We start from the raw sequence: 144,179 nt of genomic DNA, 5'->3' as shown, positions 1-144,179 counted from the left end.
CGCACCTTTGTTGTCGCGCGCTTTTGTCTATGAACCTCTGCCTGCTTCGGGGGGTCTAACACAATCTTTCCTATCCAATGAGAATGTTATATTACACACACACACTTACACACTATTTTTCAAACCATTGAAGATCCTACAGAGCAGTGATGAAAGCCAATAAGCCATATAACAAGTTTCAAGTTTATTAAAAGTTTTTTGTACACGCAATGTCAAGTACTTCAATTACATAATAATGAACAAGAAGAACCTCCCCCTGTTTCTTTCAAATGATATCAGTCTGTCATGAAGGCTCTTCCACTTACTTAATCATCTCCCAACACCAAAGTCCCCACAAGTATAACCCCCCCCCCCCCCACTGCAATCACACACAAAGTACATCTCCCCACATAGAACACCGCCCAAATATATCCAAAGCCCCCCTCTCTTAGGCCCCTCTTGTGCATACTATCCAGATTTGGGACAGAAGCAATCTCCACTGGTTACTATTCATTTCAGCATCAGGTTAAAAATGGAACAAATCTCGGTTGGGGGGGGGGGGGGGTTTCTTTGCTCCAGAGTCCAGTTGAGCTGATCACAAGGGAATCCACAATCAGCTGAGCTGGCAAGACTTCGCAAAGCTGCAGGCTCAGCTGTTTGGGACTTCCTTTGTGATCAGCTCAACCGGACTCCGGAGAAAGGAACCCCCCCCCCCCCAACGATCAGCTTAACCGTACTCCGGAGCAAAGAACCCACTCCCACCCTGATCAGATCAACCGGAGTCCAGAGTAAAGAACCCACCCCCACCCTGATCAGCTCAACCAGAGTCCAGAGTAAAGACCCCCCCCTGATCAGATCAACCGGGCTCTGGAGCAAAGAACCCACCCCCACCCCAATCAGCTCTACTGGACTCCGGAGCAAAGAACTCACTCCCAACCTATCAGCCCAACCGGTCCCAGAGCAAAGAACCACAATGACCCCCCCCCCCCCCCCTGAATGCAGAAAGAAAGTGAGGGGACGCTTTTCAATTGAGGCCCGCCTTACCTTAGACTTTCGCTTCCAAGTTCCAGCAGAATCCAGCTCCAAAGTTTCTCTCTCATTCCACTCCAGAGACCCATCCTCCTAGTCGCGGCTCTGTCCGAAATCTCGCTACTGCTGCACAACTACAATCTATTAAATGGGTTTTTCAAGAACGCGTGTGGCAGTAGCGATTGGTCCCCTCTCTGCTTGAATGGGAGGAGAAGACCCAATCGGGAGCCGGTACACTATAGGGGGCGGAGTCAATGGCAGAACGGCGCAAGTTAGTTGGCGATGAAGAGAAGACAATATGGCCGCCGGAACTTGGAAGATGAGTCGACGGTTAATTAGGGTAACGAAGGAGGGGGCTGCTTTTACTCACGGGGACAAAGCTTTTCACCGCTCTTGCGGGCGGTAAAAAGTTTTGTTCCCGTGTCTGCGGCAACCCGGGCAGTAGCATCTCCGTGGCCTGCGGGCAAACCGCGGCTTCCCGTGGGGTTTGCTCACCGTGTCATTCTCTAGTTTGAACATCAATCGCCGTTTTAAAATCGGACAGACACCCACTTGTCTTGGAGCAATCATTTTTAGATTATCCGGGCCTGTGTGTTTCATAGGCTAGTTGGAGGGGTAACATAGTGATCTGTAGTATCCATGTCCGATCTTTGCATGACTGGCTTAACTTTCCACCTGGTGATTCAGAGAAAGTGGGGACCAGTCCTAAGTAGGCTTTCATGCACAGAAATTGTCAGAGAGAGTTGGAAACTATTAACACCCGAGCATATGAAGCAGCGTCATTCCCTCCCCGTTCTTGAGGCTGCCAGTGAGTCAGGTTTTCACGATTTCAATTACAAAGTTTATTTATATATCGCAGTACCTTGCAGTTCATTGCGGTTTGCAACAATAAGATAACTGAGAATATCACTAACGATTATGCATGAGACATTTCAGTGGCATAGCCATGGGAGTGCATATTGGGCTCAGCTCTCCCCCTCCCCCTCCCCCAATCGCAGCATCTATTGAATGGCTGGCAGGAATGCTCAAACTCCGCCAGCCAAAGAAGTCTGCTTTCCTCCCCCCCCCATCCTCCCCCCTCCGTGCGGCTGCCTGAGCATAGAGGAAGTCAGCTGCATGCTTCCAGCCATCGATGCCAGCACTCCTCGTGCATGTTCAGTGATTTTTAATGCAGTGGGGAGGGGGAGGGGTAAACAGAAAGGAAATGGACCTCTGGCTATATTTGCATACAATGAGGACGGTAGGCATGCAAATTTCTTTCATGCATACTCATTATACATATCCTGAAAGCTGATACGGTAGCAGCCCTCGAGGAATGGGACTGAATACCACGGTACCAACAGCATGACCAAAGGCTGGTTGGAGGGGGGGGTAACTCAGTGACCTGTAGTATCCATGTCAGATCTTTGCATGGTTGGCTTAACTTTCCTTCTTGTGATTCAGAGAAGGTGGGGACCAGTTCCGAATGGGCCACTAGCTGTATTTTTTTAAACTATTAAATATTCGTGTCTATGATGAAAGCAGCACTGTACAGACTTGTAAAAGAGAGAGACCCTACCCTGTGGAGCTTACAATCTCGTTGAAAATGAGAGCTAGGATACACGAAGGAACAAACTTGACTCCTGTCACTGTCGCCAGTGGGTGTGCTGCTTCAAGATTGTGCTTTCATTGCTAGGGATTAGTGCTACCCAATTCGCTGATTCGAATCGATTAATTTTCTTAAAAAATCGGACTCACCAATTCAGTGAGTCATGACATATATCTGGATCTCCTAAAGCAGCGGTTAGAGGCAGCACAGGAACAGGCTGCTCCTGGCCTGCCCCACCGGGGCCTTCCCTCTGCCGCGTCACTGATGACATCATTGATGATGAGGCAGAAGGAAACCCTGGCTGGGCAAACTGCAAGCAAGTAGGCCTCCGACACCGCTGCTGCTGCTGCTTTAGGAGGCCAAAAGTATGTCAGGTCTCATGGAGGGGTGGTTGATTGGGAAATGCTGCACAGGGGGATGGGAGGGAGGGATGGAAGGCTGCTGCACAAGGGGATAACATAACATACATAACATAACATCGTACTTATAAACCGCATAACCATAAGTTCAATGCGGTGAACAAAAGATTAAAAATAACATAACCTAAGGATGATATATATTAGTTCGCTAAATATTTTGAAAAAAGAGGAGTTTTCAATTGAGTTCTAAAGTGCTTGTAAGAGCAAGCACTACGCAACAGTGGCCTATATTCCCTGTCATAGAAAGCAGCCTGAAATGATAGTGTATGTTCCAAGGATTTCTTGCTCTTACAACCTTGAGCAGATGGAAAAATTAAACAATGTATGTGATTCTCTCCTATGTTTATGGAATGCTATGATAAATCTATCGGTCAAATAGTTTGGAGCAACACCATATGCAACTTTGTAACAAAGACATCCCAGCTTAAACAAAACAAGCGCCTCCACTGGAAGCCAATGCAACTCATGGTAGAAAGGAGTCACATGATCATATTTCTTTCGAACATAAATTAATTTGACCCTCCCATATTTTGAATCAGTTTAAACCTAGCTATCTCTTTCTTGGTACATGTCAGATAGACACTGTTACAATAGTCAAGAAGATTTAGAAGTAATGACTGAACTAAAAGTTTAAAGGCCGGAAACTCAAAATATAATTTATGGTACGCAGCTTCCACAATGTGTAATAACCCTTTTGCACCACAGCATCTACTTGCTTTTTCATGGTCAAGTGTTGATCTATAACAACTCCCAATATTTCAGTCGTTGGATTGATCTTATAGAGTGTTGAGTCTATGGTAATTGATGGTTCATGTAAAATTCTAGGTGGAGACACAACAAAGAATTTGGTCTTATCATGATTTAATTTGAATTTAAATTCTTGCATCCATGAGTCCATCAGTTGCAGTATAGACTCAATTATTTGGGTAATATGAGACATAGCTGTATTACAAGGAATGATGATCGTAATGTCATCGGCATAACTAAACAGTCTAGAGCCCGGTTTGTTCAAATGAAACCCCTGAGAAGATAGATACACATTAAATAATGTGGGGGAGAGTGGGGAACCCTGAGGGACCCTGCAAAGGTTTTTCCAAGCTACAGAAAGCTGATTGTTAGACTTAACCTGATAGAATATCAATCCAAGGAACCCTTTGAACCACGAGAGAACATTACCTTGCAACCCTAGGGCATCTAGGCAGGGATGGAATCCTGCTGCACAGGGGGATGGGATGGAAGGATGGGAGGCTGCTGCACAGGGGGATGGGAAGGAGGGATGGAAGGTTGCTGCACAGGGGAATAGGAGGATGAAAGGCTGCTGAACAGGATAGGAGGGAGGGATGGAATGCTGCTGCACAGGGGGATGGGAGGGAAGGGTGGAAGGCTGCTGTACAAGGGGGTGGGAGGAAGGGATGGAATTCTGCTGCACATGAGGATAGGAGGAAGGAATGGAAGGCTGCTGCATGGGAGAGAGGGATGGAGAGCTGCTGAACATGGGGGGGAGAGAAGAGAAAGGAAGAATTGGGGTGGAGAAGATGAAGGGAAAGATGCAACAAAGAGGTAGAAAGGAGTGGGAGGGAGAAATCCTGCACGTGCCTGGTCCTTCCCTTCCCAGAGTTGCGGCAGCAGCAGGGGGTGGTGAGCAGGGGGTGGCAAGTGGAGTGGGTGGCCAGCGGCAGGCACCAAGCAGGCAGGCAGTGAGCAGTGGCGGCGGTCGGTCAGCGGTCAGCCCTCGTACCTCCAACAGGTGGTTCGTGTACCACAGGTTAAGAAACCCTGCTCTATGCAATATTGTATAGAAATAACAGGTGGAGTTTTTTTTTTAACGGCACTGAAATATGTACTTGAATTGCAGCATTCCCTAGTCCTTTTGGGCTTTAACTGAGGCCTTTTTTCCCCACCTATTTTGTTTGTTGGTTTGTGCTTTGAGTTTCTCCAGAAGAGAGTGGATTATAGACATTTAATATTAACAATACTGTAGTGCTAACCATGTGGTAATGCTGGTGGTAGTTTTGAGCCTCGGCTCCAGAATGTTTTCACAACCAGATTAGCTTTTTGGTCTGAAAGAGCCCTGCAGGGCAGAGGACATAACAGTTGTACATTTAGATGGGAGATGCCAAACTTCCTCCATACCTTTTAAAGTTTGGGGCACATTTAACTCTGGTCTTTGCACAGGGTTACCACACGTCCGGATTTCCCCGGACTTGTCCACTTTGAGTTTTGAAAAGCCTCCTTGAAATTGGGTCGGGCAGGAGGGCATCTGCGCATGCGTGGATGCCACGCACGTGATGTCATCACATAAGAATCACCGCTGCTGGGTCAGACCAGTGGTCCATTGTGCCCAGCAGTCCGCTCACGCGGCAGCCCTTAGGTCAAAGACCAGAGCTCTAAATGAGCCCAGCCTCACCTGCGTACACTCCAGTTTAGCAAGAACTTGTCCAACTTTGTCTCTAAAGTTGAAAGGGGATAGATTCTGTACAAACGTAAGGAAATTCTTCTTCACCCAGAGAGTGGTAGAAAACTGGAACGCTCTTCCGGAGGCTGTTATAGGGGAAACACCCTCCAGGGACTCAAGACAAAGTTGGACAAGTTCATGCTAAACTGGTGAGACTGGTCTCATTTGGAGCACTGGTCTTGACCTAGGGGCCGCCACGTGAGCGGACTGCTGGGCAGGATGGACCACTGGTCTGACCCAGCAGCAGCCATTCTTATGTTCTTATGAATCCCTGGAGGGTGTTTTCCCCTATAACAGACTCCGGAAGAGCGTTCCAGTTTTCTACCACTCTCTGGGTGAAGAAGAACTTCCTTACGTTTGTACGGAATCTATCCCCTCGATGAGAGCAGGCAGCCGGGGATGGGGGACTAGGGCGGGACTGGGGCGTAATGGGGCGGAGATGAGTGGAATTGGGCGTCTCGGGAGGGGGGGCGAGACTAGGGGGTCCGGATTTTACTAAAGTAAAATCTGGTAACCCTAACTTTGCACCCATTTTCAGTGTAAAAGCGCACGCGTATCCCTACTTGGAAAATTACCCCAGGAAAAGTCTGCTTGCACCTCCTTTTGGTGCAAATGTTGTTTTGCACCAAGATCATGAAGGGCATAGAGAGAGTAGAGAGGGACAGATTCTTCAAACTTTCAAAAAATAAAAGAACGAGAGGGCATTCGGAAAAGTTGAAAGGGGACAGATTCAAAACCAATGCTAGGAATTTCTTCTTTACCCAACGTGTGGTGGACACCTGGAATGCGCTTCCAGAGGACGTTATAGGGCAGAGTACGGTACTGGGGTTCAAGATAGGATTGGACAAATTCCTACTGGAAATGGGGATAGAGGGGTATAGATAGAAGATTACTGCACAGGTACTGGACCTGTTGGGCCGCCGCGTGAGCGGACTGCTGGGCACGATGGACCTCGGGTCTGACCCAGCAGAGGCATTTCTTATGTTCTTATGTTTAATTTTCAATTTAAGCATTTATCATAATTTCAACAATATAAGTTCATTGAACAAAACAAAAGTTTCCCCAAATCCTAAAACAAAAGGAAGACATCTCATTTACAATTTAAATACATCAGACTTTTGAATAGTCCTCACTGAAGGGAGAAACAATTCACAACCACTGGGAATGGAAAATCAAGGAATTAAAATTAACAAAAAAAAAAAAATCACATTAGTAGCTCATCTACTTTCTTACTTCAAACCAGTGAAATTGGGATCAATTAGGACTTTGCATTGACACTCCTTTCCCTTCCCAAAAAAATTGCAATTGGGAAGGTTCATAAAAAACATAATTATTCTGATCCAAGTAAATTACACATTTACAGGAATAACGCATTTGAAATTTCGCCCCCAATGACTTAACATTACCTTTCAATTCTAGGAATCTTTTCCATCTTGTTTGTGTTGTTCTAGAGCAGTGGTTCTTAACCTGGGTTCGACCGAACCCCAGGGGTTCGGTGAGTCAGTCTCGCGGGTTCGGCGGAGGTCAAAACACACCTCCGACTCATATAGCGCTTCGGTCACGTTCAATCATCTATCGGTTATTCCGTGATTTTGATCAAGACTGATCGTGTACTCGGTTTCTTGATCTATCAATCTGTAACTAACGCCTTATATACATCAATCAATTCCTGATCAAAATTTGTGATTTAACTGATAGATGATTGAACGTGACCGAAGCGCTTATGATTCGTGATGATACGCCCCGCTTGTCCATAATTGGCTGCAGGTGAAAACGCAACATCGCTTGGCCTATCTGTGCTGCAGGGGATTTGATGCGCACAGTAGTCAAATTGTAACTGTTGTGATGGTACGTCGTGTGATACCTATCTTAATATTTTAATCCCTTACCATGTCGAGCAAAATACGAAAGTGGTCGGACAAATATGTACAATATGGATTCACATGTATAATGGAACGTGATGGGAGTCAGCGTCCTAATTGCATGATTTGCAATGCCAAGTTGAGTAATTCTAGTCTAGCTCCGGCAAAACTAAGGGAGTAAAGAAGGGTTCGGTGAACACGCATATGAAACTGGTGGGGTTAAGTACCTCCAACAAGGTTAAGAACCACTGTTCTAGAGACATCTGAAAATAAAGGAGACTTCTTTAAGCCTAAAAAATAGGCAAAGAAGCGCCTCCTTGTTTTGCAAAACAACAAATGTCACTAGAAGTGTTGTACGAACTACCACTTCATCTTCTGAGGTCGTTTTTTCAATTTTTTTTTAAAAAAACCCTCCTTATGAAAATATTTTTAAAAAACCACATTGTATTAGTTCATCCCCATTCCCACCCCTGGAAACATCCCATCCAATACCAGTACCAGTACATGCAGTTTTTGCCCATGTACCGGAAGGGCAATTTTCAGGCTATTGATTTCCCTGGGCAACGTGCTTTCTCGTCCCCAGAAATCTCTTTGAAAATGTCCAGAAGATGCTGATCAATTATAAGAAAGCGAAAAATCAACTCTCACCTCACGAACACTGAACGCACTTAATTGAAGCGCGTGGTTGCAAGGTCGCGTTGTCTAAGTTCCTTTTCTCGAAAAGGCTTTAGCATCCCTGCTGTAGTCAGGCAATTGGTCTGATTCAATGGCCAAGATCTCTAGCAATCATGCCTCAATGCCAGCTATTGCAAAGTGGACCAGGGAGTGAACTGGATGAACCCAAAACACTACTTAGGTGACTCACACAACTTAACATTAACAAATCTTAGCTGAAAGCCAAAATGCCACATGCAACATACCTCCTGCAAAAAAAAATCTAAATTTGTATTATTAGTGAGTTCTTCAAAATATACTTTACTGTTATAATGGCACGCATGTCTAATACAGCAGTTAAAACACTAATGGAGCTAGTCAGACTTGCTTGGAATTTAATTTAATCATGCATATTATGGTTCCAGCCGTTACATTTGCTCTATCCACTGACCGTTGGCAGATGCCTAGAATAGCTTTCCTGCAGAGGCCGTGGAAACTAAACAGTGACAAAACCCAGAGGATGGTGGGAAGGGGGAGGGAGGGAGGGAGATGGAGTCTAATGGTAAGACTTGGGAGGGGGAGTTCCTTATCTGCGGACCAATACTATATTATCAGGTTTCTCCATCTCTTTCTCATCTAAAAAATAATTTGCTCCGACCCTGCTGTCTCTCTGTTGCATGATTTGCAAACAGTACGTTACATATTCACGAAGTACAATGAGCCATAGGCAAATATGAAATGCTTTCCGAACAGTTTGCAGAGTTAACGAAGGAATCATTTCTGAAGCAATAGATCACATTTGCACACATGTTATTTTTGCCTTTGGAAATATAAAACACACATTACTCTGTATGCAGAATAAGTACCTCATTAAGGAGAAGAAAAAAGCGTTTCTCTCCTACAAGCGCACGGAGAAAAAAGAGGCAAAGGTAGAATATAGGACCAGGTCTACAGCGGTCAAAATGGCAGTTAGGGAGGCAAAACTTCGAGTGGAAGAAATTCTGGCAAAAAAACATTAAAAAGGGGGCCAAATCCTTCTTCAGGTATATTAGTGACAGAAAAAGGAACACAGGCGGGATAGTACGCCTTAGAAGACCGGACGGAAGTTACATGGAAGCAGATTCCGATAAAGCCGAACTACTGAATGAATACTTCTGCTCAATCTTCACCTGTGAGGCACCGGGACACGGTCCGCAGTTGAAGGCAACACAAAGCACAGAAGACCCGTTTCAGAATTTTCAGTTCACACCAGGTGAAGTTTACAGTGAACTGGCAAGACTCAAGGTGAACAAAGCCATGGGACCAGACAATTTGCACCCAAGAGTGCTCAGAGAATTGAGCGATGTCCTGGCGAAACCGTTGGCTGAGCTATTCAATCTCTCCCTAAGTAAGGGGAAAGTTTCCCTGGACTGGAAATTAGCTAATGTCGTTCCTCTGCATAAAAAGGGTTGCAGGGCAGAGGCTGCGAATTATAGACCGGTGAGTCTCACATCAATAGTATGCAAACTCATGGAAACACTAATTAAAAGCAAATTGGACACGATCTTGAATGAAGGGAATCTTCGGGATCCCAGTCAGCATGGATTCACCAAGGGTAGATCCTGCCAAACCAATCTCATCAGCTTCTTTGACTGGGTAACAAGAAAGTTGGACTTGGGAGAGTCTTTGGACGTCGTGTACCTGGACTTCAGTAAAGCTTTTGACAGTGTCCCACACTGCAGGCTGCTAAGCAAGATGGAATCGATGGGGTTAGGAGAGACACTAACTGCATGGGTCAATGATTGGCTGAGTGGCAGACTTCAGAGGGTGGTGGTTAATGGTACCCTCTCTAAAACATCAGAGGTGACCAGTGGAGTGCCGCAGGGCTCGGTCCTGGGTCCACTCCTTTTCAACATATTCATAGGAGATCTGACTCAAGGGCTTCAAGGTAAAATAACACTATTCGCTGATGACGCCAAACTATGTAATATAGTAAGTGAATGTAGTTTACAGAATTATATGGCGCATGACCTGCTTACATTGGAAAGTTGGTCCTCAACTTGGCAGCTAGGCTTCAATGCTAAGAAATGTAAGGTCATGCACCTCGGAAGCGGAAATCCATGCAGGACGTACTTCTTGAACGGAGAAACTTTAACTAGGACTTCAGCAGAACGAGATTTAGGAGTAATCATCAGTGCAGACATGAAAACTGCCAATCAAGTGGAGAAGGCTTCATCTAAGGCAAGGCAGATATTGGGTTGTATCAATAGAAGTTTCGTCAGCCGAAAGCCTGAAGTCATAATGCCGTTGTACAGGGCCATGGTGAGACCTCATCTGGAGTACTGTGTGCAATTCTGGAGGCCACATTACAGTAAAGATGTGCGCAGAATTGAATCGGTTCAGCGGACGGCCACCAGGATGATCTCGGGGCTCAAGGGTCTCTCGTACGAAGAGAGACTGAACAAATTGCAGCTCTACACTCCCGAGGAACGTAGGGAGAGGGGAGACATGATCGAAACATTTAAGTACCTCACGGGACGTGTCAAAGTGGAAGATGATATTTTCTTTCTCAAGGGACCCTCGGCCACAAGAGGGCACCCGCTCAAACTCAGGGGCAGAAAATTTCATGGCGACACCAGAAAGTATTTCTTCACAGAGAGAGTGGTTGATCATTGGAACAAGCTTCCAGTGCAGGTGATCGAGGCAGACAGTGTGCCAGACTTTAAGAATAAATGGGATACCCATGTGGGATCCCTACGAGGGTCAAGATAAGGAAATTGGGTCATTAGGGCATAGACAGGGGGTGGGTAAGCAGAGTGGGCAGACTTGATGGGCTGTAGCCCTTTTCTGCCATCATCTTCTATGTTTCTATGTAGCTGAACCAACAATGACCGCTGCATAGCCTTCTCCCAGCCGTCACTGCCATACTGTTGTTCATTTCCCTCCTCCTACTGAAGCCAGAAGAGTTATTTGCTACATCCACCAGCCATGCAAATTATGCTGACCTGATTTAGCGATTGTCAGGGCAGGCCCAAGGGTATCTGAAACCCTAAGTGAACCTTCAGCCATGTGCCCCTCGTGTACTCTAGCATCTCTTCTTCCCTACCCTGCCCCCCACTGTAGACCAGCATCTTCCCTTCCCTATCCAACCCCATAGTTCAACATTTCACCTTCTCTTTCCCCCATGTGTTCAGCAAATCCCCTTCTCTTCGCTACCCTTCACTGTATTCCAGCATCTCCCTTTCCCTATCCAACCCCATAGTTCAACATTTTACCTTCTCTTTCCCCCATGTGTTCAGCAAATCCCCTTCTCTTCCTCATGTGCCCAGCATCTCCTCTTCCCTACCCTTCACTGTATTCCAGCATCTCCCTTTCCCTATCCAACCCCATAGTTCAACATTTCCACCATCTCTTTCCCCCATAAGTTCAGCAAATCCCCTTCCCCCTACTACCCTTTCTCCCTTCTCTTCCTCATGTGCCCAGCATCTTCTCTTCCCTATCCTTCAGCATCTTCCCTATCCAACCCCATAGTTCAATATTTCTACCTTCTCTTTCCCCCGTGTGTTCAGCAAATCCTCTTCCCCCTCCTACCCTTCTTCCCCTCTCTTCCTCATGTGTCCAGCATCTCCTCTTCCCTACCCTTCAGCATCTTCCCTTCCCTATCCAACCCCATAGTTCAACATTTCACCTTCTCTTTCCCCCATGTGTTCAGCAAATCCCCTTCTTTTCCCTACCCTTCACAGTTTTCCAGCATCTCCCTTTCCCTATCCAACCCCATAGTTCAACATTTCACCTTCTCTTTCCCCCATGTGTTCAGCAAATCCCCTTCTCTTCCCTACCCTTCACTGTATTCCAGCATCTCCCTTTCCCTATCCAACTCCATAGTTCAACATTTCCACCATCTCTTTCCCCCATGTGTTCAGCAAATCCTCTTCCCCACCTCCCTACCCTTCTTCCCTTCTCTTCCTCATGTGTCCAGCATCTCCTCTTCCCTACCCTTCAGCATCTTCCTTTCCCTATCCAATCCCATAGTTCAATATTTCACCTTTTGTTTCCCCCATGTGTTCAGCAAATCCTCTTCCCCCTCCTACCCTTCCTCCCCGTTGTCCTACATTTCCTCTTCCCTTCGCCACACTAAGGCCTATAATTCTATAAATGGTGCCTATAAATGGCAGTGTCTAAGTTAAGAGCAAAACACAGATTAAAAGATCTTTTAAAACAAATTTTAAGGCAACTACCAGCACCTTAAAAAAACAGCAGTGGAGTCACACATACATTGGCACTTTACAGCACCTAACGCCACTGTGGCATGGCTAATGCCAAAAGTTATATACAAAGACTAGTAGGCTAATGAAGTTTCTACTAAGGTCATTCAACACATCATATCCATAAAACCTTAGAGTAGTTGGTTCTAATGATTCATAGACCTCAGTGGTGTAGCCGTGTGGACAGTAAATTTCAACACACACGTTGTTTTATACACCTAAATCGTCATCGGTCCAATGTTTTTTAGCAAACTGCTTAGCATATTTAAAGTGCAGTCTTAATATATATCTGTGCAAAGAAACGCGACTCGGGGGGGTTTACTCCGACATAGAGCTATGTTTTGCCATATGGCTGTATCAAGGATTCCCCCTACAAATAGATATATATAAATTATCTTACAACTTCAATTAGATAAATACAGTAGTTGTTTTAGTCAAAATTTAAAACTAGTTTATTTAACCAAAATTTAAGACTAACCATTAAGTCCGTCAGAGCGATGTCTCCCGCGTTTCACAGTATGTGCAGGGAAACATGGCCATGGCATCTAGCTTCTTATACATATTCAAAGACAACGTAATGAAGTAAAAATCTCTACATGGCCAATCAGGAAGGAAATAGGAGCCAACATGTTTCACCCACAGAAGGTTTTTTCAAGGCTTATCATCCCTTAGCAAGCTTTACACCAACATATATGATAAGCCTTGAAAAAAAACCTTCTGTGGGTGAAACATGTTGGCTCCTATTTCCCTCAAAAGAAGACCACAATTAAAAGCTAAGTACCCTTGAAATATGCTAGAAGGGTTGTTAAATAAAAATTTAAAAATAAAATTTGTGAGTAAAAATTGATAACGGCTCCAGTGAGGAGGTCGTACATAAAGCCTAGGGCTGTGAAAGCTTTTGAGCCCAGGTGGTACTTCTGAGGAGCTCGGGATTATCCATTAGAGGTGAGGAGTTTGAGATATAGATTGAGCTTGATATATATCTTGGTGAGACTAACTAAACTAAAGCTTAACTTTGTATACCAAGTCATCATTCTGAGAAGGCTCGACTCGGTTTACAGCAATTAAATAAACAGGGAATGATTTACAAATGATAATTGGAAGATAATAGCAAAATTTCAAAAGAATTAATTTTCAAAATGTTTGGCAAATAGAGTAGTTTTCCAACCTTAAGCATATTACATAGATAGATAATTTGAATTTACATAATGCTTCCCATCCAAATAGGATCTGAAGTTTGCATCAATCTATCTTATGACATCCAGGAACTAAAGATGGAAGCTACTGTACACATGAGGTAACATACTTAATTTAGTAGCAAATCATACTGTTTGGGAGTGGATGAATGCCTCAAGCATGGGTCACCAGCAGCACTAATTTCGGCAAGGACATGCTGCTCATTTCACTAGCTGTTCTTGGACAGACTGCCGGTGACATAAGACGGTGAGCCACACAGCAAGCATTGGACACCTCAGCCAGGTGAAGGATGCAGAGAAAAAGTTTTTTTTAAATCAAAAAGCCACTTAAAAAAATTGGGCAGAAGAACTGAACACAGGGGGAAGTGTCGAGCCTTCCGAATGCTTTTCATGGATTCTTGGGGAAGCTCACATTTTTCTAAAGTGTCTCACTAATGAATGCATTTTTCCCTTCTCTGTTGCCTGACCCGGACTGAAAAAGCGTCACCAGTGGAGTGCCGCAGGGTTCGGTGCTTGGACCCATGCTCTTCAACATATTTCTATACGATCTGGAAATTGGTAAGACGAGCGAGGTGATTAAATTTGCAGACGATACTAAGTTATTCAGAGTAGTGAAGACGCAGGAGGATTGCGAAGATCTGCAAAGTGACATAAACACGTTCGAGAAATGGGCCGCGACATGCCAAATGAGGTTCAACGTGGATAAGTGTAAGGTGATACATATCAGTGACAAAAATCTTATACATGAATACAGGATGTCTGGGGCAACCTCCCCCCCCCCAAAAAAAAAAACACCTAAATTCTTTGTGGCCTTGCCTCACCCACTTGTCATCACAACATCAGTATGCATCAACAAATCCAGCTACCCTATTCAACCTACAATGAACGTTCTGGGGATAATACTGGACCAGGGCCTAACCATGAAAGACCAAGTGAGCTCCCTAGTCAGAAAGGGTTTTTTTTACTCTCTGGAAGCTTAGGGTTATTAGAGCATACTTTGACGCTTCATCATTCAGAATTCTGGTACAATCCCTAATACTAAGCCATCTCGATTACTGTAACATCGCCCATCTGGCAATCTCCCAGAAGAACATGCACAGACTGCAACTGGTGCAACAGTCAGGTTGATCCTTGGATTGAAGAAGTCCGATCACATAACCCCTTCCTACCGACTCCTACACTGGCTGCCGATGGAGGCACGTGCGAAGTTCAAGCTGGGATGTTTTTGCTTTAAGGTACTATCCGGTTTAGCTCCTAAATATATAATTGACCTCTTCTACTTCTCAACCAATAGACATAAGAGAAGTACACACCTGAAGTTCATCTCCCCACCTGTTAGAGGATGTAAATTTAAAAGTCACCATCAACATCTTCTCTCTTACCAGGCAGCATTATGGGGCAAAGACCTGGAAAAACTTATTATAAACGCAAATAACTGTGGTGAATTTAGGAAACACCTAAAGACATACCTGTTCTTGAAATACCTAGGTAGTGGATCTGCACAATCTCTCCCATCACAATCTCCCATCTCAATCCCCCCCATTACAACTGTTCCCTTAAACAGTTAGCCACTATTTTTCATCTATGTAAGTTCTACTCAATTTGTAGCATCTTTCTAATCATTGTAAACCGCATAGAACTTCACATCCTGCGGTATATAAATTGTTGTTATTATTATTATTACTTGGAGAGACCCCCAGGAAAGAGACTTGGGAATACTTGTAGACAAGTCAATTAAACCGTTCGCGCAATGTGCGGTGGCGATGAAAAGGGCGAACAGAATGCTAGGAATGATTAAGAAGAGAATCACAAACAAATCGGAGAAGGTTATCATGCTGCTGTACCGGGCCATGGTACGCCCTCACCTGGAATACTGCATCCAGCACTGGTCGCCATACATGAAGGACACGGTACTACTCGAAAGGGTCTAGAGAAGAGTGACTAAAATGGTTAAGGGGCTGGAGGAGTTGCCGTACAGTGAGAGATTAGAGAAACTGGGCCTCTTCTCCCTTGAAAAGAGGAGACTGAGAGGGGACAAGATCGAAACGTTCAAGATAATGAAGGGAATAGACTTAGTAGATAGAGACAGGTTATTCACCCTCTCCAAGGCAGAGGGAACGAGAGGGCACTCTCTAAAGTTAAAAGGGGATAGATTCCGTACAAACGTAAGGAAGTTCTTCTTCACTCAGAGAGTGGTGGAAAACTGGAATGCTTTTCCGGAGGCTGTTATAGGGGGAAACACCCTCCAGGGATTCAAGACGAAGTTAGATAAGTTCCTGCTGAATCAGAACATACACAGGTAGGGCTGGTCTCAGTTAGGGCACTAGTCTTTGACCTAGGGGCCACGGCGGGAGCAGACTGCTGGGCACGATGGACCACTGGTTTGACCCAGCAGCGGAAATTCTTATGTTCTTATGACCCCATGCCAGAGGCATTGTTCTGGATTTGCATCTAACATTTAGGCAGCATGTGTCACATCGGATCAAAAGGGTGTACTACAAATGCACTTAGGGCTAGATTCATTAAGCAAACCGATCACGTACCGATCAGTTTGTGACCCGATTTTACTCCAGCCTGATATACTTACCTCCGTGCCGATCCGATTCCGATCCGTGCATGCAAATGAGGGGAACGGCATGCAAAGTAGGCAGGGGTGCGATTCACTAAAGAAATTTTTGAAACCAACTGGGCTGGCCGATCAACACAAAAAGCGACTGATGGGGACCAGTCGCAAACGTCCTTTCCAACTGTCCTCGGGCCTGAAATCCCAGCCCTGCAGCCCATCTCTGCCGCTCTGTTCTCTGCTCTTTCCAGCCGAATTTCCCACACAAACGTCCTTTCCAGCCAAGCCCTTCTCCTGCCCCCCATCCTGCCGAGCCCTGCTCTTGCCGCCCCGACTCTCCTGCTCTCTGTCTCCCTTTCCCGCAGTGCGAGCTCGTGGTTTTAAAGCGGGGCTGCACTGTGGGGAAGGGCGGCGGAGAGCAGGAGAGTCAAAAATTGCAGGGATGTAAAAAAAAAATAAAAAAATAGTTCTTAAAGAAAGCGTCAGAAGGGCAGGCAGCTTTCAGACTAGCAGCTACAGCGACTTGGTTACCCTTCCAGAGCAGGAGAGTCAAGGCCAGTAATAAAACCAAACAAACTCCCCCCCATCAAAAACGAACACCGAATGCATGAACAGACCATCCACAGGGAAAGCAGATGGTCTGCGCATGCGTCAGGATCACACACTAGCAGTCCGTGTGGTCGGAGGAGGTGTTCCTCCGATCGCCTTCATTTCAATTTTATTGTTTGTTGAATTGGTCGGGCCTGAACGGATCGTCCACGGAAACAAGGTTTGTGAATCTAGCCCTTAGTAAGTAAGCTGTACCATTATGTGTCGTGGCGGGGATTTCAAAAGTATACGCCAGGCGTTAGTGTTGTCTGTATTTGATTAATGTAATGGTGCTGTCAGGTGTTCCGGGGGTGGTGTCGAAAGCTTTAGAGATAGCACAAAACTCCGTTATCAGGGTGTTATTCTGACTCCAGAAAAATGAACATGTAATGGATTATTCTATCAAGATTTATTGGTTGAAAATTAAGTTTGGAATTAAGTATAAACTATTGCTACCGGTTTACCTGAGACTACAAGGGCGTGCCCCGCGATATCTGATGGACAGCGTATTTCCTTACATCGGGTCGCAAAAGCTGCGCTCGGCAACACAACATGACCTGGCGATTCCATCAAGATAAGAGCTGAGCCTGCAGCCGGCGAGAGTGGGGGCGTTTTCAAGTTGTGGTCCAGAGTGGAATAGGCTCCCGTCGTACATGAAACATCAAAAAAAATTTGGATGCCTTTAGGAAACTGCTGAAAAGAAATCTGTTTTGTTGCCTGAAATACACAGTACGAGATGTTGGTCGTTGGAAACCTGAGTTGTATTAGGTAGCTTGAGATTGAAAATGCTTGAGTACCTGATTGTAAAAACCACTTAGATAACCTTGATAGATGGTATATAAAATCCTAATAAACTTGAATTCTTGGTGTAGGAGAAGTGATTGGTGTGGCTATTATTGTCAGACTGGTATTTTATTTTGACTTCATGCTGAATATGCTGTATATTGTTGTTTTTTTGTAAGATGTGTGAAATGTTTTGTGAAGTACCATTATGTGTGAGTTGTACTTCGCCTTGAAAAAGGCGGATTATAAATTAATAAACCATTTGATTCCTTCTGCCACACCTGGGAATTTGAATTGGGGATTGCTTTCTGCTAAATCATGCAAGAGTAACTCTAGGCTATGATCACAGGGTTCCATGATCCTCTGTCCGACACACTTCTCGTCCTGCTCACATCATTTAGAAAAATTACCCCCTACCGAAACACCAAAGAAAGGTTTTCGAACGGTTGGGGAGTTTCTGGAATATCTCCTTTTACTGCGCCTCTCGTTCGCCCCCACGTCTTTGAACAGCCAGAGGATTTGACAGGCTCGTTTGAAGACGAGCTATATTTAAGGCTTTTACTCGGTAACTGCGGCATATAGCTGGGCCTTGCTTTTAAAGCTGGAACAGCGTAGCTCGACCCAGCAGGCGCTGGAGGTGCGGAATACCAGACGCAATCTGTGCAAACGCCTCCCACTCACGGCTGCAGCCCGGTTTTTGCAAGCGCAGTGAGAGAGGGCAGCTTTCAGGAACTCTGCGTTGAAGATACAGCAGGGCAAGGGAAGAGAGAACCTTCCAGAACGGGCTTCATTGGCTGCCTCCGGAAGACACGTCACGTTGTCAGGTTTCATAACCGTTGGCTTCTCTGCATCAGATGACAGGGGGGGGGACGGGGGGGGGGGGGGGGGGATTACTCTCCAGGCAGTTTGAGCACAGTCTTTGCCTGTTTTCCCCCCCAGCAAAAAGAGACTCTTTGTTTCCACTTCAGTTGGCATTTGAAGAAAAGAATCTGCTTAACCATGTCTGCTATTGTATTCTTGTGGTTTATCAGCTGACATTTGCAGAGAAGAAATTGTTTAATTATGTAGATTTTAATGATATGGTTTGCTTTTATCTTACGTATGTTTTAATTGAGGTAAACGTCATAAAAAGGTTTTAAATAAATGAAATGGCAGATTATAGTACTGTTACATAGTAACATAGTAGATGACGGCAGATAAAGACCCGAATGGTCCATCCAGTCTGCCCAACCTGATTCAATTTAAATTTTTTTTTTTTTTTTCTTCTTAGCTATTTCTGGGCGAGAATCCAAAGCTTTACCCAGTACTGTGCTTGGGTTCCAACTGCCGAAATCTCTGTTAAGACTTACTCCAGCCCATCTACACCCTCCCAGCCATTGAAGCCCTCCCCTGCCCATCCTCCTCCAAACGGCCATGCACAGACGCAGACCTACAAGTCTGCCCAGTAACTGGCCTAGTTCAATCTTTAATATTTTGCAACATATAAATTTACCAGGGGATCTCCTAAACCAGTGGTCTAAAACTAATACCCTTTGCAGGGGCCACTTTTTTTTTTTTTTTTTTTCTTTATTCATTTTAAATCCATGATTAAGTGCAATCATATAACTCTATAAAAGCACTTAAATACATTTACAATTATAATTTATGACAAATAGATATATCACCCCGCCCCAATTATAATAATAAAAAAATACACTCAAATTGAGAAATTGAAAAAAACATTCCAACCCACCCTTGACATGTATGATCAAAGGGCATAATCACTAATTACTCTTTGCAAAATTTTGCCAATGGCTCCCAAATCTTCAGGAACTTCTTATAATGTCCCTTATGTATAGCCATACTTCGTTCCATCTTAAAAATATGACATATAGGGCTCCTTATACGAAGCCGCTAATTTGTGGGCTGCGCTAGCCGCTATCGCCTCCTCTTGAGCAGGCAGTAGTTTTTCAGTTAGCGCGGGGGGGGGGAGGGTTAGCGCGCGCTAAAAATGTACGTGTGATAAAGCCGCTAACGCAGCTTCGTAAAAGGAGCCCATAGACTCCCACCAAAAGGTATAGTTCGGACTATCCCCGTTTTTCCAATTCCTTAAAATAAGCTGAATGGCAACCCCTGTCATAATAAAGAGAAGTTTATTATTGTGAGATGATATTTGGCTTTTAGCTCTCATCATAGAAACATAGAAACATAGAAAGATGACGGCAGATAAGGGCCATAGCCCATCAAGTCTGCCCACACCATTTACCCACCCTCTTAAGTCTACTGACCCCTAAAGTACAATAATTATACTGTCATTCTACTGACCCGCCAATTCAAGTCCTAGTGACCCTATCCCTTGGCATGACCTCGTAGGGATCCCACATAGGTATCCCATTTGTTCTTGAAGTCTGGGATGCTGCGTGCCTCGACCACCTGTACTGGAAGCTTGTTCCAATGCTCAATCACTCTCTCCGTGAAGAAGTACTTCCTGGCGTCTCCACGAAACTTCCCTCCCTTGAGTTTGAGCGGATGTCCTCTTGTGGTCGAGGGTCCCTTGAGAAGAAAGATATCCTCTTCCACCTCGACCCGTCCCATGATGTACTTAAAAGTCTCAATCATGTCTCCCCTCTCCCTACGCTCTTCGAGAGTGTAGAGCTGCAATTTGCTCAATATAGCTCCGTGTTATATGTAAGTGCCAGTGGATTTTCCATTACTTTGTTTATCTGATCCCAAATGGATCTCCAAAATTGAAGTATCAAGGGACAATAAAATAATAAATGATCTAATGTCCCAGGTTCGAGATGACAGTGCCAACACCTATTAGACTTAGAGCTATTTAACTTCTGCAAGCGAACTGGGGTCCAAAATGCTCTATGTAACAAAAAAACCCCAAGTTTGTCTCATAGAGGCAGACACCGTACATCTCATCCTCCAAGTCCAGATTCGTGGCCATTGAGACGCAGTGATCTGATGCTTTATCTCAATGCTCCAAATGTCACGAAGACCAGTTTCGGGTTTCTTATTCAAAAATCCAGATATTAATTTATACCACTGAGCGGCCTGGTGACCCAGGAAATCTGCCTGGAAGCAGAGGAACGGCAAACTATACTGATTTTTAAGATTTTTCCAATCAGGGCCACATTTTGGCTTTGTAGGTACTTGGAGGGCCTCAGAAAAAATAGGTAATGTCTTATTAAAGAAATGACAATTTTCCTTGAGGTAAAACTCTTTATAGTTTATAAATCTTTACTTTTGGCTAAGTCTTAATAATAATATTGTGATTTGTAGCTAAAGAGACATATGATCAAGAAACGGTTTTATTTTACTGTTGTGATTATGATAAACACTAGTCTTATAGCCCGTTACATTAACAGGTGCTAAAATATATGTGTGTGTGTCTGTCTTTATTTTTTTTTCTCTCTCCTTAGCCGCTTTCTGTATTTCTGTCTGTCATTTTTTTTTTTTCCCTTGCTGTCCACTACCACCCCTTGCCTGCTCCCCCTGTCCATTCTCCCTTCCTTTTACCTCCCCTGTGTCCTCCACCACTGCTCACCTTATCCAGCAGAAGCCCTTTTCCCTTTGTTTTACCTCCCCCTGTCCATCATCACCTCCTTCCTGCTCCCCCTGTCCAGCAGTAGGCCTGTCTTCATTTTTCTGACCCCCCTCCCTATTCATCAGCACCTCTTCCCCTGTCCATCAACCCCTTTTCTGCCCCTCCATTTCCGTGTGTTGCAGCATTTCCCTCCCACCCCACTTCCCTGTGCAGTATTTTCCTCCCCCATACCTTCCTCCTGAACTCCATGTTAAAATGCTTTCCGGGTTTGGCTGCCGCGGCCTGCAGCCGCCAACAGCCGCCGCGGCCGACATCCGACTCGGGCCGCCGCGGTCGACATCCACCTCGGGGGGGGGGAGGAAGAGAGAAAGCGGAGAGAGTACGGTGCGCAAGGGAATGACAGCGGTGGGGACGACCAACTTACAGGAAGGGAGGGAACGCAGGCGGGGATCGTGAGAGTAGCCACCGCTGCGTCTTTCAACAGGGAGCAGGCCAGACCGTAAGCCGCGCATGCGCACTTCCTATGGGTCGCTACAGCTCACGGAAAACCGGCACATGCATAGGAAGTGCGCATGCGCGGCCTAGCGTTTTATTATATTAGATACCGAGGGCCTCAAAATAGTACCTGGCAGGCTGCATGTGGCCCCTGGACCACTGTCCTAAACTGTGCTACTATCTCAGTATTGCCATTTAGTATATTTACTGGAGGATCCAATTGATATGTGAAACTGTAATTTTCAAAACCCTATATGGTATTTTTTCCCCTTTGGTTCCTGTTTCACTTCATTCACATGAAATCTCAAATTCTAGGAGCTCTCAGAGATATAAACTTGGCTTTCCCACTGTTAAAAGAATAAAAACTATGGCCAATTTTTGTCAATCATTTTCTTTTTTATTCGTAACAGTTTGGAATGACCTTCCTTCTATACTTAGGGTTCTTTCTCATCTACCCACTTTTCGTAAAGCATTGAAGACGTATTCATTTCAGAAATTCACCTAATGATCTTTCTTTTTCAAATAATCAATCATAAAAGATAAAATTTTGAAAAAGTGCGCTAAGCGGTTTACCGCACGCTAACCACGTGCTAAAACGCATTGCGTACCTACATCAAAGAAACTTTTTCTGATAAAATTTAAAAAAATCAATAATAACACTTTAAAAAAAAAGATTCTATACTCAACGGGTAACCAATGTAATTTCTTTTAAACTGGTGTTTATATGAGTCTATCTTGAAATTCCCCAAATTCCCCTTGCAATCGCATTTTGAGCATCCTGCAATGCTCACAAAGATGTTTTGGAATTCCAAGATATAAACCGTTACAATAATCAAGTAACGTGCAGAACTCCTTGACTCTATGTATCACTTTAAGCTTAAGAATGACAGACTGTATTATTTTTGAACTTGTTTTCTCATTGATAAAGAAGAGTCAAGCATAACTCCCAAATTCCTAATACATGACACTATGGGAACAGTAGAATTCTGAAGTGGCTGGGGCTCGTCAGCTTGGAGAAGAGACGGCTCAGGGCTGACGTGATAGAGGTCTTTAAAATAATGAATGGAGTGGAAAGGTTCGACGAGAATCGCTTGTTCAATTGTTCCAAAAATACTAGGACTAGGGGACATGCGATGAAGCTACTAAGGGCTCCTTTTACAAAGGTGGGCTAGGGCTTTAACGCACGGAATAGCGTGGGCTGAATTGCCAGCATTCAGCTGGCGTTAGTTCTAGAAACATAGCTAAAATCCTGCGTGCGCTAAAAACGCTAGTGCACCTTAGTAAAAAGAGCCCTAAGTAGTAGATTTAAAACAAATTGGAGAAAATATTTCTTCACACAACATGTAATTAAACTCTGGAATTTGTTGCCAGAGAATGTGGTGAAATCAGTTAGCTTAGCAGGGTTTAAAAAAGGCTTGGATAATTTCCTGAAAGAGAAGTCATAAGAACATAACATAAGAATTGCCGCTGCTGGGTCAGACCAGTGGTCCATCGTGCCCAGCAGTCCGCTCCCGCGGCGGCCCTCTGGTCAAAGGCAAGCGCCCTAACCGAGACCAGCCCTACCTTGGAACAACTGGTCATGGAACCAACACGGGGAGATGCCACTCTTGACCTAATCTTCAACGGACTAGGGGGACCCGCAAAGGAGGTGGCAGTACTAGGCCCACTGGGGAACAGCAATCACAACACAATCCAGTGCAGGTTAGAAATTGTATCATCAAAGGTGAAAAGGACCGCAACGACAACACTCAACTTCAAAAAAGGGAATTATGATGCCATGAGGAAAATGGTGGGAAAGAAACTCAACAACGCAAGGAAGACGGAGTCCGTAGAAAAAGCCTGGACCCTACTCAAGGGCGTGGTACACGAAGCACAGAACCTGTGCATCCCCAAGTTCAGGAAAGGGTGCAAAACAAACAGAACGAAAAACCCAGTGTGGATAACAAATGCAGTGAGGAAGGTGATAAGTGACAAGAAAGCATCGTTCAACAAATGGAAAAAGGATCAATCAAAGGACAACCTAAAGGAGCATAAAAAACACCAGAAAGAGTGCCACCGAGTGGTTAGGAAAGCAAAAAGAGAATATGAAGAGAAATTAGCGGGGGAAGCAACAAACTTCAAATCGTTCTTCAGATATGTTAAGGGGAAGCAACCAGCAAGGGAGGAAGTGGACGATGGAGACAGAAAGGGGGTGGTAAAAGAGGAAAAAGAGATGGCTGACAAGTTAAATGAGTTCTTCACGTCAGTCTTCACGAGGGAGGACACAACCAACATTCCGGAGCCAGAAGAGATCGTAAATGGAGATCAGGATGATAAGCTGGCCCAACTAGAGGTAAGCCGAGAGGATGTCCTCAGGCAGATAGACAGGCTAAAGAGCGACAAATCACCAGGTCCAGACGGCTTTCACCCAAGGGTACTCAAGGAACTGAGGAATGAAATAGCAGAGCCACTTCGACAAATATGCAACCTATCCTTAAAAACTGGAGAGATCCCAGAGGACTGGAAAATAGCAAATGTCACGCCAATCTTCAAGAAGGGTTCGAGGGGCGACCCGGGAAATTACAGGCCGGTGAGCTTGACCTCAGTCCCGGGAAAGATGATGGAAGCACTGATCAAGGACAGCATCTGTGAACACATCAAAACCAATGGACAGCTTAAATCAAGTCAGCATGGCTTCTGCAAGGGTAGGTCATGCCTCACTAACTTATTACACTTCTTTGAAGGGGTGAACAGACAGGTGGATAAAGGGGAATCCATAGACATCATTTACCTTGACTTCCAAAAGGCCTTCGACAAAGTACCACACGAAAGACTGCTTATGAAACTATGGAACCACGGGGTACAAGGGGAGGTCCACCGATGGATCAAAAACTGGCTGGCAGGCAGAAAACAGAGGGTTGGAGTGAAGGGTCACTATTCAGATTGGAAATAGGTCACGAGCGGAGTGCCGCAGGGGTCGGTGTTGGGACCGCTCCTGTTCAATATATTTATAAATGACCTGGAGGCGGGAACAAAATGCGAGGTCATTAAATTTGCAGACGACACCAAGCTATACAGCAGGGTTGAAAAAACACCGGAAGACTGCGAAATCTCCAAAAGGATCTGACGACACTGGAAGAGTGGGCCAAAAAGTGGCAAATGAGCTTTAACATAGGGAAGTGTAAGGTCATGCATGTAGGAAAAAAGAACCCGATGTTCAGCTACAAAATGGGGGGATCACTGCTGGGGGTAAGTAACCTTGAAAGAGACCTGGGAGTAATAGTGGACACAACACTGAAGGCATCGGCACAATGCGCCACAGCCTCAAGGAAAGCAAACAAAATGCTTGGAATCATTAAGAAGGGCATCACAGCCAGGACGAAGGAAGTCATCCTGCCACTTTATCGCGCAATGGTGCGCCCACATCTGGAGTACTGTGTCCAGTATTGGTCGCCGCACCTCAAGAAAGACATGGCAGTACTCGAGGGAATCCAGAGAAGAGCAACTAAACTGATAAAGGGTATGGAAAACCTCTCATATACTGACAGGCTAAAAAAGCTGGGGCTATTCTCCCTTGAGAAGCGGAGACTTAGAGGAGACATGATAGAAACCTTCAAGATCCTGAAGGGCATAGAAAAAGTGGACAGGGACAGATTTTTCAGATTATGGGAAAGCACAAGTACAAGGGGACACTCGGAGAAATTGAAAGGGGACAGGTTTAGAACAAACGCTAGGAAGTACTTTTTCACCAGAGGGTGGTGGTTATGTGGAACGCACTTCCAGAAGCTGTGATAGGCCAGAACAAGTTACATGGCTTCAAACAAGGTTTGGATAGGTTCCTGGAGAACAAGGGAATTGAGGGGTACAGATAAGGATTAAGGATAGGGATAGGAGTAGAGATAGATTATAAAAATAGTCAAGGACCACTGCTCAGGCAATGGGCCTGATGGGCCGCCGCGGGAGCGGACCGCTGGGCGCGATGGACCTCTGGTCTGACTCAGCGGAGGCAACTTCTTATGTTCTTATGTTCTTACCTGCGTACGTTCCAGTTCCGCAGGAACTCGTCTAACTTTGTCTTGAATCTCTGGAGAGTGTTTTCCCCTACGACAGCCTCCAGAAGAGCATTCCAGTTTTCCACCAGTCTCTGGGTGAAAAAGAACTTCCTTACGTTTGTCCATAGGCCATTGTGCGCTGGCTCGAGGAAATCTACTGCTTATTCTGAGGATAAGCAGCATAAAATCTATTTTATAACTTGGGATCTTGCTAGGTACTTGGGACCTGGGTTGGGATTCTGGGCTAGATGGACCTTCGCTCTGTCCCAAGTATAGGAAAATCAAGCCATTGTGACATTTCTGATGATGGAATGAGGTATTATGACATCACAATCTCAGCTCTGGAATGTTGCTACTCTTTTTCTGCCAGGTACTTGGGACCAGGTTGGCCACTGTTGAAAACAGGATATTGGTCTTTATTGACCTTTGGTCTGTCCCAGAATTCTTATGTTCTAATGAAAGAACATCATCCAAATCATAAGGAGCTAGCAGGAGAACCTGTGTTATTGGGTCAGAACAAGGGTCCATATAGCCCAATATCCCATCTCCAATGGTGGCCAGTTTAGGTCACAAGTACCTAGTGGAGTCCCAAAAAAGTTGGAGTATTCCATGCTGCTTAGCCTGAATGATAAGCGGTGGCTTTCCCCAGGTCTACCTTAATAATGGTTTATGGACTTTTCCTCCAGGAATATGGCCAACCCTTTTTTTAAACCCAACTACATTAAGGAGGAAATTCTATACATTGCATTCAAAATATGGCGCTAAAAAAAAAATCATTGCTAAGTGCAATTATATAGAGTGTGCGCCCATTATAGAATCAGGCTTAGCACCCGTTCCAATGCCGATATGTAGGTACCAGAGTTACACCTGATGTAAAATGCTGGGGCCCACGTTAGGCGCACAGAGGCTGTCTTTTAGAATTAGGTGCCCAACAACTTGGAACCCCCTGTCATGCCCATGGCCACACCCCCTTCTGAGCTATGCGCTAGTAGAGCTAAATGCCATCTCTTATAGAATAGCCTGCAGCCAGATGCGTGTGCAAATTTTAATGAACGCCAATTAATTTTAGTCGGTTGTTTGCACCCAATTATTGATCGTTAAGGGCTCCTTACTACTACTGCTTATCATTTCTGTAGGGCTGCCAGACACAACACAGCACCGTACATTATTTATTTATTTTTTTATTTATTTATTTATTTATTTATTTGGATTTCTATCCCGTCCTCCCAGTAGCTCAGAACGGTCTACAATGAACATACATAGTGGAGCGTAAATAGACATATAAGTAATACAGTAGGTTTAGTAATTGGATTTATAGGTTTTGGAGAGAATTAAATACAGGGAGAGTATAGCAGAAAGAGAGAAGGGGGAAATACAGTAGTTTAGTTTAAGGAAAGTTATATGCGTTTAGATACAATTTGTTGGTGGAGAGAGTAAGAGAGGGTTATCTTGGAGTTTTGGGAAGGAGATAGGAGAGTGGAGGGGGGCGTAAGGGGGGAGAAGACAGAGGAGATCTTTAGTTGAAGAGGAGGGTCTTTACCGATTTCCTGAAAGTTAATAATGAGTTCTGTTGTCTAAGTTGGGGGGGGAGTTGGTTCCAAAGGTGTGGAATGAAGTGGCTGTAGGATCGTTTGTGGGCTGCTCATTAGAGTTACATAGTAACATAGCAAATGACAGCAGAGAACGGCCTAGATTCACTAAGCAAACTGATCGGTTTGCGAGCCCTTTGCGGCCCGATTCACTAACCTGTGCACCGATCCGATCCGTGCATGCAAATGAGGGAAACGGCATGCAAAGTAGGTAGGAACGCAATTCACTAAACAAAAATCTTGAACACTGACCGGGCTGTCTGATCACCAAGAAGCGACTGTCCGACTGTCCTGCCAGCCCTGCAGACCTGAAATAAACCCGCTCTCTGCCGCGACCTGCTCTCTGCCTTCCCACTCTTTCTCTGCCTCCCCAGGCTCTCCTGCTCTCTGCCCCTGACTTTACAGCTGTCTTGCTTGGTGTCAGGTCAAAAGCGTGGAGGCCCGCGCCAAAAAAAAGACTGTTTTTAGGGGCTACGACGGGGGGTATGAGGGGGAACCCCCCCACTTTACTTTAAACAGATTGTGGGGGCGTTGTGGGGGGTTTGGGGGGTTGTAACCCCCCACATTTTACTGAAAAAGTTACGTTTTCACTAAAATGTGGGGGGTTACAACCCCCCAAACCCCCCACAATGCCGCCGCGATCTGTATTAAGTAAAGTGGGGGGGCTCCCCAACAAAAACCCCCGTCGCAGCCCCTAAAAACAGTCTTTTTCTTCGGCGCGCACCTCCATCTTGCGCTCAGTTGTCAGCGTGCGCCTTTGTCTTCCGCATTACTGTCTATGAACCGTCTTGCTTAGCCCCGATCTTCCGCCCTGCTCAGCCCCGACTTGCCTGCCCTTCCCCGCAGTGCGAGCCCATGGTTTTAACCCACGGGTTTAAAGCGGGTTAAAACCACAGGCTCGTGAAGTAGAAAAAACAGTAAAAAAAAAAAAAAAAAAAAGCTCTGCCAGGCACGAAGGGCTTGCCCAAAAAAATATGCTGAGAGCATGCGAAGTCCATCTACAGCAGGGGTCTCAAAGTCCCTCCTCGAGGGCCGCAATCCAGTCGGGTTTTCAGGATTTCCCCAATGAATATGCATGAGATCTATGTGCATATTCATTGGGGAAATCCTGAAAACCCGACTGGATTGCGGGAGGGACTTTGAGATCCCTGATCTATAGGCAAGGAAGATGGTCTGCGCATGCTCAAGGATGGCTCTCTAGCGATCCGTGCGGCGGGTGAGGGGCGTGCCAACGATCGTCCCCATTTGCATGCAGGCCTTTAGTGAATTCGTCAGCCTGCATGCCAACGGACACAGATCGGAGGTTAGTGAATCCAGCCCATAGACTCGAATGGTCCATCCAGTCTGCCCAACCGCACACACTCTATAAATTCATGATTTGATTTAAATTGTCCTTTAACTTAGATATCTCTGGACCAGAAACCCAGAGCTCTGCCCGGTACTGTGCTTAGGTTCCATCTACTGGAGTCAAAGGTCACTCCAGCCTATCTAAACCATTCCAGCCGCCGACGTCCTCAGCTGAATGGCCATCTACGGAACACAGACCGTGCAAGTCTGCCCAGTACTAGCCTTAGTTCTTCAATATATGCGTATTATTTTCTGATCCTGTGTTCATGCTTTGTTTTTTTTAACTCTGTCACCATTTTCCTATTCCACCACCTGCCTTGGGAGGGCATTTCGAGGCATCAACCACCCTCTCCGTAAGGAAGAATTTCCTAACATTATAAAAGTTTATAATCTAATTAAAACCGACAAACAGGACAAATAGAAGTCAGGGAATTTTGCAGATGGAATGATAAAACAGACATTAACGACATAAGAATTGTCATACTGGGACAGATCGAAGGTCCAGCAGTGACCGACCCAGGTCCCGAGTAGCAGAACAGATTTTCTGTTGCTTATCCAGGAATAAGCAGTGGATACATTATAAGTAAGTAGCAGTTAAAAAGCAGCCTCAAAAAATTTTAGCCTAGATTTGGAACACTGCCAGAGACGGATCTTGACCTACTGACTCGGGCAGTCCGTTCCAGGCATATGGTGCAGCTTTGGGCTTGCAAACCTGGGTTCCATATATAGAATCCAGGGACAGCTGCTTTTTATTACGGTTCATAGACAACTGAGCGCAAGACGGAGGCGCACGCCAAAGAAAATTACAGTTTTTAGGGGCTCCGACGGGGGGTTTTGTTGGGGAGCCCCCCCAGTTTACTTAATAGACATCGCGCCGGCGTTATGGGGGGTTTGGGGGGTTGTAACCCCCACACCCCCCACAACGCCCCCACAACGCGGTGCGATGTCTATTAAGTAAAGTGGGGGGTTCCCCCCCACGCCCCCCCCGTCGGAGCCCTAAAAAACAGTAATTTTGTGCGGTGCGCGCCTCCGCACTGCGCTCAATTGTCTGGGCACGCCTTTGTTCCTGCGCGCTTTTGACCTGACACCTTTATTACAGCTCCGGCAATGAGTTCCAGAGCTTAACTTTGCATTGAATGAAATGTATTTTCTTCTATTTGTTTTAATGCTATTAGGCGTATGTTTATTAAAAGCATGCTTTGTGGCCAATCGTGATCGATGCCAAATCAAGGCGATCTTACATAATTAAAAATAACAGCAAAAATGTAAAGCAAATGAAAAATGAACTCCATTCTCAAAAAGTTAAAAAAAAAAACCGTACGCTCCAAGGACAAGCATACACACAGACAGAGTTTTCCGGTACTGTCAGTCCTCTCCCTGCAAAAGCAGAACCCAGCCAAAAGCAATTTGAAATGGATGAGTCTTTTTTTTAAAATAAGATTTCATAACAAGGAGCAAATTGTTCCATATATTAGAAGCCATATAAAAGTGCACAATTTCTAGTTGTCTCCAGTGCAGGGCCCAGAAGAACCAATCCACCATTAATGGAAGGGCTGTGGCTCCCTGGTTGGAAGGGCTCTGCACCCAGTGGTTATGAGATTAAATCCCAGTGCTGCTCCTTGTGACCCTGGGCAAGTCACTTAATCCTCTAGTGCCCACTACTTTGAATATCAACTTTGAAATGCCAAAGCCACAAAAAGGCTGTATACAAGTCCCTATTCCCTTTCATCAAGCCCAGTATCCTGTTTCCAAGAATGGCCAACCCAGGTCCCAAGTTCCTGGCAGAAACCCAAAGAGTAGCAACATTCCAGAGCTGGGATTGCGATGTCATAATGCCTCATTCCCCCAATGCCTAAGAGCCAGCCTCATCAGTGAGGTCACAATGGCTTGATTATTCTATACTTGGCAAACATAAGAGCTGCCAACCTAGGAGGAAGGACTCCCTGGTTGAGTTGCTGCCTCTGCACCCAGAGGTTGTGAGATCAAATCCCGGTGCTCAACCTTGTCACCTAATCCTCCGGTGCCCACCACTTTGAATGGCAGCTTTGAAATACCAACCAAAGCAACAAAAAGGTGGTATACAAGACCCCATTCCCTAATGGGCCATAATAACCTTGGGAGAGCATAAGGTATTGTCAAAGCATAGAGTCACCCCTATGGCTCCAGAAAAAGGAGGACAGATTGAGACATCCAGGTTTTATTTCCATTGAAAGCTGTCCCTTTTCTGGAGCCATAGGGTAACCCTTTCAAAGCAGCCAAATAATCTGGAACGCCCCTGAACCGGTCCACGATATACCGCGTCCCATAGGCCCAGGACAATCTCCTGAGACTCAGTAACCCCATCTCTCCTTTAGACGTAGGCATCATGAGTACCCATAATAAACATAAGCATAATAATCCCTCGTACTAAGTCTACTTGACTACTGTAACATCGCCTATTTGGCAATTTCCCAAAAGAATATGCGACGTTTACAATTGATGCAAAATGCAGCGGTCAGACTGATCTTTGGGCTGAGGAAGTTTGACCACCTGACACCCTACTACCGGCAGCTGCATTGGCTGCCAATGGCGGCGCGCGTAAAGTTTAAATTTGCCTGCTTCTGCTTTAAAGCACTACACGGACTTGCCCCTAAATACATAACTGACCTTTTCTTCTTCTCAGCCAACAGACACAAGAGAAGCTCACATTCCAACTTCGTTTCCCCCCCAGTGAGAGGTTGTAAACTGAAAAAACACCATGAACATCTTCTCTCGCACCAAGCAGCATCATGGGGTAAAGACCTAGAACAATTGCTTTCGCCCACTACGGTACTTATGAGGAATTTAGGAAACGTCTGAAAACACACCTGTTCCTAAAGTATCTAGATAACTGATCCTCTCTTCTCTCTCCCCTCTATAGCGATTAACTTGTTCTATTGATCACTCTCTCCTCAACAATGGATTTCCTGTCCTATTAACCCTCTTTCTTCCTCCCCTCTTAAAGTCAATCAGTTTGTACCTTTGCTTAATCTTTTGTAAACCGCATAGAACTTCACGGTACTGCGGTATATAAACTGTTATTATTATTATTATAACATAAAAATTTATTTCAATACCATTAAGGGCTCCTTTTACAAAGCCGCGTTAGCGGGTTTAATGCATGTAATAGCGCGTGCTAAACCGCCAGCCGCACTAGCCGCTACCGCCTCCTCTTGAGCAGGCGGTAGGTTTTTTTGGCTAGTGCGGGGGTTAGCGCACGATGAAAAGTCGCGCGTACTGAAGCCGCTAACGCAGCTTCGTAAAAGGGGCCCTAAGTTCGACGCGGTTTGCAAAATAGAATTTAGAAAGGCCTGCACACATGCAGTTGAATGTAATGCAAGAATTTCCTAAGAATCTTGCTCGCTTCCCTCGTCATAAGAAGTCGGAAAGAACTTTATCCAAGACACGCGCATGTCTGGAGGATAAGATCAAAGGAAGCACTTATGATAATGCATTTTATTTGCACTGTTTACAACGCACAAATTGCAGCTTAGAAAACCAGCCCGTGCTTTCTCATTGTGTTTGCACGTTCATTCAAAGCATATAAGATCGCTGTCATTGCCCTCTCAGAAGGAACTTTCCACTGCCTAACTTCTTTGTGGTATCATTTGGGTTCAGCACTGCAGCTAGGGCTCACCTTCTTCCCCCCTATGCCCCCCCCCCTTTTAATGAAGCCGCGATAGCGTTTTTTATAGCTGGCCACGGAGGTAAAAGCTCCGATGCTCATAGAATCCCTACGAGCATCGGAACTTTTACCGCCGCGGCCGGTGATAAAAAAACACTAACATGGCTTCATAGAAGGGGGGAGGGGGGAAGTGAGCAACCATTTTTATTTTTGGTGCTCTCTTTTTTTGTCTCCGCAAATATGGCATGCAATGAAACTACTAAGTAGTAGATTTAAAACAAATGGTAATTAACGTGTAATTAAACTCTGGAATTCATTTGCCTGAGAATGTAGTGAAAGCAATTAGCTTAGCAGGGTTTTAAAAAGATTTGGATAATTTCCTAAAATAAAAGTCCATAAGCCATTACTGAGATGGCTTGGGGAAATCCACTGCTTATTCCTAGGCTAAGCGGCATAAAACTGGTTTTCTCCTTGGGATCTTGTGACCTGGGTTGGCCACTGTTAGGATACTGGGCTTGATGGACCTTCAGTCTATCCCAGCAGGGCAACTCTTATGTTCTTTATAATAGTACGTAGTTAATGTTAAATTTCCTCAGATACAAGCTTAGCATTATCTAGTTAATGCTGATAATAGGGCTTGCTTTATTCAACAGGCATTAAATCTCATTAAAACACTTTAACTGTTCACTGTATGTTAATACATGAGAGTAAACCCTCTGGGGCAGGAATCTACCTACTTTACCTGCCTACGACTATCCTTGAGCTCTGATTTGGAAAGGTGAATAATTATATCTAAAATTGAAATCCAAACTCTGCTGCTAAGGTGTCCTTCAGATACTGCTGACTGAAGAACTCCCTTATCAGTCAAAAGCATTGTTGGGTATCTTTGGATAATGGACCTTTTATTCACTGCAATCTGATAGTGGTAGGCTCCAGAAAAAGGAGGACGGATTGAGACATCCAAGTCTTACTTCCACTGAAAGTAATGAGGACAGATAGAGACATCTGGGTTGTGCTTCCATTGAGAGCACTAGAAGTAAAACCCAGAAGTGTCGATCCATCCTCCTTTTTCTGGAGCCATATTACATTACATTACATTAGAGATTTCTATTCTGCCATTGCCTTGCGGTTCAAGGCGGATTACAAAAGAATTACAAAAAACGTATTACAAGAAGAAGATTTCTAGTAATATCTAGAGGAGATAAAGAGTAGATGAGGTTGCTTTGGGGAATCGGGAAGGTATTGGGAAGTGGTAGTTAGGATTTTTCAGAATCACAGCCTGTGCACCACAATTCCTAGTGCCCCCATCTACCCACTGCAGTGCAGCTGAGCAGGAGAGATAATGGATGGGGAGTGAGTAGGTTTCATGGCTCCACATCATTCTCTTCTTGGTTGGGCTGAGAACTTTTCAGCAGCTTTTCGTGTTGTGATGTCATAATGCCTCATTCCACCAATGCCTAAGAGTCAGCCTCATCGGTGATATCACAATGGCTTGGTTTCCCTATACGTGTGCCCATTTGCTAGATGCATTTGCCTCATTGAAATGAAAAGTGTCAAGAAAAGTGTGGAATAGCTTGCAAGTTTCATGGCTCCACGTCATTCCCTTCTTGGTTGGGCTGAGAACTTTTTAACAGTCCCTCATATTGGTCCATCCCACATATTTAGACATGCCATTCATTTCAAGGGCAATAGTAAGTAGTTTTGATACATTAAATGCATTTGGTTTTGTTTCCAATATGGATTATTAAATTAATTCTCAGAAAAAAAACATTTGTAAAAACTTCAGCATATTTGCCATGAAAAAACACATAAATTAAACTAAACCTTAGGTTTGTATACCGCGCCATCTCCGCAAGCGTAGAGCTCGGCACGTTTTACAGAATTAGGATAGAAAGGAACTCCAGAGAAGGAAGGGTAACAGGAAGGAACTAAGAGGTTAGAGAGGGGTCAAGGTACCGGAGAGTGGGAGGTGTTAGATTTTTGAAAAGAGCCAAGTTTTCAGGTGTTTGCGGAAGAGTTGGAGGGAGTTTGAATTTCTGAGCGGGGAGGTGAGGTTGTTCCAGAGTAAACTTCAGTACTATAATATGTATGAGGGTCCATCAAGCCCAGAATCCTGTTTCTAACAGTGGCCAATCCAGGTTCCAAGTACCTAGCTAGATCCCAAGAATCTGTTTTTCGACATGGGATCTAACTAGGTACTTGGGACCTGGGTTGGCCACTGTTGCTTTGACACGCAGCTCCTGATTGGTGTAGCCTGACTTTACTACAGGAAGAGGCAGTCGGATAAGACCGCGAATGAGAGAGTCTGCGATTCGCGAACCGCAAATGAGCGTGGGAACACTGTAGTAGTAAGCACAGATGTCTCGGTGTGTACTGAATTTACCTATGACCTTTCAAATGAAACATTTCGTTCCACTGGTATCAAAGCAGTCCTAAAAAGAACACAATATGTTCACCAGGTCCATCACGCTCATCAGTGATCTTTTTAATTTATAACAATTTTTGTTGAAAGAATCAAGTAATAAATACAATAAGATAATACACAAATATTTTCATTACAATAAGAATCACAATAATAATATTCACACATATTTATATCATTCCTCCAAATTAAATCACCATATGAACTAATCTATTCTTTTATAACCCTCCCCCCCCTTAATTCCATCTCTTCCCCTCTAAATGAAATCCCCCAAACCGGATGAAAGCTAACAAAAATACAGAAATAAAATAAATATCTGGAATATAATTATATAATCTATGCATCATCTTAAATCATTAAGAACCAAACTTCTTATTTTTGGTGAAAGATTCTGAATATAAGGATCCCAAACCTCCATAAAAAGACGAGTTTTTCCAGGTGAATGTCGAACTTCCCAACTCTCAAATACAAATAAACGATGTAATTGATTCCTCCAAAGCCAGAAACTTGGAGGTTCTTTCTGTAGCCAAAATTGCATAATACATTTATGTCCAATCATACACGCTTTCTGAAATAAAAGACATTTCTTTTGGCCAAAAATCCCACAAGCTGCTGCTTTACCAAAAATTATTCCTTTAGGACAACCCACTACTGGAATACTCCGTAATGAACCTAAAAATAATAGAATGGCAGACCAAAATGATTTGATTAAATGACATAACCAAAAAGCATGAGATAATGTGCCAGAATATTTACATTACATTACATTACATTACATTAGTGATTTCTATTCCGCTTGTGCCTTGCGGTTCTAAGCGGATTACAAGTTAGAAGACTGGACATTTCCAGTAGCATTGCAGTACATATAATCAAGAATGTGTTAAGTTACAATTGTTGTTCTGGACTTTTCCAGGATAAATTGGTAGTAGATATTAGATAGTGATAGGTTGTTTAGACGAATAGAGATAATATTGTCCGGATTCTGCTGTTTAGACGAATAGAGATAATACTGTCCGGATTCGGGTGTTGCTGGTGGTGGTGTTAGGGTAGTCATGAGAGCATTTTCTAATACTTTTGTGAGGTTATGATGATGGGAAGTGTTTTTTGAAGAGATGAGTTTTGATTTCTTTTCGGAATGCTTTAATGTCTATTGATTTGGTCAGTAGATTGGTGATGGTAGTATCAAATTGGTGTATTAATTAAACCCATATGAAAAGCTTGAATTTGGGAAAAATAAGCCCTATGTAAAATTCTATAATTACATTCTCTCCAAATAAACCCAGTCAAAACTTTTGGTATTCTATTAACAGATTTAGCAAAATCAAGAAGAGAAATATGAATTCCCAATTTTGTAAAAATTTTTTCATACATATGAAAAGGTAATAAATTCTTTTTGTCTATTCTGCCAAAGCTTCCTTTTTGAAAAATGTGCAAATTGGGGGCTCACAACATTTGGCATCGCACAGTCAGGAGACACTCGAATTTTGTTTCACTATGTCACATCCTGGACTCACCACATGCTGCCTCCTCCTCCTCCTCGAGTTTCGGCACTGGTGAACCCAGGATGTGAAACAGAGAGATGAAAAACACTGACATTTTAAAATTCGAAGCAACTACACATTTCCAGACGCTGCGGATGTGATCGTGTCTGATGTGTACATTGGAAAATGAAACTTGGATTTACTACATATGTACGAGTATGTTACGTTCAAGTTTCAATGCAACAAACTGTTTTATATATAATTTCTTAGGGCTTCAGACATGCCATTTGGTCATCCGTTTTTGTTCGGTGACACCGAACAAAAACGGATGACCAAATGGCATGTCTGCAGCCCTAAGAAATTATATATAAAACAGTTTGTTGCATTGACTTTTGAGATAAGCTACAAGAAGTATTGGTCAATGTTTCAGGATTGACTGGGATATTTACACGTTCAAGTTTCAAGCACATTGAACGTCCAAAGTTGGAGGAACAAAAATGGCCATTTTCAAATGGGAAACTGCTGGCATCCAAATATAATTTTTTTTGTTGATAATCGTCTATGTAGACGTCTTGGCCACCGGAACATCTAACTTTATACCCCATTCTCGATCAGAAAAACATCCATGTTGAAAACACCCTAGACCTGACCCATTTGGATGTGGGTGGGGCAAGCATTGTAATGGACTGGCCACATAGACATTCCAACAGAGCAATGGGACACCTTAGAGGTCAATACTGTGAACTTCACATAAAGGGGCCAGCTGTATATCCCACCATAACCCCCTTATAATTTATGGTGAGCCCCCCCCAACCTATTATACCATCCTGTGTACCACCCCAATAGCCCTTATGGCTGCAGGTGGCACCTATATGGCAGTATAGCAGGTTTTGGGTGGACTCAAACGTTCTACCATAAATGTAGTGATTAGAGTGGCTTATGGGCCTGGGTCCTCCTCTCTATGGTTCACTAGCCCATGTGTGAAGCTCGGTTCATAAACAACCCCGCGAAAGACAAAGGCGCGCGCCGACAACTGAGCGCAAGACGGAGGCGCGCGCTGAAGAAAATTACAGTTTTTAGGGGCTCCGACGGGGGGTTTTGTTGGGGAGCCCCCCCAGTTTACTTAATAGAGATCGCGCCGGCGTTGTGGGGGGTTTGGGGGTTGTAACCCTCCACATTTTACTGTAAACTTAACTTTTTCCCTAAAAACAGGGAAAAAGTGAAGTTTTCAGTAAAATGTGGGGGGTTACAACCCCCCAAACCCCCCACAATGCCCCCACAACGCGGTGTGATCTCTATTAAGTAAAGTGGGGGGGGGGTTCCCCCCCACGCCCCCCCCACGCCCCCTGTCGGAGCCCTAAAAACAGTAATTTTCTGCGGTGCGTGCCTCCGCACTGCGCTCAATTGTCTGCGCGCGCCTTTGTCCCGGCGCGCTTTTGACCTGACACCGTGAAGCTCTACTAGGCTTCCCCATACCAGATACTGCTGTTTTAAAGACAGGTATGTACCTCTTTTTTCTCATTTTTGTGTGAGCATGAGGGGCATGTGGGGTGTCTTTCCTTGATGCATTCAGTGATTATCTGGTCAGTTTGGGCACCTTTGTGGCACTTAGAAGCTATTAAAACAGGTCTAATTCCAAACATAGAAGTTCCGTCCAGGATGTCTAGTAAAATGTTTGATTATCACTGCAAGATGTCCATGTCTAACCTGCCCTTAAGACTGCCCAAAGCCTGTCCATAACACGCCTCCACCACGCCCATCTCATACTCTGGACACATAGAGGCTGGGACACCTTGCTAGACGTACAGAAAGAACTTAAGAACATAAGAATAGCTTTACCAATGTTGGATCATTAGTCCATCAAGCCCAGTAACCCATCCTCACGGTTTCCAATCCAGGTCACTAGTACCTGGCAAAACCCCAAAAAGTAGCAACATTCCATGCTACCAATCCAGGGCAAGAAATGGCTTCCCCCATGTCTTTCTCAATAACAGACTATGGATTTTTCCTCCAGGAAATTGTCCAAACCTTTCCTAGAACCAGCTACGCTATCCACTCTTAACTATTCTCCTCCTATTGGTTTTAAAAGTGTTTCCCTGTAACTTTATCAAGTGTCATTACAATAAGTCTTTGTAATTTTTGACGGAGTGAAAAATCGATCCACGTGTACTCATTCTACTCCACTCAGGATTTTATAGACTTCAATCATATGTCCCCTCAGCTGTCTCTTTTCCAAGCTGAAGAGCCCTAACCTTTTTAGTCTTTCCTCTTACAATAAGAATTCCATCCCTTTATCATCTTGGTCATTCTTTTTTGAACCTTTTCTAGTGCCACTATATCTTTCTTGAGATAAGGAGACCATAATTGAACACAGTACTCCAGATGAGGTTGCACAAGTGGATCGATTTTTCACTCCGTCAAAAATTACAGAGTAGGGGACACTCGATGAAGTTACAGGGAAATACTTTAAAACCCATAGGAGGAAGCTACAGCAGCAGAATTAGCGTTAATGGCAGCCTCTCTGGCCAATGGGGCCTTTCTTCTGCTGCGTTCCGCCAACAGGAAATTGCATCAGAGCAGTCTGGAGGATCCAGTGGGCGGGTAAGCAGCTGGGCACAGGAGAAAAGAGGTGCCATGCTTGGCTGGGTGGGGGTGAGAGATGCTGGATCCAGGCAGGGGGCAGAGATGTCAGATGGCATGTGGGTGGGTCCCATCTTGGTCTTCCCGCCCAGGGCCTACTGAGTCCCAGCTTCACCATTGATACTAAATTAAAAAAAAAAAACCAAACACACCTAGATGCAAGGACACCTACAGTACTAATTAACTAACTAACTGCCAGGTAGTGCTGTCCCAGATGCTAAGGTGAAAAATGGACCTTTTAACATCTTTTTAAATCTCTTCATCCAGTTGCTCCCTCCTTCCATGCCCGGATTTACCCGGACATGTCCTCTTTTTAGAGGGCATGTCCGGGCGTCCGGATGGCTTTTCAAAACCCGGCACTTTGTCAGGGTTTTGGAAAAGCAAATCGCGTCCCTCCCGTCGAAGATGAGCAGCTGAGGGGGGGAGGGGCTTGGGGGAAGGCTGGGGATGGGTGGAACTGGGCGGGCCTGAGGGTTCATAGACAACCCCGCGAAAGACAAAGGCGCGCGCCGACAACTGAGCGCAAGATGGAGGTGCGCGCCGAAGAAAATTACAGTTTTTAGGGGCTCTGACGGGGTTTTTTGGGGGGGAGCCCCCCCCCAGTTTACTTAATAGAGATCGCGCCGGCGTTGTGGGGGGTTTGTGGGGTTGTAACCCTCCACATTTTACTGTAAACTTAACTTTTTCCCTAAAAACAGGGAAAAAGTGAAGTTTTCAGTAAAATGTGGGGGGTTACAACCCCCCAAACCCCCCACAACGCCCCCACAACGCGGCGCAATCTCTATTAAGTAAAGTGGGGGGGTTCCCCCCCATGCCCCCCCCGTCGGAGCCCTAAAAACAGTAATTTTCTGCGGCGCACGCCTCCGCGCTGCGCTCAGTTGTCTGCGCGCGCCTTTGTCCCGGCATGCTTTTGACCTGACACCGGCCTGAGGTAACCCTACCTAGAAGAGCATTTGATACAAACAGCACCAAATAGACCCCCACCCCCCCACCCCCGAGACACTACAAGGTCATTTATCCACACTTTTACCCTGTTCATGCAATTTATAAGGGAAGGAAAAAAAAACCCCATAGGACAGACTCCTCTCAACATCACCTTCCAAAAAGGACTGTCTGGGAACGAGTTAAACATTCCTGAGTCATCATTAGAAGTGCCAAGTGTTTGTTACTTTTGAAGAGTGGCTCAGGAGCTCTTCAGAGCAGTTCGTGAATGCCGACGGGATCTGGACCTGGAGTCCCTTGTGTTCTGGTCCTGGTGTAGCTCTGGAAGGCTTTGTCACAGCCAAACCTCTGACGGCTTCTCTCCAGACGCTACTTTACTTCACTGAATCTGCAGAGACAGGAAGAGGAGGGATTCGAAAGGCAGTATCTGAGTCAAAATGCAAAGCGCCGGACTGCGTTCTTCGTCACCCACTCTGATACCTGTACCAGTAAATGAAACTAATTTTCCTTTACAGCTGCTCAGACATGTGTCATTCACACACCAGACATGACCGTGCCCACAGACTCCTACACAGCTTCCACATCAATGACTTTCTGATACACAACTGTTAGCAAGCTAGTCCTAAATTTATTTATTTATTCAATTTTCTATACTGTTCTCCCAAGGGAGTTCAGAATGGTTTTACATGAATTTATTCAGGTACTCAAGCATTTTTCCCTGTCCTGGTGGGCTCACAATCTATCTAATGTACCTTGGGCAATGGGGGGATTAAGTGACTTGCCCAGGGTCACAAGGAGCAGCGTGGGCTTGAATCCACAACCTCAGGGTGCTGAGGCTGTAGCTTTAACCACTGCACCACACTAGAAATCAAAATGTGGCAGAAGTGAGCCAAGTATAGGCCAATCAAGCCATTGTGACATCACTGATGAGGTTGGCTCTTAGGCATTGGTGGAATGAGGCATTATGATGTCACAATAGCAGCTCTGGTTATCAGAGGCTGAAACCTTTCACACTATTTATTTGTTCAATTTTCTATGCTGTTCTCCCAGGGGAGGTCAGAAATGTTTACATGAATGTATCCCTGTCTGCCCTGGTGGGATTAAGTGACTTCCCCAGGATCACAAGGAGCAGTGTGGGTTTGAACCCACAACCTCAGGATGCAGCTTTAACCACTGTGCCACACTCTCCCCATTACATTTTTTTTTTTTTAAACTTACCTCTGTGCATTTGGTGCCCCTGTGTCCCCCCTGGGCTCACATACGTAGGATGAATGGAAAAATGTGACTTTGATCAGGAAATTGTCACACCCTTTCTTTTCAGGTTGTTAGATGAGCAGAATTACTTCTGGACCTCATGTTTTCAGCTGCTCATTGATGAGAAATCCCTGTGGGTTCATATAGTATACACAACATAGAAACATGATGGCAGATGCCCATCCGCAGTAACCGTTATCTCGCTCTCCGAGAGATCCCACGCCCCACAAGACGCCGTTGAGTGGCATATGGTCGTCTGACGTCAGCATGAGGGCAGTAATGGATGTGGGTCTGTGCGCAGCCTATGGACAAGATGACTACGGGGTGATCGTGTCAAGCTAGTGGCATCTTGTCAAGCGGAAGCAGAAACTTCATCTATCACTAGCACTGATATGGCAAATCTTGGAAAGAAAAGAGCAAAGTACTATAAATAGGACACCCAGGGGCTTGTTTCCTTTTTATATTCAAAGAGAGATTTCTTAGGGCTGCTTCCTCCATGCAGACGTGATATCATGTTGGTTAGATTACTCACTCATCTTCCACACCGATTTAACCATAACACTGGTTATTCCTAGAATAAGCAGCATGAAATCTGTTGTACTACTTGGGAATCAAGCCAGGTACTTGGGACCTGGGTTGGCCACTGTGGAAACAGGATACAGGGCTTCATGGACCTTCGGTCTGTCCCAGTAGGGCAACTCTTATGTGAGCCAAGTATAGGATAATCAAGCCACTGTGACATCACTGATGAAGTTGGCTCTTAGGCATTGGTGGAATGAGGCATTATGACATCATAATCTCAGCTCTGGAATGTTGCTACTCTTTGGGTTTCTACCAGGTACTTGGGACCTGGGTTGGCCACTGTTGAAACAGGATACCGGGCTTGATGGACCTTCAGTATGACAATTCTTATGTTCTTATGGTTTTAATTTGATAATAATAATAATAATAAAATTCAGGAAAAGCATGGTAACTGATAGAGAAAGAAGAGGGGTAATTTTTAAAGTCATTTTCTCAGGTGAAGTAATGCTTTGCCTATAGAAATGTGCTTTTATAGAATTAGGATTGAATATTCAAAAGGATTTAGCTATTCAGCACTGGTACAGAAATACTTTTGTTTTAAAGCTGCCTGCACTTATATATATAACTTTTATGCCTGTAGATTACTAAACAAATAAATGAAGCATGTAACAGGAAGATTTGCCAGAGGCATGCCAGAGTCCAGGCCTGAAGCTATCTGGGAAGTGACAAAATCCAGCTGCATCTGGATAAATTATACATCGCACTTTAGGCTTGCAGGTACTTATATGGACAATTTAAATGCATTTCTGTACCAGGACAGGGAGCCATCCCTGAATGAATTGAAACGGTGGTTGTAAAACCGTCTAACGCAACTCCTGGGACATAACGATGACTAGGATTACCAGATTTCCCCTTTAGAAAAAGAGGACACCTGGCTCCGCCCCCCATTCCGTCCTGCCCTGCTCCACCCCCACTCGAACCGTACATGCACAGAAGCCCTCCAAATGCGGCCTGGTGCCTTCCAAAATCCGGACAAATTGCCGGGTTTTGGAAATCCCTCTGGGCACCCGGACAGTCCTCTAAAAAGAGGCCATGTCCAGGTTTTCTCAAACATCTGGTAACTCTAATAATGACCTATTTGAACTTATAACTGTCTATTTGTAACCATGACCTACTGCTTTAATAACTGCACTGATATACCTGTACTAGCAACTCTATTGAATATCCGTGTCAACCTGTCCATCGTAACTTCCTGGGTAACTGTCCCAATGTCTTGTAATCCACCCTTGAACGGAATAGGTAAAGGCGGAATAGAGGACCTGATTAACACAACATGACGTGACATATGTTTGGCCTGCACGAATGTACACCTTGTAGAGGTGACATCAGTCATTGCATAAAATGGATATTCAGCAGTAGTTGACCTACAACTTGGAGAATGACACGGAGAAAAAAAATCTGTCCCAGTCACTGCCCCGTTACCAGATCACCGTCCCCTTCGCCGCCCTGTCCCCGTCCCTGCAGTATCCACTCTTCCCTCTCACCACCTCACTGTCCTTTGGCACCCCTCGCGCAGTCCTTGCATCACCCTTCTTCCCCCTTACCTTCTCGACGCGTTTTAAGGTTTCAGAGTACTTGTTGAAAGTTTCCGGAGCCTACGTGCATTGCGTGCGTGTGTGGGCACGTAGGATCCGGCAGCTTTTAATAAGTACTCTGAAACCTTAAAACGTGCCGCAAAGGTAAGGGGGAGGGAGGGAGATAGATTTGTAGGAAGGTAGGAAGGAGGGAGAGGGCTGCGCGCGATCTGTGACCGCGTGCGTTCCCTCCCTTAACTGCGGGGACAAATCCATTCACCCCTCCACGGGGCGGTGGATGGCCTTGTCCCTGTACCTGCGGTGAGCACCTTTCCCCCCTCCACCGTTTTGGCGGGTTACCCGTGGCTAGCCGCGGGTAACATCCACCGTGTCTTTCTCTAGTACAACTGATTATATGGATTAGGTAAATACCCTCACTTTCAACCTGCTTGAGTTTCATTTATTTATTTCTACACTGCCTTCAACCCTGAAAGCTCTCAAAGCAGTGTACATTCAGGTACAGTAGATCTCTTCCTGCCCCCCTCCCCTTCCCCGATGGAGTTTAAGCGATTTGCTCAAAATCACAGGTAGCTGTAGTGGGATTTGAACTAGGCTTTCCAGGTTCTTAGTCTGCTGCTCTGATCACTGGGCTCCACATCCATGCTAATGGCAGCCATCATCCTCTTTGGGTCTGCAGTTAACCCTGAAAACATCATATTTGAATTATCTATGCTTCTTCTTTTCATTCATCCCTGAAGATCAGTGGTCTCAAACTCACGGCCTGGGGGGGGGGGCACATGTGGCCCACCAGGTACTATTTTGATGTCCTCGGTATGTTTATCATAATCACAAAAGTAAAATAAAAGTTTCTTGATCATATGTCTCTAGCTATAAATTACAATATTATTCTTAAAACTTAGCCAAAAGGTAAGATTTATAAACTATAAAGAGTTTTAACTCATGCAAAATTGTAATTTCTTTAATAAGACATTATTTTTTTCTGATGCCCTCCAAATACCTACAAATCCCAAATGTGGCCCTTCAAAGGGTTTGAGTTGGAGACCACTGCTGTAGATGGTCTTCCCTTAACTCAGAGACAAAATTCTTTTTGACCTTGTCCTCCAGCTTTCCCGTGAATTCAGCCTGCCTAGTGATCATCCTTTTAGCTTTCTTCTGTAGGCCATAAATACAATTTGTGATATTCTATCTAGGCAGATCTGTCCAGTCATAGAATTCCTTTAACCTACTACAAAGAGGCACCTTTTCTTCATTGACTTGGAGCAAGAGTGAGAAAGATAGGCAATAACCAGTTGAAGGTAGTATTACATAGATTTTATTTGGTAACTTGAGGTAAGGTAAATAAAGGAAAAGTAGAATACTCCCCCCCACCAAGTTTAGTTAAAGCAAGGTAACAAAATACAGTACATTACATTAGTGATTTTTATTCTTCCATTACCTTGCGATTCAAGGCGAACTACAGAAGAGGATTTCTGGACATGTCCAGAGGTGTTACAGAGTAGAGCGGGTTGCTTCAGAGGATTGTAATGTTTAATACAGTGTTAGTTAGTCTTCATGGATTTCTTGAATAACAGGGTTTTTATTTCTTTTCTGAAAGTTTTGTAGGCTGGGATAGCGATTAGTAGATTAGAGAGTTGGTGGTCTAGTTTTGCTGCCTATGTGGCTACAAGGCCATCGTACAGTTTTTTCCGTTTGATGTCTCTGATTGGAGGGTATGTGAATGTCTGGGTTCTCCTGTGTCTGGTTATGGTAGTTTGGATTAGGCGGTCAAGTAGGCTGGGCTGTCACCATTTATCGTAATGATGTAGCCAATTATCGCCCAATTTCAAACTTGCCTTTCCTAGCAAAAGTAACTGAAAAACTGGTTTTCGAACAATTAACTGACTTTATTGAGTCATCAAACGTACTGCACCCTAACCAAACCGGCTTCCGGAAACACCATAACACAGAGTATTCAATGTTAGGCTTGGTATCCAACATTCATTACTACTTAGACCACCACAGATCGGTCGCCCTTTTTTCTTTGGATCTTTCAGCAGCCTTTGACACTATAGATCACGCTCTCCTACTCAATCGTTTGGAATCCTTCGGTATTGGAGGACAAATACTACAATGGTTTCAATCCTTTCTTTCCAACCGATCTTCAACAGTCATAATCAAAGAAGATCACTCCACCCCTTACACTTCGCCTTTTGGTATACCTCAGGGTTCTATTCTATCTCCTCTTTTATTCAATATCTTTCTCTCACCTTTTCTTACTATTTGTCAATCACTAGGCTTTACAACTTTCTCCTATGCTGACGATATCCAACTTCTCCACCCACTTGATCCCGGAAAATATGATGAAATTATAGCCATCAACTCCAAATTGGATACAATAAAAAATTGGCTCTGTAATAATAAACTTTCATTAAATATACAAAAAACACAAACAATGCTATTTACATGGAAAAAAGACATTATACTAATTTCTCCTTTTTTGCTTGAAAATAACCCAATTGAATCTGTCTCATCCATAAAAACTTTAGGAGTTATAATTGACACGAATTTATCTTTTCATGATCACATAAGTCAAACGGTTAAATCCTGTTTTTATAAATTACGTCTGATAAGATCCATTTCATCCTTCTTAGAACCAAAATCTGTTAACATCCTTGTCCACTCTATGATCATTTCCAAATTAGATTATTGTAATTCTTTGTTATACAATATTTCCCAAAAAGAAAAGAAAAGACTCCAAATAATCCAAAATACGGCCATAAAACTTATACACAAAGCAAAAAAATATGACCATGTAACACCCCTTCTTATTAAATCACACTGGCTACCCATTAATCATCGAATAACTTTTAAAATAGCATTTCTAGTCTTTAAGGTTCTACTATATAACACCCCTCAATTTATATCTAGAATGATTATCCCTTATCATTCTAATCGAACCCTTCGCTCATCACAACAAGAGTTACTTTTGGTCCCTTCACTCAAAATTGTGGGAACAAGGAGAAACGATATGTTCTCTGTTTTAGCTCCCCAACTTTGGAACACTCTGCCTCTTTTTATTAGAAAGGATAGAGATATTATCTCTTTTAAAAAACTCTTAAAAACTTTTTTATTTAATGATGCTTTTAATGAATAATTTCTTCCCTTTTTTATTTTTCATCCCTACTTTATGTTTTTTCCTAATATATGTTTTTTTTCCTTCACCATTAGAAAAATATGTAACTTTTCCCCCTTTTCCTCCCTTTTTCATGTTTGTTTTTCATGTATTATTTAATTATTTAACAAATATTTGTTTTGTTGTTTTTAATGTTTTACTAATATGATTGAATGTTCTCTTATAATCTGTTTTTAAATGTACATCACTTAGAATGTTTTAAATAGGCGATTCATCAAAAATAAAGTGAACTTGAACTTGAACTTTTATGGATTTAAATAATAGACAGTAGAATTTAAATAGTATTTTTGCTTGAATTGGGAGCCAGTGCGAGTCGAGGTATGCCTCGGTGATGTGGTTGTGTTTTCTTAGTGAATAGATTAATCTCAGAGCTGTGTTTTGTACTATTTGTAGTTGTTTTATCATTGTTGCGGGGCAGGGGAGATATAGGATGTTGCAGTAGTCAATGAGACCTAGGACTAGGGGCTGGAATTGTTTTCTGTCGATGAATTTTCGAACTTGCCTTAGGTTTCTCATGACCACAAATGATTTCTGTATTGTTTTGTTGATTTGTGGTTGCATGGTGCAGCATCTGTCTATCGTCATTCCCAGAAGTTTATAGATGGTTGGTTGAATGGGGTATGTGATTGAGTTTATTACTAGGTTTGTTATGGTTGGGGTTGTGTTTTGTTTTGTTTTTTCGAGAAGTATGAATTTTGTTTTGTCTGGGTTCAGTTTTAGTTTGTGGTCTTTCATCCATGTTGCCACTGTTTCTAGAGTTCTGTGTAGTGTGTCTGTCATGGTGGGCGTTGGCAGATCAATAAGCCTATTTTGTCTAGGCAAGTGCTGAGGGATGCAATGTAGAGATTGAAGAGTGTTGGGGATAATGGCGATCCTTGGGATACGCCACAGGGGTTGGACCATGGTTCTGATTTTTCTTTGTTTGTCTTTACTCTGTAGGTCCTGGATTGTAGGAATCCTTGAAACCATGTTTGTACTTTGCCTGTGATTCCTATTGTATCTAGTATTTGTAGCAGGATGTCATAGAATATAATAACATATCACAATCTCTAGCAATAGCTATTCGAGTCTGTGAGGGAGAGAAACATTTAGCCAGTTCTGGTGTAAGCTTTTTTATACACCGATCTGGTATTTCAAGCCCTGAGGCAGCCTTCAGGTGAAACTCGGCCAAGCTGGGCACAGTTTTTCAATCCCTCTGCTTCTGCAGCTGAAATAAAGTACATTTTTGGATTGCTGGTGTTTTTCTCCGGTCTGCTTTATATACTTTGCCTTTCTGGCCCTCGTGGACTGGTTGCCTGTTTGTTTCTTGGGCCCATATCTATTTATTTATTTTTTAAAATGTATATACCGCATTTAAACAAAGCGGTTTCCATAAAGATAAACATCCATAATTGCAGAGTAGAAAACCGAATTACATTTCTAAAATTAAAACTAAATTACAGTATCATAAAATACATTTTCTTGAAAAAGGAAAAAACATTTGCACCCAACCAACAATGCCCAGGCAGTTAACAACAAAGGGGGTCTTTTACTAAGGCTCACCACCTGATTTAGCGTGCGTTACATGCTAACGCGTCTATAGAATATAATGGGCGCGTTAGCATTTAGTAAAAGACCCCCAAAGGCACTTAAAAATCCACATATTGACTCAAACGCAGAGTCAAGACAGAAGTTGCATCTATCAGGAAAAATGTTAATTAAGAAGGCTGAGTAGCTTTAACAAATAGGTGCCCACAGATAGCTTGGTTTTCAACAGCTTTTTGAAACTAAAACTGGTTGGCGGATAGGAAACAGAGGGTTGGAGTAAAGGGCCATTACTCAGACTGGCAATGGGTCACGAGCGGAGTTCCACAGGGGTCGGTGCTGGGACCGCTACTTTTCAATATATTCATTAACAACCTGGAGGCAGGAACAAAATGTGAGGTTATTAAATTTGCGGATGACACCAAACTATATCGCAAGGTCAATAACATGGAGGACTGCGAAGATCTCCAAAAAGATCTGACAACACTGGAAGAATGGGCCAAAATGTGGCAAATGAGTTTCAACATAGGGAAATGCAAGGTCATACATATAGGGAAAAAAAACCCGATGTTCACTTAAAAAATGGGGGGATCAGCGCTAGGGATGAGTGACCTTGAAAGAGACCTGGGAGTGATGGTAGACACAACATTGAAGGCATCGGCGCAGTGTGCCACGGCCTCAAGGAAAGCAAACAAAATGTTGGGTATCATTAAGAAGGGTATCACGACCAGAAAGAAGGAAGTCATCCTGCCACTGTATCGTGCTATGGTGCGCCCGCACCTGGAGTACTGTGTTCAATTCTGGTCGCCGTACCTCAAGAAGGACATGGAGGTACTTGAGAGGGTCCAGAGAAGAGCAACTAAGCTAATAAAGGGTATGGAAAATCTCTCATATACTGACAGACTGAAAAGGCTAGGGCTTTTCTCCCTGGAAAAACGGAGACTTAGAGGAGACACGATAGAAACCTTCAAGATCATGAAGGGTGTAGAAAAAGTAGATAGGGACAGATTTTTCAAATTATGGGGAACTACAAGTACAAGGGGACACTCGGAGAAATTGAAAGGGGAAAGGTTTAGAACAAACACCAGGAAGTTCTTTTTCACCCAGAGGGTGGTGGATACATGGAACGCGCTTTCTGAGGCTGTGATAGGCCGGAGCACGCTACAGGGGTTCAAAGAAGCTTTGGATAGGTACTTGGAAGACAAAGGGATTGAGGGGTACAGATAAGAGTAGAGGTAGATTATAGGGATGGGATTAGAGGTAAATTATAAAATTAATCAGGGATCACTGTTCAGGCACTAGGCCTGATGGGCCGCCGCGGGAGCGGACCGCTGAGCAAGATGGACCTCTGGTCTGACTCAGCGGGGGCAACTTCTTATGTTCTTAGATGCCACGATAAAGCGGGCCAGGGTTGCTTCCAAGTGGCAGAGGGCACTTTTGTGAGCTTCACCGGAATTTCAACTTGAGCCTGATAAAGGGAGTCTGAGCTCTCAAAAGCTAATAACAAATGTACAGAGTTAGACTGGTTCAAGGGTAAAACCTGTAGCCTATTTGGTGATCTTTGGGGCCAAAAAAGCCACTTATAATACTCCCCCAAAGGCCAATGAACAACTAAACATATATGAGGCTCTTGTATGAATAAAATCAGGCTTAAAATCCAACTGAATAGCCCAATATCATCTGTATAATGAGGATGGTTTTGGGGCGAGTGAGAATGGGATGAAAAGTTATCATGTTAGCAAAGATAACTACAGTCACCAGATGTCTGGGAAAACCTGGACATGTCCTCTTTTTAGAGGACTGTCTGAGTGTCCGGGTTTTGGCAGGTCCCGAGCTTGGGGCCACGTCCGGAGAGCCATTGAGCATGCTCTGATGCGATGCGATGACATCATACACATGTGCTTTGTGGACGCATGTGTTTGATGTCATAATGTCACATCCATGCATGCTCAGAGGCCCTCCAGACACAGCCCGGACTCAGGGAAGAAGAGACAAGGATTGTGTGGGGGCGAGGTTGGGGGCAGGATGGGGCGGGGTTTGGGGGTGGAACAGGGCAGGGCTAGAGGTGGAATGGGGTGGGGCCACATGTCCTCACTTTTGCATGAAGAAATCCAGTAACCTTAGGTCAGTGGTCGGCAAACCAAGGCTCGCGAGCCACATGCGGCTCTTTAGCCACTTGAGTGTGGCTCTGCACGTGCCTAGGGACCGAAAGCCCTGTGATCCAAACTTAAGAACATAAGCAATGCCTCCGCTGGGTCAGACCTGAGGTCCATCGTGCCCAGCAGTCCGCTCACGCGGCGGCCCAACAGGTCCAGGACCTCTATCTATACCCCTCTATCCCCTTTTCCAGCAATTTTCCTTTTCAGAGGGGCCCCGACATGGCAGCCGTTCTCACAAACTGCCGGCGGCTGCCCTGAAGTTTTCCCTCTGCGGCGATCTGCCCTGTCAGAAACAGGAAGTTGCGGCAGAGGGAAAACTTTGGGGCAGCTGCCGGCAGCTTGTGAGAACAGCTGCTGTGTCGGGGCCCTTCTGTGAAGGAAAATTTTGTCTTGGGGGGTGGGGCGGGACAGCGATTTCTTGCCTTCCCTACTGCTCCTCCTCCCCCGTACTGTCCAACTTTCCCTCCCCCGCTGGCCAGAACTCCTCATCTTTCCCCCCAGAAATTCAACAGTTTTCCTTCCTCCCTCTTCGGCTGTACCAGCAGGTCAGTTTGTCTGCACAATACTCGCTGCTACTGCGCACCAGCGGGTCTGGCTCCCGGCGAAACAAAGAGAGTTAGGATACAGCAGCAAATATCGAAGATTTTAAAGTATAACCTTCTTTTTGTTTTGATCCTTCTCCCTCTCTTTTTCATTACACAAATGCATTTCTACCCTTTTTCATTTTGTTTCGGTAAGTTAATGTTCGTCTATGTGTTTGACTGTCTGTTTTAATAATTATAATTTGTTTTTAATGTATGCCTTTCTACTCTTTGTTTTTATATATTATGTAAAACCGCTTTGAATTTTGATAAGGCGGTATATCAAATTTTTAAATAAACCTTAGCTCCTCTCTGCAGGTACCGGACTGCGTAGGTAGGACTGGGTTGAGAACCCCTGCGCTTAACTGACATTTTGCCCCGTTCCCCCCCCTCCCCGAAAAATTATTTTTATTTAGGATCTTCTGTGGATCTAAAAAATTTTTCTCATATTTCTCTTATGTCTTTCATTTTCATGTGCTGTCCATTTATTTGCTTTTCTGTTAAAAATAAAAATGTCCAGCTGATGCCTTCTTTGAGCCTTCTTTGATGCCTTCTTTTGTCTCACAATTTGTCATAGATTCTAGTAGTTCTGTCCCTGATCCAGCAAAGGTCAAAGAAGGCATCAGTTGGACATTTTTATTTTTAACAGAAAAGCAAACAGGGCAGCTGCCCTGGGCCCCACAGATCCAGGGGGCCCTGCGGTCCGAACTTCTTTATTAATCACCTAAATTTTCCCTTTCAGAGGGGCCCTGACATGGCAGCTGTTCTCACAAACTGCCGGTAGCTGCCCCGAAGCTTTCCCTCTGCACCGATCTGCCCTGTCGGAAATGGGAAGTTACGGCAGAGGAAAAACTTTGGGGCAGCTGCCGGCAGCTTGTGAGAACAGCTGCTGTGTTGGGGCCCCTCTGAAAAGGAACATTCTGGCTACTGAGATGCCAGGGCATAGAGGGAAAGAGGAAGGTATGACAGACCAAGGGAAAAGGAAGGAGGTGATATCAGAGCATGGATGGGGAGGGAGAGATGAAAGGAAAGGAGAGAGATGCCAAGGAATCAGAGAAGGGAAAGAGACAGATGCCAGACCGTGGGGTGGGAAGGAAAGGAGAGATGCCAGAGCATAGGGGAGGGGGTGGTGACAGAGAAAAATGGAGAGGTGGCAGAGCTGAAATGAATCATGTACAAAGGAGAGAAGGGGCACAAGATAGACAGTTTATAGAAGGAGCATAGAAAGAAGGAAGATGCCATATGGAACGGGGAGAAGGCGGATAGTGGATGGCAGGGGCAGAGAGAGAGAGGGCAGACATGGAAGGGGCTGATGCTGCATGGAAGACAGAGAGAGGACAGATGCTGGCTAGAAAAAAGTGAGTGAAGACAAGATGATTAAAGCAGAAACGACAAAAGGTAGAAAAAGATTTTTTTTCTCAATAAATAAGATTATTATTATTAAGATATCTGGTTTTATTTAATGTTAGTAACTAGTTTAAACTGACTCCTAAAAACATGGTTCTTGTTAGGAGAGAAATTTGGCTCTCAAAAGAAATCTTAATCGTTGTACTGCTGATCTTTGGCTCTTTTGACTAATGAGTTTGCCGACCACTGCCCTAGGTGATAACTGCAGACCTAAACTGAACAGACAACGCCAGCATGGTGATCCCACTATCCAGATATACAGCACAGAGCTGACTATCCAGATTAAAGGTTCCTTTTAGTAAACTGCGCCAGTAATGTGCTCAGCGCATCCTTATGTGAGGCTTTCCTGTGCACTAAGCCCATTTCTAACGTGTACATCAAAAAGGAGGTTTTCCATTTGTTTTATTTCTGCACGTGCACTAAAGTTGGCAAACCAACTAACTAACATGGCTAGGGTTACCAGACGTCCGGACGGCTTTACAAAACCCGGCACTTTGTCCGGGTTTTAAAAAGCTTCCAGCTAGGAGCTAAGATGTACAGTAGAGAATGACACGGTGACAAAATTCATTACCGTTCCCATCCCCGCAGATAACCGTGGGAAATAATCCCATGTGATTTTCTAGTGTCTATTTCAACCTCGGTCCTTCTACCCCAGCATTCTTCAAAGCAAAGCTTGCGGGTCAGTGGTTGTGGCCATTCATACTCTGATTCTTATGTGAGCCAAGGATAATGAAGCCATTGTGACATCACTGCTGTGATTGGCTCTTAGGCACTGGTAGAATGAGGCATTATGACATCACAATATCTGCTCTGGATACCAGAGACTGTCATTCTTCAAAGTAAAGCTTGAGGGTCAGTGGTTGTGGCCATTCATATTCTGATTCTTCCCTCTCTCCTTAAAGAATGACATGAAGATGGTTTCCCGCGGTTATCCGCGGGGACGGGAACGGTGATGAATTTTGTCACTGTGTCATTCTCTAATGTACAGAATCAGCATCTATGAGACAAATTTGGTTCTTTCTGTTGCATAGAGCTTTTTGGACCCCTGTTCGTTTACAAAAATTAGATAGCTCCAAGTCTAATAGATGTTGGCACTGTCATCTTGAGGCTGGGACATTAGATCGCCTTTTATTCTATTGTCCATTCATATTATTATTTTGGAAATCAATTTGGCCTCAAATAAATAGGATGTTAGAAAATCCAGTAGCCTGACATATGATACTATTTTATTTGGCACAGCAATGAGAGCAAAGAGTCAAATTTCGTCAAATAACAACAAACTTTTATTTATTTTAACTGGAGTAGCAATTCAACAAATAACATACAATTGGAAAAATTATGACAGATTAAATTATAACTTTTGGTGGAATTCTGTATGCCATATATATAAAATGGAACGTACAATAGCAACACAAAAAGGTTATTTTGGTAAATTTCAGAAGATCTGGAGACCATTAACAGACTTTTGTAATGAAAGATAACATTTTCCCAAGGTAAGATATTTGATAGAAGGGAAAAGGGTGGGTATTATTTTTATTTATCTCATAATGCATATGAATATGTCAATAGTCTCACTGTATTTGTATGAAATTCTGTAACGGGAGGGGATGGGATGGGAGGGTTTCTATTTAATAATAATTGTTTAGATATCAGGTGTAATACATAATATTCAAGATATTATAGAATATAAATATGTAATGAAATGTTATATGTAATGTGTTATATGAGAGTTACCGTATTTTCACGCATATAACACGCGCGTTATACACGATTTTATAAACCGTGCATAACCGTGCGCGTTATATATGTGAGCGTGTTTTACAACTTTTTTTTTTCAATCCGATCCGGCATCCCCCCTGCGAACCGGCATCCTCCCACCCGCTCGTGTCACCCCCCCTCCCCCGCGATCCTATATCCCCCCAGCATCGCAAAACATCTCTTACCCGATTGGGCACCGGCACCAGCACCAATGCACAGGATGTGCCAGTGCCAGTGCCCGAAGATCCTCCCTTGTTGGGTTGGGTTGGGTTGGGCTGGGCTGGGCTGGGCGGTGCGCAAATGCTCAAAGCCTAGTCTAGCCCGGCGCAGGAAGAAGGAGGATCTCTCTCGCACCGCACCGCCCAGCCCAACCCAACGAGGGAGGATCTTCGGGGCACTGGCACATCCTGTGCATTGGTGCTGGTGCCGGTGCCGGTGCCCAATCGGGTAAGAGACGTTTTGCGGTGCTGGGGAGGATGTAGGATCGCGGGGGAGGGGGGGGTGATGATGCCGGTTCGCAGGGGGAATGCCGGATTCGAATGAAAAAAAAAATGCTCTCTCGGGTAAGCGAGCGGGAGGGGGGAGGATGCCGGTTCGGAGTAGGCAGGAGGAGGTTTTAGCATGCGCGGTATACGCGTGTGCGCGCTATATTAAATTTTTTTTTACATAAATTTGTGTTCCCCGCGCGCTATACCCGTGTGCGCGTTTTACACGGGTGCGTGGTATATGGGTGAAAATACGGTAATCAAGTGTGTATTTATAGGTTCATATGATTTTATCTAATGCACTTGTTGTAATATGCAAAAATGAATAAAGAATTTGAAACAAAAAAGCTTCCAGCTAGGAGCGACGTTGGGACGGCATCTGCACGTGCATCATCGCGTCACGCCCAGCGCACGTGCAGATGCCCTTCCGACAAGTGAACAGGTTGAGGGGGGGGGGGCAGAGCTGGGGCGGAAAGGGGCGTGATTCGGGCGGGCCTGGGGGCAGGGTCTTGGGTCGGGATTTTCGTTCTGGAAAATCTGGTCACCCTAAACACGGCCGTAATGTCAGGGTGCAAACTGATTGGCACATCCACACCTATATCTCCAGCCCTGACATGGTATCTGCTTAGTACAATTATCACAAGCTATTCCTATACTGGGGTTCAAAATCAATACTGGCAACAAAATCACCCCTCTAATAACTTAAACTATGTATTCATATGATTCTCAGCAGGCTCTTCACTCATGCATTGTAAAAAAAAATAAAAAATATTATGCATGAGCCATCATCTTCACTGGATCATTTGCTTATAGGTACAGAAAAAGCCTTGGTTTGCGAGCATAATTTGTTCCCGAAGCATGCTTGTAGTCCAAAGCACTTGTATATCAAAGCGAATTTCCCCACAGGAAATCATGGAAACTCAGACGATTCGTCCCACAACACAGAAACTTTAATACAAAATACTGTACGTACTCGTATTGCAAGACCTCGCTCGTTTAGAACAGTCACTACACTCCCGCAGCGTCAGAGAGAGAAGAGCCATCGTCTCAGTTGTGATGATGTGACGCGTGTATACTGTATGTACTCGTATTGCAAGACCTCGCTCGTTTAGAACAGTCACTATACTCCCGCAGCGTCAGAGAGAGAAGAGCCATCGTCTCAGTTGTGATGATGTGACGCGTGTATACTGTATGTACTCGTATTGCAAGACTTTGCTTGTTTAGAACAGTCACTACACTCCCGCAGCATCAGAGAGAGAAGAACCATCGGCTCAGTTGTGATGTGTGTATACTGTATGTACTTGTATTGCAAGACATTGCTTGTATATCAAGTTAAAATTTAATAAAATATTTTGCTTGTCTTACAAAACACTTGCAAACCAAGTTACTTGCAATCCAAGGTTTTACTGTATATATATATATATATATATTTTTTACCTCTTTAGCATTTTATTATGTTTATATATAATCACTTAGTACAGGCATATGGCAAAACTAATGCAAAAATCCTTTAGCTTATCTTGTGTCAGTCCATTTTTACTGCATTAGCACCAGCACCATAGCCAGGCAACTGATTTAGGGTGGGCCCGAGAGCAAAGTGGGTGGGCCTACAATTTCACCTCTGCCCCTCCCCAACTAAATTAAACCCTAACTCCCCTGGTGCCCCTCAAGGTAAATGTGTCCACAAACCCTTTCACAGCACAATAGTACAAGATGAACAAACTACAACATGATCTAAAGGGTACCCCAAAAAAAGAAGGAAAAGCCTCAGACCAAATCCCTCCCACCACCACAACAGCGGCTACGGTGTGGCATAAAAACCTTCAGGGGGGACCACTATGGCTCTATGTTGTGTCGTAAATAAATTAGTTAGATAGATAAATAGTGAAAAAATAAAGGCTAAGTCATGACATACCTGTGCTGGCTTAGTCATGACATATCTTTGCTGGTAGGGATCTCAGAGCCCCGACAGCCGGAGACCTCCTCCCTGCCAAAGAGTTTACATGTCGGGTGGCCGACGGCACTGTCCTAGAGCCGCTGCCAACAACCGCCAGCTACTGTCCTCTGTGTGCGTATGCTACGTTTTGTGCACGCATGAAAACTGAGCGTGCATGAGGGAGGGAGTAGCCTGCGGCTGGGAATAGTGGGGGCTCCGGGACAGTGCCAACGGCTGCCCAACTTGTAAATTCTTTCGGTGGGGGGAGGTCTTCGGCTGACAGGGCTTTGGAATTCCCACCAGCCACACTAAGGGAGATGAAATTTTAGCTGAGTTTGAGCCCAAACGGAGTGGGTCCCGGCCCACCCAGGCTCACCCGTGGCTATGTCACTTTTAGCTATGTCACTAACGCAGCTCAGTAGATGGACCCTTAAATATCGGCACGGACATTTACATCAAGCAAGTCATTGCACAGGCTGAAAATTTCCTCCGTTACTTCTGTGCTCCCAAGTGGAGTGATTTCTGATACCATATTACTATTTAAAAAGAATATAAGCCTAAAATTATACTGGTCAAACTGTGGCCCGTCTACGATGTAGACGAATGGAAAAGGCTCAGTTGTTATGGCCACCTAGCCAGTGGCGTAGCAAGGGTAAGAAGCGGGTGTGCGGCAGAGGGAGGAGTGGAGCGATGGAGAGGAAGACGGATGCAGATGCTTTACTATAGGGCTATTGCACCTAGCAATTGTTAGAGGACTTTGGTAGCTCTTGAAGGTCAAGAGGTCATTACAATAGGATGTAAGAAAGCATTTGTGTCTAAGATGCAAAAGAGATGTTTTTGAGTGTCTCTGCTTAAATAACACCGGCTGTAATTTTTTATGTGGTAGAAACGCGTTGAGGTGTTAATAGACGTTTGCTGTTCCGACATGCAAGGTAGCCAAGGGCCCTCATTAAGTCAGCCCTTCCTTCAGGACGAAGTCTGTCGTGTAGGTTCTATAGGATGTGCTTAGTCCAGGCGCTGTACTGTTAGAAGTCACTGGTAATAGTGTTAATGATAAGGCAGCTAAACCAGAGAACAGCAAACTGAGCAAATGTGGCCCACAACCACAGCACCCGCTATACTTATGAAGGGCTTTGCCTCTGCATTTCGTCTGAAATTCCTAGAAAAGTCCATAAACAATTATTAGCCAGATTAAAGCTAGTGGGAGGGAACCGTCTGAGTCAGGATGCGGGGCCTGATGGTTTTTTGGTCTAAGCACAGCATAGCTTAGAAACATGTATTTATTGATTTACTTCTTTTTCAATACCATGTTCCTGCTCAATCAGAATCGACCTCTGTTGGTTTACAATGTCATAAGCCTATATTAGAAACTACCTGAGAAATTGTGCAGAATGAAGAGTATTTGCCCATTTGTATACACACATCCAGGGTAGGGAGGGTGGGTCGCCTACACCGAAACCTTCCACCCAGAATAAGAAGAACACTGACACCATTCTCATACCCACCACTCAACGGCACTCATCGTAAAAAGCTTTACGATAACCTCATAGCAACGCATGCAGCAAAACTCGAACCCTCCATAACCAGATTGTTAACCTCAACATCTGACTTCAAAGCATTCCGCAAAGAACTCAAAACGCTACTTTTCAAAAAGCATATTCAAAACACCTAATCTCCTCTTCCACATAACCGACCAGGTTACCCACTCCCTGACACCATATCCTCAACCGACCAAAAAAAAAAAAACAACAAAAAAAAAAAAAAAAAAACCTAATTCTTCCTACCGATTTATTACCTACCAACGCCTGGAAAAAGATTTGATATGTAATGTAATATAACTGCTCTCATCCAATGTTACCAAGTCTATACTCATTCTGTAACTATGTCTTATCCTAAATGTCACGTACCCTCCTGGAAATGTCCAGCTTCTTCTTATGTAATCCGCTTTGAACCGCAAGGTATAAGCGGAATAGAAATCACTAATGTAATGTAATGTAATGTAATGTGGGTATATTTGATGTTTTCTTATGTTCAAGAACAATGGTTATGTATAAAGAGGGGGAGGGATATAAGATGTGAAGTATACGTTGTTGGAAATATTAAGTGATGCTAAAGTGTAAAGTGACTGTAATGTATTTTGCACTTATTGAAAGTTTTTTAAATGAATAAAAATATATAAAAAAAAGAAGAAACTACCTGAGAGGTTGTTTTTTCCTTTTTTTAAATACAGGTACTCATCGACTTCTGATCTATGCAATTTATGACGCGTTTACGACAGTTTCCAGCACTCCCAAGTCTCGCTATGCAGCAGCACTACACAGCGCGAGAGTAGGCCGGCATCAACGGCTGGTCGCCTCTTTTCTGTTGCCGTGTTCCCGCACGTCGCTCGGCAGCTAACGAGAACATTCGCCTAGACACGAAACTTTTTAAACAAATGCAGAAGCTCTGCTAGCCAATGAAATGAATGAATGGGGAAGCTGGTCTCGCGCCACCAGCTGATCCGGGAACTTCTTCCGAAGTTTAGAAGAGGCGTGATGTAGATTGTTGCAGTCACTCCCTTCTGTATTAAAAGGGCGTGCAAAGCTGTCAGTTTGAATCCGTTAAACATAATCTAACATAGGCCAACTTACTTCCCGATCAACTTACGACCTGTTAGTCGGAACCAATTGCGGACGTAAGTCGACGAGTACCTGTATTTTCAATTTCAAGTTATCCCAGCCCTGGCAGCAATTAGACTTCAGCTAGAGGTGGGGTTACCAGATTTTCTGGAACTAGAATCTGGACCAATGGCTCCGCCCTCAGGCCCCCAGGCCCCACCCAGTTCCATCTGATTCACGCCCCCGTTCTGTCCCAGCCCCCCTCAACCTGTTCACTTGTTGGGAGGGCATCTGCGCATGTGCTGGTGTGATGCGATGATGTCACACGTATGCATGCGACATCACTGCATTACAACCGCGCATGCTCAGATGCCGTCCCAACGTCACTTCTAGCTGGAAGTTTTTTTAAAAATCCAGACAAAGTGCCAGGTTTTGAAAAGCTGTCTGATTGCCAGGACATGCCCTCTAAAAGGTGTACATGGATGGGGAAATCCGGACTTCTGTTAATCCTAGCTAGAGGTCACGAGCTGCAATGCCTTATGGAACTCAGCTCACGTGAAGTCGTGAACCCTAAGTCTGGCCACTAGGTGTCACTGCTGAATGGTGGCTAAAGCTTCCTGAGACCTGTGAATTCTGCTTTCCCAGTATCGCCAACTGGACCAGGGAGCAGAAGCCAGACCTACTACTACACTCCTTGCTCCGTATTCACGGGGGTTAGGGGCAGAGCGGGCCCGCGAATATAAAAAAATTCATGAATAAATTATGGGCCGACTCTGACCCACCCCTGCCTCCCAGACCTTACCTGGTGGTCTAGCGGTGACGCGGGGCAGCAGCGATCTTCCTACACTCCTGCCCTGTGCAGAGCCATCATCGAAAATGGCCGCCGTGAGTTCCCTTTGTAGTCTCCTTTCTTCATGTTTGGTGACTTTGCCCCAAGGCGCAGGCTTACTGGGCTGGGGTGATGGGCTTCATTTCTGATGGTTGTTGTTTGCTGGATGTAGCTCCATCTGCCTTGAAGCTGCGGCAACGCCGCTGGATTGCTTTGGTGATGACAGCGGCACGTATGATTTTAGCAGCCTCTTGGAAGAAGCCCGACCTTCCTGCACTTTGTGTGGTGCAACAAAAGGTGAATTATGTGTATATTATGTCTATACTGACTGCACTGAGTAGAAATTGTATGAGATCTTTTCAAAACACTTGGGGCTCCTTTTACTAAGGTGCGCTAGCGGTTTTAGCGCCCGGAGGGTATTACCGCGCGCTACGCGGCTAGAACTAATGCCAGCTCAATGCTGGCGTTAGCATCTAGTGCACGCGGCAATGTAGCGCACGTTATTCTGCACGTTAATGCCCTAATGCAGTTTAGTAAAAGGAGCCCTTGGTCTACTTATATTTCTTGGAAAGAAGCATCTCCTGAAGCCCTTGTGTTGGTCTAAGAACATAAGAACTACCATCTCCGGATCAGACCTTCGGTCCATCAAGTCCGGCGATCAGCACACATGGAGGCCCAGCCAAGTGTACACCTGGTGTAATTTTAGTCACCCATATCCCTCTATGCCTCTCGTAAGGAGATGTACATCTAGTTTGCTTTTAAATCCATGAACGGTGTTATTCACAATAACCTCCTCTCGGAGAGCATTCCAGGTGTCCAAAACTCGTTGCATGAAGCAGAACTTCCTGATATTTGTCCTGGACTTGTTCCCCCTTAGCTTCAGTCCATGTCCTCTTGTCCGAGTCACATTGGACATTGTAAATAATTTTTTTTCCTGCTCTATTTTCAGTATTTTGAAAGTCTCGATCATATCCCCTCGCAGCCTCCTCTTCTCAAGGGAGAACAGTCCCAGTTTCTTGAGTTGTTCCTCATATTCCAAGTTCTCCATACCTCTTATTAGCTTCGTTGCTCGTCTCTGCACCCTCTCCAGCAGTTTTATATCCTTCTTTAGGTTGGGAGACCAATGTTGGACACAGTATTCCAAGTGTGGTCTGACCATTGCTCTATAAAGCGGCATTATGACTTTCTCCGATCTACTCGTGATTCCTTTCTTTATCATGCCTAACATTCTTTGCCGCTGCCGCACATTGTGCCAACGGTCTCTCTTACTCTCAGGCCCGGGGCGGGGGGTAGTTGTTGTTGAGGAGTGGGGGGGGTTCAGGTGTGGAGGGACAGATTGGAGTCTTTTTGTCCTATGCTTAAGAACTACAGTATGGATTTTGCTTGGTTGTTTATCCCAATTGTTCTGTTCCTGCTTTGTCATTTGCTACTTTTTTGCTTTATATTTTTGCTGTATTTCTATTACAAATTTAATAAATAGATTTTTTTTTTAAAAGAATTTTATAATTGATTCTGTGCTCAACAGGGAGCCAATGAGTTTTGTGAAGAAGGGATGATACATGGTGATATTGTTTTGCACTGAATATGATTTTTACAGTAGCATTCTGGATGATTTGTAGTCACCCGATTTTCCTTTGTTGTGCCCTTAAACAGTGCATTACAGTAATCGATACAGGATATTACTAGGGAGTGAATTAGAACGTTTAAAGATGAAGGTTCCAGGAGTTTGGCTAGCGATCTAATCATTCTTAGACGATGGAAACAGCTTTGGACTACCGTGCTATTATGAAGATGGTATCTAAACTTACTGTTGAAACTAACCCTAATACTGTAGCTTTAAAGAGTTAACAATTTTAATCGGCAGAGAGTTGAGTTTTAGAGGAGCCTGAATAGTTAAACCTTCTTTGTTAGGTTTTTAACTGGAGCCCATTTTGCCCTGTGGGCTAGAAAATGAGACAGGTTAACTGATTGTGTAGGTCTGTTGACTTTATACCAAAAGTAGTCCCAAACTAAACTAAACTAAACTAAACTAAACCATTAGGTTTGTATACCGCACCATCTCCGCATGCGCAGAGCTCGGTACGGTTTACAGAGGTTAAGAGGAAAGGAATTACAAAGAAGGGGTATAGGAGAGGGACTGAGAGGATAGAGAGGGGCAGGGTACTAGAGAACGGGAGGAGATTAGATTTTTGAGAAGAGCCAAGTTTTCAAGCGTTTACAGAAGGATTGGAAGGAGCTAGAATTTCTGAGCGGGGATGAGAGGTTGTTCCAGAGTTCAGTGGTTCTAAAGGGGAGGGATGTTCCAAGTTTTCCTGCGTGGGATATACCTTTTATAGATGGGAAAGATAGTTTCAGTTTTTGGGAGGGTAGTTTCCAGACCTTGTTCCCAAACTTGTGTAAAACCGAGATGTGCATGATTGTCTTATGGGCTGCTGGAATGTTTGTCGTTACCGTGTATATGTAGTGATCTCTGTTTTGGTTGGTTCTATGCTGCTTAATAAAGATATTACACTGGCTCCCAATTCAAGCAAAAATACTATTTAAATTCTACTGCCTGCTATTTAAATCCATAAATGGTGACAGCTCAGCCTACTTGAACAACCGCCTAATCCAAACTACCACAGAAGAACCCAGACACCATTCACACACCAATCAGAGACATCAAACGGAAAAAAACTGTACGATGGTCTTCTAGCCGCATAGGCAGCAAAACTAGACCACCAGCTCTTTAATCTCCTAATCGCGACCCCAGCCTACTAAACTTTCAGAAAAGAAATAAAAACCCTGCTATTCAAGAAATCTATGAAGACTAACATCATATGAAACATTACAATCCTCTGAAGCAAACCGCTATACTCTGTAACACCTCTGGACATGTCCAGAAATCCTCTTCTGTAATCCGTCTTGAACCGCAAGGTAATGGCGGAATACAAATCACTAATATAATGTAATATTATCTGGGTAAACAGCTTTCGGAAATTGCCATCATTACAATGTAAACATGTGTACATTAGTCTCTAGAGTTAATTACATCGTTGTGCCTTCAGAGGCTGAGAGTTTGTCTTGGAAGTGGAAGATTTCATAATTTCATACTGGCGTTTATATTCCATCATCACTAAAAAGAGGATCCCCAACACTGGACAAACCAAATCCATAAAAATAAATAAATAATAAAGATTTTTTAAAAATCCAACATCTCACCAGCATTACGGGACCCGAGGCAATATGGAGTCACTAGAGGCAGGTCTTGTCAGACAAATCTGATCAATTTCTTTGACAGTGCTCCACACAGACGTCTAATAAATAAACTGAGTGCCCTCGGGATGGGTCTCAAAGTGACAGGCTGGGTCAAGAACTGGTTGAGTGGAAGGTGACAGAGGGTAGTGGTCAATTTTATTTTTAGCATTTATATATCACTTGTAACCTAAGTTCAGATCTCAAGCACATTTCCCTATCTGTCCTGGTGAGCTCACACTCTACCTAATGTACTTGGTGCAATGGGGGATTAAGTGACTTGCCTAGGGTCACAAGGAGTGGCATGGGATTTGAACCCACAACCTCAGGGTGCTAAGGCTGTAACTCTAACCACTTTGCCACACCCACCCCAATAGAGATCACTCTGAAGAAAGGGATATTATCTGTGGTGTGCCGCATGGTTGGGTTCTTGGGCCTGTTTTTTTAAATCATTTTTGTAAGCGATATTGCTGAAGGGCTGTCATGTAAGATACCAAAATCTGCAGTACAGTAAGTACCCCCGATGGTGTGAATAACATGAGGAAGGACCTAGAAAAGTTTGAAGAATAGTCTGAAATTTGGCAGCTAAGATTTTATGCTGAGAAATGCAAGGTCCTGCACTTGGGCTGCAGAAACCCGAGGGAACAGTACTGTTTAGGTGGTGAAGAACTTTTTGTGCCTGAAAGAGGAGCGGGACTTGGGTGTGATTGTATGTGATGATCTTAAGAAGGCCAAACAGGTCGAAAAGGCGATGGTAAAAGCTAGAAGGATGCTAGGGTGCATAGGGTTTGCGGCCCTCAAGGACCAACTGGTTTGCGGCCCTCAAGGACCAAGGTTGCCCACCCCTGTACTAGGTTGACCTCTCTGCCGCTGTAATGGCCTTAGCTCCAGCATTCTTACTGCAGTCTCAACACCCTGAGGTTGTGGGTTCAAAGCCCATGCTGTTCCATGTCATCCTGGGCAAGTCACTGAATGCTCCACTGCCCCAGGTACATTAGATTATGGGGCCTGCCAGGATAGGGAAAAATGCTTGAATACCTGAATGCAAACCACTTAGGCTATAAGTCGTATATATATACTAAAATTTTTTAAAAATTAAAAATATATACTATACAATACAGTATCTTATATACCGCAGTTCTCTGCATGGAATCTATGTGGTTTACATAGATCAGGTTTGGAAGTTACATTATTAGAGTGGAGGTGGTTGTTGGGAGGAAGGGGTGAAGAGGGTGGTTATAAGGAGAAGAGGTATGTCTTTAGTTTCTTCCTGACGTCAAGGTATGTGGTGGGTTTTCTTAGTTGTATTGGTAGTTTGTAGCAAATGTAGGGAGCTTGGTATTCGAAGGTAGCCTCAGACATTTTCTTCCACTGTATTTTTTGAGGTGACAGGAGGGGTAGTTTGAAGCGTTGTGTCACGTGTGAGTTGAAGAAGGAGTATGGGACTTTGGTATCTGATGTTAGGACCTCCGCGTTTTCTCCATAGATCGCTTTGTAAACCACGCAGGCTATCTTGAAATGGATTCTCTCGCTCATCGGTAGCCAATGCAGTTGTTCTCAGGGCTGTGGAGTCGGAGTCGGAGGAAATTTCGGGTACCTGGAGTCGGAGTCAGAAGTACAAAAAACTGAGGAGTCGGAGTCGGAACATTTATCTACCAACTCCATTTTTGAACTTGGCATACCAATCACGAGCGATTCTTTCAGCTATAGCACCCACTATATATACAGCACAAATGTTGCGAGCAGCTTCTGCGGCCTTAGAACCTTGATTAAAAGCAAAAAGAAGGTGGTGTCGAAAATGCTCATTTCTCTCAACTTGACATTCCATTTTAACGATCTGAAAATTAACCAGTGCTGTGGAGTCGGAGTCGAGGAGTCGGAGTCGGAGGAAATTTCGGGTACCTGGAGTCGGAGTCGGAGGAAATTTCGGGTACCTGGAGTCGGAGTCGGAGGAAATTTCGGGTACCTGGAGTCGGAGTCGGAGTCGGAGGAAATTTCGGGTACCTGGAGTCGGAGTCGGAGGAAATTTCGGGTACCTGGAGTCGGAGTCAGAAGTACAAAAAACTGAGGAGTCGGAGTCGGAACATTTATCTACCGACTCCATTTTTGAACTTGGCATACCAATCACGAGCGATTCTTTCAGCTATAGCACCCACTATATACACAGCACAAATGTTGCGAGCAGCTTCTGCGGCCTTAGAACCTCGATTAAAAGCAAAAGGAAGGTGGTGTCGAAAATGCTCATTTCTCTCAACTTGACATTCCATTTTAACGATCTGAAAATTAACCAGTGCTGTGGAGTCGGAGTCGGAGTCGGAGGAAATTTCGGGTACCTGGAGTCGGAGTCGGAGTCTGAAGTACAAAAAACTGAGGAGTCAGAGTTGGAGTCGGAACATTTATCTACCGACTCCACAGCCCTGGTTGTTCTAATAGTGGGCTTGCCCTTTCATATCGATCTTTTTCAGAATTAGTGTTGCAGCCGCATTTTGTGGTAGTTGGAGTCTCTTTCACTCTTTTTCTGAAATGCCACCGTAGTGCAGGTGGGGTATTAGGACAGTTTGTGCTACTGTCCTGAAACTGGTCTCTGTTAGGATTGGTCTAATTGCCCTCAGTTGTCTCGATTTAAAGACACATTTTTTTTCATTAGAGAGGTGATATGAATATTGTAGGTGAGGTTTACAGTCTATGACCCTGTAAAGAAGAGACAAGTTAATTTAATCATGTATTTTAAATGAGTATAACTAATGGGCAGACTGGATGGGCCGTTCAGGTCTTTATCTGCCATCATTTACTATGTTGCTATGTTTGAGTCCCAGTTCTTTGGAGGAATTGTCTATCTTTAGTCTCTCACCTGTGGACAGCTTTAGTTCTGTGCTCAGTAATGAATTATAATCTCCGAACCATAATATTTTCGTTTTAGATTTGTTTAGCATAGAAAGAGACGAGCCATCTACAGGATTTCATTTGCTGCATAAAGCCACGCCACAAGGAAAAGGGAAAGAACTGTGGGAAAAAGGTAGAAATGCTATGATTTGTCTCTTTGGCGTTATATGGGAAGAAATTTATGGAGCTAGAATGGTACACTTCCCCTTCCGTATTTGCGGTGGTTAGGGGCAGAGCCGGCCCAGGAATATTTAAAAACCGCAAATAATATTCGGGCCGGTTCTACCCCTAACTCCCGCTTCCCCCGGCTATTTTAAGCCCTGAAAGCCCCCCCCCCCCCTTTTATCTGGTGGTCTAGCGGGTTTTCAGGCAGGAGCGATCTTCCCACGCTCCTGCCCTGTACAGATCGCTCACAGGAAATGGCTGCCTTGAGCTCCCGTAGTCTCTCGAGCCATTTCCTGTGAGTGATCTGCACAGGGCAGGAACGTGGGAAGATCACACCTGCCCCGAAAACTCGCTAAACCACCAGGTAAGGCTTAAGGGGGGGAGGGGCTTACAGGGCTTAAAATAGCCCGAAAAAGGAATTTTAGATTTAAAATTGCGAATAAGTGAATCCATAGATACAGAAACCGCAAATACGGAGGGGGAAGTGTAAGAGAAATGGAAACTTGTATACTGCCTTTTTTGCATTTCAAAGCTGACAGTCAAAGTGGTGGGCACTGGAGGATTAAGTGACTTGCCCAAGGTCACAAGGAGCAGCACCAGGATTTGATCTCACAACCTCTGGGTGCGAGCCACACCTTCAGTCTGTCCAGTATGGCAATTCTTATGTTTGCTGAGTAAAGGACATAAGAACATAAGCCGTGCCTCTGCTGGGTCAGACCTGAGGTCCATGATGCCCAGCAGTCTGCTCACGCGGCAGCCCTTCAGGTCCAGGACCTTTATACTAGCCCTCTATCTATACCCTTCTATCCCCTTTTCCTTCAGAAAACTGTCCAATCCCTTCTTGAACTCCAATACCATACTCTGCCCTATCACGCCCTCTGGAAGCGCGTTCCAGGTGTCCACCACCCGTTGGGTGAAGAAGAACTTCCTAGCATTGGTTCTGAATCTGTCCCCTTTTAATTTTTCCAAATGCCCTCTCGTTCTTGTAGTTGTTGAAAGTTTGAAGAATCTGTCCCTCTCCACTTTCTCTTTGCCCTTCGTGATCTTATAAGTCTCTATTATATCCCCTCTAAGTCTCCGCTTCTCCAGTGAAAAAAGCCCCAGTCTCTCTAATCTTTCAGCGTATGAAAGGTTTTCCATACCTTTATCAGACGTGTCGCTCTCCTCTGAACCCTCTCGAGTATCGCCATATCCTTCTTTAGGTACGGCGACCAATATTGGACGCAGTACTCCAGATGCGGGTGCACCTTCGCCCGATACAACAGCAGGATAACTTCTTTCGTTCTTCTTGATTATTCCTAGCATTCTATTTGCTTTCTTAGCAGCTGCTGCGCATTGTGCCGATGGCTTCATTGTCATGTCCACTATTACCCCCAAGTCCCTTTCTTGGGAACTCTCACTCAATAACAGCCCTCCCATCGTGTAGCTGTACCTTGGGATTCTGTTTCCTACATGTAAGACTTTGCATTTCTCTACATTGAACTTCATCTGCCATCTCGTCGCCCACTCCCCTAGTTTGTTTAGGTCCCTTTGTAAATCTTCGCAGTCCTAGCCCCATTGAATAGCTTGGTGTCATCTGTAAATTTTATTACTTTGCTCTTTGTCCCCGTTTTTAGATCATTTATAAATACATTGAATAGCAGCGGTCCAAGCACCATGACCTTCCTCCAGTCCGAGTAGTGGCCCTTCACTCCTACCCTCTGCTTCCTACCGGCCAACCAATTCCTGATCCATCTGTGTACGTCTCCTTCCACCCCATGGTTCTTCAGTTTCCGAAGTAGGCGTTCATGGGGTACCTTGTCAAAGGCTTTTTGGAAGTCTAAGTATACAATGTCCATGGGGTCCCCTTTGTCCATCCGTTTGTTAATTCTTTCGAAGAAGTGCAATAAGTTCATCAGGCATGATCTTCCCTTGCAGAAGCCATGTTGGCTTGTTTTCATAAGTTTATGCCTCTCTAGATGCTCCTCGATGCTATCTTTTGTCAGTGCTTCCGCCATTTTCCCCGGAACCAAGGTCAGACTGGCTCGTAGACATTGGTGGAATGAGGCATTATGACATCACAATCTCAACTCTGGAATGTTGCTACTCTTTGGGATACTGGGCTTGATGAAAGGGAATAGGGTCTTGTATACCACCTTTTTCTTGCTTTGGCATTTCAAAGCTGACATTCAAAGTAGTGGGTCCTGGAGAATTAAGTGACTTGTCCAGGGTCACAAAGAGCAGCATCAGGATTTGATCTCACATCCTCTGGGTGTTGAGGCAGCAGCTCAACCAGTGAGCCACAGCCCTTCCTAGGGCCACAGCCGTAACTAAAATAACATCTTACCATGAACTAACTGCTGCCAGTCCATCATCACTATCTCTGTGGAGAGGATGAATGGGAAGTTTTAAGCAAAATGGAAATTCTGACATATGGTTTGAAGCAGAACAATCTGCCCATTTGAGTAAATGGGGAAAATACAATCAGATGACAGAAAACAGACCAGTTCTGGAAAAGGATTTTAAATGCTGAATATTTTTTGGAAGTAAGATAAGACATATTTTTATAGATAGATGATAAGAGAGAAAGAAATAGAAAACTCTATATGAAAAACAACAACCCTCAGTTAATGTTATGCTGACTATATGAATTTGAGCAAAAAAGCAGACGAACGAGGATAAGCAGGAAGAGGGGCTTAGTTTTATCTTAAATGGCTGGAAAAGATTGTGCTGCTTGGCACAAAAGAATGAAATGATTGAACACGGATGTAAACTGATAAGATGTTCCTACCTCTTTGGTGAAAAAAGCTGCATTGCACAATGATTTAAGTCAAGGCCGGGAGGGTGGGGTGGAGCAATTTCCAGGGCTGGTGACAGTCAGAAATGGAATTAGCTTGGGGCCTATCAGGTGAAGCATGCTCCTGTGCTTTGCAGTGACCTTACTCCCCTCACGTGACTTACTTTAGCAACGGGAAGTCTATGTACACATCCCCTCTCCCTATTCGTGGGTTCGGAACTCGCGACTTCAGTTTTCATCTGGGTGACCAAAACCCGCCTCCCGGACCTCTCCACTTAACTCACTTTTTAAAACCTGGTGGCCTAGCGGTGAAGCAGGGCAGTAGCGATCTTCCAGTGCTCCTGCCCTGTGCAAAACTGGGAACAAAAAAATGGCTGTCTTGTGAGTTCCTGTGGCCTCTTGGGAACTTACGGCAGCCATTTTTGTTCCCGGCTCTGCACAGAACAGGAACGTAAGAAGATCACTCATGCACTGCTTCACCGCTAGACCACCAGGCTTTAAAAATTGAGTAAATGGAGAGATCCGGGAGGTGGGGGCGGATTCGAGTCAGCCCTAAAGTTATTCACAATTTTTTTTTGTATTCGTGGGCTGGCTGTGCCCCTAATCCCCGTGAATATGGAGGGGGATGTGTAGGAGGAAGTCACCATATCGCCACAGGGCTTGTGAGCATGCTCCATATCCCAGGATGATTCCATCTGTGACTACCTCTGACCCAGGAAAACACATGCCAGACTCAGGAGTCCAGGCAAAAGAATATGTAGAGTAGTGCAGCCCAGCCGATGCGGTCACGTTTTGGCAAACACCTACATCAGGGGTGTGGTAATACTAGGTTGTATTCAGAAAAGAAATGAATAAAGCTTTTGTCTTGAATAAAAAGAAATCACTAGCATTGCCAATAAACACTGGCACAATCTGTTAATATTGTGTACAATTACGTTTGACTTGGAACGGAGTTAACGAACTGTGCCGAAACATGGCCGCATCAAGTTCCTGATCACTGTTCTGTTCTGTCAGCAGTAAATCATTTTGTTTTGCCGTAAAAGAACAAGAGGGTATTCAGAAAAGTTGAAAGGGGACAGTTTCAAAATGAATGCTAGAAAGTTCTTCTTTACCCAACGTGTGGTGGACACCTGGAATGCGCTTCCAGAGGACGTAATAGGGCAGAGTACGATACTGGGGTTTAAGAAAGGATTGGACAATTTCCTGCTGGAAAAGGGGATAGAGGGGTATAGATAGAAGATTACTGCACAGGTCCTGAACCTGTTGGGCTGCCACGTGAGCGGACTGCTGGGCACGATGGACCTCAGGTCTGACCCAGCAGAGGTATTGTTTATGTTCTTATGTTCTCTTTCTGAGGTGTCCGGATGCGGCAAGGTTCTCACCAAGTCCCACGCAACGGCCCTAAAGCTTCTCCTTTGACGCACTTTCTGTTTCCACCTTGGTGGCTTGCTTCAGAGGAGAAGCTTTGGGGCAGTTGCGCTGGACTTGGTGAGAACGTTGCTGTGATGGCAAAAAGTTGAAGCGTCAAAAGTTAAAGAATCAAAACAAAGACGACCGTGCTGCCATCGGTGGCCATTGGGTTCACCAATTGCTCAAGAGGGCGGTGGCTGGTCCTCAACACCCCTTCAATATGACACAAAATGCCCCCCTTAGACTTCTCAACACCCCCATTGGAGACCACTGCTCTAAACCATCAATTCTGGGGCATTCTGGGGCCATAATCAGCACTTGGCCACTTAAGTTCCAAGTTTACTAAAATTTGATATACCGCTTATAAATTATCTAAGCATCGTGCCCAGCAGTACGCTCATGCGGCGGTCCTCTGGTCAAAGACCAGCACCCTAACTGAGACTAGCCCTACCTGAGCATGTTCCGGTTCAGCAGGAACTTGTCTAACTTTGTGTTGAATCCTTGGAGGGTGTTTTCCCCTATAACAGCCTTCGGAAGAGCGTTCCAGTTTTCTACCACTCTCTGGGTGAAGAAGAACTTCCTTACGTTCGTACAGAATCTATTCCCTTTCAACTTTAGAGAGTGCCCTCTCGTTCTCTCTACCTTGGAGAGGGTGAACAACCTGTCCTTATCTACTAAGTCTATTCCCTTCAGTACCTTGAACGTTTCGATCATGTCCCCTCTTAATCTTCTCTGTTCGAGGGAGAAAAGGTCCAGTTTCTCTAATCTTTCACTGTACGGCAACTCCTCCAGCCCCTTAACCATCTAAGTCACTGTTCTCTGGACCCTTTCGAGCAGTACCGTGTCCTTCTTCAAGTACAGCGACCAGTGCTGGATGCAGAGCTCCAAGTGAGGGCGCATCATGGTCCGGTACAACGGTATGATAACCTTCTCTGATCTGTTCGTGATCCCCTTCTTTATCATTCCTAGCATTCTGTTCGCCCTTATCACGTAAATAGAACAAAAAGGGGAGAAAAGTGCAATATTCAATAGGAAAGAGAGACATCAAAAGGGAAACACAAAAGGGAGGGCATTAAAGTCCTGTCAGATAAAGATGGGCCTGTACTATCGTTCACCTGGGCAAGCTGAAGCTACCGATGAAGAAATGGAAGCCGAGATGAAACCAGAATGCAAAAGCGGAAACACGATTATTATAGGAGACTTCAACTATCCCGAGATAGACTGGAGTCTTGGAAACTCAAAATGCACTAGGGAGTCCGGATTCTTGGAGGCTATACAGGACTGCTTCATGGATCAGCTTGTAAGAGAACCAACGAGAGGGAATGCCACCCTGGATCTAATCCTAAATGGGCTAAGTGGACCTGCAAAGGAAGTGGAAGTAGTGGGACCTTTGGGAAACAGCGATCACAATATGATCAAGTTCAAAGTTGAAGTAGGAATACCGAAGGGAAAGAAAACCACCAAGAAACTTTTAACTTCAAGAAAGGAAACTTCGAAGCGATGAGGGTAATGGTAAGGAAGAAACTTAGGAGCAGCTCGAAGAAATGGCAGACTGTAGAGCAAGCCTGGTCTTTATTCAAGGACATGGTGAGCAAGGCGCAAAATCTGTATATCCCTCAGATTCAGAAAAGGGTGCAAAAAGAACAGAACAAAGGACCCGGTGTGGATAACTAAAGAAGTGAAGAAAGCGATAGGTGATAAGAAGAATTCTTTCAAGAAATGGAAAAAGGGCAAAACTGAGGAGAACTGGAAAGAACACAGGAAGTATCAAAAAGAATGTCACCTCATGATTAGAAAAGCAAAAAGAGAATATGAAGAGAGGCTAGCCAGGGAAGCACGAAATTTCAAACTGTTCTTCAGATATGTTAAAGGGAAGCAGCTGGCCTGGGAGGAGGTGGGACCGCTGGATGATGGAGATAGAAAGGGAGTGGTGAAGGAAGAGAAAGAAGTGGCGGAGAGACTAAACATGTTCTTTTCGTCAGTATTTACAAAAGAGGACACATCCAACGTACCAGAACCTGAACAAATCTTCAAAGGAGACCAAGCAGAAAAATTAACATCCATGGAAGTAAGCCTCGAAGACATTCACAGGCAGATAGAAAAACTAAAACCTGACAAATCACTGGGCCCAGACGGAATCCACCCTAGGGCACTGAAAGAACTGAAGGAGGAGATAGCGGCACTACTACAGCAAGTCTGTAATCTATTCCTAAAAACAGGCGTGAACCTGGAGGATTAGAAGATAGCCAATGTTACCCCCATCTTTAAAAAGGGATCAAGAGGTGACCCGGGGAACTACAGACCGGTAAGTCTGACCTTGGTTCCGGGGAAAATGGCGGAAGCGCTGATAAAAGAAAGCATCGAGGAGCATCTAGAAAGGAATAAACTTATGATAACAAGCCAACATGGCTTCTGCAAGGGAAGATCGTGCCTGACGAACTTATTGCACTTCTTCGAAGAAATTAACAAACGGATGGATAAAGGGGACCCCATAGACATCGTATATTTAGACTTCCAAAAAGCCTTTGACAAGGTACCCCATGAACGCCTACTTTGGAAACTGAAGTACCATGGGGTGGAAGGAGACGTACACAGATGGATCAGAAATTGGTTGGCGGGTAGGAAGCAGAGGATAGGAGTGAAGGGCCACTACTCAGACTGGAGGAGGGTTACGAGTGGTGTTCCACAGGGGTAGGTGCTTGGACCACTGCTGTTCAATGTATTTATAAATGATCTGGAAACAGGGATGAAGTGCAAAGTAATAAAATTCGCAGACGACGCCAAACTTTAATGGGGCTAGGACTAAAGAGGACTGCAAAGATTTACAAAGGGACCTGAACAAGCTAAGGCAGTGGGCGACGAGATGGCAGATGAAGTTTTATAGAGAGAAATGTAAAGTCTTGCACGTAGGGAACAGAAACCCAAGGTACAGCTACACAATGGGAGGGCTGTTACTGAGTGAGAGTACCCAAGAAAGGGACTTGGGGGTAATAGTGGACAAGACTATGAATCTGTCGGCACAGTGCGCAGCGGCCGCTAAGAAAGCAAATAAAATGCTAGGTATAATCAAGAAAGGTATTACAACCAGAACAAAAGAAGTTATCCTCCCGTTGTATCGGGCGATGGATATGGCAATATTTGAGAGGGGAGCAACAAACTAGTAAAGGAGCCCGCTAGCTACTTCAAAATTCTTTTCATTAGGTGGTGCTCAGATTCCGAGATGGAAATAAAGAGTTCAGTATGGGGACTAAACCCCTATGAAAACTCTTGAGGTATCTATCATTGCACCGTATGAAAAAGATGTTTTAAAGTGCTCACAAGGTGAACTCATAATATGCTCAGAGTCTTTATAAACACTGTATGAATGTCCAATCTTTGAATGAATTTCAATATGTAACAGCTTCAAAATATGCAAATATTCAAAAAAGGACTTAGCTGAAGAATACTGAAAGCGTGGATGATTGCTGGGTCCTGACGCGTTTCGCCGCCCTGGCTTCCTCAGAGAACCCGCAGCTTTCAGGCTTGTATTCAAAAACTTGTCCTAAAAGCACAATGCAGATGAATGTGTCAAAACATTAAATCCAAAAACATTATTCACTGAGAAGAACCATTTCCTGTGCTCTAAACGCTAACAGCTGGGTATTTGAGAGGGTTCAGAAGAGAGCGACACGTTTGATAAAAGGTATGGAAAACCTTTCATACGCTGGAAGATTGGAGAAACTGGGGCTCTTTTCCCTGGAGAAGCGGAGACTTAGAGGGGATATGATAGAGACTTACAAAATCATGAAGGGCATAGAGAAAGTGGAGAGGGACAGATTCTTCAAGCTTTCAAAAACTACAAGAACGAGAGGGCATTCGGAAAAATTAAGAGGGGACAGATTCAGAACCAATGCTAGGAAGTTCTTCTTCACCCAAAGGGGGGTAGACACCTGGAATGCGCTTCCAGAGGGTGTAATAGGACAGAGTACGATATTGGGGTTCAAGAAGGGATTGCACAATTTCCTGAAGGAAAAGGGGATAGAAGGGTATAGATAGAGGATTACTATACAGGTCCTGGACCTGATGGGCTGCCACGTGAGCGGACTGCTGGGCAAGATGGACCCCTGGTCTGACCCAGCAGAGGCACTGCTTATGTTCTTATGTTAGATAGTAAAGGCATAAAACAATATTAGCAATCAAAAGCATCCTTGAACAGGAATGTTTTTAAGTTTGATTTACATTTTGTAAGAGAGGAATCTTCCCAAAGGTACTACTGTTCCATAAAGATGGAGCACTTAACCTACCAGGGTAACCGCGTAAATAAAAACACATAAAAGTCAATCCTATCTTTATGTACGCTGTATAGCTGTTTAAGTGCTGCATATCCCAGAAATTGAATGCTGAAGCCCAGACATGTTCTGTGCAACCTCTCTCTTTCTCTCCCTTCCCAACCTCCCCGCCCATTCAGCCTCTCTTTCCCTCCCTTCCCAGCCCATGCAACCTCTCTCTCTCTCTTTCTCTCCCTCCCCAACCTCCCTGCGCATGAAGCCTCTCTCTTTTTCTTCACACTACCGGCAGTGGGTCCTATATACATGGGCTGGGGCTGGGGAGTGGGAAGGGAGGGAAAAAGAGAGGATGCACAGGTTGGGGGGAGTGGTAAAGATGGCCTGTAGCTGTTGGGTGGGCGGGCCTGATCCCAAACTGGGGGGGGGGGGGGGGGGCAGGCCTGTCTAGGCTCAGTCTTGGCTACACTCCTGCTACAGACTATAAGCTCTTTTAAGCATGGACTTATTGTACTGAATTCTGATAATGATATAAGTGCTTTGAACATCATTTGAAAAGTGGGCTAAATCCCCACTCCGTAAAGAACAGACTAATGAGATGAGGAAAGTATTGGAATTAGAGGCTGGTAGAGGAGGAAGAGAAGAAGGGTATAGACATGGGAAGCTGACATGAGGAGGGACATTTTTAGAGCAGAGAACTTTTGGTGAGCCCCAGAAAGCATGATGTGGCGGGAAGAGAGCTTTCAAAGTGATTCATGAGGAGCAGTGTGTAAAGGCAAAACTGTTCTGGATGATATAAGAACATAAGAATTGCTGCTGCTGGGTCAGACCAGTGGTCCATCTTGTCCAGAAGTCCGCTCCTGCGGCGGCCCTCTGGTCAAAGACCAGCGCCCTAACCGAGACCAGCCCAACCTGCGTACGTTCTAGTTCCACAGGAGCTTGTCTAACTTTGTCTTGAATCCCTGGATGGTGTTTTCCCCTACGACAGCCTCCGGAAGAGTGTTCCAGTTTTCCACCACTCTCTGGGTGAAAAAGAACTTCCTTACGTTTGTATGGAATCTATCCCCTTTTAACTTTAGAGAGTTGTTCACCCTTGGAGAGGGTGAACAACCTGTCCTTATCTACTAAGTCTATTCCCTTCAGTATTTTGTCTAACTTTGTCTTGAATCCCTGGAGGTTGTTTTCCCCTATAACAGTCTCCGGAAGAGCATTCCAGTTTTCTACCACTCTTTGGGTGAAGAAGAACTTCCTTACGTTTGTACAGAATCTATCCCCTTTTAACTTTAGAGAGTGCCCTCTTGTTCTCTCTACCTTGGAGAGGGTGAACAACCTGTCTTTATCTACTAAGTCTATTCCCTTCATTATCTTGAAGCTTTCAATCATGTCCCCTCTCAGTCTACTGGGAGGAATGAAAGATGTTCGGCCTTTAAGCAACTGGGCAGCTTCAGCAAGTTTAAGGGTGAGCAAGCCAGTATTAGCCCCTCAAATTTGGAATTCGCTCCCAATCAGCATAAGAGAAGAAAAATTACTCAGCAAGTTCAAAGTCTCCTAAAAAGTTGGCTTTTTAAGGATGCTTTTAACTGATTCATTTAAATTTTATGATTGGACTAGGAATACTGCCAAGTAAAATTAAGTGGGTAACGTTCCCTAACCTCTTGTTTCATTCCCTATCCCTTTTTATTTGTTTTTGAATTGTATTTAAGCCACTTTTTTTTTTTTTTTGCTTCCCTCTTTCAAACGTATTATTTTATTATAATTAGTGCTAATTGTCCTGTTTGTTTGATTTTTATTTTAACCTAATTTTTAACTAAATGTAATTCGCACTGGATTTGGATTTTGCGATTAAATCAAATATTTTAAATAAACTTGAAACTTGAATTAGATTAAAACCTGCAACCCTGCCCCTCAGGAACCACGCAGCACAATGCATTGAGAGATTTGTGAATGAATGTTTGTTCGGCAGTGGCACAGCCAAAAGGCAGTTTTGGGGTGGGCAAAGAGGTAGGATGGGTGGGCACTAGGGTTGCCAACTTTATGAAAGAGACGTCTCATACACCCATGCTCTGTCTCTGCCCCATCCCAAACAAGTGCGTGAGGGAGCAGCGCAGGCTTCAGTATCCGCAGACCGCATTGAGGGTTGGGGGAAGTGCATTACTCTGTAACCCCTCCTCCCCCATCCCCCCCCCCTGTTGAGCCACAGTTCCCCAGCACACACACACGTTTATAGTATCAAAGACAAATAAATTCTGCATCCACAGAACCCCCTGGCCTAGGGATACCAGATTTTACTTTAGTAAAATCCGGACCGATAGACCTGCCCCCAGGCCCGCACAGTTCCACCCATCCCCACCCCCATTATGCCCCAGTCCCGCCCTAGCTCCATCCCAGTTGTTGTCCCCCCCTCCCACTGAATGCCCTCATTGGACAGGAGGGCATCCGTGCATTCACGGATGCTTTCCTGTCTGACTCAATTTCAAGGAAGCTTTTCAAACCCCAGACAAGGTGCCGGGACATGACTGGGGAAATCCGGACGTCTAGTATCCCTACCCTGGCCCTCCCTAAGCAATGGGTGCAAAAAGGTTAAAGAAACTGTGCTCTTCTCCCTTGAAAAGAGGAGGCTGAGAGGGGACATGATCGAAACATTCAAAATACTGAAGGGAATAGACTTAGTAGATAAGGACAGGTTGTTTACCCTCTCCAAGATAGGGAGAACGAGAGGGCACTCTCTAAAATTGAAAGGGGATAGACTCCGTACGAACGTAAGGAAGTTTTTCTTCACCCAGAGAGTGGTGGAGAACTGGAACTCTCTTCCGGAGGCTGTTATAGGGGGAAACACCCTCCAGGGATTCAAGACAAAGTTAGACAAGTTCCTGCTGAACCGGAACGTATGCAGGTAGGGCTGGTCTCAGTTAGGGCACTGGTCTTTGACCTAAGGGCTGCCGTGTGAGCGGACTGATGGGCACGATGGACCACTGGTCTGACCCAGCAGCGGCAATTCTTATGTTCTTATTTCCCCATCAAATTCACCATCCAAAGAAATTTCTGATTCTAGTGTAATCTTGCTAACAGCAACAGAAACCCTCTTAGTACCAGGTATATTGTAAAAATGATACAACAATCTATTAAAAAATAATCACTCGGAACCTAGAGCAAATCTTCCATGGCAGCATGAATTTCCAAAGCAATGATCCTACCTATGGAAAGGCAGTGCCCTACATAATACAGTGGGGCCCTAAAATATCAATACATCTATCAGGAAAACTGCCCAAATTCCTACAAAATGCTACATAGAAAATTCATGCTAACAGAATACCTTGGTCATTCACATGGAACACAAATGCAACTACTACTATTGTGAATTATTTCTAGAGCGCTATCAGATGTACATAGCGCTGTACAGAGTCACAAAGGAGACAGTCCCTGCTCGAAGGAGCTTACGTCCTAAACTAAACAGCCAAGACAGACAAACAGGATGTCATGGATATAGTTAAGGGGAACGGTTAATCCGCTGGCTGGGTTGGTGGGCAGAGGGACGTAGAGGACAATCAAGCCATTGTGACATCACTGATGAGGTTGGCTCTTATTGGTGGAATGAGGCACTATGACATCACAAGCTCAGCTCTGCTTCCCAAAGACTGAAACTCTTCACACTACTACTATGAATTATTTCCATAGCGCTACCAGACGTATGCAGCGCTGTACAGTCACAAAGAAGACAGTCCCTGATCATAAGAGCTTACCATCTAAATAGACATAACATACAAACAGGATGTCATGGATACAGTTAAGGGGAACGGTTAATCAGCTGGCTTGTACAGGACAATCAAGCCTTTGTGACATCACTGATGAGGTTGGCTCTCATAGGTGGAATGAGGCATTATGACATCACAAGCTCAGCTCTGCTTCCCAAAGACAAACAGGATGTCATGGATACAGCTAAGGGGAACGGTTAATCAGCTGGCTGGGTTGGTGGGCAGTGGGGAGTAGGGTTATGGATTGAAGGCTATATCACAAAGGTGGGTTTTCAGTCTGCTTTTAAACAAGGGAAGGGAAGGGGCTTGGCGGACAAACTCGGGTAATTTATTCCAAGCTTAGGGGGCAGCTAGATGAAAGGAACGAAGTGTGGAATTGGCAGTAGAGGAGAAGGGTACAACTAAGAAGGGCTTATCTGATGAATGGAGTTCTCTGGGAGGTGTATAAGGAGAGAGGAGAGGAGAGATATTGAGGGGCAGCAGAAGGAACACATTGATACTATTTGTGTTATCAAGCAGTGTTGAAGGAGTTTTACTATAGGGCTGTGGTTCCCAAACCTGGTCCTGGAAGCACCCCAGCCTGTACTGCATGCAAATCTCGCTCATGAATATTCATTGTGGATATCCTGAAAACCTGACAGGCTGGGAGGTCTCCAGGACCAGATTTGGGAACCACTGCTACAGGAAGCAACCATTTCATTTTAAGAAATGCAAGTCTTTGTCTCTGAGGCAGAGACAGTAATTTAATTGTCCACCCAAAGGAATAACTAACTGCGATGAAAATCATGTTATAGGTCTGTGTAATACAATGAGGGTCTGAGCTGCTGCATCCTTCCAGACCCTTTAATGAGAGAAATGTTTACATTTCAGCCCATGCATAACAAGAAAGAACACTCCTAGAACAGGAAATTGGGTTAAAGAAACCATAGAGAGACATTGTTTATTACCTATCTAATTTTCAGTAACGAAAATGAAAAGAAATGATATAATAATAGGGACTGGAGTAGTTGGAGAACTACAATGGGAAGTTATTGCCTCCAGCAGCAAAAAAAAAAAAAAAGAGTGACAGGAATTTTAATGCTCAGTGAGTCAAAAGCTATGTGCATTATTGTTCTAGCGAGATAAAGGTTTAATAAGGTGAATTATACCACATGTAGAATGAAAGTTCATTTCCTTTTGTACTCCAGACAACCTGAATTTCTGGAACAGGATCAACAGGAGAGAATCTACTGCAGTCGATCTTAGCATTATTGATAGGTGCAAAACGCGCTTGCTCAAAATAGTTGAGTATTTCTACGTCTTTAAGTTTCAAAGCAATAACCACATCATAGCGTTGGTTAAGACTTAAACCTAGGACCACTGCATACATTAAAAAATCTACTGCGAGGACCTGCTTGGTAAGCCAGGATCTGTGTAGCGTTCAACTTTTCAGGAGACACCCAGGATGGTGTGAAGAACGTGAAGAAAGACCTGGCGAAGCTTGAAGAATGGTCTGAAATAGATAATGACACAGTGACAAAATTCATCACTGTTCCCATCCCTGCGGATAACCGCGGGAAATAATCCCATGTCATTTTCTAGTGTCTATTTCAGCCTCAGTCCTTCTACATCAGCATTCTTCAAAGCAAAGCTTGCGGGTCAGTGGTTGTGGCCATTCATACTCTGATTCTTATGTGAGCCAAGGATAATGAAGCCATTGTGACATCACTGATGTGATTGGCTCTTAGGCACTGGTGGAATGAGGCATTATGACATCACAATATCTGCTCTGGATACCAGAGACTGTCATTCTGTAGTGTCTATTTCAACCTCAGTCCTTCTACACCAGCATTCTTCAAAGCAAAGCCTTTGGGTCAGTGGTTGTGGCCATTCATACTCTGATTCTTCCCTCTCTCCTTAAAGAATGACATGAAGATGGTTTCCTGCGGTTATCCACGGGGACGGGAATGGTGATGAATTTTGTCACCGTGTCATTCTCTAGTCTGAAATTTGGCAGCTAAAATTTAATGCTAAGAAATGCCAGGTCATGCATTTGGGCTGCAAAAACCCGAAGGAATGGTTTAGGGGGTTAAGAACTTATGTGCACGACAGAAAAGCGGGACTTGTGGGTGATTGTATGCAGCATGTCCCCTTTTTATCTCCTTACCCATCCTTCCATCCAGTGTCTCCGCCCACACCCTTTTCTATCCAGCAGTGGTGTAGTGGGGGTGAGAGTTGCCTGGGGTAGTGGTGCCCCTCCCCCACTCTTCTCTGCCCCCCACCCCACTGCTACGCGCATGCGCCGCTTTCCTTCCTCCATACCTCTGTAATGTTCCAGGCGCGAGCTGCAACCCCCAACCTGCTGCCACACCTGCGTGGACTCCCCCCTCTGATGTCACTTCCTGGGCGTGGGTCCAGGAAGTGACGTCAGAAGAAGAGTCAACGCAGGCAAGACTGAACTGGAGGTTGCTGCTGCGCCAGGAACGTTACAGAGGTATGGGGGAAGGGAAACGGCACACACGTGTGGCAGTGGGGAGCGGGAAAGGAGCGGGGGAGGGGGCATAGAGGAGGACAGGTGCTGCGCCCCTAAGAATATGACACCCGGGGCGGACCACCACCCCTTACTCCGCCACTGCTATCTAGGGTCCTCTTTTTCTCTCCCATCCTTCCATTTAGTATGACCCCCCTCTCTTTTCCCCATCCTTCCATCCAGCATCTCCACTCTCCCCCTTTTCCATCCAGGGCCCCCTTTATCTCTCCCATCCTTCCATTTAGTATACTCGTATATTTTAAAAACCTACCTAGGATGTTGGAGGGCCTTGGTGATAGGGGCCTGGCTGCAGGACTCCGTTTTGGCGCAGGCACCAGGGGTGGCCTGGGCCCGAATTGCGGGTATGGCCACAATGCAGACAGTGGACCTGCAGTGGGAGAGGCCCCAGCTGCTTCTCCGGTGGCCGTGGTGTTTGGTTTTGTTGCTGTGCCGGCCGCTGGAGGGGAGAGGAAGACGGCGTGTGCATGGTAGGTCACGCGTGTGCAGTAAAAGAGAAGGCTTGGCCAGCTTGCAGGTAATGTACGTCGATAAAGGGGGGGTGCAGGAACGTGCTTAAATGTGGATCGGACCAGGAAGAGCAGATAATGGTGGCACTTGAGTGTGTGGGGCCTGGCCAGGTTCAGACCAGTTCCTGGAGCAGGGGAGCCGCTACTGCCGAGGGGCTTTGGCGGGCACACTTAAGTTAGGGTCGTGCCCGGTTAGAGCGGAGGGAAGCCCCAGACAAGCCACATAAGACGGCAAATAGGTGCTGGGCACCCGGTCTGGTGGTCCAGGAAGATATTTACTCTTTGATCCAGTAGTTCCCACCACCTTCTTTCCCTTTCCCCTTCCCCTTCCTATGTTACCGTGGCTTCTGTTCCCTCCTGCCGAAATCTGGACAAAAAAACAAAAAGAGAGGCAATATAACTCAAACGGTACTAAGCTGTTGAGTGACAAAAGAGAACATAAACAAACAAAAAGTCACTCCATATGTATTGAATCAGCAAAAAAATCTAAAAATGTTCTTCTTTACTGTTTTTAGGAGCTGTGCTCAGACACGTGAAGGCTAGAAAACCGCCTCACCACCCAATCATTGCATAGTTCAATACAGTGTCAGAAGAATGGTATATGTCTCTCTAGTTGATTACGCAAAACCAAACAGGTTATAGCTTTATCATTTTGGGTATGAGACTCTAAAAAGAATAAAACTTAGCTTTAGAGAATCGCTGGTTTAAAACAGGCCTGTCCACCGGGACTCTTTTGGCCGCTGGATAATGAGGAGGTACGAATTTTTGCAGTTAGCACCGGAGTTCTAACAATATATGGTGAGTTCCTTTTTTTCCTTTTGAAGTCAGGATGTAACTTTAGGTTAGTAAAGATGTGTTGGTTTTAACAATTGTGTATAAATAAAGTAATGCTGGATTTTAACTTTGTCTTAGAGACTTCATTGCCCGCTTTTTTTGGAAGGGTTCAGCAGTGGCTTTTCGGTTCCCTGACGCTGTATCGAAACGTGCACGTCAAAGAACCAGCGATTCTCTAAAGCTAAGTTTTATTCTTTTTAGAGTCTCATACCCAAAATGATAAAGCTATAACCTGTTTGGTTTTGCGTAATCAACTAGAGAGACATATACCATTCTTCTGACACTGTATTGAACTATGTAATGATTGGGTGGTGAGGCGGTTTTATAGCCTTCACGTCTCTGAGCACAGCTCCTAAAAACAGTAAAGAAGAACATTTTTAGATTTTTTTTTCGGAAATCTGGACAAAAGCAGGAAAATTAAAAAGTTGCCTGGACGTCCGATGGAGCCCTCAAAAAAAGGACATGTCTGGGGAAACCCAGATATCTTGTAACCTTAGTGCTTGGGGTGTGGTAGCCAGTAGCCATGATCAGATCCGGGGTTCGGTACTAGGGTTACTACCATGTTTCCCTGAAATAAGACACTGTCTTATATTGATTTTGGGCCCAAAAGATACACTAGGTCTTATTTTCGGGGTAGGCCTTCTTTTTCTCATGTACAATTATCATCTCTCCCTTCCTTTCCTCCACTCCAATTCTTTCTCTTTCCTTTCCCCCCCTCCCCTTCCATGTGCAACATCTTTCCTCCCCTCTCACCCATCCCCTTGTGCCTTCCCTCCCTCCCATCCCTTGTGTAGCAGAACCCTTGCACAGCTTCAATCCCTCCCTTCCTCCCCTCACCCCGTGCAGCCGAACCCCCGCTGACACTTCTATCTCTCCCTCCCATTAGAACGCCGCCAACCGTGAGACCGATATATCTTGTAAACGGCAGCATCGGCAAAAATCTAATCAGGCTGCATCGCGGCCTTCTCCCTCCCGGGCGTTCCTCTGCCGCATCACTGACGATGTCATCAGCGACGCGGCACACAGAACACCCGGGAGGGAGAAGAGAAGGCCGCGATGCAGCCTGATTAGATTTTTGCCGACGCTGCCATTTGCAAGGTATATCGGTGGGAGGGAGGGATGGAGAAATGGAAGTGTCAGCCGGGGTTCGGCTGCGCGGCGGGATGGGCGTGGTGGGAAGTGACTAGGCCACTAGGGTTTATTTTGGAGGTAGGGCTTATATTAGGACCTACCCCGAAAATCATGCTAGGTCTTATTTTTGGGGAAACATGGTATATGATTCCAGAATAAAGAGGATGGATTGAGACATCCGGGTTTCACTTCCATTGAAAGCAGTGGAAGTGAGGAGGACAGACTGAGACATCTGGGCCTTAAAGGAAATTGCATTTGAGCTGCATTTCCCCTGAGCCTGTGAAATAACAGGCCTAGCTTTGTAATTAATAAAGACTTTGTTGCACCTTTGAAGTGTGTCAGACCGGATATGCACATGTTTAACCCTCAAAGTCTGCTCAGGCTCTTACATTAGTTTACCACAGCTTAATAAGTAAGTGGCTCTTTTACTGAGCTCCATTTGCTAAGGCCTTTTTAGGTGCTGCTGGAAAATGACTGATCTCCCATTCTCCAATTTAAAGGCCATGCCCTAATGTTGCCATTAGCAAAAATGAGGCCCTCTTTTACTGAGCATCGGTAGAGGTTTCTATAGCGGCCCAAGACACAAAATGCTCCGACGCTCATAGGAATTCTGTAAGCATCAGAGCAGTGTCCAAACATTTAGTGCTCCAGACTGTGGTAGAAACCTCTACCACGGCTTAGTGAAAGAGGGAGGGGGTTAATGTGTGAGCCGTTATTACCAATTAGTTTGAAGACAGTAATGGCCGGATTCTGTAACCGGTGTCCATGTCGGTGGTCGCCTTAAAAGCGGTTGCCAATCGCCTGTCAGTCATTCCAAGGCGCTGGTTACAGAATCGCACCAAGATATCCAGCTGAAATGTAGACCGGGAAAACCCAGGCCTACATTTCAGCCGCTTATCTGTGCTGCTAGTCTGCAGCAGCTGATCGCGGCAGGGACTCCCCAGGCCAGTAAGTCTGACTTCTGTGATAAGCAAATTAATGGAAATACTTTTAAAACAGAGAATGGTCAAGTTTCTGGAATCCAGTGGATTACAGGAGCGGAGGCAACATGGATTCACTAGAGGTAGGTCTTGTCAGACAAATCTGATCAATTTCTTTGACTGGGTGACCAAAGAATTGGATAGAGAGAATGCGCTAGATGTGATGTATTTAGATTTTAGCAAGGCTTTTGACAGGGTTCCACACAGGCATCAAATAAACTAAGTGCCCTCGGGATGGGTCCCAAAGTGATGGGCTGGGTCAGGAAGTGGTTGAGTGGAAGGCGACAGAGGGTAGTGATCAATGGAGATCGCTCGGAGGAAAGGGATGTTGCCAATGGTGTGCCTCAAGGTTCTGTTCTTGGACCTGGTCTTCTTAACATTTTTTAAATGATATTGTTCTAGGGCTGTCAGGTAACATTTGCTTCTTTGCGGATGATACCAAAATCTGCAATCGAGTAGACACGCCGGATGGTGTGAATAACATGAAGAAAGACCTGGCGAAACTTGAAGAATGATCTGAAATTTGGCAGCTAAAATTTAATGCTGAGAAATGCAAGGTCATGCATTTGGGCTGCAAAAACCAGAGGGAACGGTACAGTTTAGGGGGTTGAAGAACTTATGTGCACGACAGAAGAGCGGGACTTGGGTGGGATTGTATGTGATGATCTTAAAGTGGCCAAACAGGTTGAAAAGGTGACGGCGAAAGCTAGAAGGATGCTAGGTTGCATAGGGAGAGATATGGCCAGTAGGAAAAAGGAGGCATTGATGCCCCTGTATAAGACTCTGGTGAGACCTCATTTAGAATATTGTGTACAATTCTGGAGGTCGCACCTTCATAAAGATATAAAAAGGATGGAATCGGCCAAAGGAAGTCTACTAAAATGGTGCGTAGTCTTCATCATAGGTGTATGGGGACAGACTTAAAGATCTCAATCTGTATACTTTGGCGGAAAGGTGGGAGAGGGGAGATATGATTGAGATGTTTAAATACCTACGTGGCGTAAATGTGCATGCGTCGAGTCTCTTTCATTTGAAAGGAAGGTCTAGAATAAGAGGGCATAGGATGAAGTTAAGATGTGATAGGTTCAGGAGTAATCTAAGGAAATACTTTTTTACAGACTGGTTGGTAGATGCATGGAACAGTTTCTCGGAAAAGGTAGTGGAGACAGAAACTGTGTCTGAATTCAAGAAAGCCTGGGATAGGCATGTGGGATCTCTTAAGAGAGAGGAGGCGATAGTGGATGCTGCGGATGGGCAGACTGGATGGGCCATTTGGCCTTTATCTGCCATCATGTTACTTTGTTTCTGTCTGAAACTTGTCAACAGCAGGTACCAGCCATCTAGCTTTCAAATTAACCATGTTGCTTTCCCCAATATTGCCTCTTTTAGGAGGAGAGTGTGGTGTAGTCAGGGCCGGATTTAGATGAAAAGAGGCCCTAGGCTATTCCACTTATGAGGCCCTTTCACCTCCCATTTTTAAGTTTGTAAATTACATGAGAGATAATAAAATACATCATTACTATGATATATATCAATATGTTAAAAGAAACATGTTGTTATTGGTACTAACCTTTATAAAAAATATGACACGGATAATAAATAAAAAAAAGTCGAGAACACTTATTTGGAGCAGCGGGATTCGATCCGGAGCTGGAGCACGTGTGCAATTCGGATTCCCCACCCCCGGTTGAATTTTGATGAGTCGCTGGCGCAGGCGCCGTGAGGAGTGACACAGAAGCACATCTCACGCCCCCAGGACTCACGATATTTCAACAGCGCATGCGCGCTCTAGGATTTTATTATTTATGATATAATCATGAAAATATAAAATAAAGCACGTAATATACATTTTAAAATATGCAAATTAAAACATATGTTAAGAACTTACTTAGAATTTCACGAAATGAAGATATTGTCACAAAAAAATTTTTCAATAGTCTATAAACACTGCACTAAAGTATTGAACCTACTGAACTCAAAAGGCGAGAATCAAATGATCGTGTACGCAATCCTAAAATAAGAATCTTTTCTAATAACATTAACACGTGTTTCATATTATCGAAGTAAGACGAATATAACCGAACGTCGGGATATCAATAGGTCTGTTCGTTTGTCTGTTCCAATCTCCACCAATCTGCACTTTATTGATGCAAGAACAAACCAGAGCTTAGTAGCAAAAGGCACGTCAATATTTGCCATAGCAATCAGTGAACGTATGAACTATACTTTGGTGCAATCTAGTATATACAAACGAACAGAACCAATGAGCCGAACGCGTTGATCTTAATCAATACATTTTTATGTTGGTTTATTAGTCATATGCGTAGAATTTCTCCTTATTTTCGGTTCAGTGTTTTAGTGTTCACTTTTTTTAGAATAGTGTAATTTTAATTTTGCTAACAATTTGAATGTAGGCCCCTCTTGATCTTGAGGCCCTAGGCTGAAGCCTAGTTAGCCTATAGGAAAATCCGGCCCTGGGTGTAGTGGTTAGAGCTACAGCCTCAGCACCCTGAGGTCGTGGGTTCAAACCCCACACTGTTCCTTCTGACCCTGGGCAAAGTCACTTAATGCTCCACGGCCGCAGGTTCATTAGATAGACAGGGAAAATGCTTGAGTACCTGATTTGTAACCTGTTCTGAGCTCCTTTGGGAGGATGGGCTAATTAAGTAAATTATAACTTCTTGGCCCCCACATCTAGCTCAGAATCAGCTCCTGTGCCAAACAGAGATGGTTTACTGCAGGGTTCTTTGCTCCAAGGCAGATCATTTGCATTTCAATAGAGTTCTATTGCATTTGGGGTGGGGTGGAAGTGAAGCATGCTGAGTAATAAATCTCTTCCTCTAAAAACTGGGAAGTATTAGGTCTTGAACTGGCACCCGTGGGAAGAAAAAGCAGAAGAGTCTAGAAGGAGGTTCACAAAGACTTGAGGAACTCACTAAGTCTTACCTTATGGTTGCCTGGTATTAGAACTACCCAGGAAACATCTCATTGGTGCAGCAGGAGACCCCTATTTTAGTGGTCTCAACATATAAACACTACCCAAGACCTATTGCCTGTGGGCACCACCGCATTCTGGAGCTTTGTCCTGGCCTGTTTCCTGCACGCCTGGGCTCTTCTCTGATTTCCTTGACCCTGCCTCCCTACATCCTGGCTTTTGGCACACACACACACACACCCTGTACTTCCTGGGCACCCCCGCCCAGTGAAGGCCTAGCCTAGAACTGCCCTCCTTGTTGGCTGCCTGCTGGATTATTCACATATCTCTCTCATGAGTGATTACAAGCTTCCCTGACCCTGGGGGGTGACTTAACCCAAACACTACCCAACATTTATGATACATCATTATTCAGCTTGTCTTGGCTGTTATATCCGTTCTCCATGATTTCAGGTTTCTTTAAAACATCAAACCTGTTAACTTTAAACATTTTTAGAGTAATTGTACTTTTGAATGCTGTTCTAATTTATTTTAATAATAATAATAATAAATTTTCTTATATACCGTCCCACCAACAGTTCTAGGCGGTTCACAACAGTAAAACTGAACATTTCAGTTAGTAATACAATTTCAAAAAAAATGTCATAAATACATCATCAGATAAAAATACATTTAAAATACAGAACCTAATAAAAAGTACATTTGAAATACAAAACCTGAAAAGAACACCATCTTGAAGTCTCAACAATCTTGTTTATCAAATAGGTAAGTTTTCAATAAGTTCCTAAATGTACGATAAGAATAGACTTGAACAATCAGCGGACTCATCCAGGAGTTCATCTTCCCCGCCTGATATTCCAATGTCCTGTCCAAAGAAACTACATTGAAATACAAACGTTTTCCTAGCAGCTTCTCTGGCCTGCTGCTTGAGCTGGTGTTGGCTTTCCCTTTAATGTCACTTCCTGACCCCATGACCCAGAAGTGATTTCAGAGGGTTGCCAGGCCGGCACGAGCAGTGGGTCTAAAGTTGCTTGCACTGGTGAAGATTTAAAGAGGTACGGGGGTGGGGGAAAGGGAGGGCGTGAGTGTGGCATAGGGGTGGCGGAGAGGTGCTGGTGCCCCCACCAAGATGGCACCTGGGGCAATCTGCCTCCCCCTCATTACTACACTACTGTAAACTTTCATAATTAATCTTGAGGGCCCAGTTGAGAACCACAAGAATGTTGAAATCCTGCTTCAGGTGTTTAGACAGGGGGGAGAGGGGAGTGGTTTAAATTCCAGGCAAAGCTATATGCTCACCAGATGCTGCGAGTAAAGGTATCAGAATAAGATCCTCTTACCACCCATACGTTCCAGACCAATCCCCTTTCCATGCTCTGTTCCTTTCCCTTCGTACACCACCAGTGGTGTAGCTAGAACTTCGGGGGCCTGTGGAAAAAATATTGAGTGGGCCCTCCATATAATATTAAGGAAAAGAAATATATCTCCCTCCAGTCTCCAATCTCCCCCCTCCCCCAAGGGCCCAGAACTAGTGCTGCCTGATTCAGGGAAAATTTTTTCAATTCGATTCAATTTGGCCTATTGAATCCATTTTTCGATTCGATTCAATTTGGCCTATTGAATCCATTTTTCGATTCGATTCAATTTGCTTTTCCTGCCCAATCAGGCTTTTTTTTTTTTTTTTTCTTCTTCAACGTCCTGGCAGGTTTATTTTGTAGCCTTTCTACTCACACCACCCCCTTTGCCGTATCCAACCCCATGCCGGCTCTGTGGTGTAAATAAAATAAACAAAAAAGACTTTTCCTCTCTTTTAGGTCCTAGTTCACCCTTGCTGTCTAACACCAGTTCTGGCAGGATACACATTTCAAATCTGACATATTGTAATCACAAAATAGAAACTAAAATTATTTTTTTTCTACCTTCCACTACCATATCCAATATTTTTTTTTTTCTGTCTACCATCTCTCTCTCTCCCTCCCTGCCTTGTGCCCTGGGTCAAACCTCTCTATTTCCCTCCTTGCAGCATCTTTCTCTTCCTCCCCTCCATTATCATGTGCAACATTTCTTTCTCTCTCCCCATGCAGCATTTCTCCCTGACCTCCACCCTATGTTCAATGGTGCATGGTCTTCGTCATAAGGCGTATGGGGACAGACTTAAAGATCTCAATATGTATACATTGGAGGAAAGGCGGGAGATGGGAGATATGATAGAGATGTTTAAATACCTATCTGGCGTAAATGCGCTTGAGTCAAATCTCTTTCATTTGAGAGGAAGCTCTGGAATGAGAGGGCATAGGATGAAGTTAAGAGGTGATAAGCTCAGGAGTAATCTAAGGAAATACTTTTTACGGAAAGGGTGGTAGATGCATGGAACAGTCTCCCGGAAGAGATGGTGGAGACAGAGACTATGTCTGATTTCAAGAAAGCCTGGGATTGTCACGTGGGATCTCTTAGAGAGAGGAAGAGATAATCGTTACTGCAGATGGGCAGACCGGATGGGCTATTTGGCCTTTATCTGCATGTCATATGCAGGATTTCTCTCTCTCACCCCTTTCTACCTCTTTGTTTCATCTCTCCCTTTCTCTCCATCCCAACAATTCTTCCCTTTTTCCTCTCCCCCCCCCCTTCCATGTGCAGCATCTTTCCTCCCCTCCTATCCCCCTGAGCAGCAGCTTTCCATTCCTTCCTTCTATTCCTCTGTGCAGCAGCACCCACCGACCCTCCCACTATGAGACCTGACATAACTCTGGGCCTACCAAAGCAGCAGCAGCATGGCGGTGGGCCGGTGTTGAAGAGACAGTACTGTGAACAGGTTGATTGTGGCCTCAGGGCTTCCCTCTGCTTCATCATCAGTGATGTCATCAGTAATGTGGCAGAGGGAAGGCCCCGGTGGGATAGGCCACTAGCAGCCCATTCAGGGTGCTGCCTTTGCTGACCAGCTACCACCGCTGCTGCTTTAGGAGGCCTGGAGGTATGTCAGGTCTCACGGCGGTGTGTGTGTATTGTTTTTAATTGAATCGTTGAGTCTGATTTTTTTTCAGACAACGAATCAAGTTGAATCGATTCACTGAAGTGAATCAATTTGAATTGGCAAATTGGGCAGCACTACCCAGAATATCTCCCTCCAGCCTCTCCTCCTTCCAAGTCCAGCACATCTCCTCTCCCACCCACCCCTCCTCCCAGGTCCTCTAACCTGGCTTGTGTCAACACTGGCAGCAGCAGCAGCAGCAGCAATTAAGGCATGCTGCTCTGGCCAGTGTCGGGGCCTTGCCTCTGCTAATCCCACCTTCACAGAAGCAGGAAGTTACCTCACAGTAGGCAGGGTCAACAGAGGGAAGGCTCCGATGTCGGCCAGAACAGCGTGCCTTAATTGCAGCCACTGCCACCAGCGTTGACATAAGCCGGGTGTGTGGGAGAGGGAGAGATACTGGATTCAGGAGAGTGGAGGTGGGCAGAGGTAGAGCGAAGCTGGTTGGACCCGATTGGGGGGAGGAGGTAAAGAACTGTGAGCAGGAACATTCAGTCGAGCCCTGGCTTAGGGGGCCTCTCAGGCTCGGGGGACTGTGGGATATCCTGCCCACTGCACATTGTTGCCACGCCACTGTATACCACTTCAAGTTTCAAGTTTATTTATAGCTTGATATACCGACCATCGCATGTATCTGGACGGTTTACAGTATTAAAAATTAGATAAATCTGATAAATTTTAAAATGTAATTAAAGTAAAATAAAAGGAGGGTAAAATTAATACTATGACATATTAAGACTTATTAGAGACGAAAGGTACTAGGGGATAGGGAAGTTTTAACTACAGTATATAAATAAAACTAAAAGGAAGAATAGAGGGGTACGGAATAATGAGAGGAAGATAGGGATGACATTTCTTAAAAAAGAATTCCCCCCCACACTTATTCCCCTCCAACCTCCTCCCTATCACAGTTCCTTCATATTGGTGCCTGCATTAAAAGGAGTAATGGGCAGCTGAGCCTTCTTGCTGAAGTGTTTTGCAAGGCTCTGCCGGCCCTGCCTCCACAGCAGCAGTAAGTGGGTGTCAGTGGGAAAGGAGCTGGCAGAGCACTTCAGCAGGAAGAATCCACCTTGAGTATTGCCTTATCTCGAAAAAGATATAGCGGAACTATAGGGTCACTTATCTTTTTTTTCATTAAGAACATAAGAACCGCCATCTCCGGATCAGACCTTTGGTCCATCAAGTGCGGCGATCCGCACACGCAGAGGCCCAGCCAGGTGTACACCTGGCGTAATTTTAGTCACCCATAGCCCTCTATGCCTCTCGTAACAAGATGTGCATCTAGTTTGCTTTTAAATCCTAGAACGGTGGATTCTGCAATAACCTCCTCTGGGAGAGCATTCCAGGTGTCCACCACTCGTTGCGTGAAGCAGAACTTCCTGATATTCGTCCTGGACTTGTCCCCCCTTAGCTTCAGTCCATGTCCTCTTCACTAGAATGAATGTGTAATACAAACACTGTCTTTTACAAAGCCGCGCTAACAGCTGCCACGCGGCAAAAGCCCCAGAAGCCAGAAAACTGTTAAATAGTCCAAAAAACATTCAAGCACGAATTGAAATTGTAGCCTGTCCACTTCTTTTATCCTCTTGCCCTTAACAAGACAAATATAGATAAATCACAACAGGTGCATTTGTAACACGAGTCTCGAACTGGAAGATTTATCAATTTTCTGGGCCAAGAATGGAAAATACCAGATCGGAAAGCAATCTGTTCAGTTTCTTTAATTGAACAGTAATCTGGAATTCCAAGAAGTATTTGCACATTTCTCTTACAATCTGCTTTGCATGCCAATGGACATGTGTCCCTCCAAATTTACCATAGTAACATGTATAGTATCATTCTAAAGTAATATTTATTTTAAAAATGTATAAACCACACTATCTCACAATTCTAGGCCATGTGCATAATTAAAACATACATTTAAAAATACATTTTCCACGCAGACTCAGTGTAATGCACATCACTACTATAAAATACACAATGATACATATATTATATGTGTAATAAATTACAACCAGTAACAAGCAATCTGCAATATTGTACAAATTTATCGTTTTTTCAAAATTAAGTAGTGCTTTTACTAAGGTGCTGTAGCCGATTTAGTGCGCGCTGAATGCTAATACGTGCGAACGCGTCCATAGGATATAATGGATGCGATAGTACGTGGTAGCATTTAGCGAGCGCTATAATGGCTGGCCCACCTTGGTAAAAAGAACCTTAAGTGCCATAAGCTTGAGGGAAAGGTGTGTTTTGAATAATTTTCTAAAAGAGCACCTAAGTTGTGCTAGGTAGTGCATATGGCAAAGAATTCCACAGACACGCCCCCTCGACCTGGAACACTAGATAGACTCCCCTAGCCTCCCATTGCACAGAGAAGTTTGATAAGTTTTATCAGTTACGTTGGTTTATTTTAAAGTTTAAGTTAAGTTTAAGTTTAGTTTTAAGTTAAGTTTAAGTTTATTAGGTTTTTATATACCGCCTATCAAGGTTATCTAAGTGGTTTTACAATCAGGTACTCAAGCATATTCCCACTAAGAAGACTGGTGGTGGAAAAGACAGTTCTGTCAGATTCTGAGCAGCTGCTGAAAGTTAGTGGAGTGACCATCCTCCAGGTGGGAAGGAGGTTCTGCAGCTGAAAGGTGAAGTCGAGGCAACCTTTTCCCTCCCCCCACCCCCCACCTGTATGCAGGAAGAAGATTTGGCAATTGAGAGGGAATGGTCACTATTTTAAGTAGGAGGAGGGCTGGGGGCCTAGAGGCAACGGAAGGGTAATAACTCTAGGTGGGAGGAAGGAGCAGCTACAATTTTGGAGCTCTGGGACCAGATAGCAGAGCAAAGGAGACAGCTCAGGTGCCATAGATTATTCTGGGACTTCCAGCAGCCAGCAGTCCAGTGAATAAGGCTTGGGGCATTGTGGGAAGGACAATGAGGAGGGGGGAGATATAATTTATGTATTTGGTTTTATAGTCCATCCTTTCATAAGAGCTCCAAATGGTTTACATATTTCATATGCATAATGTTTCCAGTGGTTAACAGAACATAGTCGGGATGAAGATAGAAGATCATACAATACATGAACGTTGAGGTTTTTTTAGAAGCCAGACTGCTGCATTGTGCATGCGTTGAAAGTGTTGGTGATTTTTCTTAGATAGGTCTACAAATAGTGCATTGCAATGGTCCATTTGTGATAAGACATAGTCATAGAGGAGTTGTGCAAATTCTGCTTCGGTGAAGAATTCTCAGATTTTTCCATAATTGCCGCAGGTAGTAGAATGAGGTTGAGACAACCTGGGAGACATGATCAGAGTGTCAGGCTGGCGTTGAGTATTACTCCAAGACTACAGGCTTTATCCTTGGCTGTTAGTGGATGTTTCCTTATGTAACTGGTATACTGTGTTGGGATTAGTATCATAATATATCTGGATGAAATATTGGAATGTATAAGAGATTCTTGCTAGTCTTCATATGATCATATTTCTGGGAGTTTAATACCTCAGCTGGTTAAGTGCATTGCTCGTACTTGCTGTAAACGTGGGTTGGCACTGGGGGTACAAACAGGGTAATTGCCCTGAGCCTCCATATCATAAAGGCCCCAAGTCTTTCTAAAACTACAGAAAGTACAGCCTGCCAGTGCTTTGGGGGCCCCATCTTTAATTCCTGTTTTGGGCCTCAGATTGTCTAATATCGGCCCTGTGTAAATATATAGTAGAATAAACTAATAACATTTGTAAATACTGTTTGGCTAACCTTGTTCACAGTCACACTTGTTTTTCATTTTTCCTAGGGGGAAGGGAAGGCGATCCTACCTACTAATATCTTTCCTCTCCAAACAGAGGCACCAAGCATTAAACATTGAGAGACTGATGAAACCTGCTTGAGGGAGGATCACATCTGGTCGACCACAGACACAGGGACACCCACAATGGGGCACTAAATTTCTAATTGTGAGCTAGAAACTATAAAATTAATGTGTTTTCTACAAATATGTTGTTCTGCCCCCATTTCATGTGTGCAGTTTCTTGTATAAGATAAGTATATAGAGTGTTTATTCTAAAATATGTGGACAAAGTGAGCTCTGTGGGCTCAGTCTCCCAGAGTACTTAGCTACTCCCAGAGGGTGTGACTGTAACTTGTGCTGGAACCTACTTTCTTCTTCAGTCTGTAAGAGAACAGAATCCATTTTCTGAGACCACATGGCTGCATAAAAACTTGGGTCTAACATTGTCCTCTCACCAGGTTTAACCCTTTATTTCTGCTAGCCTAATACAGCTTAGGTTCAGTACCTAAGTCTGGAGCAAAATGCTATTCCCCCAAGGTGTGTGGACACACTCCCATCTTCCCCTCGGATATGACATGCTGCTGGCTGAGTGAGAAGATTCTGTACACAAAGTTGGACTGCCTTGAAATCATCAAATTGTGAGTGTTTATTCTTTACTTCAAGTTATTAAAGAATATTGTTCAAAGAACTACAGAGTCTGACTGATAGCACTAAGGTTACAGAAATAGGGATTAACTGAATGGGAGCCTCAGACAAATGCCAACCTATCTCAATGAGTTCAGCAGTGCCTGGCCATTTTGAGGAGTCCCTGCTTTACACATGTACTGGCATTCTTGTAACTCCACGGACTTACCAAAACTTACTCGGTTTTATAGGAAGCCATTTGTAATTAGCCATCAGGACCCCTGATGAAGACATAATCCAGCTGAAACACAGACCTTGTTGTGTCCGAATAACATATTCACCTGATTATAACTGGTCTTTACTGCCAGCATATTGGTTATCTGCATCAGGATCTGGACAACATTTTTGCTTGATTACTACTGATTTTTGTTATTTGCATACTGATTGTTTGCACCATATATTTATCTGGAACTAACTGTCCTTTTGGGTTATTTGAATTATATCTTATTATTATATTATTTTACATAATTCGTGCTTTTATGGTTTGTGGAGGGGCATTTTTGAAAAAAAATGTCTACGTCCAACTCAGACGTTTCCAGCTGAACATCCAAAGTTGGGGTCCATCCAAATATATATATATCCTGTATATTTTTTTTGAAAATTGTCTACTTAGATGTCTTGGCCACCGGAACATCTAAAGTTATACCCCATTTTCGATTAGAAAAACATCCATGTTGAAAACGTCCTAGTCCTGACTTATTTGGACTTGGGTGGGGTCAACGTGGTAATGGACTGACCACATAGACATTCCAACAGAGCAATGGGACACCATTCACTGTGGTGAATTTCGCATAAAGGGTGCCAGCTGTTTAACTCACCATAACCCCCTTATAATTTATGGTGAACCCCCAAATCTCCCCAAAGCCTATTATACCCTCCTGTGTGCCACCCCAAGAGCTCTTATGGCTGCAGGTGGCACCTATATGGCAGTATAGTAGGTTTTGGGTGGGCTCACACGTTCTACCATAAATGTAGTGGTTAGAGTGGTTTATGGGCCTGAGTCCTCCTCTCTATGGTTCACTAGCCCAACCACCAGGCTACTGAAGACACCTACTAGGCTTCCCCTTACCAGATGCTGCTGTTTTAGAGACATGTATGTACCTTTTTGTTCTCATTTTTGTATGGTGGAAGGGTGTGAGCACAGGGGGAGTGTGGGGGTGTCTTTCCTTGATGCATGCAGTGATAATCTGGTCATTTTGGGCACCTATGTGGCACCTAGATATTCCTAAAACAGTTCTAATTCTAAACCTACAAGTTCCGTCCAGGATGTCTTGCAAAATGTTTGATTATTGCCGCAAGACGTCCATTTCTAACCCGCCTTTGAGACCATCCAAAGCCTGCCCATAACACACCTCCACCATGCCCATCTCATGCACTGGACGCACAGAAGCTGGGGCACCTTGCTAGACGTACAGAAAGATGGTTTCGATTATCGGCACTTGGTCGTCTGGCTATTAGGACATCCAAGTGCCGATTTTAGGATGCTTTTTGGATATCTATGTTTTTTTTATTATGAGCCTGTTTTACCTATTTTTTTATTTTTTTTTAACAAACTAGATTTAAATAAACCTTTCCTGTATCATCTATAGACTATTGTTCTACCTCTTATTTTTGGTGTAGTAGTAACTGAACATCGACACTGAAGACAAGACTTATTGATCATCGATCAATCATGTTTGAAGACTTGTAAAATGGAAGCCTCAATGTATACAACAATCTCATGTTTTTGAATCATTAAAATGTATTGTTTTGGAGTGGGTGATGCCCTCGAGGCGATGAGGGGACTTCAGGACACTCCTACGACAGAGAGAGCAAAAATGGATTTTTCAGCTTCATACTGTGGAGCCGGCAGGCCTCAATGTTCGCACTGAGTGGTCTGCATTCTTTTGAAGATCTTGTTTCTTCTATTTACAGCATCTCAATGGAGAGAGCATTTGATTGGTTGTTCTTGTGGAAGGGGGAGTTCAAAATTTGGTGGTGTCTGATAAGCCCCGGCGCCATTTCTTTCGGAGCAGAGCTGGTGGTTTAAGCAGGACTCTCTTCTGACGCAGCAAAGGCAACACAGGGATTTCCCTGTCAAGGGTATTTTTGACAAGCAGTGGATGTTGAAAAACTGTATGAAGAGCATCTGTGTCAAGATAAGTTTGCTATTTTTTTTGCTCCCCTTGCTTAATTAATTCCTGCCTGAGAACTCCACACAGCCTGATACACCAGTAGCAGATCTAAACCCCATTTTTTCTGATGGTATTTTTTGCCCCTACCCTTATATTACTTTGGTAATGGTAAAGGTGTCATGTATGCAGGTAAATTATGGAAATCCCTTGTCTTCAAATTCACTGAGCTTTGGAACAACCTCCCTGCCCCGCTGCGGAACCTAGGCTCATTCCAATTATTCCGAAAGCATCTGAAAACCTGGCTTTTCTCCAAAACGTAAAGCTATCTATTTAAAATGTAAAGCTATCCATCCTCTTCATAACCTCTAATTTCTTATTATGTCCTTCCCTCATTTATTGAATTTACCTGTAAACGGTGTCGAGCTCTATCTTTATGGAGATGATGCGGTATACAAACTTAAGGTTTAATTTAGTTTCGTTTCTCTTCCTCCCTCTCTTTTTTTTCTCTCTCTCTCTTCCTCTCTCCTTTTTTTCTCTTTCTCTTACTCTCTTTTTTCTCTCTCTTCCTCTCTCTTCTTTTTTTTCTCTCTCTCTCTTCCTCTCTCTCTCTCTTTTTTTTTTCTCTCTTTCCCATTCTCATTAAAAGGCGTCATGTATGTAGGTAACTTAGGGAAATCCCTTTTCTTCAAATTCACTGAGCTTTGGAATAACCTCCCTGCCCCACTGCGGAACCTATGCTCATTCCAATTATTCCGAAAGCATCTGAAAACCTGGCTTTTCTCCAAAACGTAAAGCTATCTATTTAAAATGTAAAGCTATCCATCCTCTTCATAACCTCTAATTTCTTATTATGTCCTTCCCTCATTTATTGAATTTACCTGTAAACGGTGTCGAGCTCTATCTTTATGGAGATGATGCGGTATACAAACTTAAGGTTTAATTTAGTTTCGTTTCTCTTCCTCCCTCTCTTTTTTTTCTCTCTCTCTCTTCCTCTCTCCTTTTTTTCTCTTTCTCTTACTCTCTTTTTTCTCTCTCTTCCTCTCTCTTTTTTTTTTTCTCTCTCTCTCTTCCTCTCTCTCTCTCTTTTTTTTTTCTCTCTTTCCCATTCTCATTAAAAGGCGTCATGTATGTAGGTAACTTAGGGAAATCCCTTTTCTTCAAATTCACTGAGCTTTGGAATAACCTCCCTGCCCCACTGCGGAACCTATGCTCATTCCAATTATTCCGAAAGCATCTGAAAACCTGGCTTTTCTCCAAAACGTAAAGCTATCTATTTAAAATGTAAAGCTATCCATCCTCTTCATAACCTCTAATTTCTTATTATGTCCTTCCCTCATTTATTGAATTACCTGTAAACCGTGCCAAGCTCTATCTATATGGAGATGATGCGGTATACAAACTTAAGGTTTAGTTTAGTTTAATGGGAGAGTGCAAGTATATCTGAGTCTTTTTTTCTCCACCCTCTGTTTAACTGATTCCCCAGTTATAGATTATCCCAGTTAGTCGCTCATTTTATGTGTGATATGTATAGCAGTAACTGAGCCATACAGCACAGCCAGTATACGAAGCAACATGGAGCCAAAGTCTTTTGCTTTCATGAAGTCGGATTATGATCATATTTTCAACAGCTGGGTTGTAGATCCTTTAACTCGATTGAAGAAAAAGGCATTCAAGGTCAAAGTACGAAAAGTCTTGACAACGAGAACTGCGTTTTTCAGATTTAAATTGAGAACAGAGGTTTCAGGAAGCCCTGCTACTGGCACAGGAACTACATTATCTGCAGTTCTGTAGAGTGAGATGGGTAGGTTTGGAGATGAAACAACCTTGGAATTTCAATCTCTAGGTTGTAGGGACAGACCCTTCTTTATTTGTTGATTAATTTACTTAAAATATGTATGGTCCACATAATCCACAATTCTTGTCAGCGTACAAAATAAACATAATACACTTCTCCTTCCTCGCTGTGATAGGGGATTAACAGACCCGCGAATACAAAAAAACCACGAATAACTTTTTCATAAGTTATTTGCGGTTTTCTATTAAAAACCATTGTGAATATGATGAAACCGCAAATGACATGGTGGGAGACCTGGCCCGTTCCTGAAGGAGAGGCAAACCATAGTGCAGAAAATGCTGGGAATCGGCGTTTTTCTCTATGCAAGCTGACGTAATGGGGGGGGGGAGGAGCCAGCAAGCTAAAACCCATGCATAATTGAAACCTCGAATACGGAGGGAGAAGTGTAATCAATAAAACATACAAAACAAGATACAAGAAAAACAATTAAACAGTCAAATAAAAAGCAGTAAACCAGCATAATAGGGCTCAAAAACAATCATAAAAAGAAAAAATTTCAATTGTTTATGAAACTGCAGCGATCTTGCTTTAATTCTAAGGTTTGAAGGAAGAGACTTCCACAAAAAAAAAAAAAAACCCCAAACCTTTGGATTGGAATACCATAATAACTGGCATAAAACATGTTGTTGTCTTTGCCTTTGTCAAACCCCCTATTATACTATTATATTATAAGATATTATATTCATGTGGTATATTTTTTTGTTGTATATGGAAGTGGGAGGGGGTGGAGGTTATATCTTTTTGTTGTATGATATGGTAGATTTTCAAGTGATATTGTATTCTAATTGTTTGATATTTACTCTACACTTGTGAATTATAAAATGACTAAAGAATTAAAAAAAAAAAAAAAAAGGAATACCATAATAAGCAGACATGTTGGAGACATGTATATCTAAAGACTATTCACTAGTCAGTGGGCAGAGCAGCGAACAACTTGTTCTTTACTTATTCAAGGCTTAGTCATGTTCTTCACATTCCAGAGGTATGTGTATATGTGATACACGTTGGCATGACTGGGCAGAAAATGTTGGTCTGACTAGTCCCAAAGAAAATCAGTGTGAACTTTCAGAAAGGCAGAAAAAGCACTTTTTTTTTGATACGTGATTTAGCTGGGTCCGAGTCAAGTCCAGTCTTCAGTGCATTCTAGCTTTATCTTTGTCTTTTTTTAAAATTCTTTATATTGCATAAAAAGATGAGATACTTCATCGTTCTAGATAGTTATCTAGAATCGGAATCATAAGAATTGCCGCTGCTGGGTCAGACCAGTGGTCCATCGTGCCCAGCAGTCCGCTCACGCGACGGCCCTCTGGTCAAAGACCAGCGCCCTAACTGAGACTAGCCCTACCTGAGTACGTTCCAGTTCAGCAGGAACTTGTCCAACTTTGTCTTGAATCCCTGGAGGGTGTTTCCCCTTATTTGAATCCCTGGAGGGTGTTTCCCCCTATTTGAATCCCTGGAGGGTGTTTCCCCCTATGACAGACTCCGGAAGAGCGTTCCAGTTTTCTACCACTCTCTGGGTGAAGAAGAACTTCCTTATGTTCATACAGAATGTTGCTACTTTTTGGGGTTCCAGAATCTTGTTACGCTCTGGGATTCCGGAATCTTGCTATTCTTTGAGATTCTTTTTCCACTGCAGAGGGGAGGGGGTTAGTAGTGTTAAGAACATATGAACATAAGAATTGCCACTGCCGGGTCAGACCGGTGGTCCATCATGCCCAGCAGTCCACTCACGCGGCGGCCCTTAGGTCAAAGACTAGTACCCTGGGACCAGCCCTACCTGCGTATGTTCCGGTTCAGCAGGAACTTGTCTAACTTTGTCTTGAATCCCTGGAGGGTGTTTCCCCCTATCTAGCTGTTTGTGCTTCTTCTGTGAACACCAGTGACAAAATGGATCCTCATATAATTGTGCCGTTTTCCCTTTTAATAGGGAAAAAGAAACCAAGTGGGGAGTGAGACCGTGCGCATCAGCCTTGGCAATGACACTTATTAATGTAGATTCAAATAAAAACTGAGCAGATGTATAAATACAGGGATCAAATGTCCTTAGTCTTTGAGCAACCCCCCCACGCAGCCTATTTTTCAAAGTTTTCACACAAGATACAATTTAATCTAACATGATTGTCCAGCACTTCTTGTTGTAAACCGCCTCGAACTTTCATGGCTTTGGCGGTATATAAGAATAAAATTATTATTATTATTATTATTATTAAAACAGGCTCAAGGCGAACTATAGTGGGATAGGGAGTCTAGGAGGGGGGAAAGGGAAGGGGAGAGAGGAAAGAAAAGGAGGGGAAGGACATAATCGTTCTAAGCAACAACAACAAAAAAAAAAGGTGCATGTGGAGATCATGTAGATATTAGTTAAAGCGAGTAGAGTTTTCAGTTTTTTCTTCCTGTGGAGATCGTGTTGCTATTAGTTATCAAAGAATAGAGTTTTCAGTTTCCTCCGGAATAGGGCATAGTTGGGTTCTGTTCTTCAAATTCAGAATTTGTGTTTTAAGTGCCACCTTTGAAGGCTTAGAAGTGACTTTTTCAACTTATGTAAAAAAAATTTTTGTCTACATCACCTAGCAACTATTTCTTTGGCATTTGAAACTACCAACACCTCTTTTGGGCTCCTTGAAAAAGACCCTCGAAACATGGTCCATGTCGGGACCTACTAACACCTCTTTAAGTTAAGTAGGAATTGTTTTTCCTTTTATTGCAACTGAAAAATACTTTTATTATTTAAGAAGCAGCCCAGTGGCATACCTAGGGTATGTGGCACCCGGGGCCCATCATTTTTTGACACCCCCCCCCCCCCCATGTAAAAAAATATTTTTTGTAATGACCATGAAACGGAATAAATGGTCAGAATAGAAACAGGCAATGAAAATTTTCTTATATTGAACCTCATATATGTAACCATTATTCCAAACATACCATAACATAGCATAAATTATGTCTGAATTGTCATGACATCAGAAGTACATATGGAGTAGTTGCAGGTGATGCTTGGGACAGTTCTGATTGTGTTAGTTCGGTTTTATGTGTTTTTTGAATAGAAGGGTTTTTATTTCTTTTTGAAGGTTTTGCAGTCTATGGTCGATGTCAATTGGTTGTAGGGTTGGGGGTCGAGTGTTGCAGCTCGAATGGCTAGGAGGTTGTCGAACAGTTTTTTTCTTTTGACGTTTTTGGTTGGAGGGTGTGTGAATGGTGCGTGAGTTCTCCTATGTCTGGTTGAGGTGGATTGAATTATTTGGCTGAAGAAATTAGTTACCCCCTCATCCCACACACATTAATTCTCTTCCATTTTTGATCCCATTATAAAAAACATTGATAAGTTCCCAAAAAAAAAATACATTAAAATAAGAAGTGAAAACAAAGGCCCCTAAAGATGAGAACATAACATAAGAATAGCCTAACTGGGTCAGACCAATGGTCCATCATGCCCAGTAGCCCATTCTCATGGTAACCAATCCAGGACACTAATACCTGGTCAAAACCCAAAGAGGAGCAACATTCCATGCTACCGATCCAGGGCAAGCAGACACTTCCCCCATGTCTTAATAACAGATTATGGACTTTTCCTCCAGGAATTTGTCCAAATCTTTCTTAAAACCAGCTACACTATCTGCTTTTACCATAACTTCTGGCCACTTCATTTTTAAGTTTAGATCTTTCCTTTCAAACAGAGACCTTGCTAGATGTCAAATACAGCACAAGGTAACTTCACATGGACTTAGCTGTGCAGGAAATGTGAATCTCCTCATACACCCACCATATAGTGCAAAAATGTGCAAAGGTCTGTTTTTTTCTTTCGATCACTACATAGCCTAATGCCACACAAGCAGCGCTGTTACAAACATATTCTGTAGGTCAATGCTAAGGATAACAAAGTTTCCTTCCTTGGACCAGAAGGAGATACTGATAAACCACTGGAAGAGATCCCAAAACACACCCAAAGACCCACTCAGTGTGTGAACCAGTTGAGTGGAGTGGACTAACTGGGGGGTGGAAATGGGCCCGGAGTTTGCTCAGCAGAATTTCCCAGACCACCTCTTCCTCTCAACACATTGACACGCTGCCACCATCACCACTAGGAACACCTCACTGGGTAGGCCAGCTATGCTATAAACTTTATAAAACACATTATTATATTTTCTTATAAAGCACATATTTTAACTGAACTCTCTGACATCCTCAGCCTTTCCATTCACAAAAATAGAAGGAAGAAAAGTTCCCATTTCCTGCTGTCTCATGTCCCCGGCCTATACAATATTTTTTTTCTGCAGACCCTTCAAAAGTCTGACCAAATCCTCGTTTCACTTGCATTATAAAGTACTGAGGATGCCATCTCTCCCCAATCCCAGGTCCTAAAGTCTAAGATAGTAGCGCAAACTAATGCTGCCAGATTCAGGAAAAAAAATTTCAATTCGATTCAGCCTATTGAATTGGTTTTTCAATTCGATTTTCCTACCCAGTTGGGTGATTTTTTTCAAAACTCCTGGTGGGTTTTATAGCTTTTTCACTTCCTTTGGCTTCTCCTAACCACACTGGCACTGTGGTGTAAATAAAATAAAGAAACAAAAAGGACTTTTCCTCTCTCTGTTAAATCCTAGCTCACGTTTGCAGTCCAACACCAGCTCTGGCAGGATACACATTCCAAATCTGACATATTATAATCACAAAACAGAAAATAAAATTAATTTTTCTACCTTTTGTTGTCTGGTTATATTTCAAATCTTGTTGGTCCAAGGCTCTGGTTTTCTTCTGATAACTTGCTTGCCAGGGTCTCCTTCTTTCTGCATGCTAACCATCCATCTGCCAACTCTGTCCTCTCTTTCCATTTCCCTTCCCTTCCCAGGAAGTCTGGTATATTTCCTTTTTTTCATCTCCCTCCACAGATCCACCTTTTCTTAACTACCCTTTCATCCGGCATCTCTCCCTCCTTCCCCACCACCCCAGAGTCCACCATCTCTCCCTTTCTTTTCCTAATTACCCTCCTATCCAGTATCTCTATCCCTCCTCCACACCATCCCTTGTGTCCAATTTCTCTCCCTTTCTGTTCCTTCCCTCCCTAAATCCCATGGTCCATCATCTCTCTCCCTCTCCTCTATTTTCAGACCCATTATTTCTTCCCCCCCCAAAGTTTGGCATATGCACGTCTCTTTGAACACCCCCTTCCCTCCGTGTACTTCTAAACCAGGGTCCCTCCCAAAGGCCTGTCCCCCCTTAAAGGTCTGCCTGCACCTCCCTTGAAGGCCTGTCCCACCCCCTTGTAGGCCTGTCCCCCCCTTGAAGGCCTGCCTGCCTGTCCCCCCCTTGAAGGCCTGCACCCCCCCAAAGGCCTACACCCCCCCGAAGGCCTGCACCCCCCTGAAGGCCTGCACCCCCTCCTCCCAAAGGCCTGTCCCACCCCCTTGTAGGCCTGTCCCCCCCTTGAAGGCCTGCCTGCCCCCCCTTGAAGGCCTGCCTGCCCCCCCCTTGAAGGCCTGTCCCTCCCCCTTGAAGGCCTGCACCCCTTGAAGGTCTGCACACCCCACTGAAGGCCTGTCCCCCCCTTGAAGGCCTGTCCCCCCTTGAAGGCCTACCTGCCTGCCTGTCACCCCCTCCCCCTTGAAAGCCTGCCTGCCTGCCCGCCCGCCCCACCCTGAAGGCCTGATGCCCCGACCCACCCCGAAGGACCGCTCGCCCCCCTGGCCTCCCCGCACCACCTATGAAGCAGCCGCAGCAGGATCGCGACGTCAGCAATCCCTGCACTGCTTAGGCGTTGCTTCCTGCGCTGCGGTCCCGCCCCTCCTCTGACGTTGCGATCCTGCTGCGGGCTGCTTCACAGGTGGTGCAGGAAGGTCAGTGGGGCGAGCGGTCCTTCGGGGGTGGGGGGGGACTGAACGGCAAGGCCTGGAGCACCCCCTCAGGGCTGGCACCCGGGGCACACCGCCCCCCCCCGCCCCTCCCTTGGTACGCCACTGAAGCAGCCTAATATTATTAGCATTATAGTCATACACAGTGATGGGACGGTGGGTTCGACTATAGGAGCCACGGCTCTTGGTCGGATTACACATATCTGAGTGTATGTATAAATGCGTTTACTTTATTGCATCTGAATTTCATCTAACTTCTCCTTTGGATATTTACTCTGAGAAGTCTTGGTTCTAGTGTTACATTAAGTGCCACAGCGACATCTCGTGGAACGACTTCATCACCCCTGAGGCAGACCTCCAGTCGGAGGCCGAAACACGGACCATGTCGAGTCCCTAAAGACTAAGGACATTTGATCCCTTTATTTAGACATGTGCTCAGTTTTCATTTGAATCTGCATTAATAAGCGTTGTTATTTCCAAGGTTGATGTGCACGGTCCCACTCCCCACTTGGTTTCCTTTTCCCTTTTAATAGATCCAGTACATTTTGTAATTCCTGATCATACTCAGTAGAAAGCCGAATACTCTTGACGTTTGGTTTAATACTTTCTTACATCTAATTCGGGAGTTTTCAACCTAGGCCTTAGGACACACCTAGTCGGTCAGATTTTTCAGGAAACCCACAATAAATGCATATGAGATAGACCAGTGTATCACAAACTATGTGCCACAGCGAGATTCCAGGTATGCCGCGAAAGAGATGAGTCGGTCACTGCCGGTCTCCTCTTCTGTGTCCCTCCCCCCAAGTAATGAGTGATTTCTAGGTTTTGGAAGGCCCCCAAGCTCAGGGCCATGTCTACAGGGCTGCGTCTGAGCATGCGCAGACGTCAACGTGATGATGTCATGCACATGCGTGTGATGTCACCGGTCAACATCCGCGCATGCTCAGAAGCCCTGTAGACGCGGCCCTGAGTATAATGTGCTGCGGCAGAAAAAAGTTGTGATACATAGAGATAGACAAACAGTGCAGTAAATTTAATTTCATGCATATTCACTGTGGATATATTTGCAAAACCTGACTGGCTGAATGTGACCTGCCTATTGGATTGAGAACCCCTGATCTAATTTTACCCAGAGTGAATGTGAGGCCATCATTTCTCTCGCTGGTTTACTTCAGTGAATATACTATGTAGGGATGGGCTTCCACTGAAAGAAAAACAGTTGATAACATTACTCTATACCAGGGGCAGGCAATTCCGGTCCTCGAGAGCCGGAGCCAGGTCAGGTTTTCAGGATATCCACAACGAATATGTGTGAGATGAATTTGCATGCACTGCCTCCTTGAGATGCAAATCTATCTCATGCATATGTATTGTGGATATCCTGAAAAACTGACCTGCCTGTGGCTTTCAAGGACTGGAATTGCTTACCCCTGCTCTAAACCATTATAGGGGTAGTCAATCTGGTGAATTCACATCCCAAGAGCTCACAGACTAATAATAATAATAAAAAACTTTATTTTTATATACCGCCATACCACAAATAGTTCTAAGCGGTTTAGAAGGGAAGAGACTGTATACAGACAGCGACATTATGTAATGTAATTTATTTCTTATATACCGCTAAACTCCGTTAGGATTCTAAGCGGTTTACAGAAAAAATAGACAATAGGGTGCATTAAAATTATAAGTAAAAATAGGTACTTAGATATTCCCTTACTGTCCCGAAGGCTCACAATCTAACTAAAGTACCTAGAAAAATGACAATTAGTAGAGTAATGAAAAAATAAAATAGAGATAGATGAGAAAAAATAAGAAAATAAACATTCTAATAAGACTACAATGGTCTAAAGGACTTTGAAAGGTTGAAAAAAGAGGGGAGATAAGAATAGATGCAGAGGGAGAACCGTTGAAGCAATAGAATTCTGGAGAAATTTAAATGAAATTTGAATGATAAAGTAGGAAACAAAAACCAAGTGGCAAAACAATGAATGAGATTTAAAAATAAAATATCATAAACTAAAAAAAGAAAGTGAAAAATTACAGAGAACTTTTGAAATTACATTGGCATGCTAAGTTTAGTCAGGTTTATCAGGTTGAGGTACATCAGGTTGAAGTGGGGTCAGAGAAATTTGTCAAAGAATAAGTTTTTATTGACTTCCTAAACGTTTGGTACGAAAGTTCATTTGAGATGAAGTTGGTTAAACTATGTCAGTGATCTCCAATGGCGGCCCCCAGAGACCTATTTGATTGCCCTCATTGTCTTTCTAGGCTCAGGGGTCATAGTAGATGACGGCAGATAAAGACTATAAAATACTGAGTGGAATGAAAAGGGTAGATGTGAATCGCTTGTTTACTCTTTCCAAAAATACTAGGACTACGGGGCATGTGATGAAGCTACTAAGTAGTAGATTTCACACAAGCCAGAGAAAATATTTCTTCATACAACTCTGGAGTTTGTTGCCGCAGAATGTGGTGAGATCAGTTAGCTTAGCAGGGTTTACAAATGGGTTGGATAATTTCCTAAAAGAGAAGTCCACAGGCCATTAATGAGATGGCTTGGTGAAATCCACTGCTTATTTCTAGGATAAGCAGCATAAAATCTGTTTTCCTACTTGGGACCTGGGTTGGCCACTGTTGGAAACATGATCCCAGCACGGGCAGCATGCTCTGTCCACCTACTACATTGCCACATGCATGCCACCAAACTTGCAGGGCAAAAGAGAAATTAAAGGCTTGTGCACACATTTGCTGGGATTCAGTCCCTTCTGTGAATCCCCTTTGCTTTGTTTTGGACAGGTTCAGAAGTTCTGCCAGCCCAACCAATCACATTAAAACAAAATGTCTTTGAGGATTTATTCCAGGCTCTGAATCCATGACGCTCCTGTGCATTACCCCACAGAAGAGGAGCTCTAATGCTGTGCCGACCTTGGATTGGTCAGCCTTCAGGGGATTCAATATTTGTAGAGAATCCCCTGATGGCTTGACGCACAGAACTCTGTCAGCACAAGGAAGAGCCAGGAGAGAGTACGACCAGCCCACATAGAGGTATGGAGGAGCAGTGTGTAGCCAGCATCAGTCAGGGCCTTCACTGAATCCCCTGAACACCATGACTGCACGTCACTGGCCTGCCACATACCCTGTTTCCCCGAAAGTAAGCCCTACCCCAAAAATAAGCCCTAGTTAAGATCGATCTCCGAAGCTACCCCTCCCCCGAACATCCCCACACTCTCTGACTCCATCCCTGACACTAGTGCTGCCTAATTTGCTGAAAAAGTCGGACTCGTCGATTCGGCAACCCCCCCACCCCTGCTACTTTAGGAGGCCTTGGAGCGTAGGTATGTCAGTCTCATGGTGGGGGGGTCGGTGGGGTTCTGCTGTACAAGGGAATGAGTGAGAGGGGAGGAATGATGCTGCACATGTGGGGGGGGGGGGGGCAGTGGAGAAAAGAAAGAGAAAGAATTGGGGTAGGGGAAGGGAGAGATTATTGTAATACTTGAAAAAAAATAAGCCATCTCCGAAAATAAGCCCTAGTGCATTTTTTGGAACCAAAATTAATATAAGACACTGCCTTATTTTCGGGGAAACACGGTACTCAGGCTCCTATAGGGAATCTGACTCCTTTCTTGCACCACCTACTCCTGTCATAACACCACACATGCTCATTAGGGGTTCTAGTTTATTAAAGGGCAGGCAATACCAATAAAGCCATCCCTGTAACCAGATGATATGCACTTTCCGTCTGCTCAAACTGAGGACAGAAACACACTAGCTTAATACTCAGATATGAATAAAACAACAAGTTGAAACACAGGACAAACAATCTATACAAATCCACCTTCTCTTCCAGTTTATATTTGGAATTTGTACCAGGTGGCTTTGAGTGCAGTGCTGGTTCCTAAGAATTCTACTTTTGAAGTGACAGGTTTGTTTTTTTTATAACTCAAAAACAAAAAGAAATGGAGGAACAAAAATTCTCAAAGTTACTATAATGCCACTATTTTAGCTACAGCGGCAGACGCTCAAATTTTAACGGAGGAAAAAGCCCCAGGCTTGAAGAGAGCAGAATAATCGGCTCAGTACCTAGAACATTACATTACATTACATTACATTACATCAGGGATTTCTATTCCGCCATTACCTTGCGGTTCAAGGCGGTAAACATCACCGGCTTCTAGAGGTTTTTTAAGTCAGTGATGTTCTAGAACAGGGGTGGGCAACTCCAGTCCTCGAGGGCCGGAATCCAGTTGGGCTTTCAGGATTTCCTCAATGAATATGCATTGAAAGCAGTGCATGCAAATATATCAGGGAAATCCTGAAAACCCGACTGGATTACGACCCACGAGGACCGGAGTTGCCCTCCCCTGTTCTAGAAGCTGAGCCGATTATTCTGCTCTCTTCAAGCCTGAGACTTTTTCCTCCGTTAAAATCTGAGCGTCTGCCGCTGCGGCTAAAATAGTGGCGTTGTCGTACTGTAGCATCGAGAAGGTTTGTTTTTTTATGTCGTGGTTCAGGTGTTCCTGCAGTTGCAATTTCAACAACGTTACAAAAAGGAGTTCTGCACCTGTTCACCCTCGGGCCCACTTCCCCACTGCAGTCACCGCACAAGCTAGAGTGCGAGCTGGAAGTTGAAGCAAGCTAGGGATGACTAAAGCCACAGGGCTGCAAAGTATGAAATGATGAGCCAGGCGGGCATCTCCCTGCAGCTGTCACGACAAATCCCACCTCGTTGTGATGGATTTACTGATTGAAGGGTGACGGGACAAAAGCGCGCGAGGCACCAGCTCGCCGACAATCGAGCGCAGACATTTCGGCGCAAGACACCTGCGCACCGCGGGAAAACTTACTTTTAAAGAGCTCTGACGGGGGTGTGGGGGGCACCCCCCACTTTACTTCATACTATTCGTGCTGCTGTTGGGGGGTGTGGGGGGGGTGCAACCCCCCCCCCCACATTATAGAGAAAACAGAACTTTTCCCAAAAAATAAGTTCCATTTTCTCTATAATGGAGGGTTCCAACTCCCCAACGCCCCCCCCCCCAAACGGCAGCATGAACAGTATGAAGTAAAGTGTGTGTGGGGGGAAGGTTCCGTTCCCCACTCACACCCCGCTTCGGAGCTCTTTAAAAGTAAGTTTTCCCCCTGGTATCTTGCAGGAAATGGTCTGCGCTCGATTGTTGGCGCGCTGGTGTCTCACGCGCGAATGACTATGAACCGATTCAAGTGGCTAACTTATTTTGTCTCAGAGTGAGTGAGCAATCCCCGTTCCCATGCAGACTTCTACCCCCCACCCCACCCCCACCCCACTGCATCCCTCTTACTACCCCACTGCTGTTTTGCAGCTTGTTGACTGGCTGTGTCTGACTGATGGGCTTCATGGGGAGGAGAGAACTCTTGTAACCTAGGATAGAGGCACTTGGTACCAATTGGTATGACATTAACTTTGCCCTGTACGTCGATAACCAACGGTATCAACAACATTAAGAACTGGGCATTATTTCAACATCTAAAGTTTAATACTGAAAAAACTAGGTTAATCTGGTTTGGCCTAGAACCTGATGTGATTCCAGACTAGAGTTATCAGACATCTGGATGTCCTCTTTTTTTAGAGGGCTGTCCGGGTGGACAGACCGCTTGGTAACTTTGCCTGGGCATGGCTCAACTGTCCCCCCCCCCCACCTACCTCTGTGGAAACTTTCAATCTTCAGGCAGGTCGGCAGCGAAGTGACCCTGAGGCCATCATCCTGCCCTGGAAGCCTTCATTCTGCAGTTGTCCCGCCTACGCAGGAACAGGAAGTCGCTGCAGAACAAAGGCTTCCTGGGTAGGCCAACGGCAGCAGGTTCACCTCGCTGATGCTGCTGGCCGGCCAAAAATTGAAAATTACAGCAGAAGAGGTAGGTGGGGGACAGGGAAGAGCCATGGCTGGAGAGAGAGCCCTGGTAGAGGTGATGGAGACAAAGACTGTATCTGAATTCAAGAAAGAGTGGGATAGGGATGTGGAATCTATTAGAGAAAGGAAGCAATAATGGTTACTGCGAATGGGTAGACTGGTTGGGTCATTTGGCCTTTATCTGCCATCATGTTTCTATGTTTCTCTCATGATGGGGGGTTGGAGGGGGGAGAGAAAGAAGCACCCACAAAAGGAGGGGTTTGAGGGAGAAAGATAAGCACCTGTGGGAGAGGGGGGATTGGAGAAAGAGACAGAGACAGAGAACACTTACAGGGTACAGAGAGTGGGAAGAGGAACTAAGGCAATGGATGAAGGGTGTGGGGTGGGAATGGCAGGAATGGGAGTGGTGGGAGGCAGGGGTGGGGCCATGGGCAAGACTGATGGGAGGTGGGGTGGGGCCAGAAGGGGTTGTAGGCAGACACCCAATTTTGGGTGGGCAAAAAAAACCCCATTCACTGCTCTCTGCCTGGTACCTCCACCCCCTCGTGCTGGTGATCTGTACTCTCAGTGTGTCCACCAAGTGATCTAACAACTTCCACCCCCCACCCCCCTCAAAGGCAATCTGGGCTCTCAACTCCTTTCACCCCCCCCCCCCCCCGCTTTGTGTACCTTTTAAATGCCAGTTCGCCAGCAGCGAGCAGTGACCAATGCAAGCTGCTCAGTGCCGGCTCGCAGCCTTCCCTCTGATGTAACTTCCTCTTTCCACACAGGCAGGCCTATGTCAGAGGGAAGGCTGCAAACCGGCGCTGAGCAGTTGCATCGGTCAGTGCTTGCTGCCAGCGAAGTGGCGTTTAAAATTCAAGCGGGAGCAATGATGCTGGAAGTTTTCAGCTGGCGGGACTTGATATGTCCCGCCAGCCGCATCAATCTTTTGCTTCAAGCTGGTAGAGATGTGGAATGGACTTCCTGACTCCGTTAGACTGATAGACCAGCTACAACAATTTCGTAAAGCCCTTAAAACTCTGCTGTTTACACAAAATTTAAATGGCTTAACTATAGTATCAAAGAATTGACGACAATCCAGCTTTTTTTTTCTTTTATGCTCTCTTTCTTATGTACTCTAGTCTCAATTACATGTGAACCGAGTCGAGCTCCATTGGGAGATGACTCGATATATAAATTGAAGACTAGATTAGATTAGAACTGTGTGGTCCTGGGCCCATCTGTGGCTATGCCATTGGGGCATAGCCACCAACACTTCAAAATGAATAGGGGTGCTAAAAAAAAAAAAAAAATACAAAGTTCCTTTCTCTGGACACAATGAAGGGGAGTGCTCAGCACCCACTAGCACTCATAGAGCTGTTTTTTTATGCTGTAGGAGGCTCAACAGTCCTTTCTTGGGGGGTATTTTCCCTCCAATTCCCCCTTTTGCTGTGTATTTTGACTAATAGGCTCCTTCATGAGTAGATTTGCATACTCTTTATAGAGTCACCTGTGGTTTCTCAGTTTGAAGATAACTTCCCCCTAAATGGAATAAATGAACAGCAATTGCCAAGTGTGTGACAGCAAAATTGCTTCGAATCAAACATACCATTTTACATGTGAATTGGATTGCAGGTCTAATTGCATGCCTTTTCCAAACTGAAGCTTGAGGCAAGTCACAATTCAGATACTAGAGTTATTTTCCTGCCCAAAGGGGCTTGCCATCTAAATTGCATCAGAGGTAATAAAAGGTGAAATGGTCCACCCTGGTTCATAGGGATTATTAGCAGAAATAGTAGATCCTGAACCTTCATATCCCAGTGTAAAGTTGTGGGCCAGAGTATGTCCGGAGACCGGAAGGGTTGTGAAAATGTATTTGGAGAGTGAGAGAGAGATTCTATGTGAGTTCGCAAGAGTCCCTGAAGCAGTCGATGAAACAGGGTGCCTCGTTAGACTGTTAGGGTCAGCAGTGAGCAGCGTTTGAAGATAATAAACTGTGTTTGATAAATTTCATTTGGAAAACTGTCCAGTTATTGTTAAGTTGGGCACAGTTTACACTGAAACTTATGAAAGTTTTATAATTATCATAGGAGATTTTGCACACATAAGTGGAGAAAAACTTCTGATGATGTAACGAGATTATATTGTTAGTTAGAGCTGTTAAACTCTGGATATTACATTCCATTATATTACATTAGTTTCTTTTATTCCGCCAAATTACAAAAGGAAGAGATTCTGGTCATTTCCAGAAGACTACAGGGACGCTATTGGTTGGAAAATTTGGAGTCTGGTGATGGAGTGAGGATAATGGGTTGTATCAGAAGTTTGTCTTGACATATTTCTTGGTTTTTATTTCCCTCCTGAAGGTTCTGTAGTTTGGTGCTGAAATCAGTAGATTGGAGATGTGGCTGTCTAGTTTTGCTGCTTGCGTGGCGAGTAGTCCGTCGTGTATTTTTTTACGCCATCTGCCTTTGGGGGGGGGGGGTGGGTGAAGGGTATCTGAGTTCTCCTTAGTCTGGAAGAGTTGTTCTGAGTTAGGCGAGTGTTAAGGTAGGTTGGTCCGTTGCCATGTAGGGTTTTGAAGAGCATGCAGTAGAATTTAAAAAGTATTCTTCCGTGTACAGGTAGCAAGTGTGTGTCTTGGTATACGATGGTGATGTAGTCGAACTTCTTCAGTGAGTATATCAGTCTGAGGGCTGTGTTTTGCACTGTTTGTGGTTGTTTTATCATGGTGGCAGGGCCGGGTAGGTATATGATATTGCAGTAGTCTAGTAGGCCTAGTATTAGTGCCTGGACCAGGAGTCTGAATTGTGTTCTATCAAAGAATTTTCAGATTTGACTTAGGTTACGCATGACTGCGAAGGCTTTCTGGGCTGATATTTCGTTGCATAGTGCAACCTCTGTCTATCAACACCACTAGTATTTTTAGGTGGGGTTGAATGGGGTATGAGATTGAGTTAATTCAAGGTTCATTATGGTAGGGGTTCTGTTGTGTTCGAGAAGTACGAACTTTTGTTTTGTCTGGGTTTAGTTTTAGTTTGTAGTTTTTCATTCATTGTTTTACTGTTTCTAGTGTTTTGTGTAGTGCATTTATTGCTGTGGGGCTCGGTTGGTCGAAGGGAAGGAGGATGGTGATGTCTGCATAGCTGTATGATGTTATGTTTAGTTGGTCTAAGCAGGTGCCTGGTGAGGCAATATATAGATTGAAGAGTTTTAGGGACAGTGGGGATCCTTGGGACACACCGCAGGGGTTGTACCAGGATTCTGATTTTTCTGTGTTTGTTTTTACCCTGTAGTTTCTGGATTGTAGGAATCCTTGGAACCATATGTGTACCCTACCTGTGATTCCCGTTGTCTCCAATATTTGCAGTAGCATGTTGTGATCAACCAGATCAAATGCTGTGGTGAGATCTAGTTGTATGATTAGTGATGGCAGCGCTCTGAACGGGCTTCTTCGTGGCCTTCCCCGTGGGAGCCTTCCCTCTGCCTCATCACTGATGATGTAATCAGAGATGCTGCATAGGGAAGGCCCCGCCGGGGAAGGCCGTAAAGCAGCCCATTCAGAGCGCTGCCGCCGCTGCTGCTTTAGAAGGCCTCAGAGTGGAGGTATGTCAGGTCTCATCGGGGGGGGGGGGGTTGCTGAATTGATGAGCACTAGTTGTAGAATGTCGGGGACATTCGGGGGGGGCTTCAAGAGTTGATCTTAACTAGGGCTTATTTTTTTGGGTAGGGCTTATATTAGGAGCATCTTTAAAAATCATGCTAGGGCTTATTTTCGGGATAGGTTTTATTTTCAGAGAAACAGGGTATAGCAGTTAAGGTTAAAAAAAAAAATTCAAAAAGTGCTGGAGGAATAAAGGGGTGAAAGGAATAGAAAGGGGTCACTGGTTAGGAGAGTGCTCTGAAATGCTAGAAGAGTCAGAAAGGAGCTGCAAAGGGAAGAGGCTGTGTAATGGGGACAGGGACTGTTAATGGAGCTGTGAGGGAGGAATAAAACCAGGATGTGAAGTTAGAGCAGATATGGGCAACTCCGGTCCTCGAGGGCCGGAATCCAATCGGGTTTTCAGGATTTCCCCAATGAATATGCATGAGATCTATTTGCATGCACTGCTTTCAATGCATAGTCATTGGGGAAATCCTGAAAACCCGATTGGATTCCGGCCCTCGAGGACCGGTGTTGCCCATGTCTGGGTTAGGGCCGCGGCTAGGGGCCGCGTAGCATTTCAGACTGAGTGTTACAATACAAAGCAACAGAAGATTCTATCTTATCAAGGCAGATACTCAAAAGAAAACAGAAAAGGCAACCTTATCAAATTGTCTTGTACAATTATAATGATTGAGCCATTCACTGAACACAGCAATCAGAAGATCACTAAACAATTTGTAGACGATGTGGAGATTAATCCAGGTTCCGTGGAACTGAAAGTCAACATATACTCTATTAATCAACGCATTAAGACTGCTGAGGCAGGCCTATGGGCCGAAACATGTATTTGTCGAGTCTTCATAGAATAAAGATATTGAGTACCTCCTGGTCGCCTTCTCTGTTTTCTTTGACTAATGTGTCCTACTGCATGCTAAGCTTTAACAAAAGGGTCCCTTAAGTGCTATCTGATAGAATAATGCCTGAGTGCAGTTATATGCATAACTGCAAATATAGGCGCATTTGGAGCTCTACTGCATCAGTTGCACCTAATTGCACAACAGATTATGCAATTATAATTATAGAATCACAATAATTGCATGCATTCTTTAGTTGGTCAAGAGGAAACCCCAATCTAACTCTGTATTTTAGGCATGCAAGCAGAGTTTTCTAGAACCGATACTTGTCGGCTATTGAGTGCTTTATATGAAGTGCACTGGTATCTTTTTAATGCTTTCCAGTATATCAAATGTTGGAAAGAATTATATGAAAGCGTCAGTGTCTATCCATCTGTCCGTCCATAGGCACAAGACATCTCTAAAATGCACGGATGGAAATTTGCCAATAGTATTTTGCAGGAAGAAAGTGTGAATATTCCTCAAGTTTGAAAACCAGAAACCAGATTTCCTACACATCCAGGGTGGGAATGGGATATTATTTTAGATAGGAATGGATTATTGGAAGAATAATTGCATTTTTATTATTGATTAAATAAAGGAGTAGGGGGGGAAATATTACTTTCAATTATTCGTAAGTTCAAAGTGCTTTTCTTGATTTGTTATATGTTCAGATTTATATGTAATGCACTGTTACTACTTGAAAATCAATAAAGATTTATAAAAAAAAGAAAAAGAAAATCAGAAACATTGGATCACTATTTGTAAAAAAAAAAAACCCTCCAAAATGATTCTAATTACTTTTGATTAATTAAACACGTTCCATTTGTGAAATGCCTAATCGGCAGCTCTAGGTGTTGTGCAATAATTTTTTTAAAACTGTAATTACCCCTCCCTTGCCTCCAGGGAGAACAAAACAAGTTAAACAGGCCCAGACAAAATTACCATAGTAATAAAAACATAGAATTTGTTTGGGCTGTAATACAGTGTTCATGGGTATTCTGTTCTTCAAGCTCTTCCCCTTACCCTTTGAGCCCTTGGTCCAGAGCAACACGTGCACAGAGACAGGAAAAAAAGGCTGACGCTGCTGGTGAGGGAGATACCCCCATGTCCAAAGTCACATATACTCCTGACACAACATACATACACCTTTCAGCCCCCAGACATATTCACAAACCCCCCCCCCCCCCAATTCCCTCAACAAATATAAATACACGACCCACACATACCTCGAAAACAAACCTGGAGGAAAAGTCCATAGTCTGCTGTTGAGACAGACATAGGATGGTAGCATGGAATGCTACTACTATTTGGGTTTTTGCCAGGTACTTGTGATTCGGATTGGTCTCTGCGAAGATGGGATTCTGGGCTAGATGGAACATTGGTCTGACCCAGTAAGGCTATTCTTATGTTCTTATGTGAGCCAAGTATAGGATAATTAAGCCATTGTGACATCACTGATGAGGTTGGCTCTTAGTCATTGGTGGAATGAGGCATTATGACATCACAATCTCAGCTCTGGAGTGCTACTAATATTTGGGGTTTTTGCCAGGTACTTGTGACTTGGATTGGCCTCTTTGAAGATGGGATACTGACCTAGTAAGGCAATTCTTATGTTCTTATGGACAGTTCCTCCTGTTCAGGTGGGAGAGAGGAGGAAGGAGTAGCCTTCTGTTCGGGAAGGGAGTGGGGGCCAAACCAGGATCTAATACTGACTCAGGCCAGTAGTGGTCGATTTCAGTTTCGGCCAGAACCAAGCATTGAATTTTAGCCATAAACTCGATTTCATCTGAAACTGAACCTTTCCCCCCTCTGATTTTGGTCACCCTCTAGTCTGGATCTCTGTTGTCCATACTGTAATGTTATGAAAACTTGAATGACTTAGCTTAAGCCTTTCCCCTCAAAACACCATTATAATAATAATAATAACAGTTTATATACCGCAATACCGTTAAGTTCTATGCGGTTTACAGAAGATTAGTGGGATACAAGTTGAGTTGACGTACAAGTTGAGTTAACTTAAGGGATGTGGGAACAATGGGGAGAAAGGGCAAGAGAGGGGAAGGAGGGAAGTGGGTCAGCTGTCTAGGTATTTCAGGAATAGGTGAGTTTTGAGGCGTTTCCTGAATACCTCATAAATTATGAATGCATAATTTAATTTAATAATGTATATTCTGCCTTTTCTGTTCGACAGAATGTACAAGGCAGATTACAAGAGTTATGGATACAATCCTCAATCTTTAAGCAATTGGGAAAAAAAAAATCAAACAATAAGAACAGCAAAATAAAATCCTATAAAAATAAAATGACATCACAATAATTAAATTAAAAATCAATCTCATACAACCAGCTCATATCTCCCTTCTCATAGATTCCTTGGTTTCCATCTTGACAAACAATAAAATTTTAAGATGCCTTCAAGGAAGGTAATTTATTTGCAATCATCTTTAATTTCAATTTTTTTTTTATTTTAAGGCATTGATAGTCCTTTTACTAAGGTGCGGTAAACGATTTAGCATGCGCTAAAAATTAGCGCATGCTAAACGCTAATGCGTCCATAGGATATAATGGATGCATTAGCATCCGTTAGTGTTTAGCTAACGCGCCTTTAGTAAAAGGACCCCCATTGGCTGTTTGGTAAGCTGGGAGAAACGTGTTGGCTCAGCCCTTCCCATCTCCTTCCTACAAAATCGTATTCTTTCAATGCGAAAATCATTTCTTTAAAAACCTGTTGCTTCACTGTTCGTTACACAGCACGAAAGCCAAGGGAGAAAAACAAATAATGAGTTCATCAGTCATGAGGCACTTGGCTCCCGCTTTGCAGAACGACTTTTCCCTGACCCCGGAGGGAGTATTACTGTTTGTGATCTTAAATAAAATTGTGCATTTGCTGTGCTGGTCCTTTCAGGCACATGCAATTACAGCTCAACAAGTAAGTCGTAAGTGATCCCGTGGGCTTAATTTAGCACATGTGTGATGGACTTTCAAGAGCTATTCTCCCTTCACGATGAGGTTCAGCTCAAAGTATTTGTGACAAATATATTATGACTTAGATCCTGATTGACAAAAATATTTTCCTATAGACACAAAGGCATGATCATTTTCAAAGAACATAAGATTTGCCGCAGCTGGGTCAACCAGTGGTCCATCGTGCCCAGCAGTCCGCTCACGCGGCGGCCCTTAGGTCAAAGACCGGTGCCCTATTTGAGTCTAGACTTACCTGCGTTATGTTCTGGTCCAGCAGGAACTTATCCAACCTTTTCTTGAATCCCTGAAGGGTACTTTCCCCTATAACAGCCTCCGGAAGAGCGTTCCAGATTTCTACCACTCTCTGGGTGAAGAAGAAATTCCTTACGTTCGTATGGGAAATAAAGTGAGATTTGAACCCACAGCATCAGGGTGCTAAGGCTGTTGCTCTATGGTATAGCATGGAATGACTGGCAAAGTGTGGTATGGCAAGATAGTACGTAGAAATATAGAAACATGATGGCAGATAAAAGCCAAATGGCCCATCCAGTCTGCCCATCCGCAGTAACCATTATCTCTTCCTCTCTCTGGTACCCCTTACATATACTTCATCACTCCACCCAAACTCTGCCAAAATTCCTCCCCCAATATGCCTACACCTGGGTAGCATACAAGAGGGGTCATTTTACATAATGACCTCCACAGTCAGGGCTTAATTTCTGGGGAATGGCCTGAAACACCACTTCTTCTATTCCAGAGCACCAAGGATGTCCTGCTCCAGGCAGACTGCAGAGTAGACAAGAAGAAGGAGTGAGAGCAATCACTCTGCTCCTTAATCCAGGGGCATAGCTGTAGGGCAGGACTGGAAAGGCCATTTTGGTCTCAGAAGCAGACACAGACCGCTGGTGGCTGACCCAAAAGGGGATAGATTCCGTACAAATGTAAGGAAGTTCTTCTTCACCCAGAGAGTGGTAGAAAGCTGGAACGCCCTTCCAGAGGCTGTTATAGGGGAAAACACCCTCCAAGGATTTAAGACAAAGTTAGACAAGTTTCTGTTGAACAAGAACGTGCGCTGGTCTGACTCAGCAGTGGCAATTCTTATGTTCTTATGTTCATTCTGACGCATTTGTGTTTTACATCAGAGGGAAGGCTTCAAGGTCAGCCGCCAGCAGCATGTAAGAACCACTGCCGGCAACCTGAAGATACTGCATGGGCCAAGGTGGGTGGGAACGGAGGGAAAGAGAGAGAGAGATGCCTGCCCCCTTTGGACTCAGGCCTGCCCAAAAACAGCTCTCTGTCTAGGCCACTGATCCAGCCCTTTTTCTCCTTGCCCCTTGCCTACCACATCCTCTTGACCGCAGTTTCACGTCCTTTGCATCTGCAAATGAAGAGTTTACAATGGCTTGCCTTGAAACCACAGCTCAGTAGTTGGTTATGCAACTCTAATGAATTATTCTGGGCTGAGAGGGAGGAAACCAAAAGTCACATATAAATGAAATAGGTCTGCATTTGGTATGAATCTGAACTTTGAGGATACAGGTCGGCCCGGTTGCTTGGTAGCAATATTGTGTACTGTCCTATCAGGGGCAAAACCAGAAGTCCATTTTGAGGAGGACCCAAAGGTGGAGAGAAACAGTACTTACCAGCCTCTATGACAGCTGCAGATATGGCAGGTATCTGGAGTAGTCTTATATATTTGTATTTGTATGTTTTTACTGTGAAGAGTGAATAATAATAAATCATCTTTCAGAACATCTACATCCACAGTCTTTTTTTTTTTTGTTTAAATCTTTATTGATTTTCAAACTTTGATAATGCAATACAATTGGTAAATCATAAATACTGCATAAAACGCACTAACTATACAATTATTACATTAAACAATCATTTACTCCCATCCTCATCTTAATTATTAATACAATAATAATATGATGTAAGAAGAGCAACTAAGCTAATAAAGGGTATGGAAGACCTCTCATATACTGACAGACTGAAGAAGTTGGGGCTTTTCTCCCTGGAAAAGCGGAGACTTAGAGGAGACATGATAGAAACCTTCAAGATCATGAAGGGCATAGAAAGAGTAGACAGGGACAGATTTTTCAAATTATGGGGAACCACAAGTACAAGGGGTCACTCGGAGAAATTGAAAGGGGGAAGGTTTAGAACAAACGCCAGGAAGTTCTTTTTCACCCAGAGGGTGGTGGATACATGGAACGCGCTACCGGAGGATGTGATAAGCAGGAGCACGCTACAGGGCTTCAAAGAAGGTTTGGATAGGTACCTGGAGCACAAAGGGATTGAGGGGTACAGATAGGAGTAGAGGTAGGTAATAGGGATAGGATTAGAGGATTAGAGGCAGTTACAAAATTAGTCAGGGACACTGTTCAGGCAATTAGGCCTGATGGGCCGCCGCGGGAGTGGACCGCTGGGCAGGATGGACCTCTGGTCTGATTCAGCGGAGGCAACTTCTTATGTTCTTAATTAAATATTTTAAGTCCTTCAAGAAGGGCGCAAGGGGGGACCCGGGAAACTACAGGCCGGTGAGCCTGACCTCAGTCCCGGGAAAGATGATGGAGGCACTGATTAAAGACAGCATCTGTGAGCACATCGAAAAAAATGGGCAGCTAAAACCGAGTCAACATGGCTTCTGTAAGGGTAGGTCATGCCTCACAAACTTATTGTACTTCTTTGAGGGAGTGAACAGCCAGGTGGATAAAGGGGAATCTATAGACATCATTTACCTTGACTTCCAAAAAGCCTTCGACAAGGTGCCACACGAGAGACTGCTTAAAAAGATATGGAACCACGGGGTACAAGGGGAGGTCCACCGATGGATCAAAAACTGGCTGGCAAACAGGAAGCAGAGGGTTGGCGTAAAGGGCCACTACTCAGACTGGAAAGGGGTCACGAGCGGAGTTCCGCAGGGGTCGGTGCTGGGACCGCTCTTGTTCAATATCTACATAAATGACCTAGAGGCGGGAACTAAGTGTGAAGTCATTAAATTTGCAGATGACACCAAACTATACAGCAGGGCTCAAACCAAGGAAGACTGCGAGGATCTCCAAAAGGATCTAACGCAGCTGGAAAAGTGGGCCGAAAAATGGCAGATGAGCTTCAACGTGGGGAAATGCAAGGTCATGCACGTGGGGAAAAAGAACCCGATGTTCACATACAAAATGGGGGGAATACCACTAGGGGTTAGTAACCTGGAGAGAGACCTGGGAGTGATGGTAGACGCAACACTGAAGACATCGGCGCAATGCGCCACAGCCTCTAGGAAAGCAAACAGAATGCTGGGTATCATTAAGAAGGGTATTACGACCAGGACGAAGGAAGTTATCATGCCGCTGTATCGTGCAATGGTACGGCCGCATCTGGAGTACTGTGTCCAGTACTGGTCACCGTACCTCAAGAAAGACATGGTGGTACTTGAGGGAGTACAAAGAAGAGCAACCAAACTGATAAAGGGAATGGAAAATCTCCCATATACCGACAGATTGAAGCAGTTGGGACTTTTCTCCCTGGAGAAGCGAAGACTTAGAGGAGACATGATAGAAACCTTCAAGATCCTGAAGGGCATAGAAAAAGTAGACAGGGACAGATTTTTCAAATTAAGGGGCACCACAAGCACAAGGGGGCATTGGGGGAAATTGAAAGGGGACAGGTTTAGAACAAACGCTAGGAAGTACTTTTTCACTCAGAGGGTGGTAGATACATGGAACGCGCTCCCAGAGGCTGTTGTAGACAAGAAAACACTAAATGGTTTCAAAGAAGGTTTGGATAGATTCCTAGAAGAAAAAGGGATTGGGGGGTATAGATAGGTATAGACCATTGCTCAGGCAATGGGCCTGATGGGCCGCCGCGGGAGCGGACCGCTGAGCAGGATGGACCTATGGTCTGCCTCAGCGGAGGCAACTTCTTATGTTCTTATGTTCTTATGTCCTCAATGTACATTTCCCTCCCTGGATGTGTAAAGAAATCTAATGAAAAGGGAAGAAACTTGACCCTTACTGTAATGCAACAAAAGTAATCAACGGACTCCAGACATCATTAAAGGACTTACTAGTCCCCAAACCAATTGCTCCGTTTAGTGTGGCAGAGCCACAAAAGTTTGAGAGACACTGCATTAGACGACTCACTCATCTTCCCCACCTGATCTGAATTAGCTAAATCTTGCGTACGGATGGTTAAGATTTTGCCTGTGCAGCAGTACCAAAACCATCATCATTTTGCAAGAATAAAAGCAGCTTTGACCTTTCAGGAGCCCCAGCAGCTTCCAAACAGGGGCTGTGCCTTCCTTCCTAATTGATAGATTGGGAGGATTCATCCCTTGGAGGGAAAACGAGGCTAGTTAGATCCCCAGCCCAGGGGAGGTGATTTGTTTTTCACTCCGCAGCCCTTATGCCAGGAGACCGTTGGGAGACCAGACTTGGCTTTTACCTCAGTCCACTATTTCTTTCACTTTATATACTGCCTGTCCCCTATAACAAGATAATAAATAGAAATAAAACAAAATATAGAAAAGAAAACAGGATGATACTTTACCACACCACTTGAATTTATAAGCACCAAAAACAGTTTACAAATAATAAAAACTGAGAAAGGAATGCCATTAAAAAAAAGCGCATCCATTGTGAGGGGTTCGTTGCCAATTATCAGCGCCAATTAGGCTTGTTAACTAAGCTGTGCGTTTAAATCGGTTGCTTGCAACAATTTCTATACACAACTTAAGGTGCCATATACACAATTTGGGGGCAAGTGCCTAAATTCCATAGCGTACAACCCAAAAGGGGTGTGGTCATGGGAGGGGCCTGGGTAGGTCAGGGGCATTCCAAAAAGTTGCACACAGGGCTACAGAAAAGTGGATCAACGTGCCCAGCTTGGGTACCAGGATTTATACCAGATTTCAGTAGGCATCAGTCTGGCGCCCAGAGAATTGGTGCGCACCCTTTATAGAATAGCACTTAGCACTGATCCCTTCCGGTGGCCATTTTTTTTTTATATTTACTTATTGAAGGCAATAAAACAGGAAAAGCTACAAGTAATAGAGCAATGCAATATCCTAGGATATCCACACACAGACAGGGCCAAGATCCAAAAATAGGTTTCCTACCGCACTCAGCGGAAAACATTCTGGACCATCTGGGAAAATATCTAGGTACTCTGATTTGTGACAGAGCTAGATTCTAAAATAAACCAAGCAAGCTGCACTGCTGAACACTTGGGTCTCATCCTGAAAGCCTATTGCAAATCGGGGTTTTTTTTTTGTAATCTGGGCAGACAAAAACCAGGTACAGCACAGAACTGACATTTGGCAGATGGGGGAAGACGGGTGAGATCATCTTTTGCCAGCCAGCTTCTGAACTGACATTGCAAGCATCTTTAGTTCTGAGTAAAATACTTTATCTACCTCCAGAGACAAGTGTAGGAGTTACACGTAATGGGCTGGAAACCAGAACACCTGGCCTCGTATTCTCCCTCTTCCGCCACATGCTTTCTGACCTCAGGCATCCACTTAGATTGTAAGCTCTTTGAAGCAGGAGTGTATTGCAGCTGCAAGGAATTTGTAGCACAGATCTCCAGTTTAGGATGTTATAGCAAGGCACAGATGAGTGATTATATACATTAACAGAAGAAGGAAGGGAAGAGGAAGACAAAAAAAGGAAGACAGGAAGGAAGGAACAAATGCAGAAGCTCCATGGAGAGAAATTTGTTCACCATAAAACAAATAATAATAGAGTAAGTTACAACATGTGATTTTATGGTAACATATTATTCCTTATTAACAGTGGCATACCTAACATATGTAAAGTGGACCACTTGTATATATAATGTGATTTAAATCAAGGGGAAAAAAGACCTCAAAATACCCCAAGAATGTAATCAATAAGTCACAAACTTTTTGGGGTTGGGTATCATCATTGGTCAAAAACCCTTGAATATATATTTTTAATTCAATTTTAATCTTTTATGATGCTTTCGTGATTAATTCTTAAATAAATAATGTGATTGTAAATCAATTTTTTGTTAGAATGAAGAAATAACAAAAAATTGATTTACAATCACATTATTTATTTAAGAATTAATCATGAAAGCATCATAAAAGTTTAAAATTGAATTAAAAATATATATTCAAGGGTTTTTGACCAATGATGATACCCAACCCTGAAAAGTTTGTGATTTATTGATTACATTTTTGGGGTATTTTGAGGTCTTTTTTTCCCTTGATTTAAATCACATTATATATACAACAAGTGGTCCACTTCACTTTTTAATTTCATAATTTACCCTTTGGACACTTTATTTTGTTTTCCATTGTTTTATTCAGTTCATACCTAACATATGTGGCACCCGGGGCCCATCACTTTTTGACCCCCCCCCATCTGTATGAAAAACATGATTTTTAGTAACAATCCACACTTCACACATGAATACCTAGGAAAAGGCAGCATCTTACATACTGCAGTGAGCATTACGTCAATAAACCCATTGTAAAACTAAACAAGCTAGACTAGTACAGATCAATCCTACAGTCAATCCTAACAGAAAACCATGTCTTTTCGAACAAACAGAACATAGAAAACACCTTCGCCTAGTATGTAATCACAAACGAACCCCTCCCCATTTACAAAACGCTCTACAGTTTTGTAAATGGGGTGATAGAATAAAAATGCATAGACAAAGATTAAACTGAAACACCAAGAAGCTGGACTCTGCATACAGTGCAACACCACAGAAACAGTAATGCATCTCCCCTAAAGCAAAAAAATATATATATATAATTTTTTTCTACCTTGTCTTCTCTGGTTTCTGCTTACCTCATCTTCTTGTCACTCTCTCCCTTTCATCCACGGTCTACCCACTCTCTGCACCTTCTATATGGCATCTTCTCTCCTTCTATTCACTTTCCAGAAATTTTATGCCTCCTCCTTCCATCTCTCCCACACCCCCATGGTCTGACATTTCACTCTCTCCTCTCCCTTCCCCCCACTTCCATCAGCATCTGCCCCCTTTCTCACCCTTCACCACGTATCCATACCACCGACCCCCTTTCTCACCCTTCACCATGCTTCCATACCACTCTTATCCCCTTTCTCACCCTTCACCACGCTTCCATACCTCCCTGACCCCCTTTCTCATCCTTCACCATGCTTCCATACCATCCTGATCCCCTTTCTCATCCTTCACCACGCTTCCATACCACTCTGATCCCCTTTCTCACCCTTCATCACGCTTCCATACCACCCTGACCCCCTTTCTCATCCTTCACCATGCTTCCATACCACCCTGACCCCCTTTCTCACCCTTCACCATGCTTCCATACCACCCTGACCCTCTTTCTTACCCTTCACCATGCTCCCATACCACTCTGGTCCCCTTTCTCACCCTTCACCACGCTTCCATACCACCCTGACCCCTTTCTCATCCTTCACCATGCTTCCATATCATCCTGATCCCTTTCTCATCCTTCACCACACTTCCATACCACTCTGATCCCCTTTCTCAAACTTCATCATGCTCCCATACCACCCTGACCCCCTTTCTCATCCTTCACCATGCTTCCATACCACCCTGACCCCCTTTCTCACCCTTCACCATGCTTCCATACCACCCTGATCCCCTTCCTCATCCTTCACCACACTTCCATACCACCCTGACCCCTTTTCTCACCCTTCACCATGCTTCCATACCATCCTGACCCCCTTTTTCTCCTTCCACCAACCTGCTATGCTTCTTTCTTTCTCCATCGAAATCAGCAAGATCCCACAATGATTACTTTTGCTGCCGCTGCTTTGGAAGAGGTAAGTGACATCAGAGGGGGGCTGGACCGGCAGAGGCAAAGTCCCACAATGACTGCGGCTGCTAGTCCGCCCCCCTCCGACGTCACTTACCTCTTCCGAAGTAGCGGCAGCAAAAGTAATCATCGCGAGACTTTGTGCACTTCATCGCGGCTGCCAACTCTGCTCTGGAATAAATACGGCAGCCGTGCTGAGGTGCCGTTTTCAGCAGTGCAGGGGCTTCCAGACCCGGCCGGCTGTGCACCCCCTTGGAGCGTGCATCCGGGGCGGACCGCCCCCCCCCATGCCCCCCCTTGGTACGCCACTGCTTATTAATAAAAGCATCCTTCAAGTTACAATGTTTCATATAAGAACATAAAAATTGCCATACTGGGACAGACCGAAGGTCCATCAAGCTCAGTATCCTGTTCCCAACAGTGGCCAACCCATGTCCCAAGTACCTGGCAGAAACCCAAAGAGTATCAACATTCCAGAGCTGAGATTGTGATGTCATAATACCTCATTCCACCAATGCCTAAGAGCCAACCTCATCAGTGATGTCACAATGGCTCAAATAAGAACATACGAATTGCCATACTAGGACAGACCACAGGTCCATCAAACCCAGTATCCTGTTTCCAACAGTGGCCAACCCAGGTCCCAAATACCTGGCAAGATCCTAAGGAGAAAAACAAATTTTATATTTCTTATCCCAGGAATAAGCAGTGGATTATCCCAAGCCATCTCAATAATGGCCTAGGAGTTCTCTTTTAGGAAATTATCCAAACCTTTTTTAAAACCCTGCTAAGCTAACTGCTTTCACTGTGTTCTCTGGCAACAAATTCCAGAGTTTAATTACACAATGAGTGAAGAAGTATTTTCTCTGGTTTAAATCTACTACTTAGTAGTTTCATTGCATGCCCCCTTGTCCTAGTATTTTTGGAAAGAAACATAGAAGATGACGGCAGAAAAGGGCTACAGCCCATCAAGTCTGCCCACTCTGCTTACCCACCCCCTGTCTATGCCCTAATGACCCAATTTCCTTATCTTGACCCTCGTAGGGATCCCACATGGGTATCCCATTTATTCTTAAAGTCTGGCACGCTGTCTGCCTCGATCACCTGCACTGGAAGCTTGTTCCAATGATCAACCACTCTCTCTGTGAAGAAATACTTTCTGGTGTCGCCATGAAATTTTCCGCCCCTGAGTTTGAGCGGGTGCCCTCTTGTGGCCGAGGGTCCCTTGAGAAAGAAAATATCATCTTCCACTTCGACACGTCCCGTGAGGTACTTAAATGTTTCGATCATGTCTCCCCTCTCCCTACGTTCCTCAAGAGTGTAGAGCTGCAATTTGTTCAGTCTCTCTTCGTACGAGAGACCCTTGAGCCCCGAGATCATCCTGGTGGCCGTCCGCTGAACCGATTCAATTCTGCGCACATCTTTACTGTAATGTGGCCTCCAGAATTGCACACAGTACTCCAGATGAGGTCTCACCATGGCCCTGTACAACGGCATTATGACTTCAGGCTTTCGGCTGACGAAACTTCTATTGATACAACCCAATATCTGCCTTGCCTTAGATGAAGCCTTCTCCACTTGATTGGCAGTTTTCATGTCTGCACTGATGATTACTCCTAAATCTCGTTCTGCTGAAGTCCTAGTTAAAGTTTCTCCGTTCAAGAAGTACGTCCTGCATGGATTTCCGCTTCCGAGGTGCATGACCTTACATTTCTTAGCATTGAAGCCTAGCTGCCAGGTTGAGGACCAACTTTCCAATGTAAGCAGGTCCTGCGCCATATAATTCTGTAAACTGCATTCACTTACTATATTACATAGTTTGGCGTCATCGGCGAATAGTGTTATTTTACCTTGAAGCCCTTGAGTCAGATCCCCTATGAATATGTTGAAAAGGAGTGGACCCAGGACCGAGCCCTGCGGCACTCCACTGGTCACCTCCGATGTTTTAGAGAGGGTACCATTCACCACCACCCTCTGAAGTCTGCCACTCAGCCAATCATTGACCCATGCAGTTAGTGTCTCTCCTAACCCCATCGATTCCATCTTGCTTAGCAAGCGATTAACATCTGCCCTTTTCACTCCACTCGGTATTTTATAGACCTCTATCATATCACCCCTGAGCCGTCTCTTCTCCAAGCTGAAGAGCCCTAGCTGCTTTAGTCTTTCCTCATAGGGAAGTCATCCCATTCCTTTTTTCATTTTCGTCACCCTTCTCTGTACCTTTTCTAATTCCGCTATATCTTTTTTGAGATACGGTGACCAGATTTGCAAACAATATTTGAGGTTCAGCCGTACCATAGAGCTATACAAGCGCATTATAATATTTTAACCTTTATTTTTCATTCCTATCCTGATAATTCCTAACCTTCTATTTGCTTTCTTAGCCGCCGCCGAACATTGAGCTGAGGGTTTAATTAGAGGGTACAATGCAGTCAGATTCCTTGACCGGCTGAAAGATTCACTCTCTTTCTGTAATGTTTTGAAAGGGAGTAAAGACAATGGACCGTGACATTCACTCAGGGAAAAAATAAGACCTTCCTGGATTTGGCTTTAGATGTAATTTCTCTGGCTAGCGAGATTCTTGCTGATATTCACAGAGCTGGCTAACTCCCGTGGTTGGTAATGACTGCAGATATTCAATGCTGGGCCATTTCTGGTGACCGGCATTGGATATCTGGTTTATTTTTGGCCAGCGTAAACTTTTAATTGGCTACGTCAATATTCAGCGCTGGCTGGTTAAATTTAGAGTGGCCAAAGTTAGGACCGTTGTTTGCAAGGCCAGATTTGGCTGCTAAACTTGGCCAGTCAGTGGTGAAAATTGCTGATTTTCACGCAATATAGCCGGTTAACTTTTCGGGAATATTCAGCGGAGATAATCGGTTATCTCATGCTGATTTTTGCGGTTAGCCAGTTAAGTGCTATTTAACCAGTCAGCGCCATTTCTGGCCGGTTAAACAGTGCTGAATATCATCCGGTTTTACTGTAGTCTCCGAGTACTTGTGCAGAGGGGCAATGAAACACCTCTGTGGTTTGGGCGCGAGGGAACACCAGTCTCATCCTTGCTTCTCCTGATTCCCTAGCTGACGATGGCAAGCTGAGCAAAAATTGGTTAGGCCACGGCTCTAGCGTCTAGCAGCTCATCTGGTCTACTTTTTATGCTTGTATGTCCGCCAAAGGTAGCTGAGATTCATTTTGAACTCCTTGAACGATGATGTCACATAGTCCATTGGAGATTACATTACATTACATTACATTAGTGACTTAAGAACATAAGAATTTGCCTCCGCTGGGTCAGACCAGAGGTCCATCGCGCCCAGCAGTCCGCACCCGCGGCGGCCCATCAGGTCCATGACCTGTCATGTTAATTTGATTTAGCCCTATAGCCCCTTGTTTTTATCTTTACTCTTTCCATACTCTTATCTACCCTTATCTGTATCCCTCAATCCCCCTATCCTTCAGGAATCCATCCAATCCCTCTTTGAATCCCCGTAGCGTACTCTGCCCGACCACTTCCTCCGGGAGCGCGTTCCATGTGTCCACAACCCTCTGTGTGAAGAAGAACCTCCTTGCAGTTCTAGGCGGATTACAAAAGAAGCTAACTGGACATGGAACATTACAACTTAGGATTTAGGATTACAAAAAAGAAAACTGGACATTTCCAGGAGACTTACAATTTAGGGAGCTGTTTACATGGTTGAGACTTTGAAGAGAAAAATTGCAAGGGTGGAAGAGACTTTGAGGAGGAATTTACAAGGGAGGGGAAGAGTTAAGATATCTGGATAAATTTTTTTGAATAGCAGGGTTTTGATTTCTTTTCGAAATGATTTGAAGTCGCTCGTTGTTGTCAGCAAGTTGGAGATGGAGTGGTCACGTTTCGCTGCTTGCGTCGCTAGTAGGTTGTCAAACATCTTTTTGCGCCGAGTACCTTTGAGTGGAGGGTAGGTAAATGGGGTCTGAGTTCTCCTTTGTCTAGTAGTAAGGTTCCAATTTAGGCGGTTGTTTAGGGAAGTGGGGGCAGTGCCATTTATTGCTTTGAATAATAGGCAGTATAATTTGAATTGAATTCGTGCTTGTATAGGTAACCAGGGTGAGTCTAGGTAGACAGTGGTGATGTGGTCAAATTTGCTTAGTGAGTAGATCAATCTGAGAGCCATGTTTTGTACGGTTTGTAATTGATTTATCATGTTTGCAGGGCATGGTATTTTTTTTTTTTAATTCAATTTTTCTATACCGTTCTCCCAGGGGAGTTCAGAACGGTTTACATGAATTTATTCAGGTACTCAAAGCATTTTTCCCTGTCTGTTCCAGTGGGTTCACAATCTATCTCATGTACCTGGAAAAATGGGGGGATTAAGTGACTTGCCCAGGGTCACAAGGAGCAGCGTGGGATTTGAATCCACAACCTCAGGGTGCTGAGGCTCTAGCTTTAACCACTGCGCCAATAGTCCACTAGACCTAGGACTAGGGATTGGACTATGAGCCTATATTGCTCTTTGTCGAAGAATTTTCTTATTTTTCGTAAATTGCGCATGATTAAAAATGCTTTCTGGGTAGTCTTGTTGATTTGGACTTGCATTGTGCAGCATCTATCTATCATCACTGCTAAGAGTTTAAGAGCGGATTGAAAGAAATGGTGTTCTTTTCCTTTCGAGGGTGCCTCTGGGCTATTTAAAAGACTAGTCTATTAGTTTACAAAGTTGTTCTAAGTACAGAATCCGGGCCGTAGTGCACTAAAGCCGGGCCAAAGCCGTGTCAAAGCAGCTCCTGATTGGTGAGACCCGACTTTAGTGCAGGAAGAGGCGGTCGGAGCATACCGCGAGTGATTTCCTTCACTCGCTGGCGCTCCGGCTGCCCTCTCCTGCCTGGTCATTCGCGGTCGGAAAATACTGCGAATGACTGGGACCATGAATCGCCGACCGCGAATGACTGGGGGAACACTGTACTTCTAAAACACTTCCAGGAAAAATTTGATTAATCTTACCATACTGATGTAATTTTGCATTACATTAGGGACTTCTATTCCGCCTATACCTTGCAGTTCAAGGCGGATTACAAAAGAGCTAACTGGACATTTCCAGTGAAGTTACAACAGTTTTGGGTTTTTTTGGTTACAAGGGAGGAGAGGTAGCTGGATTAATTCCGGAAGAACCTGCAAATTGGATATTAAATTGACTGTACGTTACTGTGTGATATAACAAATCGATTACAGTTAGAGTACAAATAAGATTACGTTACATTTCAGGGATCTGAATACTTGGTTGGTGTTTTGGGGAGGAAGAGATTATTTAAGTGGAGGTTTTGGGGGAAAATTTATCTAGGAGGAGGGGGAAGGGTTGGGTTAAGATATCTGGATAGATTTTTTTAAAAATAAGGTTTTGATTTCTTTTTGAAAAGTTTTGAAGTCGCCCGTTGCCGTCAACAGGTTGGAGGTGGAGTGGTTAAGTTTTGCTGCTTGCTTGAAAGTTTTCTGTAATATCACTGTCTGCATACAGTCTCTTCCTCTGTAAACCGCTCTGAACTGTTTGTGGTATTGCAGTATATAAAAATAAAGTTATTATTATTACATGACCCCTTCATATTTACATTCCATCCCAGGGCACAGCTGAACGCTTTACTATCCTTCCACTATCCAGATAATGTACGGACCTCAGGATCTGAACTGGTTTACCTCATACTATAATTAGATGGTGAGCAGATCACTCCTTTCTTCTCCCCGCCCACCTATCACTTCTCATTTTCTGAATTTTACACATTCTAGGAGCTTTACAAGAAAGAAAGCCAAAGAATGCTGCTTGCCCTTCCTTCTTGGTGTTTCCCACCCTATCTAATGACTCTTGAGATAACAAGGTTCTGTAAGCTGTTGAATGCCATGTCATAAAAGGATGAGAAGTGTAATGAGACTGCAGAGGTGTGGACATAACCCCAGGACACAAAACTCAACTCTAGGATCCCTAAAATTACATAAGAATGTAAAAATTGCCATATTGGGTCAGACCAAAGGTCTATCAAGCCCAGTATCCTGTTGGGTTGTTTTTTTATATGGCCAATCCAGATCACAAGTACCTGGTTGGCATAATTTCCTCTAAGATCCTGGTTGAGGTGAGCAAACTTTTTCAGTTATATTATCCCTGTGAACATTACTTACTAGATAAAAATTAGGAAGTAAAGTATTTTGACTTGTGCATCAGAGACATGCAGTTCCCCAAACCTGACATATTTCAATAAATAAATTCAGAATAAAATATTTCTACATTTGTTGTCTGGGCATTTTATTTTTAACATTTGCTTTGGGTCCACAGTCTCTCTTCTGCTTTCCTCTGTTTGTTTTTCCTAACTTTTACAAGGGTCTGTTGTCAATTTTGAGCTAATCAGGGCCTTTAGCTCCTCCCACTGCATCCCAACATGCATTGGGAACATAAGAATTGCCATTGCTGGGTCAGACCAGTGGTCCATCGTGCCCACCAGTCCGCTCACATGGCGGCCCTCTGGTCAAAGACCAGCGCCCTAACTGAAACTAGCCCTACCTGAGTACATTCTGGTTCAGCAGGAACTTGTCTAACTTTGTCTTGAATCCCTGGAGGGTGTTTTCCCCTATGACAGACTCCGGAAGAGCGTTCCAGTTTTCTACCACCCTTCCTTATGTTCGTACGGAATCTATCCCCTTTCAATTTTAGAGAGTACCCTCTCGTTCTCCCTATCTTGGAGAGGGTGAACAACCTGTCCTTATCTACTAAGTCTATTCCCTTCAGTACCTTGAATGTTTCGATCATGTTCCCTCTCAATCTCCTCTGTTCGAGGGAGAAAAGGCCCAATTTCTCTAATCGTTCGCTGTATGGCAACTCCTCCAGCCCCTTAACCATCTTGGTTGCTCTTCTCTGGACCCTTTCGAGTAGTACCGTGTCCTTCTTCATGTATGGCGACCAGTGCTGTATGCAGTACTCCAGGTAAGGGTGCACCATGGCCTGGTACAGTGGCATGATAACCTTCTCTGATCTGTTTGTGATCCCCTTCTTTATCATTCCTAGCATTCTGTTTGCCCTTTTCGACGCCGCCACCACACATTGCGTGGAGGGCTTCATCGACTTGTCGATCATAACTCCTAAGTCACTTTCCTGGGAGGTCTCTCCAAGTACCGCCCCGGACATCCTGTATTCGTGCATGAGATTTTTGTTACCTACATGCATCACTTTACACTTATCCACGTTGAACCTCATCTGTCATGTTGATGCCCATTCCTCGAGCCTGATTATGTCACGTTGCAAATCTTAGCAATCCCCTGTGTCTTCACTACTCTGAATAACTTCATATCGTCCGCAAATTTAATCACCTCACTCATCGTACCGATGTCCAGACACCCCCTTCATTTGCAGCACGTGGCCCTGTAGACAGGAGGGAATGGGCTTCCCTCCTGCCGTTTTCTAAAAAGGAAGGCCCGGGGATGTGGGAGGGGGGCCCAGGAATGTTGGGGGGATGTGCGGGGTTGGAGATGTCGGGGGATGTCGTGGAGGTCTGGGATGTCAGGGGGAGGGATGTAGGGTTCCTTGGCTCAGCTAATCCTGGCAGGAGGAATCCCCATCAGCTGAGCCAGTTTTGGGGATTCCTGGCGGCTCAGCTGATGGGAAGTCTACGGGTTTGAGGGTGGGGTTGCTCTTTGGATGGTGGAAGGGGGTCTTGACCACTGGGGGAGTAAGTAGGGGTCATTTCTTAAATCCTCCAGTGGTCTTCTTGTTAGTTTGGGCACCTTTGTGAAAGGTAGACGCAACTCAAAACAGGTCTAACTGCCAGCGTCTAAGTTCCCTCTAGAAAAGCTTTGATTTTAGCTGTAGTATATCCTGGTTGAAGTCTGCCCAATTCCTGCCCATAACACACCTCCCAACACGCCCCTTTGATCTCTGGACGCACAGCCGCTTAGAAGTGCTGCTAGAAAGTTGGTTTTGATTATCAGTATTTGGACGACTCTGCTATTAGGACGTCCAAATGCTGACTTAGGCTGGCTTTTGGCCTTTTTAAAGTTTTGATTATGAGCCCCATAGCATGTAAATGTCGCATTTGCCTGGAATTGGCATGGGTGGGGCTGCCACTTACACAGGCAACAAGTTACAAGAGCCCTTGTTGCAAACGGGTGCCTGCAGGCACCTAAGTGTGAGGTGCACTGATATCAGATTATGCTAAACTAAACTAAAATATAGAGTCCTTTCACTAAGGCGTGCTAACTGATTTAGCACGCGCTAAATATTAAAGTGCCCATAGAGTATAATGGGTGCCTTAGCATTACGCGCGCTAAATCAAATAGTACACGTTAAATGAGTTTGCGCGCCTTAGTAAAAGGACCCCTTAGTTTTATAGACCGGGTCTTCAACCAAAAGGAGCTCGACTCAGTTAATAAAGTGAACATAATGCATAAACATAAAAGAGAATATAAACTAAAATGATTTGGGCTCCTGGAAGACTTTATTTAATTTATTTGTTCAATTTTCTATACTGTTCTCCCAAGGGAGTTCAGAATGGTTTACATGAATTTATTCAGGTACTCAAGCATTTTTCCCTGTCTGTCCTGGTGGGCTCACAATCTATCTAATGTACCTGGGGCAATGGGGGGGATTAAGTGACTTGCCCAGGGTCACAAGGAGCAGCGTGGGCTTGAACCCACAACCCCAAGGTGGTGAGGCTGTAGATTTAACCACTGCACCACTCTAGAAATCAAAATTAGCAGAAGTGAGCCAAGTCTAGGACAATCATGCCATTGTGACGTCGCGAGGATGGTTCTTATTGGTGGAATGAGGCATTATGATGTCACACTACCAGCTCTGGTTATCAGAGGCTGAAACTTTTCACACTATTTATTTGTTCATTTTTCTTTGCTTTTCTCCAAGGGGGAGCTCAGAATGTTTTACATGAATTTATTCAGGTACTCAAGCATTTTTCCCTGTCTGTCCTGGTGGGCTCCCAATCTATCTAATGTACCTGGGGCAATGGGGGGATTGGGTGGCTTGCCCAGGGTCACAAGGCGCAGTGTGGGTTTCAACCCATGACCTCAGGGTGCTGAGGCTGTGGTTTCAACCACTGTGCCACACTCTCTCCCCTCTATAGAGTAGACTCTCACTTCATGACAATGAGATGCCTACATGGAGGTGCCCACTTATAGAATTACTTCCCAATTGTATATTACATTACATAAATATTTATGAATCACTAATATATGCTAATAGGAGTTCAGTGCAATTTCCAAGTTAATAAGAATCCGGCCTTCACCAGGAATGACGATATTACATTAAAAATCAAAACAAACACATAGAACGTCTGCTCATCTGTTAGAGTGAATGAGATACCTCACAGACAAATAGGTTTTCAAACCTTTACAAAATATTCCGTTAATGTGAATGAGATACCTCGCAAATAAATAGGTCTTCTAGCCTTTATGCAAACTCTCATAAGAGGGGATAGTTCTTAATTGTATGGGAAAAGAGTTCCACCATTTTGCCGCCAAATATGGAAAAGATATGGAGTTTATTGTTTTATAGTTAATACCTCTAGGTTTTGGAAATCTTAATCTCAGATGATTGAAAATCAAACTATAGTTCTTAACAGATGGTAATTCTACTAAACTCATCACATAGCCCAGAATTTCTCATGGAAGCTCAAGAAAACTACTGTACATAACTTAAAAATACCCCTTGCATTGAAAGGAAGCCAATGTAATCACACCACCTTATCATATCTTGTTGTGGTTGACCCCAGATACAAAGAGTTGGAAGGGGGAGGGGGGTGCATGGAGCAGTCCCAGGGCTGCGGTCCCCATATGTGTGGCTGTTGACTCCATTGACTCTCCTCTGACATCAATTTCCTATTGCAGGCCGGAGGCTGTGTGCATGTAGCTCAAAGCCTCGCAACAACTTCATGCACCCCCCCCCTACTTCCTGGAGGAGGGAGGATGCTCAATCCCTAGAAAGAGGTGCTCCACTCTGGGTAGCCAGCAAGCCAAGGTACACCACCGGATAAAGAGAATGATAATAAGCTAAAGTAAAATGGAGTCTCTTCACAAAGCTTCCATGAAGGTATCCCTGAAACAGAGGTGGATTGATCGTTGGAACAGCAGGGCAGTGCCTGTGAGCCCAAAGCAGTAGGGGGCCCACTCTCCTTTAGTCTCCATTTAGTTTAATAATTTTTGATAAGTGGTTAGGGGTCCGTGACTCTTATTGCCTGGGAGCATAGATCATTGTCAGTCCGCCCCTGCCCTGTTGGGAATCTTATGATATGGAATAGGTCTATCTGATAGCAGTGGAGTAATTGACCGCGAGGACTTTTTGGGTGAACACTCCAGGATTTAAGTCTCGGCTTTCCTCCATACAGAACCACGTTACATTGGACTTTAAATAGATATGTTTTTTTCCTTTTGAGTCTGTTATACATGATAGTAGATTTAAAGTGCATTGTTGAAAAATTATTGAAAAATTGTTGGACTGCTGGTACATGATGGAGTTTTATTGACCAAGGATGTATCTTCATAGTTCAACATCGAGTTGAAATAGGTTTGGCTGTGAGATATTAGCTTGTCATAAGAACTGCCATCTCCGGATCAGACCTTAGGTCCATCAAGTCCGGCTATCCGCTCATGTGGAGGCCCATCCAGGTGTAACCTGGTGAAAACTTAGTTAACCGTATCTTTCTATGCATCTTTCGAGATGTGCATCTAACTTGCCCTTAAATCCTAGAACGGTGGGTTCCGGAGGTCTTTTCAGAACAAAAACCAAGTGGGGAACAGCCTGTGCACGTCAACCTATGGGCAATTATACGAGTGAAAGGACTCTATTTAAGGCTTGGTGTCTTACATATTTTATATGTGATATATTTTTGTGATTATTTTTAATAAATTATAATTGCCCAAAGGTTGATGTGCACAGGCCCTTCCCCACTTGTTTCTTGTTCTGCTTTGCTTTGCGTGGGGTTGAGTTTTCCTGTTTTCTGTGGAGTGCACTGAGGTCTTTTCTCCATATTTCATTCTGCTTATGTGATATTATGTCCAAGTCATGTTGTGCTTGAATTTTGGATGAGTGTTGAGAATAGAGTATTATTTTCCATCCAACTTGTATAAATTCATCTTTTTGTAAAGAATGAGGTGTTGCCCCTATTCACCTCCATGGCCTCTTCCTCTACACCCAGACAATCTTTTGCCATGTGACTGCGGGTTTGGCAGGCAAAACAAAGAGGAGGGTTCGGGTCATGTGTCCGGTCGCCCAAGAGACAGTCAGATTGTATTGGAACAGGCCTCCCTTGGCCTGATCTTTCTGGGCCGTGTTGTAACCTGGGTGAGGAGGGTCTCCTCCGCTCGGTCTCTGGGCTAAAAGGCTTATTCAAGTCTTTTGTCTTCCCAGGTTCTGCCTGGCAAGAAAGTTTTTGGACATCGACTAGCACATCTACTTCGGAAGGCTTTAAACTAGGTAAGTTGGGGGAGGGTTCACACATACATACCAGAGAAGTAAGGATCCATCCTGGAGAAACAAATAAAACCCACACTTCTGAGCCTAAGGTAAGTACCCATAGCATACACAAAAAAGCAAGAGCCACACTAACGGGGACAGGCATATCATCACAAATTTGGAGAGCAATGTATGTTAATGCACACAGCTTGGGCAACAAAATCCTGGAACTAGAAACAGAAATAAGGGATGCTGATCTTGACATAGTAGCGATATCCGAGACCTGGTTCACAGACTCGCATGGGTGGGATATGGTTATACCAGGCTACAATCTACTTCGTCGGGACAGAGAGGGCAAATTAGGAGGGGGGGTAGCACTATACACTAAGGATAATATCAAAACTACCAGGATCACAGAGGTTAGATACACAGGGGAATCCCTTTGGGTAAACCTTGCCAGAGGGAACGAAAAATGCCTTTACCTCGGTGTGGTGTACAGGCCACCGAGACAAAAGGAAGACAAAGACAAAGAATTGATTGAGGACATAGAGAACATCACTTTACGTGGTGACACAGTACTGCTAGGCGACTTCAACATGCCAGATGCTGACTGGAACACCCTCTCAGCAACTACGAGCGGTAGCAAAAGAATAGTAACCTCCATTAAGGGTGCACAACTAAAACAAATGGTATTAGAGCCCACCAGAGAAAAAGCAATACTGGACCTGGTACTCACAAATGGAGACAGTGTCTCGGAAGTATCAGTGGGAGACACGCTGGCCTCCAGTGACCACAACATGGTGTGGCTCAACCTCAAAAAAGGCTTCTCTAAATCAAACACAGCAACGAGGGTCCTCAACTTTAGGGAGGCAGATTTCGACCACATGAGAGACTTTGTCCATCAAGAGCTGCAAAACCATGCAGAAACTGACAATCCGGAAACTATGTGGTCAAATCTAAAATCCATCCTGAACGAAGCATCTAGCCGCTACGTAAAAACAGTAAGCAAACGCCGGAGAAACAAAAAACCACAATGGTTCAACAAGGAAATTTCGGACCTCATTAAAAGAAAAAAAGAAGCATTTATCAACTACAAACATCTTGGGAAAAGGGAGGCAAAAGAAGACTATCTGGCCAGATCTAAGGCTGTCAAAAAGGCAGTCAGGGAAGCCAAACTTCAAACAGAGGAAGATTTAGCACGGAGCATTAAAAAAGGGGACAAATCCTTCTTTAGGTACATTAGCGACAGGAAGAGAAACAAAAATGGAATAGAACGCCTTAGGCAATCAGATGGAAACTACGCAGAATCTGATACTACCAAGGCAGAACTGCTAAACGAATACTTCTGCTCAGTATTCACCTGTGAAGCACCGGGAAATGGTCCACAACTACAAATAAGAGACAGCCAAAATGATCGGTTTCGCGATTACGAGTTTACACCTAGTAGCGTCTACCACGAACTTTCAAGACTCAAAGTTGACAAAGCCATGGGGCCAGACAATCTACACCCCAGGGTACTCAGAGAGCTGAGTGAAGTTCTGGCTGAACCACTATCTGTACTCTTCAATCTTTCCATGCGCACGGGAAAAGTACCCCTAGACTGGAAATCAGCTAACGTAATTCCACTCCACAAAAAGGGATGCAGAACAGAGACAGGAAATTACAGACCGGTGAGTCTTACATCCATAGTGTGCAAACTCATGGAAACACTGATCAAACAGGAACTTGACAAAATTCTAGACGAAGAAAGTTTACGCGATCCACATCAACACGGATTTACCAGGGGAAGGTCCTGCCAATCTAATCTGATTGACTTCTTTGATTGGGTAACCAATCATCTGGATGCCGGTGAGTCCCTTGACGTGATATATTTGGACTTCAGCAAAGCTTTTGATAGCGTCCCACACCGCAGGCTGTTGAACAAACTAAAATCAATGGGATTAGGGGATACATTCACTACATGGGTAAAGGATTGGCTAGATGGTAGGATTCAAAGGGTGATGGTAAACGGTACCCCCTCCAAAATGTCAGCAGTGATGAGTGGAGTACCTCAGGGCTCCGTCTTAGGGCCGATTCTATTCAATTTATTCATAGGAGATTTGACCCAAGGACTTAGAGGAAAAGTATCACTGTTTGCCGACGATGCCAAACTATGCAACATAGTTGGCAAAAGCAGTGTGCCTGACTTTATGACGCAGGACCTAAAACAGCTCGAGCAGTGGTCATCAACTTGGCAGCTAGGCTTCAATGCTAAAAAATGTAAAATAATGCATCTAGGCAAAAAAAATCCACACAGAACTTACACACTAAATGGTGAAACCTTGTCCAGGACCACGATGGAACGTGATTTAGGAGTGATCATTAGCGACGATATGAAGGCTGCCAATCAGGTAGAGAAGGCTTCATCCAAGGCAAGACAAATGATGGGATGTATCCGTAGGGGTTTTGTCAGCAGAAAACCTGAAGTAATAATGCCACTGTACAGATCCATGGTGAGACCTCATCTCGAGTATTGTGTTCAATTCTGGAGACCACACTACCGAAAAGATGTGTTGAGAATTGAGTCGGTTCAGCGAATGGCTACCAGGATGGTCTTGGGGCTCAGGGATCTCACGTATGAAGAAAGGTTAAAGGAACTGCGGATGTACTCATTGGAGGAGCGAAGACAGAGAGGAGACATGATTGAAACCTTTAAGTATATTACTGGGCGTATAGTGGTGAAAGATGATATCTTCAGTCTTACGGGGCCCTCGGTAACCAGAGGACACTCGCTGAAAATCAGGGGAGGGAAATTTCAGGGTGATGCTAGGAAGTACTTCTTCACCGAAAGGGTGGTCGATCATTGGAACGAGCTGCCTAAGCGGGTGATTGAGGCCAGCAGCGTGTTAGATTTCAAGAGGAAATGGGATATTCATGTGGGATCTCTAGGAGAGTAAGAATCAGGGAGTGGGTCATTGGTATGGGCAGACTCGATGGGCTATAGCCCTTTTCTGCCGTCAATTTCTATGTTTCTATGTTTCTATGTTTCTCAGGGTTCCCCGGGACTCTCTGCACCTTTCCGTCTATTATTGGGTTCGGCCTGGTAGAAGGCTTTTGTTGATTCAACAGCACCTTCAGGGTCAGCCCAGGGTGCCACCGCATTTAGAGAGAGGGAGAGATGGAAATAGCAGGCAAAAATACGGTGGGAAAGATAAAATCTTATATCCCGCCGAATCCTCATTAATAGAGTTCTAGGCAGGTTACAGGCAACATATTATTACATAGAATTTTGTATAGAGTTAAACATGTTACAAAGAATTATACATGCTACATACAGTTATCAAATTATATATACAGTTTGAGGTAATATATCATAAATATCAGCTGACCATTAATATTATCTTTGTTTCAGGCGACTTGTAGTCTGAGTCTCATTGGACCCCCTGGTAGATTTTCTTAAAAAGCTTTGTTTTGCGAAATGGTGTGTATGCTGTGGTTGTGCAAATTTGAAGGGAAGTGAGTTCCACACTTTTGCTATTTGGGAGTTGACTGATTTGCTGTGAGACGTCTTGTATTTTATATTTTCAGAGTTGGGAATGATAGGGTTAAGCTATGTTACATCAGATTTCTAGACCACATAAAGAGCAAGATGGTGACGGCGTTCTAATTCAATGTTTAAATACACTTCCTCCACACAGCTGATGTCTCCTGCCTCCCATTGTACAAAGCTTCTGTCCCATCAATGACACCCATTCCACCTCCATATTCAAAGCCCGCCATTCCACTGTGTCTAATCTAATCTAATCTAAACCTTAAGTCTAGCTGGTAAATTAGCCGTTGTTCCCTTTCATTTAAAACTTTTTCCATATTACTAACCCCACTTCTTGCTGAATATTATCAATAATCCGCCACCGCATCTCTTCCACCGTGTGTCTTTTTCTAATCCAATGCTGGACCATCGGGGCTTGGAGGCATTCAATGTTCAGCCACCGCCATCTTGCTCTTTAAACATTCCAGGAGTCGGATGACATTAGCAGCCGTGGTGAGTTTAGATTAGATTAAATTTAGCTTGTTAAAAGAAATATGTATAAGATAGGGGAAACAGTTTAATTATAGATATTGACTGCTTCTCTTTTTTATAGGGTGAACATAAGAACATAAGCAGTGCCTCCGCCGGGTCAGACCATAGGTCCATCCTGCCCGGCAGTCCGCTCCCGCGGCAGCCCAAACAGGTCACGACCTGTCTGAATCACCAGAAGGGGCTCCCTTGCCACCTTGGTTTCTCATTGAAGTCCTATCTTCCCATCGAAGTCCTAACCCTCCGGTCTTGCACATGCACGACCTGATTGGGTTTCTATACTTATTACCTGGTTAGCTTTCTATACCTGTGTTACATCCCAGCACCTCTCTCAGTATCCCACGATCCCTTTATCCCTCAGGAATCCGTCCAATCCCTGTTTGAATCCCTGTACCGTACTCTGCCTGATCACTTCCTCCGGTAGCGCATTCCAAGTAGACCCTTGATAAAGCACAACAGTGCGAAACATGTTGGGGTCATTCCCTCCCGGGTCATGCATATTAAGATAAGTCAAGTTAAAGTTTATTTAAAATTTATTACATGATATTTATTGAGTTCACCATAAATTATTAAAATACTAGATTATGAGAGAGGTTGCTGGGCCAATGATGAAGAGCCATGTAATTCTTCCCACTAGAAGTTCTTGCTAGGCGGTAAAGTGGTGGGTCTGAGGCCTGTTCGACAAAGAATTAAGCATTGATATTCAGCACGTTATTTGAGATCTGTATGAGTGTGCTGGATATGCTTTGGGTTTTGACATCATGATTTTGAGGCTACTAGCAACTCAGGCAGCAAAATTTGACCATCACCTTTCCAATTTACCGATGACAACGCCTGATTACAAAACCCTCCGAAGGGAAATAAAAACGTTGCTATTCAAAAAATTTGTCAAGACAAACTAATGTAGTACCTCTATTATCTTATAATCAGTACCTAAACCTGTATCTCTCCTGGTAATGTCCAACTTACCTCTTTGGAATCCGCCTAGAGCTGCAAAGTAAAGATGGAATACAAGTCACCAATGTAATATAATATTGTTGACTGCACTTTTGTAGTATCCTGTAGTGCGGTTGGAAGTAGGATCTTACCCTTCTTAGTTTTTGTAATGTAAGAAAGGATTTTTGAGCTAAGTTGTTAACATGATCTTCAAAACTTAACGAGCTATCTAAACTGACTCCTAGTACTTTGGAGGTTTTCTCATTGTTGAAACTGGTTCCAGCTGTCAGAGTAATAGTAGATGGGATAAGGTGTGTGTGTCGTCCAAACCATAATAATTTGGGTTTTTTCAGTGTTTAGTTGAGATAATAATAATAATAATAATAACTTTATTTTTCTATACCGCCATAGTCAGGCGACTTCTAGGTGGTTTACATTGTAAGAAGGCTGGACATTCAGCGAATAACAAAAGGTCTTAATACAATATAATAAGTCTACATACAATACAATACAATGAGTCTAAATACAATACAATACAATACAATACAATACAATGAGTCTAAATACTATACAATACAATAAGTCCAATCCATTCTTGCACTTTAGTTTACGTTCTGGACAATATTGTAGTCATGCATGCTTGGTTCAAACTTGCAGGGGTTAATAGAAAGATGACATCTGCCTATGAGAAGAGTCATTACTCTGGTCTGAGGCTTATCGAGTTCAATGTGGTCATGAAGATGTTATATAATAGTGGTGAGATGCTGCTCCGCATGATGAAGTCAGAGAAGGCTCCATCTTTTTGTCATGAAGCTTTGAAACCATTGTAATACATTCTTGAGATTCCTATTTCAGCTAGTCTATTTAGCGGCAGAGTGTGGTCGACCGTGTCAAATGTTGTTGAGACATCGAACCGTAGTAGTAACATTTGATTACCTTTACTTTGTTTCTATACTGTGTTCGTTTCTGAACCTATGTTGTCAGGGTAATACTAAATTCCATTTTGAAATGTAATCTTTTAGTTGGGTGGTGACTACAAACTCTCAATTTTGTCATGAATGGCATGCTTGCTACTGGTCTGTAGCCTGCAGCTTGGGATAGGTGTACAAGTAGGCCTGCTCCTTTAGGGACAAGTGTGAGAAGAATTTCCCTGAATTCCTCTGAGGACAATCCTTGCCCTACTGTAGAATCAATCATCTCGACTAACCAATTCGTATCTCATTATAGGTGGGATGGACATAGATCCAGTTGGCATTTCATTTCAGATAGCCTATTATCATACCATACCATACATTTTCATTTAAACCGCAAGGTTTCAACTAGGATTTAATGCGATTTACAACAAGATTTCTAATCAGTGATCGTGAACTGAGATATAGATTGAAGAGACAGACTGTCTTTGCATTTTGAGCTATTGGTTCAAAGAGAAGAAATTCATCTTTGGCATTTTCTTAACGTTGTAATATGTGTCCAGAGTAGGGTTACCAGACGTCCGGATTTCCAGAGGACATGTCCGGGGGTACGGACGGCTTTTCAGAATCTGGACCCGGAACAACCTGTCTCAGCCCTGCCCCCAATCCTACCCTAGCCCCGCCCTCCGCTGCATGCTCTCATGCATGGATGCAACGCCATGATGTCACACGCATCCACATGTTCCATTGCATCTGCACATGCATGGATGCCCTCCTGCCTGATGAGAGCAGGTGGGGGAGGGCCTAGGGCAGGATTAGGGGCGGGACTGGGGCATAACAGGGTTGGTGGGTCTAGGGAGCCGGGTCTATGGGTCCGGAATTTACCCTAGTCCAGATGGCTTAATTCTGTGGTCATGACAATATAAAAAGAAGTGACAGGAAAAAGATTCAAGAGAAATAATGTCTCAGCCCTCTTTGGTAGAAACAAGGTTTTAGATTTAGCAAGGATTGTTATAGTAGAGAGATCCAATTCTGTGATGTCCGAAAGTTTGATCACAGGAGGGCCGATAGTCCGCCAGTTGCAGGCAGCGCGGTTAAAGCCCGCGGCTGGCACTGAACCCAGAAGTTCAATGCTGCGCTATCTCCAGCGTTTGGCAGTTTCATTTTTGGCCGCAGGACTTAACCGGTAAAGACAATATTCAGAGCTAACTGGTTAGGTTCCTAGTCGTTAAAGGTAAACATGCTATTGGTGCAGCCTGTTTTAACCACTATAATCAATAATGAATATCAGTGCCTAGCGGCCATATTGTGCAATATAAAGCCGGTTAGCCACTATGTGCTAACTGCAAACATTTGCTGTAACCTCTTAAAAGTCCTCTTGAAACTCCATATTCCTTATGCTTTAATCAGTGGATAGATTGTGCTCCGAAACATGGAGCAAAAAGGGGTCAGAAAGTCCCCCAAAAACCTCACCACCCAATCATTGCAAAACTTCCACCTTAATACACTTTTATATGTGCATGACTTGAAAGACTGTGTTATTAAAAAGCACTTATCTTTTTTGTATAGTTCTTTATGTATAGTTTTTGGGGACTTTCTGTCCCCTTTTTCCTCCATGTCTCGGAGCACAATCTATCCACTGATTAAAGTACAGTGGTGCCTCGCATAACGGACGCCTCGCACAGC

Source organism: Geotrypetes seraphini, chromosome 4 (assembly GCF_902459505.1).
Source record: "Geotrypetes seraphini chromosome 4, aGeoSer1.1, whole genome shotgun sequence".
In the NCBI taxonomy this organism is placed as follows: domain Eukaryota; kingdom Metazoa; phylum Chordata; class Amphibia; order Gymnophiona; family Dermophiidae; genus Geotrypetes; species Geotrypetes seraphini.
The sequence above is the reverse complement of the archived record's forward strand: the minus strand, read 5'-3'. Positions refer to the sequence as shown.